The sequence below is a fragment of the Pleurodeles waltl genome, chromosome 2_1, assembly GCF_031143425.1.
Source record: "Pleurodeles waltl isolate 20211129_DDA chromosome 2_1, aPleWal1.hap1.20221129, whole genome shotgun sequence".
In the NCBI taxonomy this organism is placed as follows: Eukaryota; Metazoa; Chordata; class Amphibia; order Caudata; family Salamandridae; genus Pleurodeles; species Pleurodeles waltl.
This window is the reverse complement of record NC_090438.1, coordinates 854,245,093-854,389,271: the sequence shown is the minus strand read 5'-3', so window position 1 is coordinate 854,389,271 and position 144,179 is coordinate 854,245,093.

Below are 144,179 nucleotides of genomic sequence, written 5' to 3'. Positions count from 1 at the left end.
TAATCCATCCACCAACCGCTTAATCAGACCCTTAGCGGTATTTATAATAAAAATGATTCTCTGAACACCCAGCTTTAAAGGGGTGGTGGGCCTGCTTTTTGCATCTCTTTTTTCAGTGGAACATCATGCTTTTTACTTAGATGCAGACCAGAGTTGTTTGTGCTACCACACTCCTGCACTTTGACTATGGCAATGCCGTGTACTTCAGACAACCGGAGTCATCAGTCACAAGGCTTCAACATATTCAGAGCATAGCTTTCAAATTGGCATGCAGACTTTAAACTTGTTAATGTTTTTGAGCTTTTCAGTGAAACTCAACTTTTGTTTTAATACTTTGCATTATCTACACCATGCCAGTTATAAGGGCAGTAGTTTTTGCCAATTTATTGATTCAGTATGCTCCTATAAGCCTTTAGACATTGGTGTCTGTTGGGACAGAAATCTCACCTGCATGGTGTCCCCTGTCCTATATGCTCAACTGCAAGTATTTGGTTTCCTGGTTTCTGGTTTTCTAGCCCTATGCTAATGTAGCATTTACTTGAAGGCCTAGGCCTGCATTTGACAAGAGTGTAACCCTGGGCTTCACGAGGCACACAAATATATCCTTCATTATGTTAGAGGACTACTGCCCCTGTTACAATTTCATGTGAGTAGCGTGGTGGTGGCAGTATACTGCATTTTAAATGATCCTAGCATGATCAGGCCATTTACCTTCATCAGGAGAGGTTTAACATCACTCACATACATTTCCCATACTAATGAGACTCCTGCAAACCTATTACCAAGATCCTGAGTGCATCACTGAATGTGTGTTGTGTGTGGGAAGTATGTTACTCACTGCATGAGTGTCTGAGTGAACCAGAGTGATCTGTGGGCTCCACCTTGGAAGTACCTAGGCCCATATTTCTACTTTTTTTGCACCGCATTTGCATCACTTTTTGATGCAAAAGCAGCACAAACTCACAAAACATAATTGTATTGTGTAAGGTTATGACACTTTTGTGTCAAAAAGTGACGGAAATGTGGCGCAAAAAAAGTATAAATATGGGCCCTAGTCTTTTCATGTGCACAAGGTGATGATGAGATTGCTTTCCCAACCTGTGAAGTGTATTACTGACATTCCAGAGAGTAGAGAGAGGGAACCCATATGCTGAAGCTGGGAAACAGGACACAGACTTCCCTTAGAAATTAATTTAGGTCCTTTTTATGTAGAGGGGGCTGCTGAGAAATCATCTAGAAACTACCACTTGATGGACTGCACTTCCTGTTGTCAGAGTGTGAAGGGTTCTTTAAAAAAGAGTTAGCTCTTTGTCTCTCTTCCTGACCACTGTCCTAAGTGGTTATCGATAGATATTAACTGCTCACATCTATTTGTGCCTCTGTTGTGGATGTAAAAGCCTGGAGACAACCCTGCTTTGAAAAGCATCATTCCAGACAAAGGTTGGGACTGCAAGACAGCCAGAGGAGGAGATATGAAAAGAGGAGTGACTCAACCTGGTTCTGACAGTACAAATCTATATGCCATGTGTTAGACCTGAGAGCCTTAGGGTGGTCACCTCTAACGTTTTGCCTGCCTCCCTCCACCTTTTGGACACTGTTTTGCTGGTTTTTAGACTCTGCACACTTTACCACTGCTAACAAGTGCTAAAGTGCATATGCTCGCTCCCTTTAAACATGGTAACATTGGATCATACCCAATTGGACTATTTAATTTACTTATAAGCATGGCATTTAAAAGTACTTGCCAAGCCTAAAACTCCCCTTTTTCTACATATAAGTAACCCCTAAGGTGTGCCCTAGGTAACCCCTAGAGCAGGGTGCTGTGTAGGTAGAAGGCAGGACATGTACCTGTGTAGTTTACATGTCCTGGTAGTGTAAAACTCCTACATTCGTTTTTACACTACTGTGAGGCCTGCTCCCTTCATAGGCTAACATTGGGGCTGCACTCATACATTAGTGAAGTGGTAGCTGCTGATCTGAAAGGAGTAGGAAGGTCTTATTTAGTATGGCCAGAATGGTAATACAAAATCCTGCTGAATAGTTGTAGGAAGGTAGCCTCTTTCTAGCCTTGTTACCCCCACCTATGGCCTGTTTGTGAGTAGATGTCAGGGTGTTTTCACTGTCTCACTGGGATCCTGCTAGCCAGGGCCCAGTGCTCATAGTGAAAACCCTATGTAGTCAGTATGTTTGGTTTGTGTCACTGGGATCCTGCTAGCCAGGACCCCAGTGCTCATAAGTTTTTGGTCTATATGTGTTCCCTGTGTGGTGCCTAACTGTCTCACTGAGGCTCTGCTAACCAGAACCTCAGTGGTTATGCTCTCTCTGCTTTCCAAATTTGTCACTAACAGGCTAGTGACTAAATTTACCAATTCACATGGGCATACTGGTACACCCATATTATTCCCTAGTATATGGTACTGAGGTACCCAGGGTATTGGGGTTCCAGGAGATCCCTATGGGCTGCAGCATTTCTTTTGCCACCCATAGGGAGCTCTGACAATTTTTACACAGGCCTGCCAGTGCAGCCTGAGTGAAATAACGTCCATGTTATTTCACAGCCATTTACCACTGCACTTAAGTAACTTATGTCACCTATATGTCTAACCTTCACCTGGTGAAGGTTGGCTGCAAAGTTACTTAGTGTGTGGGCACCCTGGCACTAGCCAAGGTGCCCCCACATCATTCAGGGCCAATTCCCCGGAATTTGTGAGTGTGGGGACACCATTACACGCGTGCACTACACATAGGTCACTACCTATGTGAATCATCAAAATGGTAACTCCGAACATGGCCATGTAACATGTCTAAGATCATGAAATTGTCACCCCAATACTATCCTGGTATTGGGGGGAAAATTCCATGATCCCCCAGGTCTCTAGCACAGTACCCGGTGACTGCCAAACTGCCTTTCCGGGGTCTCCACTGCAGCTGCTGTTGCTGCCAACCCCTCAGAAAGGTTTCTGCCCTCCTGGGGTCCAGGCAGCCCTGGCCCAGGAAGGCAGAACAAAGGATTTCCTCTGAGAGAGGGTGTTACACCCTCTCCCTTTGGAAATAGGTGTGAAGGGCTGGGGAGGAGTAGCCTCCCCCATCCTCTGGAAATGCTTTGATGGGCACAGATGGTGCCCATCTCTGCATAAGCCAGTCTACACCAGTTCAGGGATCCCCCAGCCCTGCTCTGGCGCGAAACTGGACAAAGGAAAGTGGAGTGACCACTCCTCTGACCTGCACCTCCCAGGGGAGGTGCCCAAAGTTCCTCCAGTGTGTCCCAGACCTCTGCCATCATGGAAACAGAGGTGTTGGGGGCCCAATGGACTGCTCTGAGTGGTCAGTGCCAGCAGGTGACGTCAGAGGCTCCTTCTGATAGGCTCTTACCTCTCTTGGTAGCCAATCCTCCTTCCTTGGAAGCCAAACCTCCTTTTCTGGCTTTTTAGGGTCTCTGCTTTGGGGAATTCTTCAGATAATGAATGCAAGAGCTCACCAGAGTTCCTCTGCATCTCCCTCTTCACCTTCTACCAAAGGATTGACCGCTGACTGCTCAGGACGCCTGCAAAACCGCAACAAAGTAGCAAGACGACTACTAGTAACATTGTAGCACCTCATCCTGCTGGGTTTCTCGACTGTTTCCTGGTGGTGCATGCTCTGGGGGTAGCCTGCCTTCACCCTGCACCAGAAGCTCCAAAGAAATCTCCTGTGGGTCGACTGAATCTTCCCCCTGCTAACGCAGGCACCAAAAAACTGCAACACTGGTCCTCTGGGACCCCTCTCATCCTGACGGGCGTGGTCCCTGGAACTCAGCAACTCTGTCCAAGTGACTCCCACAGTCCAGTGACTCTTCAGTCCAAGTTTGGTGGAGGTAAGTCCTTGCCTCCCCACGCTAGACTGCATTGCTGGGTACCTCGTGATTTGCAGCTGCTCCGGCTCCTGTGCACTCTTCCAGGATTTCCTTCATGCACAGCCAAGCCTGGGTCACCGACACTCCTTCATGCAGTGCACAACCTTCTGAGTTGTCCTCCGGCATCGTGGGACTCCCTTTTGTGACTTCACATGGACTCCGGTTCACTGTGCTTCCAAGTGCCTGTTCAGGTACTTTTGCGGGTACTTTCTGCTTTTGTGAGGGCTCGCTGAGTTGCTGGGCGCCTCCTCTGTCTCCTCATCCAAGTGGCAACATCCTGGTCCTTCCTGGGCAACAGCAACACCCAAAAACCTCAACCGCGACCCTTGCAGCTAGCAAGGCTTGTTTGCAGTCTTTCTGCATGGGAACACCTCTGCAAGCTTCATCGCAACGTGAGACAACGATCCTCCAAAGGAGAAGTTCCTAGTCCACTTCTTTCTTGCAGAACTTTAAGCTTCTTCCATCAGGTGGCAGCTTCCTTGCACCCTCAGCTGGCATTTCCTGGGCTCCTGCCCACTCTCGACACTATTGCGACTAATGGACTTGGTCCCCTTGTCTTACAGGTACTCAGGTCTGGAACTCCACTGTTGTTGCATTGCTGGTGTTTGTTCTTCCTGCAGAATCCACCTATCACGACTTCTGTGCTCTCTGGGGGTAATAGGTGCACTTTTCACCTACCTTTCAGGGTCTTGGGGTGGGCTATTTTTCTAACCCTCACTGTATTCTTACAGTCCCAGTTACCCACTACAAGCTCACATCAGTTTGGGGTCCATTTGTGGTTCGCATTCCACTTTTGGAGTATATGATTTGTGTTGCCCCTATACCTATGTGCTCCTATTGCAATCTATTGTAATTCTAAACTGTCTGCATTACTTTTCTTGCTATTACTTACCTAATTTTGGTTTGTGTACATATATCTTGTGTATACAACTTACCCTCATACTGAGGGTACTCACTGAGATACTTTTGGCATATTGTCATAAAAATAAAGTACCTTTATTTTTAGTAACTCTGTGCATTGTGTTTTCTTATGATATTGTGCATATGACACCAGTGGTATAGTAGGAGCTTTACATGTCTCCTAGTTCAGCCTAAGATGCTTTGCCATAGCTACCTTCTATCAGTCTAAGCTGCTAGAAACACCTCTTCTACACTAATAAGGCATAACTGGACCTGGCACAAGGTGTAAGTACCTCTGGTACCCACTACAAGCCAGGCCAGCCTCCTACACTGGTGAAGTTGGATTTAACATTACTATTTTAGAAATGCCACTTTTAGAAAGTGAGCATTTCTCTGCACTTAAATCTTTCTGTGCCATACAATCCACATCTGGCTTGGTTTAATTGACAGCTCCTTGTGCATTCACTCAGACACACCCCAAACACATGGTACTCAGCCTCACTTGCATACATCTGCATTTTGAATGGGTCTTCCTGGGCTGGGAGGGTGGATGGCCTGCTCTCACACAAAGGACTGCCACACCCCCTACTGGGACCCTGGCAGACAGGATTGAACTGAAAAGGGACCTGGTGCACTTCTAAGACACTCTTTGAAGTCTCCCCCACTTCAAAGACATATTTGGGTATAAAACGGGCCTCTGCCCTACCACCTCAGACACTTCCTGTAGAAGAAACTTGTAACCAGAACCTGCATCCTGCCAAGAAGAACTGCCTGGGTGCCCAAAGGACTCACCTGACTGCTTTCTCTGAAGGACTGCTGCCTTGCTGTTGCCCTGCTGCCTTGCTGTTCCTTGGCTGTGGTGAAGAAGTGCTCTCCAAGGGCTTGGATAGAGCTTGCCTCCTGTTCCCTGAAGTCTGAGGACCAAAAATACTTCTCTCCTGCAACTGGACTCCTTGTGCGGCGAAAAATTCAATGCACAGCTTGCTCCACTGTGAAAAATTCACCACACACCGACATGGGACGACGGCGCTCGACTTCGCATGGAAACGATTGATGCGCCGCCTGCGGTGCGACCGTAACTTCGATGCAAGGCCCACCAGATCGACGCACAGCTGACTAGGGACGACGCCCCCGACTCCCAGAGGGGAAATCGACGCAGCACCTGCTGTGAGGGAGAAATTTCCCTGCATCGCCCACCGAAACGACGCAGAGCTTGCCAACCAGGCCAGGATTCCACGCACAGACTCCGGGGTGTCTGAAAACTCCACAACCCGAAGAGGAGGCCCGTCCATGCACCGGAAAACAAAGCAACGTCTTCCCCGCATGGAAAATAACGATGCAAGTCAGTGTGTGAAGGGGCAAAACTGACGCACACACCATTTTTCGGCACATCTCCTCCTCTGCGGCCCTTTTCACTCCAACCAGGTACTTTGTGCTTGAAAGAGACTTTGTTTACTTTAAAAAAGACTTCAGACACTTTATATCATTTTCTAGTGATATCTTTACATTTTCTTATTGCATCTTTGATCGTTTTGACCTGCAAATATCCAGATAAATATTATATATTTTTCTACCTACTGTGTGGTGTGTTTTTGTGGTGCTATATTGTGTTATTGTATGATTTATTGCACAAATACTTTACACATTGCCTTCTAAGTTAAGCCTGACTGCTCAGTGCCAAGCTACCAGAGGGTGGGCACAGTATAATTTGGATTGTGTGTGACTGACTAGAGTGAGGGTCCTTGCTTGGACAGGGGGTAACCTGACTGCCAACCAAAGACCCCATCTCTAACACCATGACTGCTATTCCTGTATAAATGTAGGAGCGTATGACCCACTTGTGTTCCAAGTTCCTTGTTTCTTTGACTAAGGTCCCACAGAGAGCCTAGAGGACTACTGTTCAACCAGAGGTGATATCTGCCTGCAGCAAGTTTTGCTGTGCTGAAGGGACATCACCTGGAGTCTGAGCAGGAGGCAGAACTGCCTGTTTTGTCCTGGAAATGCCTGGAAACCCCTGCCTCAGTAGGAGTGAAAGAGTCAGCTGACCCTGCAGGAGGAGCTGACTGCTGGCATGGCTAGAAGCAATTGTGGCCTGTCCACTGGTTACTCATGACATGCTATAAACTGGGATCTGTTCGTTGAACACAGCAAAGGAATAGCTATACTTCTGAAATGTGCTAGAGTGGCTCATAACATCATCCCCATTGTCACACCCATGACACTTCTGCAAGTGTGCCTTACTGGCCTGATCATCTGAAGAAGGGATTGATGTTGCTTTGCAGCACCCATAGTGTGCCTAGACATTATGGTCACTGTGAAAGTGGCGTGGATTGATCCATGCCCGAGCTGTGCCTGCTAGCAAATAAAGACGTAGCCTGTGAACCCATGGTGCCCACCCTCAGGTTCTCTACTGCCCTAAACAAGTGAGTAGCCCAGCACTGACCCAAAACATTCCAAGCAAACCTCATCACTCTGATGACCAAGCTGCTGCCTTGCTACACTTTGTGCCAATATACTGGCTTTTACCCCTGGCACTGTCCGAACACCTGATCAAACATATCCAAAAGTGTCTCAAAGCATCTCAAAGTTGTGAAACTGACACCTGAAAAGAGAACCACATCACCGCCACTTCCCAAAGTTGCCCATTGGGATTGCTGCAAAGACTCAACAGATCAGTGGACACAGGCCCGCTGCAACTAGGAGGCCCACTCACTGCCAAGAACATCAAAGTCCAAATGAAGGCCAACATCAAAAACCAGCCACCCACCACCACTGTGTTCCAAGCCCTGCCAAGTGGCCTGTCCCTGCCCATCCCTAGCAGGAGTTCAGGGTGACTACACTGTACCATAGCATTCATTTGGTGAGCACAAACTGTGAGTGTTACTATGAGGCCCATTGTGTCCTACCTTTGCCCTGAGAAGGGGTTATAGGCCAATGGGATGATTCATTCCCAGAGCCTAGATGCTACAGAGGAGAAAGCACTGCACCTGCAGTCTTTATTATGCCACTAGGCCCTAGGCTAAACTTTAAGTAAGTAGAATGGTGGCGTGAGAAGAGGGCGACCTTCCATTACACTAAAGCCCATATTTATGGGGTTTTGGGGCAGGGCAGCACAGCAAGTCATTTTACTGCACTGACTTGCATCAAAGGGCAGGAATGTGCCCTATCATACAGAGCATTCCTGTCCTTTCCCCCTGCGCTTGTGCCATTTTGACAGCCTAGCCTCAACACAGGCATACTTGCAACATGGTACAATGGTGCCTGCATTGCATGCAGGATTGTTTTTGTGCAAAAAGACTTGAGTGCCAGGCTTCAGCTCTTCCTTATAAATCACTTTTTTCCTGGGCTACTGATGTGGAACCTCCTGTCAAGCATCATGTCTAAACCCTGGTCTGAGTGAAGCTGCCACATCGGCAGGAGGATGCTCGTCCTTGCCTGTGGTGGAGCTGCCCTAGAACTGAGGAATTAGAGAGTTGATCTGCAGCACTGAAGGGCATATAAATGCACCAAAGAGCCCAAGAAGCAAATACTGAGTTGTGAGGGGAAGTGTGATAGGGAAGGGAGCCAACAGCAATAACTTCGGAGGGGGGCATGCAATTGCAATTTAAAGCCCAACAACAGGGTGGTCAGAAGGTTTGCCACAAGCTGTGGAGTCTCTGGGGGATTGTGTTAGTCTCCCCAAAGGCACAGTAAGGGCTGAGACAACTGTGGAAGCATGCTGCCCAGGTACTGGTGCGGCTGCTCAGTGTTCATGCAACCGGAAAATGCTGCGTGGCTTGAGTGATATGAGAAACACGAGGAACAAACACCATGGTGGTGCAAAAGTTAATGTGCAAAGGAAGCAAGACGTTTGAAGTGGCGGGCACATGATTCAAGCTTTAAGCCCCAAAAGGCTGTGTGGACTGAAGGCTGCTTAGTGCTCCTGTAATCTTACATTCATGCCATACTATACCTCAACGAGAATTGGTTGGGGCTGTAGGTGCAGCCTGGAGTGAGTGCATGCACCGCCCTGAGGAAGAAGTAACTAGACCTCATTCCCCATCTCCTGGGTTTCTTCAGGCCAATGAAGTGGCTGATGCCGTGAGACATAGGGGTAAGAGGCCTTACCCCTCGTAAAGTAAAGTAGACAAAACTTGCTAAAGCTCATCACAACTTTCAAATGGGTGAACTTTTAATATCAGGAACCAGACAATTGCCAGAACAACGCAGAACATCTACGAAGCAGGAAGAAAGCTGGGAGCCCCAACACAAGCACTAGTAGCTCAGTGGAAAAGTCTTCAGATTTAGAGTGCCTCCAATCTACCTGAAAGAGGTTGCCATTATCCAACCTACACTCTGGAACTTGCAGTGAATACAGTGTCAGCAGTGTCAGTACAAAAACAGATCTCTCTGGCTACATCCGGGTAACATGATGACATATGAAGCTCCCATAGCTCAACTTCAGCTCAAGAAACGGCGAGGAATACGGGGGAAACCACTGGCTCCTTTATTTGGTCCTAAAACATTGGCTACTGCTGGCACAAAAGAAATGGAAAATAAGGCTCAAAATGGGGTGTATAAGGAGATGGTGGGCACCCAATCACTGGTGTTTCCTGAGGAACCACTGGTTTATGCAATGGTGGAAAGCCAGACAATATCTTTAATCCAGACTATGAAAGCAGATTCTGTGATGCCAGTATCAAATGATGGCAACAACTGCGTCAGGAATGGATATTCAGTTGCGGGGTCTGCTTCAGCAGATCCTAGATGAGTTGCGCAAAATACAGTCTGTACATGCCAAAACACACTCTGAAATATAGGCTCAGCTAAGTGATATGAATACTAATTTACTGCAGATTAATTCTAGGTTGACCTTTACAGAACTGTGAATCTCTGATTTGGAAGACTCTCACAGAGGTGCTGAGTCTTTTTTAGTGATGAACAAACAAGAACTTTTGGAGATTCAGAATAAAGTGGATGAGATGGAGAATAGATCCAGACACACAAATCTGTGTTTTGTAGGAATTTCAGAAGGACATGAGACAGGGAAGGAACTTATTAAATGTATTGCAGATTTGGTCCATAAGCATGTGCTTCCTGGTTACTAAGTCAAAACTCAGGATTTTTCAATCATGCGTGCTTCTTGTGTCCCCTCTGCTCAGCCAGTAAACACTGCTGCATTTACAAGAAATGACGCACAAATGTGCTAGCGCAGTTGTGCATCAAATTGTTTTGCGCCGGCTAATGTAAGATCCTACCGCTAGTGTGTGCTGTATTTCCAGAATGCGGCACCATGGCATTAGAATTTGTTTAGCGCTAAAAAAAGTGACGCTAACCTTTACACTGCATCGTAAACTAAAAGTAAAGTGCTGCAAAATCGATGTTAGCCTGATTAGTGGCATGTATTTTGACACTAATAAGCCTAACGTCACTTTAGCACCAAAAGCATCAAAAGACTGCCTGAGACTGTTCCATAAAAAAATAACACAGGCGACACAAAAATGGAGAACCCAGGACCAAATCATCCCCAGGACAACCCCAATAACCCAGGTACCAGCCAGGATGTCCAGGCAGACACCCAGGAGGAGGGGAAGAGGAAGTGCAGGTTCAGTGAGGAGGAGAACAGCATTTTGATCTGGGTGGTGAAACAGCATCAGCAACAGCTATTTGTCATCTCCAAATTGCCATTAGGGAAGAAGGAGCCAATATGGCAGTCCATAGTTGACAAAGTCAATAGTTTGTCAGAGGTCAAGAGGACAGCCGTCGACTATGAGAGGTACTGGCACAATTGCAAGCTCAGAACAAAGGAGAAACTGGTCCACAGCCACATGCAAGCACTGCAGACCTGAGGTGGAAGCCCAAAGCCCCAGGAGGATGATGACCTGGAGGAGATGGTGGCAGCTGTTACCCTGAGGATACACAACAGTGCAACATATAACAAACCTCAAGAACCACAGGGTAAGTCACACTATGGGGCAATGTGGGAAATATGTTAGGACAAAATGGGGAGGCAGCCATGTCCTTACACCAAAATGTGCTGTCTGCGGGCTAGAGTGTGTGACACTAGCATGCTTATGGTTAAATAGCAAACAGATGTAGGGACCCATCTGAAAGTCCCTTGCGCTGCTGGTGTTTCACTTCTTCACATTTAAAAAGGGAAGCAACCATAGTGCAAGGGACATGGAAAGAAGCCCTATAATGTCAAAAAAGGTGGGGCAGCAATGTCCCTGTGCCACAATGTACTGTCTGCATGCTAGAGTGTAGGGTACTGTCATACTTGCAGTTAAATAGCAAACAGATGTAGGGGCTCAACTAAAAGTCCCTTGCATTGCTTGTGCCTCACTTCACATTCAACAAGGGAGGCACCGGCAACAGAAAGGACTTGGTAAGAAACCGTCTAATGTGCACTGACCTATCACAAGTAGCACCTCCCAAGTCAGAACCACCACCTCACTTACCACATTGTGTGAAGCACAGCATCATTGCAGGTGTACCTCATGCATAGGGCACTACTGGCATGCTGTGCCACAGGAGCGTTATTCACATTGACACTTTCATGATGCTGTGTGCCAGTCCGCTCTTACATGGCCACACAAAGCCACCTTGCATGGTTTGTCATGACCTTGGAAATATGGGCAGCTTTCATGCATTATACTGTGTGAAAGGAGTATTCCATGGGAGTTGCTTAGGAGTTGCTCAGGGTGCACCCATGCAATACCCATGGAACCCAGAGAAACCTGACACATAGATTTACAAGGCAAAGAATGTGTCACATTCCTACACCACCCCAGGGTGGCATACGAATGACACTACAGGGAAAAATATCTACAATACTCCTCTTCTAGTACCATTCATGTGTTAGCTGCAGAATGCGCATAGAAAGACAATAACAGCCCTTGGGTTAGTTCCTGTGCATCCCCACACCATGGTCCAAGGGTTTCTGTGTTGCCATTAGCCAACATTTTGTGTACCACTGTAGGTGGAGAGGACAGAAATGCATCCTATCTTGTACAAATGGTGCATCCCTGCCCTTTCCAGTTGGCACAGGGCAGTGCAGCAAGATATATACTGCTCTGCCCTGCACCATTGGCCACAGAATTCAAGTTCTTAGAGCCTCATGTATGCGGAAATGATTCATTGCTGCCCACACAGTCAGCTTGTTGTGCTGTGTCATGTAGAAAGTGCGTGGGATGTGTTGAACGTACCAAAATTCAGCACATACCTGTACTTTCCTCCACGATGGTGTACTCACTGCTTCCTAGCGCCAACAAAGGCAATCTTGCATCATGCTGAGGGATGCCTGTGTTGCGGGGATGATCGCCCATGTACTGTAAAGGACACTTTCCTGAACAATCATGTTTATCCTCTTCCACTTTCCATGCCACACACATTGAAACAGGAAAAATTAGGGCTACAATTACATATCTCACTGTTGTACCACTTCAATGCCACCCCTTATGTGGTTTAGGGATCTGATGCATGACCAGATATATAAATTTGTGGATGTGCAAAATTCCTTAGGGAATCCATGGGTGTTATGGGGGAACACCCACACCAACACCGATGGGACTCAACTGTTATGTAGTGCAAAGTGTAAAAGGGGTACATATTTACAGGGCCATCACAAATAACACAAGATGGCATGGTGTGGCCTGATAAAGTAATCAAAGTCACTGAGACTCCAGGTGTGCAGTGTGGCAATAGGGCCTTGGAAATAAGGCACTTATAACGCTCATTTGGAATCCTTGATTGTAAAGATGACCGCTCATGTCAGTCCCTAGAAGACCTCAACATTGTCTTACCGCCATTTCATTGCAGAGGATGACACATGCCTCCTGGCCACCTGCCTATCCTGGACTTCTCTGATGATATGGATGATCAGCTGCAAACCATCAATGACAGGACCCTTCAGGAAATCCTGGGTGCCATTCAGACAGCATATCTGGTTGCAGGGAGGCCAAGCAGCATTGAGGGGTTTCAAAATGATCCACCCAACAGACAACAAACACCACCTGCCAGCTCAACCACAGTCCTGGGCTCCCAGGACCCAACCATCAAATTCCAACAAAATTCAGTAAGAGTCCAGCATGAGCTGGCAGATACGGTGTGGGTGGGGATGAAGACTATGGTGGAAACCCTAGAGGTAGTCCAGAGGTGCCTCAGTCAGAATAAGAACAACTTGGAATCTATACAAGGCACCTACTTTAAACTTCATGGGCTCTCGCAGCCCCTGGCTGACATTGCTGGTGGCACGAGGCAAATGGACAAGCAAATGCCCAGCCAAAGTGGCACCAGCAAGATTTCCAACAGGCTGGGGGCAATGCAACAGGGCTGGGAGCCCATGGAGCAGAAGCTGGACTCCCTCCTTGCCAACTTGGGTGCCTACCACTGTGACATTGTTGCATTGTTGCAGACCCTGCAGGCCATCCTTGCTGCTGTGCTGCCTCATGGGTTCCCACAGATGACAGCTGCTGGGGAGTCAGCATCCACATCTTCAGCCCATGATGTGTTTGCCTCCCTCTACTGTAGCCCCTAGAACACGGCTGTCACTGGAGGCACCCCATACATCAGAGGATGACGTTGTGGAAGGAATATCTTTCACAAGGAGACCTGCCTGGTAGCTTTTCTCTGTGGCACATGGCCCCTTTCTCCTTTGATCTGTCCTTAAGATCATCCAGATCATAACATCTGGCACTGTCCTCAATTTGACTCTCCCACTGTTGACCGCTAACATACGTGAACTGCCATTCTGCCTAGTCTTCCCTAATGGCAATGTACTCCTCCTCCTCACTGGAGCATTTTTCTCCAACACAAGTCCCGGGAGATGTTCACCCGCATTGTCTCTGTTACGACATCCAATGGCTAAGTGTATCTGTTGGGGTTGTCATCAAATGTGATGTACAGAATCACTACACACAAATTCACAGCTGTAAATCAATTCACTTAGCACAAGCTTGGTGTCATATGTGTGTCACAAGCATGAACAACATGAACATGTTTCAATGTGTTAAGCTAGCGCACCTAATGCTTACCAAAGGGATACATGTGGATTTGTGACAGACACAAAGTCAAACACGCAGACTGAAACATAAGTGACGTGGCAGATATCGATGATGACTAGTAAGCAGTTCTCAAGGCTCCTATGCATGTCATGCTACAGGTAGCATGCATGAATTGTGACAGCTGTTAAAATCACAACACAAGTGGCTGGGCTAATCAAGGATGGTAGCAACAGCCCAACATTTATGTGACAAACAAATGATCCATGTTTAATACTGTGAGGGGCAGCCATACGTTTGTCAGGAACAAATCCTCGATTTATAATGAATGCACTCACAACAACATTTCAACACTGCATGTCTCATGACTTACCAACACAGAGCAACTATGTGTGAATATATGTTTTGGAATGTGCATCCATGCACATCAAGATTGTCACTTACATTGCTGATCGATGTCTGGAGATAGCTGATGTGACACCATTGCTAATCTGACAGGTAAATGTCCATGGGGGAAAACATAGTCACACATGTCTCAAAGTACTGATTGCAGAGCCAAATGCTCTGCAAAAATCAGGACCTGTGCATACATGCTACCACCTAGACAGTGAATCATGATGGAGACCATACAGTATGTAACAACAAGATTTATTGAGACTATTATCTGGCTACAATTACCTAAACTAACTACCCTTCCTAGACTAGCCTAAGTTACACTAACGTATCCTAACTTATACCTACAACTATCTTAGCTCATCTTAACTTATCTCATACATTTCACACCATAGGACAAGCATCACCCTTCCCCCTTACAAACACATCTGTAGACCAGGACAACAGGAACTACAGCTAAACATAAACTAACAAAACATATAGCTTAAACAAATAAATATATTTTTAATTATTGTTTCTTGTTTTTAACACACATACCCAAAACAACACCCAATACCCTAGACACACCAAAGAAAAAGAAAAACCCAAATAGCCCCCACAGGAAGACCTACTATGTACTAAGACTAATCTATACTACACTAACTATTCAACTACTAACTATCTAAATACCCCAACTATGTTGACAGCTATGTTCACGGGGAAGGAAAGTTGTGTCCATCCAGACCAATACCCTCTTCAGTGTCTCCTCACTGCAGCCTTGATCACCCTCAACATCTGCATCATTTGCTCATTTTTATGTTCCAGTCTGGCAATCGGGTATTTTTGGTCTTCCAGGTAAGTATGAAATTCCTGCACTTAGGGTGGCTCCACAAAGGGAGAAACAGCCTTGGAAGTAGTTGGGGCACTTGTAGTTGCAACTGAAGGTGATAGTCCAGCCCCTGTAGACCCTGCCCTGTTTGCTGCCTGAGACTTGCCTGCTGTGTGGGTGGTTGAGGGGGATGGTACCTTGGGTAGTCCCAATTGAGGAAATGCCTTCCAGGAGCCTGATGCTCGCTCCCTCTCTTAGAGCTCCCCCATCCTCTGGAAGCCCTTGGGCAGTAGAGTGATGAGGCTGTAGCGTTCCGCCTGCTTGTCAAACTCTCACTTCTGGGATGGGGTCATCTTGGCAGCTGAAACATGAATGGGACATGGCAGCCACATGTATATTAGGCAAATGAACAACAGGCATTGAATGGAAACACCATCTGCAGTCATCACATGTTGACCAGCACCAATCACAGTGACATCTTGAAGGGCAAGGTTAATACACATCTGCACACCAACCATCATCTACTTATTGGTCATGTCCAATCTATTAAGGCTAGCTAATGTCACACAATACCATTGAACCATCTTCGAACATCTTCAAAGGATTATGTCACCACTGACTATGCTCATCATACACATCAGTTATGTGACCATGGTATGTCACACTCATCATGTTGGATTGCTCATCAGTGTCCCTCCTGCATGCACCATTGCCCTTAGATCCATTGGCAGGCACCAAACTCATATGAGCAAGGACTGCAAGGTGCCTGTAGTATCCCAACTTTTTGTGCCTGATATGGCAAGGACAGATGTCTGGACACACCACTACATGGGAAATTGATGTGACAGGTATCATGTGAAAATGGAGGGTGGAGCCCTCACCCATGTCACACAGAGCAGCATGGCACTACTCCCATAATGAATCAGGTCACCACCTGGTGAGCTGTGCCACGACTTCATGCATAGTCCCAGAGTTACTTGATGTGTCCTACTATGCTGCCCCTTTCCTGTATATGTGTCCAAAAATCTGTTCAGCGTGTTGCACAGCAGCACTCAGCACCACCATCTCATATGTTGGTGCATGCATGCCCTACACCTTATCTGCACAGGAATGTTGGACCACCACTGGCTAATGACATACCAGTGTCAAGCTGTTTGCATTACATCATTGATAGTATGGTACCACCACTAGCTGTTGATGTTTTGAGTGATGGCACGTCATATGAAAATGATGTATGAACATCCCTCAGGTCAAACACACATGTCAATATCTGTGAGGATGTAATGGGTTGGCTATGTTGCAGCATACGATACAGAGTATAGGACATTACATCACATGGTTGGCGAAATCTATGGCATTTTCAAGTGTGGTATGTTGACCACTGTCTTGCTAATCTGAGGGACCTATTCACATGGTCATTAATCCCACTATGACCTGAGTTACTGTGTGCTATGTGTGGCACACAGAGCAGTAACATGTTTAGTGAACAACATCTTGCCACTCTGCATACATGTATAGGACCCTGTATGTCTGGCACATATCCTTGCTGTCGTCCTTGTGTTTGGACTGAGACACCATGTCCAACATTTACAAGGCCCATGCAGTACATGTTGCCACCAGTGAATTGTTTTCTTGGTTTGCACATCCTACACACAACATCAACCATACAGTCTACATCCATTTATAGTATACAATGTCTGTAGTAGCATACATGCACTTGGTACATGGCTTTGCACACAACATACAAAATCACAAACAATACTTGCACTATACATTATACATGCAGATTGACACTCACTGGTAGCAGCAAGGCCTGCAAAGTCCCCCCCCCCCTCCAATGGTGTAAAGCTGGGATCCACCTGCAAGGAATAACATGAGACATAGCACTATGAATGTTGAACTATGAACACTATGTAATACTTTTGCACATTACACAGGATTTGCTAAAGGACATAGAAGACTTAGGTCAGTGAATACCCAATTAGGCCATTAGATATGTCTCAGTGACATACATTGGTAGGCCAGGCTGACATTTACGCAAATGTGCTGGAACCATTCATACATGTCTCAGCTACATTGTTCACAATTTGAAGATGACTTCCTACTGCAACATTTTTCGAGCATAGATAATTGTAATGGAACTCTGCACATACATGACTCACAGGACACACTCAGCCATGACTCCCTTTACTTGGGCGTCAATTTTATCATCACATCTACATACCAACGCAACATAGAATATGCGTAAGCCCTGAAACTGCCTTCCTCTCAGGCTCTGGGACAAATTTAGATATCAGCAGAGAAGTTACTCCATGACAAACATGACTGATATCCCATCTGCTGTATTGCAATTCCTATAGGATATAATAAGATCGTAATATGGTGGACAGGATATCCTTCACGTTTGGGACAGAGTATTCCCTTCTGCCAAGATCTAAATTAAGCCCTCTGTCCTACAGAAGCCTATTTTCATTGGCCTAAGTGACAGAAGACTCCTTATTTTTGTTGCTTGATACGTTTTGTTCCTAATTTGTTTTCATTTTGTATCAATGATAAGGTACCTATACAATTCTATTTGTATGCCACATTTGTATTTATATTCTAAATAATGACTATTTTTTAAAGCACCCAGAAAAAGCCACAGCACAGCAAATTATGAATTATTTATACAACATCTCAAACGGGGGACAAACACCACTTGACATCATTTTGAACAAAAAATAAAGTTACCACCACTATCAAGTGTTTATATGATTTAGCTTTAATAATTTTCTATATTGCTATCTGGCCAGTACTGCAGAAGAATGTTCTACATAAAACATGTGGTTATTACCATCACCTCCATATTATTATTATTATTATTGCTACTACTACTACTATTACTACTACTACTATTATTACTATTATTTAGTTGAACCAGAGATAGACATAGCAGAACTAATATCAGCAGCAGGGGTAGTAGTAAAGTCAGGGATAACAGTAATAATTTTTATAATAACTATTTATAGCATTATTCCATTCTTCTTCTTCTTCTTCTTCTTATTATTATTATTATTATTATTATTAATAATAATAATATTAATGTTATTATTATTATTTAATAGAACTAGTGAAAGAAATAGCAGAACTAATAGCATCAGCAGGGGTAGTAGTAGAGCCAGGGTTAATAATAATAACATTAATAATTATAATAATAACTTATTGTACTAGTAGTGTTAATAGTAATAGCATTATTGCATTCTTCTTCTTCTTCTTCTTCTTCTTATTATTATTATTATTATAATTTTTTATTATTATTATTACTATTATTATTTAATAGAACTAGTGATAGAAATAGCAGAACTAATAGCAGCAGCAGGGGTAGTAGTAGAGTCTGGGTTAATAATAATATTAATAATTATAATAATAACTTATTGTACTAGTAGTGTTAATAGTAATAGCATTATTGCATACTTCTTCTTCTTATAATTATTATTACTATTATTATTTAATAGAACTAGTGATAGAAATAGCAGAACTAATAGCACCAGCAGGGGTAGTAGTAGTCAGGGTTAGCAATAATAATATTAATAATAATACATTATTATTATTTTTATTATTGTTGTTGGTATTATTGTTATTATCAGTAGTAGTAATAGTAGTAGTAATAGTAGTCGTACTAGTAGTAGTTGCAATATTATTATTAGTGGTACGTGCAGTAGAAGTAGTACCAGTAATATTTGTACCTGTGGTAGTAGTAAGATGCTTAGGAATAGGAGTAGCAGCATCATTATTATATGAAAACATCTGTAATTCTGTAATGTGAAACATCATAGGTTTGCTGCATTTGTAATACATCAAACCATGTGTTTCATTCTACTGTAGTGTTAGTAAATACATCTTCGCGTTGGCCGTGGCACCCATACCAAACCGTAGGGAGCAGTGCACACTCGAGCCTTTCGCTTTGATTGAGGAGTACAGAATGCACCAACCACAAGAGAAATACCCTGGGGGGAATACTGAACTTATCACAACTTTTTTATGTGACAGAAAAGACAATCTTGCTACTTAGAAAGAATATAAATAACTTCCAATTCGCTCAAGTAGTTCACACATTGGCTCTAACTAACCCTTGAATTTTGAGTAGGAAAGTCCAACTTCTGCACTTTCAATCCCCAGACTGGAGAACACGTGAAAAACAACATGGTTCTCTCTGACTGTGAGAACCAGTCAAAATTGAACAATAACAGTCACAGTGTGTAACTCGCGAACATATCCCTCTCAGCATCTAAATTAATGAGCCTATCAACAGATCTTGTCATTAGCGAGACACAAAGTCACCTGGCAGCTGGCAACTTGCTCGCACATATTTAAGGAATGGAAGTACGAGACGTGCATTCAACACCATCACACACGTTACACATCGTGCTACCCTGTAATTCTTACATTTGTTAAATATTCAGGGAACATTACGTGAACAGAGATGGTTACACACTCCTCTAGCGATTCTACATGCACTCCACAGTTTACATCGAGGTCAAATCATTATCTCAAAGCTATATTCTTATGCCTTTAAAAACAGCATGCAGAAGGAGAAATTTACAAGAAGGTAGTCCCAAAGTTCCATATGCATAAACCTTGAAGATAACAGCCACCTAAAGAGACAGCTTTGTTTATAGGGGGGTAAAAATCCTCTTGAACAGTCATCTGCCAATTACACTCCTAAAAACAATTACAGAAAAATGAAATATATTTACTCATAGGCATTCGTCGTCCTCCGCTCGATCCATGTGGTTGACTAGGCTACTTGACCGTAATATGTACGATTAAAACAAATTGAGGACACTTGAAATAGTGTGTACAGTTATTGGCCAGGTCAATTTGTCAATTCTGGTTAGAAGTGAGTGGTCTTTCTTGCAAAGGTTGTATGTTGTGTGATATGCTTGGATGCGCAGACAAAAAACCCTCATGCAGGGACCCGTATGCACACAGACACTATCCAGATGCAAATATACAGAAGCAGACAGCATACATACAGATAAACATGCAGTCAGATGACAAGCATATCAGCACATGCAGATACATGTGGATGTCAACCGGATGCACGGATTCACCATACTGTACACCTCTGCACACCACACCAAAGAGAAGACCCGGCAGAGATGCCATCAAATAATTTTACTGTATTGGATTTGCCTCCTTCTGCAAGGTCATGCCCAAACATTTTGCTTTCACCCTCTTGTTTTCTGAACCCTACTGCTAACCAGTGCTAAGGTATTTGCACTCTTTCTGTTAAACATGATAAAATTGGCTTACACCCATTCTATTTAATTATTGTTTAAGTCCCTCGTAAATTGGTGCTGCATGTACCAAGGGCCTGTAAATTACATGCTACTAGTGGGCCTGAAGCACTAATTGTGCCACCAACCTAATTAGCATTTTAAACCTGTCTCAAGCCTTCCACTGCAGCCCGCGTGTACAGTTTTAGACTACCACTTTGACCTGGCAAAATAAAAATTTTAGGCCCAAACCTTCTATTTTCATAGATGGAACTCACCCCTAGGGTAGATAGTCCACTGGGCAGGCTGCCGTGTATTTAAAAGTAGGACATGTACTTTTAACTTTTACATGGTCCTGGTAGTGAAAGCTCTTAAATTCATTTTTCACTACTGCACGGCTAGTGTCTCCCATAGGATACCATTAGAGTTACCTTATTACACTTACTGAGCTATAACTTCCAACTGGGAGCAGGTAGACAGGTCAAGTTTCATGTCATAGAATTGTATTTAAAAACCCTCTTTAATGGTAAAGTAAAATGTTGTCACAATTCTGAAAATGCCACTTTTAGAAAGTTGGCATTTTCTTGTCCTAACCATTTGGTGCCTGCAGCCTGTTTCTGGGCCACATGACTAGGGATAGCTGGCAGCTGGTCCTTTTGTATTGGTCTCATATGATGAGACAAAGGGAAGCTAGATGTTGGCAAGATGGGTCGCTCTGAGTTAACAAGGAGGAAAAGCTGTCACCTACCATACTCTGTCTAAACACTCTCACAAAGTGTTTGTCACTGGTCTTTTCTGACCCCATACAAGCCGGGGGCAAGACAGGAAGGAAGGGGATGCCTGCAAAGGCAGGGGTGTGAAAACCTCTAGAAGCTTCCCTACCACATCCCTACCAGGAAGAACTACAGGCATAAATATAGACCCTTACACCCAACTCTGCAGTATACCTATGGACTTCAACACAGGACTCCACATTTCTTCCTAAGCAGTATTAAGGTACTATGTTCAACTGACCTAAGTGAGCACCTGTAGGCAGCCCACACTCCATCGCAGACAGCTTGAACTTGTACCTTCAAACATGTCTGGCGTGACTAGATAACTACAGTTGTCTCTCGTGCTTTTAGGTGCTATGTTCACTGGATTCTTTAAACTCACATATCTATGATTCTGCTGATTGAAATTGTATCATTTTGGTCTTGTTGCAGATGTATTTTTTAAATGTACTCTATTTTTTTTAATTCAGTGTGGGATTTTTCTTGTGTTGTATTTTCACTTTATTACTGCTTGAAGTGCTGCACAAATACTTTACACATTGTCTCTAAGTTAAGCCTAACTGCTCTGTGCCAAACTACCAGAGGGTTGAGCACAGTTTAATTTGTGGATTGGTTGTGACTTCACTCAGACATGGATTGTGGTTGCTACTTAAGTAAGGTTCCACCCTTCCACCTGCCAATAATCTTTTTTTTTTTTAGGATTTTACCTTGTTTTTGTGCAGTGCCATTTAGTGATTTGTGTTACACTAAAAACGCTAGATAAATAATGCAAGACCAATTTGAGTTGACAATTTCTCCTTGATTGGCCTTTTTGCTTTTTCCCAATTCACTCTCATCCTACCTGACTATCTGTGATCTTACATGCAATAATGTAATTTGAGCTCACTAAACTGGAGAGCTACACTCTGGCTGAGCTCAAGGAGTTCTGTACTGAATGGGGACTTCAAGTCAAAAGGGCATTAACAAGTTGAAGATTTAGAAAGCTCTGAGGCGTTTGCGGGAAGTTCACCAGTTGCTGGCAGTGACAGAGGACCAGCATAAGGAAGATAATGTGAAGAAGCAAGGAGGGGACCTGGAAGCAGGTCTTGAGATGCAGCATACAGAGGAGGGAGGGGTGGCTTGTTTCAAAACTGGAAACCCCTCCCAAGGTAGTGTGCTCTCCCAAGGTCTTTTCAGGAGGAGCTGGCAAACAGGAAGGCTGATAGGGAGTTTAGGCTGCAGATGGCCAAACTTGAGATGGAGGCAAAGAAACTGCCATTAAAGGCTCCGGGAGACAGTCTTGGAGGACAGAAAGGGTTGCTGGCTGATAAACCAAATCTAAACCAGCTGGACTTGGAGGTCAAACAGGTGTCAGAATTCAGCCAAAATGGTCGAGTGGCAGTGAAAACACACTGTCCGGTGGAGCAGGAAGGGCCCACATATCCAGGAACATAGTGCAATATTTATGACCGAGTTTGCGTCGCTCTTGCACCACGCAACTTGGAAGATTAACCCAAACCTTAAGTGAGATTTTTCTAAGCCAGGCAAAGACACCTTGCATGGCCTTGCCTGGCTTCATAGATCTTGATTATTGTAATGCAGTGCAAATTGCTGTGTTACATTACTCTGCAGGGAGGCATTTCCAAGGGTGTTGTGTGGATGTCCCAACGCAACATACAAGGATTTTAGTACTTTCCCATATTTACAAGAAATTGTAAACCTGGTGTTAGAAATGGGGTCTCTGGTTGGCAGTCAGTTTGCACTCAGTACAAGCAGGGACACTCACTCTAGTCAGGGCAATGGGGCTATACACTTAGATAACCCCTGGTCACACCCTTGGTAGCTTGGCACAAGCAGTCAGGCTTATCTCAAAGGCATTGTGTAAAATGTATGTATCAAAACACTGTAATACAGTAAAAACACTACGAAATGGCACACACCAGTTTAGACAAAAAGCCAATAATTATCTAAATCAAAAAAGACCAAAATGACAAAAATCCAACTTATACAAGTAAAGTTATGAATTTTTCAAAATGATAGATTTGTACTCCATAAAAACCAATGAAAATGTTGATGTTACATAAAGTACGTGGTTTGCGTCAAAAATAAAGTTGCAGGGGTGAGCGTGCGTCGGAAAAGTCAGTGATGCATTTCACTGTAAGGACATGTAAAACACATCAATACATATTCTACCTTTAACATATTCTGCACCCTGCCCATGGGGCTACTTAGGGCCTACCTTAGGGGTGCCTTACATGTATAAAAAGGGAAGGTTTGGGCCTGACAAGTGGGTACACTTGCCAGGTCAAATTGATTGGTTAAATTTGCCCACACAGACATTGCAGTGGCAGATCTGAGTCATGTTTACAGGTCTACACATGCTGCAGGCCTACTAGCAGCATTTGATTTAGAGACCCTGGGCACCTCTAGTGCACTTTACTAGGGGATTACTAGTAAATCAAATATGCCAATCATGGAAAAGCCAATTACACATACAGTTTACACAGGGAATACTTGAACTTTAGCACTGGTCAGCGGTCCAATCTATGTATACAGCCAGGCCCTCAAATGGCAGACATATGTCATTCCAGTTGTGTGCGCAAGGTTTATAGTTGTCGCTGAGTAATGCATAGATGTGCTGCCCCAGCGTACAACATGGGTTAGAGTTGAATTTAAAATGTACACAAAAGCATTTTAGAGCATTAAAATGGCAACTTTCTAGAAGTAGCATTTCTAGGTTATTATTTACATATCCACATTTACCATAGAAAGGGGTTTGTCAGGAAGAATCCATTGATAATCACCATTATGAGGCTGCTCTGCTGCAATCCACTATGGCAGCTAGTAGTAATTGTAAACTTTCTCCATGTTAACCTGTGGACAGAGCATTTCTCATAGGTAGTGAAAACACATATGAGTATTCAATCAATCAATCAATCAATCTATACTTGTAGAGTGTGGCTTATCACCTGTGGGGTCTCAGGGAGCTGTTGTGGGCATGCTGATCACTCAAATAGCCAGGTCTAGAGCTTCTTCCTGAATTTCCTCAGTGATACAGCCTGTCTGAGGCTGAGTGGGAGTTTATTCTATCTCTGGACTACGAGGTTGGAGAAGGATCTGCCTCGGCTGTGTTTTTCATGATTTTGTGGATGATTTTGTGGATGTCTGTGAGAGCGAGATTGGAGGATCAGTGTTGCCTGGTGGGGGTGTAGAAAGTCAGGTGGTGGTTGAGGTAGCCTGGTCTGATGTTGGAAGTGCATTGTGGTGGATTGAAGGAGATGCCTTTGTCGATCGGTAACTAGTGGAGGTCTATGAGGTGGGCAGAGGTGTGACTACGGTGGGGGATGAACAGGTTGAGTCTGGCTGTTGCGTTTTAAGCTACAATTCTCAAAGTGCCACTTATTGAAAATTGGCATTTTCCTACCCTAAATTTGGTGCCTGCAGGCCATCATAGGCCACATGACTGGGTACATTTGTCAGTTAGACTTTGTTTATTCCTCAAAGACAGCCACACAAAAAAGGGATTAGGTGTGCCAGGATGGGCCATCAACTGGCAGGTTGGGGGAAGAGTTAGGCAAAGCCCTTCTCGCAAAGGAATAGACTGTGCTCTGCCTTCACACACAGGACTTGTCACCTCTGCATTGTTCATGCAGCCAGTTTGAAGCCATGGCAGGGGAGACATGAAACTTCAAGCACTCCAAAGGGAATTCTATAAAAACATCTGTTAGTTAAAAGAAAGCATCATGTTTGAAATAAGATCTTAACACCAACTCTTCAGTTTATTTTCTGGGCATTCACAAGGACTCTCAGAGGAGCGCCTGCTGCTGTGCCCTACTGCATACTCCACAAAGACTGCTTTGCTGTACCTGGAAGGACTGCTTTGCTGCCTGGAGCCTGCTTTGAACCATCAGAGGTCTGCCCTGCTACTTGTGCCATGCCTGTCGAGTCAGAATCGTGAGCAAGTATACCTTTAGTCTGGCTGCAGGTAACATTGACACCCATTTCAAGGAAAATGTGGAGTGCAGTGCACACATAAAAAGAACTTGGCAATGCAGGGGAAAACTCTAACGCTTTGCTAATGGGGGAATTAAGTCCTCTCTAGGCTCGTGAGATAGAGGCCATCTTAACTGTGGATAGTATTTAGCCATGTTGAAGACAGGGAAGAGTGTTTGTCATTCTAGTCTGTCTCTAGACCTCAGCCTTTCTGAACTGATTCACCTCTTTCAAGTAACTCCTCGGAATTCCTGGTCAGGGTTTTCCAGTGTCTCCGTCCACCTCTTTCTGCTATAACATGCACGGATCCTGAATCTTGCGGAAAACAGAAAGAGACAACAAAGTTGACATTGGTGGACACAATTCTAACACGACTGAAAGTTACTTATCTGGTTTGAGCATGCTGTTTCCAAATTCCACTATTCCTACAGGTTCCTACATTTCCTTGCTGGAGCAACCTCTGATACTTGCATCCTGCAACAAAAGAGACACATTGAAATTTAAGCAATAGAATTGCAACCAAAAAGATATTTAGTGTCATCTAACTAATGACTATGGCATGCATAAAGCTCAAGTGTACAAACAGGTTATACCATGTATAAGAATGATATGTATATACCAATGTGAATAATGTGGGACACTATGGGGGCCATTATGACCCTGGCGGAAGGCGGAGAAGCGGCGGTAAGACCGCCAACAGGCTGACGGTCTTTCTTTGTAGTATTATGACCATGGCGGTTACCGCCATGGTCATCCGCCGGTTCTCCGTTCCGCCCGCCAGGGTGGAGACGACTGCTGGGCTGGATACCTGGGTCTCCAGCCTGGCGGCCGTCACTATACCGCCGGCGGTATTTTGACCCGGCTTACCGTCGTTGATTTCCTGCGGTTTGAACTGCCATGAAATCCATGGCAGTAAGCACTATTCCTTCCCTGGCACTGATAGGGGTCTCCCTCACCCCCCACCCCCACCCCGACTCCCTCCCTTACACCCCCCAGCACCCCTGCCACCCCCCAAAGGTGGTAGGGCCCCCTCCCCACCCCGACCCCCAACATCGCATCACCCATACACACACGACACGCACGCAGGCACCACCTGCACTCTTACACGCACACACACTTACATACATGCCTACATCCACACACACAGTCAGACACGCACACCCACATAGAAACATACACGCACACATCCATACAGACATACCCACAGACATACACACACTCATTCCCAAAACAAGCGACACCCCCGCAAGCATACACGCACTCACACACCCCCTCTACATACACAGACGCACACCCCCATGCACGCACACACAACACCCCCTACCCCCTCCCCTAACGGACAATCGACTTACCTGTTCCGTCGATCCTCCGGGAGGGAATGGGAGCCATGGGGGCAGCTCCGCCGACACCACATCGCCAACAGAACACCACCACGGCGAATGACTGGACGTGGCCGGTGTTCTGTTGGCGTGGCGGTGGAGGTGGAGCAACCTCCATTCCCCCGCCTCCCACCAGTATGGCTGTTGGCGGCTATCCGTCCGAAAGCTGCCAACGGTCATAATAGGCCTAGCGGCAAACCACCACCACTGGTGGTCTTCCGCACGGCGGTCCCTCAGCGGTCTTGGTAAAAGACCGCCGAGGTCAAAATGACCCCCTATATCTGGTGAGTGAAGGTAACTCCCCAAATTACTTTTTGCCATGTTCTAGGAGATTGATTGAAATCAGAACGCATATACACAGACTGATTATGTATGTATGGTTTGCATGCTTGAAATTTAAACCTTTATTTCTACAAGACATTGGTTATTAGGTGCAAGGCTTTTTTCTGATAGATTTTGTTGTATGTACGTAGTTCTATATTAATTAATTAATGTAAATTGCTTATATCCAGTAAATAGTAGAACGTCCTAATATTGTGCACATACATACATGTTGATCAGCTCCAGAGATTCCTGTCCTCCCACTCCTTTCCATAATTCTCCTATTGAGGACAACTCCTGAGGGTCGATAAAGGGGATAAAACAGGTTTAACATGCAATCAATGAGTGAGATAAAATGTTAGCACATTTCCCATCACTAATACAGATCTCATCTTACACGTAGTAGTGTACAAGTGCATCTGCAGGTAGCAGTAATCTCAGGAGGGTCCAGGATCTGGATCTGTGTCTTTTCTCTTCCATTCCCCTTACCCCCATTGAGTTTGAATTGCCTTGTTGCCTATGATTGGAATAGGGAGGCTTGAGCCTGGTGGTGGAGTTGGGCACCAGAAACACATGTCCAGATCACTGCTGTGGGGACATTCAATGAGTGCCTAATAGAATAACAAGTCCACAGCTTTTTTCCTACCCAAGAGGGATGGAGCCACGAGAGGTTACCTTGGGAGATTTAGCCAATATGTTAGGTAATCTACAGAAAGGAACACAATCTCTAACTCAACTTTATAGGAACAGAGTGGGGCAAATCCTTTTCACAGAGGTCATACACAAGGTTTCAGACCAGCTATCTTTGTATTCCTACAACATTCCTCTTTAGTGGAAACTACTGTGGCAGAGAACCCAGTATTCCAAGTTTCTACACCTCCAGGTACACATGAAAGATATGCAGGAGAACCAACACTATTTGCAACATTCATACAACAACGTCACTTACACTTCATGTGTAAGTCGACATATTTCCCTAATGAATAGTCCAAAGTAGCTTTTGTTTTGTCCTAATGGGTTGGAACTGCTGAATCTTGGTCAATACCCTTGATTGAAAGGGATGATCCTATGTTATACGATTATAATGAGTTCAAATCAGAGATGAAGAAGCTATTTGATAGCCATGTATTTATGCAATCTGTGGATGCAGAACTACAGATTTTAAAACAGGGCAATAAGGACTTATTAACTTATGTTAGGGCGTTTAACAGATTGATTGCAGAATCTGAAGGGCCGGAAAGTCAAAGAAGTTTTTTTTATTTACAGGTGTTTAAAAGAAGGATTAAATGACGTGTTAGCACCAGTAGTGAACCTTACAGAGTCTTGTGCTGAATTAATAGATGTGGGAGAAAAGAAGAAAACGATTACCCTTAAGACTGTTGCATTGACTTAAAACCTTGTGCGCAAATAGATGTGCAGCAGGATTTATGCTTTGACAGAAAAGAGTATCAACGCTTAAAACAATAGTTGGAGGAATTGTTGACCATTGGGTTTCTTAGACCTTCTTAGCCCCAGCCTCTTCCAAATTGTTTGTTGTCCCTGAAAAAGAGGGTGCTCTCAGGACATGTATAGGTTACAGAGCCCCCAATGCTGTAACTATAAAGAACCTGTATCCCCTACCATTGATACCTGCCCTGCAAGATCAGATCAAGACAGCTGCAATATTAACCAACGTCAAGTTGAGGGGAGCCTATCATTTGGTGCGCGTGTAGGAAGGGAATGAATGAAAAACTGCTTTTCACGTAAAATGTAGTCTATGTGAGTACCTAGTTATATCATTGAGCTATGTAACACCTCCTCAGCAGTTCAATATTTCATTAATGAAGCCGTAAGAGATTATTTTGATGCATGTGCAGTATCATTTATATATATGATATTCTGTTCTACTCTACCTCCCTGGTCACACATGAACAGTATGTTAGAAATATTTTTCTGAAATGAAGAGACAACAACTTGTATATTAAATCAGAAATATGCTCATTCCATGTGCCAGAGGTAAGTCTTTTGGGTGATGTCATATGAGTACAAGGAATTGAAATGGATCGCCTGAAGGTGAAAGCCTTGGTGCAATGGACCTCGTCCAAGAGTATAAAAGAGGTCCAAAGTTTTTTAGGTTTGCCAACTTTACTGAAGGTTCTTTGATCATTTTTCATCTTACTAAACTATTACAAAAGAGAGTTAAGTTCCAGTGGACTAAGGAAACAGAAAAGGCATTTCAAAGTTTCAGGACATGTTTTATGCAGTCCCCTGTGTTACACCCTCCAGATACCACACAGTTCTACATTACATAAGAAGATCCATCACAAGTAGCAGCAGTAGGGGTGTTTCTACAAAGAGATGAGGTTACAGGTGAAATATACACAGTTGCTTATTTTTCCCACAAACTGAATCCAGCAGAAATTAATTACTCACTGGGTGATAGTGACTAGCAATCAAGAATGCCTTTGAAGAATGGAGGCACTATGTGTTAGAACATTTGCACATAGTTACTATGTTGACTGATCACAGAAACTCGAAATTTGTTATATCTGCTAGAGCCTTGTTGATGAGACAATTGTGTTGGATTCAATGTTTAGTGATTACGCTTAAGAAATTAGGTATCAACTTTTTGGTGATATGGTAAAGCCAATGTCCTTTCATGCTTAGGTCATTAACACATAGGACAAACTAATGATCCTCCTCACATAATTCCTTTGGAACATATTCAAGAATCCCTTTTTACAGGCCAGGTTTTTTTTTTACCCCAAGTGTTAATGGAGTAGAAAAAAGTGGGTGTTGCACCATGTAGCCACTCAAGTATCATTAATGATATGGTATATATTCAGGGAGCCTCGTACCTTCCTACCACTACCCTTCCACTACCCTTCCGCAGCAGGCTTTAGAATGATATTACACAGATTCCTTAGTGGGAATTTCAGGGGAAAATAATTCTCTGAGGCTGGTCAAGCAATATTTTTGGTGCTCAACCATCTCCACTGACAGAAAGAAATATGTCCAGAATTTTGTTATCTGTGCTCAGAGTAAAAGTTCAACTCAAGTCCAGCTGGTTTACTGACTCCTCTACCCTCTCCTCTGGCACCATGGTACACAATCATTTTTGATTTTGTAGTTGACCTACCCAGGACAGAAGGAGGTTATACCACTGTATCAGTCACTGTAGATTACTTGACTAAAATGGCACACTTCACCCCTGTGAAAGCTCTTCTAACTTCTAGAGAAGGTGCTTTAGTACTTCCACAGGCCATTGTTCAATTACATTGACTTCCATCAGAACTCATTTTGGACAGAGGGCCAAAGGTATCACAATTCTGGAAAGCTCTCTGTAGTCTGTTGGGGATGGATGCCAGTTTAGCCTCTAGTCATCATCCTCAAAACAGATGGAGAGACTGAGCAGGTTCAATCAATCAGATTTTGTAAAGCACGGCTATGGTCTCAAGGCACTGAGGGGGGTATAAGAGGGGGGGGCTCATCTGAAGAGCCACGTCTTGAGGTTCTTCCTGAAGATGATGACCAATCTGTGTAAAAATGTTTAGGATATCAGTTATTACAAAGTGATTTGGATTTAGCAGATTGTCTCTGGGTAGCAGAATTCACATTCAACAATGCCATTAGCAGTCCCACTAGTTATACTCCATGTTATTGTAACTATGGTTATCATACCAGAATGTTAGCAATTGAAAAAACTTCAATGTCCACTGTCCTAGCAGTACAAGAACAAGCAAAGCAACTAAAGAACATCCATTGTAAGGCTCAAGAGAATGTAAATATAGCAAAAGTTCAGTACAAGACTTATGCAGATAAACATCATCAACCAGGTCCTGTTCTTCAAGAAAGCCAAAAAGTGTATGTTTTCCTTTAACAATGTATGTTTAGGAAGCCCAAGAAAATTTAAATAGCGCTACATTGGACCACTCAAAGTCTTCAAAAACTGTAAATGAGGTAGCTATGAAACTTGAATTACCTGGGTCATTATGGATACACCCAATTTTGATGTGTACTTACTAAAGCTATTTACCCCAGGAACTGTCATTCCCAAGAAACTACCCACTGTCCTAACAGATAATGAATCAGAATTTGAAATCAAGGCAATGTTGAACTCAAAAAGAGTAAAGAATAAGTTATACTATATCATCGGTTGCAAAGGAAATGGCTCCTAAGATCGCACTTAGGAACCTGACGGTCATGTACATGCACCCAGACTGTTACGGAGATTTCATTAAAAATATCCAATGAAACCAAAACCTGCAGAAAGGACTCTGGGGAAGATGTACTGTCATGTCTGGCAATGCAAACCTATTAGCGAACATACTTTCCGTTCGGATGCAGGTAACATTGGCACCTACTTCAAATGTGCAGTAGGCACATAAGCATGACCTCAGCGATGAAGGGGAAACACTAACAATTGTGAATAGTATTTCCCCAGGTTGAAGACAGGAAATGGTGCTTGTTATTTTAGTCTTTCTACAGACCTCAGCCTTTCTGAGTGGATTCACCTGTTTGAACAAACTTCTTGGTGTTCCTGGTTACGGTTCATCAGTGGCCCTGTCTGCAGTGTCTTGCTGCAGCATTCACAAATCCTGAAACCTGGGGGGGAAAAAAAAGAGGCAACAGAATTGACATTTAAGGTGAAAACAGCGATTGCTCTACTGCACGTTACTTATCTATCGTGGGCGTGCTGTTTCCAGTTTCTGATGTTCTGACAAGTTCCTAAGTTTCATTACTGGAGCAAACTCTGATACTTGCATCCTGCAACAAAAGAGACACATTGAAAGTTAAGCAGTAGAATTGCGATCAAAAAGATATTTAGTCTTCTCTACCTAATGACTATGGGATGCATAAACTCAAGTGTATATTTTGGCAAAGCAGGTTATGTTATGTATAAGAATCATATAAATATATATTGCGAGTGACGTTAACTTGCCAAATTACTTGTTGCTGTGTTCTAGAAGGTTGATTGAAGTCAGTATGCATAAACTCAGTGTAGTGTGATCATATATTTATAATTTGCATGCTTGAAACTTAGGGCCATATTTATACTTTTTGACGCACAACAGCATCAACGCAGTTGTGCGTCAAAATCTTACAGCCGGCTAACGCCATTCCAACCCACCATGCGGGTGCCTTATTTAAGGAATTACGTTAGCCGGCGCTGCGGACTGGTCTGAGTAAAAAAAAATGACGCACACCAGGCAGCGCCAGCGTAGGGGAAAATGGGGGTTGTGCGTCAAAAAATGGTGCAAGTCAGGTCTGAGGCAAAAATCAGGCCTCAAACCAGACTTGCACCATTTTTTGATGCACAATCCCGTTTGATATGAATCCTGTCTTAGCAAAGACAGGAGTCATGCCCCCTTGCCCAATGGCCATGCCCAGGGGACCTCTGTCCCCCGGGCATGGTCATTGAGCATAGTGGCATGTAGGGGGGCCCAAATTAGGCCCCCCTATGCCACTTAAAAAAAATATTAAAACATACTTACCTGAACCGACCTTTACTTACCTGGGATGGGTCCCCCCATCCATGGGTGTCCTCGAGGGGTGGACAAGGGTGGCAGAGGGTGTCCCTGGGGGCAGGGGAGGGCACCTCTGGACTCCTTCCCAGCCCACAGATCCCTTAATGCCTGCCCTGACCCAGGTGTTAAAAAACAGCGCACAATAGGCTGTGCACCGTTTTTTAAGGTCCACCTCCTCCTGTGCATCAAAATGATGCTGTGGTATAAATTAGGCGCACAGGCCTTAAAGTCATTTTTTGGAAGGGAACACCTACCTTGCATATGATTAACGCAAGGTAGTTTCCTGCTTCCAAAAAATGATGCACACAGCGGAATTTTGACGTCCGCGGCTCGGGTGTCAAAGTTTAAATATGATGCAAGGTTTGCACCGAATGTGCGTCGACGTTTTTGACGCACATTTGGCGCAGACAGAGTATAAATATGCCCCTTAACCCTTAATATCTACAAGACACTGGCTATCAGGTATGAGGAGTTTCCTGATGGACCTTGTGGTATGTACGTAGTTCTATAATTACTTAATAAATGTGAATTTCCTATGTCCAGTATATTGTAGAACCATCCTAATATTGAGCATGTATATACAGGTTGATCATTTATAGAGATTCCTGCCTTTCCACACCTTTCCATAAATCTCCTATTGAGCACTACATGTGTAGATGGGGGAAATAGGATAACATTAAATCTAGGGGTGAGATACCTTTTTTGCCCATTTCCCATCACTAATTTAGATCTCATCTTACAGGGGGTGAGGCCCAAGTGCATCTCCATGTAGCAGTCTTCTCTGGAGGGTCCATAATCTTGAGCTGTGTCTTTTTTTCTCCCATTCCCCTTCCCCTATTGGGTTTGAATTGTCTTGTTACCTATGATTGGAATTGGATGGCTCAATTCTGGTGGTGGAGTTGGAAACCAGCCACATGTGTCCAGCTTACTACTGTGGGGAACACCAGATGAGTGCTTGGAAGCTTGAGCCCGGTTCCATCTTTTGAACCTAGAACTACCAGAGCATCAAAGACTGAAAAGGCTCCCTCCATCTTGAACCCACACCTGGTCACAACCTGAGTCAGTCCTAAACTCTCAAGTTGTTCCCCTACATTCCTGGACTCTTGGTCATGGTGCCAATTGTGCCCAGATAACACAAAATCCAAAACGTTTATCTAAAAACTGCTCTTAGAACCAAGCGATGACCAGGACCACCCTGCTCGTCTATCCTCCCAAGGTGCATTCCCAGTTGGCATGACATTGTGGCAGCTCCCGCTAAATTCTTACCCCCAGCAGAAAATCCTGTTCAGCAGTCCTTTGCCAAACGGGTATCCGACCTTAAGGAAATCTCATTGGCTAGAGCCTCCTACCTTGTCCTGCTGGAGATTTTGACTTCCAAATAAATATCTAAGTCCAAGCATAGAAATCTTCACCACAACTTTGTCCAGCGGCTTCTCCTTGAACACAACCTAAATCCTTGCCTCATTGAACTTTACCTTCTCAGAACATTTTTAACAACATTTCTTCTAAGTACAAAGGTATGCTATGACTGGGCTGCATCTACTTGTTGTATCCGATCCGTGCTCCATAGCGCCCAGCCATGTTTTTCTGCTTTGACCCAGTCTTGTGGGAATAGATGTTTGCAGTTAGTGCTTTGATCTTTTAGGTGCTACATTTTACCTAAAAACTTAAAATTCATAACTCCAGTTGCCATCACAGAGATGGTGGACTGCTGAGGTCAGCAGAAGACCATCTCTGTGATTGATTTTTGATAAAGAAATCTTTTTGTTTTGGAATGCAGCCCATTTTCCACAAAAGAAAATAGGGTGTATTTCAAAAAATGAAATGAAATGTTTGACTTTAATTTTTTTAAGTGTAGGCGGTGATCCCCTCTCAAAACATATTTGTTTCTACATTCACAAACCGGAAAGGGTCCCGTGGTGATCCCTTCTCATTTGCGAATGGTAACCACCACCCTTGAGGTGTTGGTAAAAAAACTAATGTTTTGCAACTGTAATTTGGTTGCAAAACATGCATACGGAGACTGTAATTCACTATTTGGAAGAGACATCATAAACATGCCCCTTCCAAATACCGAACTGCTAAACACAAATTGTGAATCACAATTTGTGTTCTGTACTAATCAAAAATAATTTTTGCGTTCAGAAACGGCCCAATTCTGTGAATTAGCCCATTTCTGATTGCAAAAATGCCTCTGTAGATAGGACCTCAGGTTCGGTTCTCTGTGTTTACTCAACAGCCTGTGATTCCAGGAAAGTAACTCAATCTCTCTGTACCTACATTTTTTTTCAAAATAAAGAAAATCTGAGCATGTGTATTTAATTCAGAGTTCACATAAAGCGGTCTTATGTCATAGGGGCAAGTATGTGCTACAAAAAAAACACCAAAAATTAAATAAGTGTTCCACAGTTAAACTTGCAATAACGAAATGCTAGATGACAAAGGAGAACATCGTAAGCAAAGGTTGTGATAACTTATAAACACCTGCTTTACAACAGAGATAATTAAGTATGCATTGTGTGGAAAAGGCTCTCAGCCGCTGCTATCAAAGAGGACTCACTGACAGGGCCCACATTTTGGCAGTTTGACTGGTTGGTGGCAGTGGGCTCTCGCCTGGAGCGGGGTCACTAACTTCACCGGGGACTATGTGATTAGCAATAACACGATTTAAAAGCACCTGCTGCAGAGTTCCTTGAGGTCCAGCTTTCAGGCAGCAATAAACATGTCAAGATAAATCTTGAGATTAATGTTCCTGTAAAAGAGAGAGAACGTACTTTTATTTAGAGGCAGTTTTGACTCACCATGAAGTAGTGAAGAGGGTTAGTATGCCCGCTGTAAAGAACAAATCTGTATTTTATGTGGATAGCTGAATGGGTTAGTAACGCCAGCTTTTATCTGCACTTTAAAACAAATAAAATGTTTGGGAGATGGAAAGATATGGGTCACGGCTGGTGGTGAGGGAATCCAATGAGAAGGTCATGGGTGGGGGGCACAAAAAAGACTGTCTCACCAGGCGCCACCAGCACCAAAGCCGGCCCTGCTCACCCATATGAGAATAATATTATTTTATTGCACTAGGTTTTCATTTTTTCTTAGTTTCAAATGTGTTTCTTTATTTTTTCATTGGCGTTAGATCCACTGCTTTAGATAAGCAGGAAGAGTGGGCATTTTTACGGTTGGGTAAGGCGTCTAGCTAGATTCGATTTAAGAGAGGGAGAAAACAGTGAGAAGGGCCCTATGATGAGATGTATTTCACACATGGGAAATGGACTAAAGGCCAAAATGTTTTTCTTACAATAGTTGTTTGATCTAAAGAAGAGACCTTTGTAGTCCTGAGATGCAAGATACTATTCATTCGTTGTGCGTTTTTTACCGTCCATAAAAGGTAGCTGTAACAACAATGTACAGATTTTCCTGAGATTGAAAGCCCTCTGGGTAGCACTTGTCAAACTTTATCCCTGTACACAGTGTCTGACTGTCATATTGTGAACACTCCTCTTCCCCTTGTATATCTGTTCCAAGCTTCCTCGCCGGAGTTAGACGTGCATTGTAGTAATACAATTCATTTTGAAATGTTGACACACCAGTCTCTCTTTATGTAACAAATGGCCCTGTACCTCAGGAGGGAACAGGAGAGTTCCATTGCCGGTGAAGTACTGCATAATTCTCAAGTTAAGATGAGAGAGGGAGCGTGCACTAGCTACATTCGTTTTCAGATGTTCTCTACCCCTGGGCACATCTCAGATAGTTAGAGCAATGCCACATGCTAATGATGATAACCCCTTACCTCTTCCGACAATTGGACCAACCAACAATTTAATGCATGGTTGGCACAGAACAGAGTAGATTTTCTTGTACCTAATTTTAGCAGTGTTACCACGAGACTCCAAGGGATCTCCATAAATCATTGGTTTGTTGGCAAGTTCAGAAAGACGGAAGTCGTGCTTTTTGTGTCAAGGCCCATGTTTGAAAGAGAATAACTAATAAAGCATATAGTCAATGCATAAACTCCGCAATAACCAACAGGGACTGCAAGAGACTGAGAACGCACAGGTGTAGTTGAGGGAAAGGAAAAAGATCATTGTAAAATATATTTGAGATAAGAGCCCGAATTCAGAGTTAAGGCTAAAGGACCTTGCAAAACAAGATAATAATCCAAATTCATATTGTGTGATGAACGAATCCACATTGTACTTCCTACAGTAATTGGTCAAACTGGAATCTCTGATAATGGAATTGTGGGCAAGTGAATTTGATAGTCTTGTTCTGCAGAAGCACAGTGCTTGGTTTAATTAAGAACCTATCTTGCACTAAGGCCCAGATTTACTATGATTTTTGTATGGGACTGCAACACTTTTGTGGTGCAGCTCCAATGCAAAATCATTCTCTCATTTACTAAGCCACAAAAGCAGCACATGGCGATGCCTTGTGTTACTTTGCGTCGGGTAGGCACCAGATAGGTGAAGCATGTTCCCATGCCTCCACTTATGTATTTTGACACAAACCTAGATTTGCACAGATGTGTAAACCCCGATTTAAGTCAAAATGGTATGCCTACATTATTAAAGTGTATCAAGAAACAGTGGGTCTCATTTACAACAAACTGGTGCATTGATCACGATTTGCCAGTTTGCTAGTGCTTCCTGGTCCCAACTAACGACACCATGTTAGCATTATATTTACAAACAGCACTAGCAACACAAAAGGATGATGGATGGAGTGCTGAAACTTTTGAACCACTCACCCCCAGTCACAGATCTGGGTTTAATCCATCATTCTTTAGCTCACAATGCCACCCCAGTTTGGACCTAGCCATATGCAAATCAGTATTGAACCTGTTCCCCAGGGGAACAGTCCAGCCCGAACTGCCATGCCAGGTCCTCCCTGGACTGGAAACAAGCATCCTGGGACCGGTTTCAGGGTATCACCCTTCATCAGCCAGGCTAGCTTGAATCAAGTGGCACAGTGAGCAAGTGACCCACGTCTGGGCATACCCTTTTCACTTAGGGCAACTTTAGCAACACAAAAAATACAAACAGCGCACCATGGTGCTCATTAACACAGCTACGTCAGGATTTCTGAAGCAGTTGTGGCACTTTGCTGAACTAGCATCAAAAATTTAAAACAATCTAGTGGCAGTTTAACACCTGTCCTTGAGCAAGCACTAAAAATGACACTAGAATGACACAATGAAATCTTGTAGATTTCACTGTGCCATTCCTGTGGGTCTCCTAGTGTGGGAATGCCTCCCTTGCACGTGGCCCAGTATAATGTGGCACAAGGGTTAATAAACTGGAGCAATGGTCCTATTGTGCCAGTTTGTAAATATGTTGTGGGTGGGGGACTGTTCTTCACCGCCGTAGCAGAAAACAAATGATGCTACAGCAGCACAAGGGGCTTGTAAATGAGCCCCAGTATCTTTACTTATACTTGTTACTTCCTATTTCTTCCCCTAATAATGGCACCCTTGCACTAAGGCGAAAGGGTGCCTGCATTGGCGCTAAGAATCACCCAGTGTGACGGAGCAAGGAGCGAGTATAAATACTCCATATCTTTTGTAAATGTAGAGCATTTCTGCCCTCTCCCTACCATGCACCATACCACGTTTCCTTGCTATGCCGTTGTTAGAATTTGGGTTGTTGGATGACTAGGGTCTGAACCCTGGTCAAACAACAGTGACAACCATGGTAGGTGATTCACAAAGAAGTCACTGAATGTATCTGTGCTTAACCCTGGGCGACTTGCAGAAAGAAAAGCAGTCAGAGTTAACTTAGAAGTAATATGTAAACTATTATGCAGCACACAAACAGAAATAAAGTGAAAATGCAACACAAGCAAAATCAAAATCCCACTCCAAATTAGAAAAATAGAATACATTTTTAAAAAGTATTTGACACCGGAAGAACAAAAATAAAATGAATAGGACTGGAGTTATGAAGTTTTAACATTTTTAGTAAACACTAGTGTAGGAGGCTGGCCTGGCTTGTAGTGGGTACCTTATGGTACTTACATCTTGTGCTGTTGTAATTTAGCAGTGATTAGATTAAGCATTAGCAGAAGACATCTTGTATTTAGTAACTATTGTGAACATTTTGCGGAATCCATTTTGAATTCATGGCAGCCATTTTCTCTGCTACATGCTGCCATGTGCTCACCATGTGCTCTGTCCTACCTTTCTGTTAACTGCTCTTGAAATCTGCCTAGTGACAAGTTATATTTAGCATCTCTTACTTTCGCACATGCTCAGTAAGGTCTGCAGCTGTTAGTCCTTGGAAACTGTTAGCTCCTCCTACCTGTCGACTGTGCATTTTCCACATGACCTTACATGTATACAAGTCTTGTTTCCATAATTGTACCATCTCCTTTTAGCCCCTGTGTGGGTATAAAAGGACCATGCTCTCTCAGTTCAGTGTGCTACTTCAGACATTACCCTAGGGTGCTGTTTGAACTGTAGTCCCACCTCATGAGGTTAATAAACTTTTGTCTTTTATTCCAGTTTCTGTGCCAACTTCTTCCTACATGGTCTGAGGACTTTGTGCAGAGAAAGGTGAACCCCTTGCACTAGTAGGCCTTGCTGAGGCTTACTTCAACAGTGCCAGGTCCAGTTATCCCTTATTAGTAGATTAGAGGTGTTCTAGCAGCTTAGGCTGATAGAGGTAGCTATAGTAGAGCAGCTTAGGCTGAACTAGGAGACATGCAAAACTCCTACCATACCACTTATATCATATAGCACTATATCATAAGAAAACACAATACTCAGAGTTATTAAAAATAAAGGTACTTTATTTTAGTGACACTATGCCAAAAGTATCTCAGATGATATACTCCCTTAGGAGGTAAGTAATATACACAAATTATATGCACACAAACCAAAATCAGGTAACTAACAGTTAGAAAAGTAGTGCAAACAATGTAGAATCACAAAAGAATGCAATAGGGAGAAATAGGCTCAGGGGCAACACAAACCATATACTCCAAAAGTGGAATGCGAACCACGAATGGACCCCAGACCTAGTGTAGTGTGTAGAGGGTCGCTGGGTGTGTAAGAAAACACTAAGGGTGTCCAAGATACCCCACCCCAAGACCCTGAAAAGTAGGAGTAAAGTTACCCTACTACCCCAGAAAGACAGTAAAGTTGAGATAGGGGATTCTGCAAGGACAACAACTGACTGCAAAACACTGAAGACGGATTCCTGGACCTGAGGACCTGTAAAGGAAGGGGACCAAGTCCAAGAGTCACGCAAGTGTCCAGGGGGGCAGGAGCCCACTAAACCCCAGATGAAGGTGCAAAAGGGCTGCCTCCAGGTAGAAGAAGCCAAAGATTCTGCAACAACGGAAGGTGACAGAAACTTCTCCTTTGGTCAGAAGATGTCCCACGGCGTGCTGGAGGATGCAGAGTTGTTTTTGCAGAAAGACTGCAAACAAGCCTTGCTAGCTGCAAGAGTTGCAGTTGAGGATTTTGGGTGCTGCTAGGGCCCAGGAAGGATCAGGAGGTCGCCCCTTGGAGGAGGAGACAGAGGGGGCGCTCAGCAACACAGAGAGCCCTTGCAGAAGCACGCAGCACCTGGAGAAGCACCTGAATAGACACTTAGAAGATCTGAGGACAACGATCGACTCAGAGTCACAAAGTAGGGTCCCACGACTTCGGAGTCCAACTCAGCGAGTTGGGCAATGCTGGACGGAGTGCTGGGGACCTGGGCTAGGCTGTGCATGAAGGAAGTCTTGCAAAACTGCACAGAAGCCCGAGCAGCTGCAGTTCACGCAGTACATAAGATTACTGTCTGACGTGGGGAGGTAAAGACTTACCTCCACCAAATTTGGACAGAAGGGCCACTGGACTGTCGAAGACACTTGGACCCAGCTCCTGTGTCCCAGGGACCACGCTCGTCAGGATGAGAAGGGACCCAGAGGACCGGTGATGCAGAAGTTTGTTGCCTGCGTTAGCAGGGGGAAGATTCCGTTGACCCACTGGAGATTTCTTCTTGGCTTCCAGTGCAGGGTGAAGGCAGATAGCCCTCCAAGCACCACCAGGGAACAGTTGAGAAAGCCGGCAGGATGAGGTGCTACAATGTTGCTGGTAGTCTTCTTGCTACTTTGTTGTGGTTATGCAGGTGTCCTGAAGCAGTCAGCAGTTGATCCTTGGCAGAAGTCGAAGAGGGAAGTGCAGAGGAACTCTGGTGAGCTCTTGCATTAGTTTTCTGGTGAGATACCCACAGGAGAGACCCTAATTAGCCCACAGAGGAGGATTGGCTACAGAGAAAGGTAAGCACATATCATGAGGGGTCCCTGACGTCACCTGCTGGCACTGGCCACTCAGAGCTGTCCATTGTGCCCTCACACCTCTGCATCCAAGATGGCAGAGGTCTGGGACACACTGGAGGAGCTCTGGGCTCCTCCCCTGGGAGGTGCTGGTCAGGGGAGTGGTCACTCCCCTTTCCTTTGTCTAGTTTCGCGCTAGAGCAGGGCTGGGCGGATCCCTGAACCGGTGTAGACTGGCTTATGCAGAGAGGGCACCATCTGTGCCCCTCAAAGCATTTCCAGAGGCCAGGAGAGGCTACTCCTCCCAGGCCCTTCACACCTATTTCCAATGAGAGAGGGTGTAACACCTTCTCTCAGACGAAATCCTTTGTTCTGCCTTCGTGGGACCAGGCTGCCCAGCCCCCAGGGGGGCACAAACGCGTCCGAGGGGTTGGCAACAGCAGTAGCTATAGTGGAGACCCTGGAAAGTTAGTTTGGCAGTACCAAGGCTCTATGCTGGAGACCCGGGGATGCTTGGAATTGTCCCCCCATTGGGGTGACAGTTCCATGATCCTAGACATGTTACATGGCCATGTTCGGAGTTACCATTGTGATGCTACATATAGGTATTGACCTATATGTAGTGCACGTGTGTAATGGTGTCCCCGCACTCACAGAGTCCGGGGAATTTGCCCTGAACAATGTGGGGGCACCTTGGCTAGTGCCAGGGTGCCCACACACTAAGTAACTTTGCACCTAACCTTCACCAAGTGAGGGTTAGACATATAGCTGACTTATAAGTTACTTAAGTGCAGTGTAAAATGGCTGTGAAATAACGTGGACGTTATTTCACTCAGGCTGCAGTGGCAGTCCTGTGTAAGAATTGTCTGAGCTCCCTATGGGTGGCAAAAGAAATGCTGTAGCCCATAGGGATCTTCTGGAACCCCAATACCCTGGGTACCTAGGTACCATATACTAGGGATTATAAGGGTGTTCCAGTGTGCCAATGAGAATTGTTAAAATTAGACACTAGCCTGTAGTGTCAATTTTAAAAGCAGAGAGAGCATAAACACTGAGGTTCTGGTTAGCAGAGCCTCAGTGATACAGTTAGGCACCAAACAGGGAACACATACAGGCCACAAACTTATGAGCACTGGGGTCCTGGCTAGCAGGATCCCAGTGACACATATCAAACATACTGACAACATAGGGTTTTCACTATGAGCACTGGGCCCCGGCTAGCAGGATCCCAGTGAGACAGTAAAAACACCTTGACATATACTCACAAACAGGTCAAAAGTGGGGGTAACAAGGCTAGAAAGAGGCTACCTTCATACAACTAGTGCTTAAATGATCAAAGCATCTTCCATAGACATCTAGCCACTCAAGACTGGGTCAAAGTTGAAAAATATGGCCAACCGCAATGGAGTACGGTTGGGATACAAGAAGTGGATTGGGCCTGGTCAGAACTTACATTCCTAGAGCAATGTTCTGAGAAGGCAAAGTTCAGTGGGGCAAGGCTGCAGGAGGGGTCCAAAGAAGCAACATCATTGTCAGGGAGCCTTACGTTGAAGCCACATTGAAGATTTCTGTATTCAGACTTAGACTCTTTTTTAGAAGTCAAAAAATCTCCAGTGGGACAAAAAGACAGTTCCAGGGGCTTTGGCAAAGGATCACTGAATATGATTGGATGCTGTGGTGAAGAAAGTAGTGGAAGCAACTGCAAAGTCAGACGCCCAGCGATGCACTCAGGGCACATAGATGAGTAGGTTGGTCCCAAGCTTCCCTCAGGTGTCAGAGAAGGTCTTAGTCAAAAATTGCTTAAAGCCTCAGATTGGGCACCTTTAGCACCACAACCAGGGCTGGTAGGATATAATTTAGGAGTGTAGGACTCACTCAGGCTGGGCACAAGTCTTGCTTAGAGAAGATGGGAGCCTTTTGTGTCACTGTGGCTCAAACAGGAGGCCAGCAAAATAGCCATTGGAGTCACTCTGGTGGTCCAGCATTCAGGTGAAGATGCAGGGCCTAAACAGCAGAGATGGCCTCTGATGGTTCAAGGCAGGGTCCAGGAAGCAAAGCAGTTTTTTCAGGTACATCAAAAGCAATCTTGCAAAGGCTTTGCAGTCCACAAGAGCAGGAAGTCCTCTGAGAATCATTCTGCAGGTCCAAAAAGTGAACAAGACTTTGGGCCTAAGGATCCTATTTTTATATCCACTGTTTCCTTTGAAGTTGGGAGACGTTTCAAGAGGTTTCTACTTTGAAGTGCATGAAATGTCCTGACTTCCCTGCTCTGGTCCAAGCTAGCTGCAATGACAATGTGAAGGCAAAGCACAGCCTATTCAGTTTTAAGGGAGGCTGTGCTCAGCTCCGCCCCATCCTTCCAGCAGATGGCCCATTAAGGCACAGCTAATCTGTCTATTGTGTGATTGTCTGGAAGGAATTCACAAAGTCTTTTTGTCAGTTACCCCCAGTCATATGGCCTCAAACAGGCTGCAAGCACCAACAAATATAAGGGCAGGAAAATGCCCAATTTCCAAAAGAGGTATTTTCAGAATTGTAATGTCAAACCCTGCATTACTATTAAAGTGGATTTTTCATTACACTTTCATAGATGTCAAACATGAACTGATTATCTATCTGTGATTAAAAGGTAGCACTTATTAAATGTATTAAGGCAACCCAATGTTATGCTATGGGACAGACAGGCCTCACAGTAGTGAAAATCACATTTAAGTGCTTTTAGCTCCCAGTACATGTGAAACTTAAAAGTATATGTCCAACCTTTTAATTGCAATGCACCCTGTCCTATGAGCTACCTACAGCGTATCACTGGGTTGACCTAAATGCAATAAATGCAAGAGGATTATATTGCCAAGCCAAATTGATATTTTACACCTGCATTCAGGCCGCAATGTCAGACGTGGGACATGTTTTAAGTTGTACTTAAGTTCGTTGCACAATAGGTGCTGCAGGCCCACCCACAGCATTTAATTTACAGGCCCTCGACATGTAGATTACCACACTACAAATGACTTATAAGTAAACGAAATATGACAATCAGATGTGAGCCAATTAAGCCATTTTGAGGGGAGTGAGCACAAGCACTTTGGCACTGGTAATGTTGAATAGCTGCACTTTAGGAAATAAAAGTAGATGTGCTCCTTAGTCCCCAATTCTGATTAAGTATGATCCCTGCAAAAATTTGGATTTGAACTATAAAATATGTGACACTGGTCCACATCTAACCCCCCCAATTTTCCTTGGTTCCTTGAAGGTGGTAATTTTGGGTAAGTACAATATGCAATATAGACTCATTTAGTACAAGCATTAGTCCGTTCAGGTGGTCAATAACTGCCATTAAACTCCATGTAAAAAATAATAGGTGAGGGCCACCATTTGCAGTGGCTAGTATGAAATACTGCAATTAGTTTTACTATTTACTTTTTGCAGTAATTACTATGATGTGATGCACTGAAGTGTGCTTGTATACTGAAAAAAGCAAAAAACAAGTTAACTGTGTATGTGCAAGGATATGAGGTTATTCACATACTACATTTTGTAGTTTGTTTTGCAGTACTACAATAGTACTGCAACCCTTCTAAAATGCTGCTCACAAACTTAAGGGCAGAGTTTATGCCTCTTCCCCTTCACTCTTGTTCTGTGCAGAGATCACCGCCACAACGGCAAAATCTCCTCACATATAACAGCGTTTGGACAAATTGGAAATGCAAATATCGTGGGACAGAATATTGTGTCCAAAATATCGAGGACAAGAATATCATGAAGTCCATTTTCTATGGGTAAGTAAAGTTTTACCATACACAACTCCACATATAGGTACATTGATGAGATAGTTATCTTCAAGGTATGTAGATCTAGAATTAAGTACATTTATACTTACCAGTTTGCCCTCACCTTCTTGAGTTCTTATTCTCGATGTTTCCAACATGATATTCTGTCCACACTGTAGTTGTGCTTCGGATATTCTGTCACTGATCTCACATAACTATTCAAATCAAATCAATCTTTATTCGGTATCCAGACCATCAAAGATTAAAAAATGTCGCTATATATAGTATCATCATTCCATTGTGCCTAACTGAAAATACAATAAAATAAAAACAATAAGCATGACAATTTACATCTAAAAAACTTTCGCAAAATGTATCATTTAAAACATAAAAACACCGGATGCATAAAAAACAGAACATCAGGTGGCCCATCATCTGAACATCATCTGGGTCTACTTGAATATCGTTATGCAATGACTAGCAGTAAAACATAACAAAAAACTGCAATTGTACACATCAATAGACAAATTACACAATAGTACATTGTTCAAAACATTCTGGTCTTCAGATTCCTTCAAACTACCAACATACTTACATTATTATCAATAAGCCTAGAATCAAAGTCCATTGTGCAGAGTGATAAAAGTTTGAGAATAAAATACATTATACATAATGATAACTGCAAATGCCAGTTTGTGTAGCTCACAATCTGTGGCTACACAAGTTGAATTATTAGAGATTACTTTGTTGGTTTCCCCTGCTTTATCCACACACTGAACAAAAAACGGCTTATAGAAAATACTACCGGGTCTGATCTGTCGGTCCTTAAAATTTGTCACACATCAGTATAACGAGTAACCCCCATATTTAGGCAGATTGGGCGAAGCCATTTCCTACACGCATCACAATATCCTGGACAGATATACATAATGTGATCTATTGTTTCGGGAGAAAAAAAGCACACCAGGAAAGCTAGAGAGCCATGATCTCTCCGCCACTTGGCAGTGAAGGATCTTGTTGGAAAACAGCCAAATCTGAATATCACAAACAGGCTCTCAGCTAGTGGTGGAATAATAGTGTCTAAATAAGGTACAAATGCTAAAGTAGAGTTGACCAACAAGAGCTGTTCAGTCAAATGCCCAGAATCCTCGCTTATATTTATTTTGTCATGTATATAAGACCAGAATGTTGCTTTTAGGATCTTTGCATCCTCTTTGGAAGCAGGCTCATGTGCTGCCCATAATCTTATAAGACCTAGCTTTTTGCACCAATCTTGTATAAAACGTAGCCAAGGAACATTTGCAACTTCCTAATGGAATAGCACGTCTCTCAGGGAGTTCTTATAATCCACTGGTTCAGGTGTCGACCATATCCGGATCCAAAATAACAAAGATTTCAATTGGACTAGGTCAGCTATCTGTCTCAATCCCAGATCAAAATAAAGCAGAGAGACCGGGGTGCTGACAGGTACAGAAACTAATGCTCATATGAAATTATTTTCAGCCGCCTGTAGGCTATGTACAGCAGCATGGCCCCAGATTTCAGCCCCACATAAGACTGCGTTCTGGGCTTTGGCCCTATGGACCTCTAGAGCGGGAGAAATAGAGCGAGTGTATGGAGTCTTTTGGAAGCAAAGTATAGCTTTAGATTTGTGCGAAATTACCAGGGAGCTTTTGTTGACCTGTGACCCCCACTTATATTTATCAGTCAGAGCCACCCCAAGGTAATCAAAGCCATAGACTGTCTCCAATCACTCAATCCCAACCTAAATGGTTTGGCTTTTAGAAACATTCGTACCAAAGACCATAACATTAGTTTTGGCTGAATTCAACTCTAATCCACTATCTGCACAAAATTCCATAAATGTATCAAACAAATTTTGCAGGCCCATTGTAGATTTAGAAATGAATAAAGAATCATCTGCAAACAGCAGAATGAGCATTTTTCTACAATTTAAAATAGCGCAATCATTGACACATTCTAATAGCACCTTGCCCATGTCATTTATGTTTTTGGTAAACAAGGTGGGTTAAAGTACACAACCCTGTGAACCCCATACAAGATGGCAATACACTTAGGCCCATATTTATACTTTTTGACGCACAACTGCGACCAAACGCAGTTGTGCGTCAAAAATTTTACCGCCGGCTAACGCCATTCCAACGTGCCATGCGGGTGCCTTATTTATGGAATGACGTTAGCCGGCGCTGCGGACTGGTGTGCGTAAAAAAAAAGACTCACACCAGGCAGCGCCGGCGTATGGGAAAATGGGGGTTGCGCGTCAAAAAATGGGGCAAGTCAGGTCTGAGGCAAAATTCAGGCCTCAAACCGGATTTGAGCCATTTATTTTGACGCCCAACCTCCATTGACATGACTCCTGTCTTAGGAAAGACAGGAGTCATGCCCCCTTGCCCAATGGCCATGCCCAGGGGACTTTTGTCCCCTGGGCATGGTCATTGGGCATAGTGGCATGTAGGGGGGCCCAAATCAGGCCCCCCTATGCCACAAAAAGAAATCGGAAAAAAATACTTACCCGAACTTACCTTTACTTCCCTGGGATGGGTCCCTCCATCCTTGGGTGTCCTCCTGGGGTGGGCAAGGGTGGCAGGGGGTGTCCCTGGGGGCAGGGGAGGGCACCTCTGGGCTCCTTCCGAGCCCACAGGTCCCTTAACGCCTGCCCTGACCCAGGCGTTAAAAAACGGCCCCATCAGACTGTGCGCTGTTTTTTAAGGCCCACCCCCTCCTGTGCGTCAAAATGACGCCAGAGGATAAATAAGGGGCACAGGCCTTAAAGTCATTTTTTGGAAGGGAACGCCTACCTTGCATATAATTAACGCAAGGCTGGTTCCCCCTTCCCAAAAATGACGCACATGGTGGAATTTTGACGCCCGCGGGGTCGGACGTCAAAGTATAAATATGGGGCAGGGTTTGCGCTGATTGTGCGTCAAAATATTTGACGCACATTTGGCGCAAACAGAGTATAAATATGCCCCTTAGTCAATTGCCCATTTTTCCCCACCTAATCTGAGCATAGTTTTGTTCATGCAGTTTAATTATTAATTCAATTAAGCACTTTGGAGTCCCCATGCCCTTCAAAGCTTTTTGTGTGGGATCAGGTCAAATGCTCCATGCAAGTCAACGAATGTCACATATAACTTTTGGTTGCTGAGAAGGGTGTACTTTCAATATAAAAGAGAACATCTCAACACTTGATATAAGGTGCTTGTCTTAATATGAAACCCTGCCTGGAAAGGGGGCAATATCCACACCCTGTCCATCCAAAGTTGTACTTTATTTAACACTTGCCTGGCGAAAATCTTTTGGAGTTTGTTCTTAGACTATGGGTCAATCATAACCAGGAAAATCAGGGTCAATCTTATTATTATAGATTGGTATTATCACTTCCCCTATCCAGGTATCAAGTATCTCCATCCCTGCACAATAGCATTAGATAGAATATTCACATAACGGGCCCATAAACTAGGTTCAGATTTATAAAGATAGCCTGGAACACAGTCCTGGCCAGGTGCCTTTGAGGACATCAAACTATTGTATTGATGGGAAATAATGTCTCCACCAAACTGAAAAACCAATATGTTTTTTAGCAATATCCCCTGCATACTCTACACTTTTAGCACAATGTAGGAAAATACCCTCTTTCTTGGCATTGTTACCCCCTTATCTGCCTGATGTCAGTGTGTTTGACTGTGTTCACTGGGACCCTGCTAACCAGGACCCCAGTGATTATGCTCTCTCTCCCAAAACTCTGTATTTCACCCCACAATTGGCATACTGGTGCTCCCATGTAAACCCCTAGTATATGGTACCCAGGTACATAGGGCATTGGAGTTCCAGGGGATCCTTATGGGCTGCAGCAGTTATTCTGCCACCCATAAGGAGCCCATGCAAAGGGTTCTGCAGGACTGCCATTGCAGACTGCGTGAACTGTCCGCATGCACCTGTTTTCACTATAGGTCATTGCTCCAGGTCAATAATTCACCCCTATGGTAGGCCCTCTCAGTCAAGAGCTCAGGGTGCAGGTACCTGTGTGTGAGGGCACCCATGCACTAGCAGAGGGGCCACCCCAAACTCCAGATCCTCTTTCCTGGACTTTGTGAGTGCAGGGACAGCATTTTACGTGTGTACTGGATATAGGTCACTACACTACCTATGTCCAGCTCTATAATGGTATCTCCGTACCTAGGCATGTTTGGTATCAAACATGTTGGAATCATACCCCAATACTTTTGGAAGTATTGGTTGTATGATTCAATCCACTCTAGGGGCTCCTTAGAGGACCCCCAGAATTGCTCCTACAGCCCTATGAGATTTTCCAGGCAGCCAAAGCTGCTGCCACCTCACAGACAGGTTTCCTCCCTCCTGTTGCTTAAGCAGCTCAAGCCCAGGAAGGCAAAACAAAGGATTTCCTTAGGATAGGGTTTTTACACTGTCTCCCTTTGGAAATAGGTGTTACATGGCTTGGGAGGGGTAGCCTCCCCAAGCCACTGGTATGCTTTGAAGGGCACATTTGGTGCCCTCCATTAATAAACCAGTCTACACCAGTTCAGTGATACCAAGTCCCTGCTCTGGTGTGAAACTGGACAATGGAAAGGGGAGTGACCACTCCACTGTCCATCACCACCCCAGGGGTGGTGCCCAGAGCTCCTCCAGAGGGATCCTGTGTTCTGCCATCTTGAATGCAAGGTTAGCAGGGAACTCTGGGAGCATCTGACTTGCCAGGCCAGGCAAGTGATGTCAAAGCCCCCTTCTGATAGGTGGTCACCCAGCTAGGTTACTGTAGACGGATCTCCTTGACCGAGTCTTTTGATTCCCTGAGCTGGCGCCGTTCCCGCGCCTCTCTGGACACACTTCCGCGTTCCCATGTTACCATGGGAATGCCACCAGACGCTTCAGGCTCCGATTTCCGGGTTTGGCCAAGAAAAGCAACAATGGACTTCAAAGAGGAGAGGGAGGAGTTTCGTGCGGAGCCGAGGAAGACGAAGGAGGAAAAGACGCCGGACACCGAGAAGGAGGTTTCCCATCCTGAAAAGACTCAGGAGACCCGTGAGGCAGATTCTACTCAAAACCGAGATGCAACGGCCTACAAATCCCGCCACGACCCTAAAGGGTCGTGGCTAAACAAGGTACGGTCCTTCTTAGGACAACGACCCCCTAGAAGAGATATCAGTGCACAGGGAAAGGGAACCGGGGAAACGAGGGGAGGGTCGGAGGTGGACCAGGGGAAAGGGAACACCAGTGCAACACTTGAGAGCACTATGGGACATAGATCTGAGTGATAAAAGAGAGAGAGCGTGCCGAAAGTACCTGAGACCTACACCCTCACGGCTGGGCACTCCCTTCCTATCCCTCCACCACCAAACCCTGAGAACCCTCCCTCCTTGCATGCCAACCCTTAAAAAAAAAACACACAAAGAACCCCACAACCGACTTACCTTTGGTATCCCCTGTGTTTTTTTTCTTCGGTATCCACGGGAGACGAGAGGAGCTGACATCCACCAAACCTAGAGGAAGAGAAAAGATGAGACGGTTAAAAGATAAAGGAAGAATCAACAAGGCTTACGGACATCACAATACATTTAGATCACTTGAACTGCACCATCTTAGAATATAATAAAATACACTCACCATACCTAAGGCTCAGATTCCTCTGTAACGCCAGTAGCCTACCACAGTGGTGTCAGAACTGGGATTTATAACCCGAGAGGCTACTGTGAGGTACACAAAATGGGGGAAAAGCCTACATTAGAAGACATGATTAAACAACTGGCGGAGGGCCAACGACACCTCCAACTGGTCTGGGAGGCACATCAACGAGAGGCAAAAGAAGACAGAGAAGCCCTACAAACAGCCTTAAAAAGCCAAGCTACGATCCTGGCTAACAACCAGCTGGTACATGAGACTGCGCTGCAGAAACTAACTGACACCATAGCAGCCAGCAAGGTACACCCTAATGTCCCAAGCTCTGTCTTACAAAAGTTCCAAGAAGGAGAAGATCCAGACTCCTTCTTCACAAACTTCGAATGTGTAGCCTCTTCAGCCCAATGGCCTGAAGAACGGTGGGGACAGTATATCGCACCCCTCCTCACGGGAATCCTACAGACAGCCTACCAGGCTGCTAATCCAGGAGGCACCACACCATACAAGGATATTAAGAGTAGTATCCTAGAAAGAGTCTGTCACGACGCAGAATACTACAGAATGAAGTTTAGAAAAGTGAAATGGGGACAGAGTGAAGATCCTCGCACTTTTTACTTCAGGGTTAAAGACGTGGGATTAAAGTGGTTGGGACCACTAGGGACAACCAGGGAAGATGTAATCAAAACGATTATTCTGGAACAGTGCCTAGACTCTCTCCCAAACAGCACCAGGAATTGGATAAGACAACATCCCAAGGTCGATACAGAGCTAGCCATAGACCTGGCCTGTGCCTATCACTGATCAGCGGATGTTAAACCCATAACCCCCAGAACCACTGTAAGACCAACCCTGCCCCCCCTTAAATATTCACCGCGACATCCGTTGGAAGAAGCCGGACCGCACAAACATGGAGAGGGTAGTCCTATGCAACAACCCCAGTGTTTTAGTTGTGGAGAGTAGGGACACATTGCGAGGGCATGTCCCACGAAAAATGACGGGGTCGAACCTATGGAAATCGGGGTCACGCGGCGTAGAGTATTATGTACAGGCAAGGGAAATTATAAGTTCAAACAGGTCATCAAAATAAATGGAAATCCCATAGACGCCTTAATTGACTCGGGTTGTAGCCAATCAGTAATAAGCAGGGACTTATTGAACCCAACAGATCCAACACCAAGCCAGTGGGTCACTATCTGTTGTATTCATGGGGACAAGGAACAGTATCCACTAGGGTTGGTCAGGATAGAATGGGGCAAGTATCACGATTTTCTCCCAGTAGGGATTATGGACAGACTGATAGAAGACTGTATCATCGGGACAGACTATATCCGGTTCTACGATCTCCTAGATAAAACCAGAGTACCCCAACAATCCCCGGACTGGTGGACAGAAGCACCCTTTTCCAACAGTTACATTGGGAGTCCTCCTGATCGCATAAAACTAACCAGGAGGGAGAAAAGACAAGAAAAACTAAAATATCAGGAGTCCAGGGATAAGCCAAACCCCGCAAAACTGGTAGCAGGAACCGGTGACTCAACCGTCTCCTTTAGAGCTAGTCAGCGGCAAGACCCTACTCTCTGTCACGCCTGGAAAATAGCTAAGACGGAGTCCACAAACGAGGTGGGTCCTTATTTTTTAATACAGAAGAATCTTCTGTATAGAGTTACCACATCAACAGATGGAGAGAAAAAGCAATTGGTGGTACCTGAACCCTATCGAAATCAGGTCCTGTTCTTAGCTCATAACCAGCCAGAGGGTGGCCATTACGGTCGAGAAAAGACTGAGGAGTATCTCTTACGGAGATTCTATTGGCCAGGGGTCTATGCTCATATCAGAAGGTACTGTTTACAGTGTCCTAGGTGTCAATTAACGGAACCAGGAACCCCCAAGAAAGCTCAGTCACAAACCCTACCCATTATTGAGATTCCTTTTAGTTGTGTAGGTATGGATCTGGTCGGACCCCTCCTTCCCTCATCCAGAGGTCATACCTATATTCTGGTACTGGTCGACTACGCTACGAGATATCCAGAAGCAATTCCCCTATCCAGCATGACTACGAAAACGGTGGCTCAAGCCATGATAACCTTTTTCTCTAGAATAGGATTTCCCCAAGAGAGCTTCACCGATCAAGGCACTCCTTTTATGTCGGGCCTTATGAAACAGATTTGTAAACTATTAGGGATCATTCAGATAAAAACCTCTGTATACCACCCCCAAACGGACGGGTTTAGTGGAACGCTACAATCGTACCATAAAAACCCTATTGAGGAAAATAGTAGATGACTCCGGAAAAGACTGGGACCAGAAGCTACCTCTGGTCCTTTATGCCATCCGGACTCATCTCATGAACAATCCTCCACGGGACACAGTCCTTTTGAATTAGTCTTTGGAAGACAACCACGTAGTCTCCTTGATATGGCCGCAGAAACATGGGAAGAAGAAGGAGATAAAGGGAAACCCTTACTGGAATATGTCCATAAACTGAAATCGCATTTACAGACCATATGGGAAGATGTACGAAGACATCTAGAGAAAGCACAGACAAATCAAAAGACCTATTACGACCAAGGGACTAAATTACGATCTTTCCATCCTAATGACCAAGTTCTGATAATGCGACCAACCTCTGAACATAAACTCTCCCCCGTCACCTACCTCATCGAACTAAATCCACACTCCAAAAGAACCCAAATATACCACGTAAATTTACAAAAAAAATGGGAACAACCGGAAGATGCCACTAGCAACTCTGCTGACGGGTTTTTTATCACACCATCCACGGGTCTAGGGTTAGAGCTCTATCCCACTAGGAGCAAGGAACTGGGAGAAGCTCTGTGTATAAATATTTCTCTTACCGAAACCAAAAAGTCACAACTATCCTCCCTCTTACAACATCACTCACATTTCTTTTCTGAGACGCCAGGGAGAATCATGTTAATCCACCACAAAATCAAAACACCCGAGGGCCAGACTATTCGTCTCCGCCCCTACCACATTCCCGAAGCCCGGAAACATATCATTGAAGAAGAAATAAAAAAATTGCTAGCCCTGAAGGTGATCCAACCCTCTGTGAGCCCATGGTGCTCCCCGGTGGTTCTCGTTCCGAAACCCGACGGATCTGTTCGATTTTGCATCGACTTACGTAGGTTAAATGACATATCACTCTTTGACACATATCCTATTCCCCATGTAGAGGATGTGTTAGAGAAATTAGGAAGAGCCAAATACCTGTCCACCCTCAATCTAACAAAGGGGTACTGGCAAATCCCCCTCGCACCGGGGGACAAAGAGAAATGTGACCCCATCAGGCCTTTATCACTTTACTGTCCTGCCCTTTGGTCTCCACGGGGCCCCAGCTACCTTTCAACGGTTAATGGACTGGCTATTAAAACCGTTCCATGACTTTGCAGCAGCTTACTTGGATGACATTGTAATTCTTAGCCACGCTTGGTCCGATCATGTACACCATCTCAATGAAGTGTTCAATGCCTTGGCGGAAGCCGGGCTGACGGCTAATCCAAAAAAATGCACCCTGGGAAACACACAAATATCCTATATCGGTTATCTAATAGGTAACGGGACTCTACAACCACAGAAAAGTAAAATTGAGGCCATATCCCAAGTGCCAATGCCAAAGACCAAGAAAGACATACGATCCTTTTTAGGCTTAGTGGGGTATTACCGCAGGTTTATACCCCAGTACTCCACGATTGCCGCCCCTCTCACTGATCTCCTAAAAAAACAGCACCCCTCCACTTTAACCCCGTTATCCGATTCTCAGCTCGCCAGTTTTGAGCAATTAAAACGATCCCTTACAACCGAACCAGTCCTTACGTGTCCCGATTTTTCCGTACCATTTCACTTGTATACCGACGCTTCTAACGTCGGTCTAGGTGCGGTCCTCACCCAACCTGACAGGGAGGGTCATGATCATCCCATTGTCTTCATCAGCAGGAAACTTCTTCCCGGGGAGTGTCATTACCCCGCTATTGAAAAGGAGTGTCTGGCCATTAAATGGGCTGTGGAAACCTTACAGTATTACCTCTTGGGCAGACTTTTCATTCTTTATACTGACCATGCCCCTCTCACTTGGTTGGCCTCCCATAAGGACTCAAATTCTAGAGTGCTGCGATGGTTTCTTGAGCTCCAACCTTTTACTTTTCAGGTCCGCCACATACCGGGGACTCAGCAGGGCTCTGCCGATTATCTGTCCCGGTTCCCCACCTCTTCGGTCCTCAACCAGTCCTGATCATGGGATGGGGAGTGTAGAAGGGTCTCCTCGACCGCGTCTTGTGATTCCCTGAGCTGGCGCCATTCGCGCGCCTCTCTCGACACACTTCCGTGTTCCCATGTTACCATGGGAACGCCACCAGACGCTTCAGGCTCGGATTTCCGGGTTTGGCCAAGAAAAGCAACGACGGACTTCAAAGAGGAGAGGGAGGAGTTTTGTGCGGTGCCGAGGAAGACGAAGGAGGAAAAGACGCCGGATGCCGAGAAGGAGGTTTCCCATCCGGAAAAGACTCCAGAGACCCGTGAGGCAGATTCTACTCAAAGCCGAGACGCAACGGCCCACAAATCCCACCACGACCCTGGAGGGTCGTGGCTAAACAAGGTACGGTCCTTCTTAGGACAGCGACCCCCTAGAAGAGCTATCAGTGCACAGGGAAAGGGAACCGGGGAAACGAGGGGAGGGTCGGAGGTGGACCAGGGGAAAGGGAACACCGGTGCAACACTTGAGAGCACTATGGGACATAGCTCTGAGTGATAAAAGAGAGAGAGCGTGCCGAAAGTACCTGAGACCCACACCCTCACGGCTGGGCACTCCCTTCCTATCCCTCCACCACCAAACCCTGAGAACCCTCACTCCTTGCATGCCAACCCTTAAAAAAAAAACACACAAAAAAAACCCCCATCGACTTACCTTTGGTATCCCCTGTGTTTTTTTTTCCGGTATCCACTGACATCCACCAAACCTAGAGGAAGTGAAAAGACGAGACGGTTAAAAGATAAAGGAAGAATCAACAAGGCTTACGGACATCACAATACCTTTAGATCACTTGAACTGCACCATCTTAAAATATAATAAAATCACTCGCCATACCTAAGGCTCAGACTCCTCTGTACCGCCAGTAGCCTACCACAGTTACCAACCCCTCTTTCATTGCTATTTAGGGTCTCTCTTTTGGGTGGTTACTCAGATTTGGCTTGCAAGATTCCAGCAGGATTCCTCTGCATCCCTTACTTCGATGTATGACCAAAGTAACTGCATCTGGACTCTCCAGGACCCAACAATCTGCAACAAAGACGAAGACTTGGCCTGCAACATTGTTTCTTCACTCCTTCCAGCTTCTGCAACATTTCCCTAGTCGTGCATCCTCTGAGGAGAGCCCATCTTCAGTCTGCACTGGAAAGAAGAAGGAATCTCCCTTGGAGTAAAGGAATCACTCCCCTGCATCTGCAGGCACCAACAGCAATGGCGACCAGCTGCGTGGGTCCCCTTTCCTGCTGAAATGCGTGGATCCTGCAACATGGGTGGTGATCAGAAGTGGTCCAGATGGTCTTTTCTACAAGCTGTCCAAATTGGGTGGAGGTAAGCCCTTGCCCTCCCACATAGTACAGTACCGCCATGCAATGGGTTGTTTACAGCTGCCAGGGCTTTTTGGGCTTTCTTCCAAGGGGTCTTCGTGCCCCCAGCACTCCTTACTGTGATGCACAGCTCCCTGAGTGACTCTCCTGCAGGATGGGACTCCTTTTCGGAACGCTGCATGGGCTCCATTTGCACCTTTCGTGTCCCGGTCCTGTGCGTGCTGCCTGTGCTTCTGTGGGCTCTCTGCAATGTTGAGGGCACCCTCTGACTTTCTGTTGGAAAATGGGTAATTGGTAAGGGCAGGTAGGTACCTACACCTAGCAACAAGCCACTAACCTCCACTTAGGTCCAGTTAGGGCTCAGTAAATTAACCCCAGCTCAACCCTTGGTAGCTTGGCAACGAGCGTCAAGGCTTAACTTAGGAGACAGTGTGTAAAGCATTCAAATATCACAAAACAGTAATCAAATAAAACACAGGAAACAGTTTAAAAATCCAAAACCAATTTATAAAAATAGTTTAGATGTTTATCTTTAAAATGACACCAAAACGAATACAATCGGATAAAGGGAACCGGAGATATGAATTTCTAAATAATTATTATTTTTCTAGCGCTTAGAAACAAAAAGCGCCAATCGGGTCATCTGGTTGCACCTCGACCGGGGCAAAGTCAAAGTTTCAGGCCGACCGCGATGGAGCCCTGCTCGGCTACAGGTCGCGGGAGGCCTCGGTTAAAAAGTTACCTTCTAACTTAGTCTTTATTTTGAAGAATTTCTTCAGCGGGATGAACCTGCCAGTCCTATCCGACCTCCTGGAGCCCTTCTCCGGATACGCGATGCTGGATTCCTCGGTGGAGATTTTTACCTTCGGACTTAGTCATTTTTTTGAGGTGAAAATCCTTCGACCGGGGTAAACCTGGATCTTGATCCGACGTCCATGGAGCCCTTCTCGGATACGATGGCTGGGAGGTCCCGGTCAACTTTTTACCTTCGGACTTAGTCTCTTTTTCGGAGATTTTTCTTTACTGGGACGAACCACCAAATCAGGCCGGGTCGCGGTTGAGGCAAGCCGGCTAGAATTTCCGCGGCGGGTCGGTCCCTCTATGGAGCTTTTTTACAAAAATTCTCAAATCTTCTCCAAACTTCTGGGGCTTCACCCAGATGTTGTTTTAAGGTTCTTTTGGGGACCACAGCTCACCCCAAGGGTCCAGAAGTTCTGAGATGGTCCTTGGGGGGTGTGGACTACCACTCCCAGAATGCACCTGGTGCAAACTCCTTTTTGGCCACTGGACAGTGGTCAGCTGGTCACTTTCTTCAGGAGTTGGTGCAGGGGGCTCTGGATAGCAATTTTTCATCTGTAGCAAACAGGGAGTCCCTCCTTGAACCAGTTGAAGCCAGGCAAAGTCCTTCTTGTGGTGAAGCCCAAGTGTGCGGCTGGTGCAGTCCTTCTGAGTGCAGGTTCCAGGTGCAGGCCAGGGGTCCAGCAGGGCAGTCCTACTTCTCCTTTAGTTCTTTTCTTGTGGAAATCTGGTGGGGATCTGAGGTGTGGGTGCAGGTCTGCCAGTTTTATCCTTGCTCCTGGGTGAAAAGCAGGGGGGTCCTGGTTCTCCAATCAGGTACAGGGCCGTCCCCCTGTGATGACCACTTCCTGGGAAGTGTGGCAAAAATCCATCCCAGAAGGCAACATTCTCTAAAAATCCAACATGGCTGAATCTGATTTTTGGAGGTTACATCTGGCTGAGCCCACCCACTGGTGTGGCTAAAAATTATAAACACACCCCTCTCCTGCCCTCTCCTAATCTAATCAAGGGGGCACCTAGTTGTCTGGGGTTGCAGGATGTGGGGGTGTTGCTGGTTGCTCCAAATGTCTTTCTCTGCCTTTGAAGACCAGTTTGGCAGCCCTCCCCCTTCCTGCCTCACCATCTGCTAAGGGGAGATTCTCTCCCACAGGCACATTCCTTTGTGTGAAGCCATGCCACTTCACACCTCATCAATGCAGCTTGGCTAAGCTGCTACAAGCTGGCCAATCAGAGCACAGCAGCAAAAACAATGCAGGGCTGAAATTGGCAACTTTTTAGGTAAAGTCTAAAACTGTTTACCTGAACAAGTTATATTAAATCCAACAACTGGAAGTTGTGGGATTTATTACAACAATTAATTTGATACCAAATTCTTGGTATGCATCTTTTAAGGAGACTTTAAAATTTAAAACAAAGTCTCCCCATTCTAGCCTATGAAGGCCATTTACTACAATGAGGGAAACACGAATTTGCCTGTTTTTACCTCACCAGGGCTTATAAAACTATTTTTATAAAGTCCCTGCGTATAGTTACATGGCACCCAGCCCTAGGGGCACATAGGGCACACCTTAGGGGTGACTTATATGTAAAAATAAGGTAGTTTAAGACTTTGGAACTACTTTTAATTCCAAAGTCGAATTTGCATATAACTTTAATTTAAAAGCAGCCAGCAAGGCAGGCCTGCCTTTAAAATGACACTGGGCACCTCAGCAGTGCACCTAGGTGTGCACCACCTATGCTGTGGTCCCTAAACCTACATGCCCTACCATATACGAGGGACTTATAGGTAGGTTAACTTAGCCAATTATAATTAGCCTAATTTGCATATTGATTTTACACAGAGCACAGGCCATGGGACTGGTTAGCAGTACCCAGGGAACCATCAGAGTCAGGAAAACACCAGCATAAAGTGGAAAATGGGGGCAAAAAGTTAGGGGGCCTCTGCAATCAGCCCTGTTTTCTCACACTTTCCCTCCTGGGTTGAGTCCTCCTGGGCCTTGCTGGTCCCCGGCAGCACAACTTTTCACCAACTACAATTTTTGCCTGTACCAAGGCTTGTTGGTGGAACCTGGACACGCAAACCTGACTGCAGTCTTCCTTCCGGCGTGGGACCTCACCTGCATCCTTCAGGAACTCAACTCCAACACCAGGGCTGCAGTGCTGACGTTCCTTCCTCACCTTCGACCAACTCCTGCTATCAGCCTAGTGGGTAGGGGCTCATGCCCTCAATGGATCATCTTCTGGACTTGGTCCCCTCTTCCACAGGTCATCCTCCATTGCTATCTTGTAGTCTTCCCTGGGTTTTGAAATTCTCTTATTTTCTTCTAAGTGAGTGTTCTATGGAAATTCTAGTAATTTACTCCTGCTTTCCTGGTTTCTGGGAGTGTTGTGGTACTTATCTTTGTGCTTTCCTGATACCCCCAGCGATCCTCTACACACTCCATGGTTTGCGCTCCCCCTAGGTCCACTATTCTCTATTGTGTTTTAAACTATTTGCACTGTTTTCCAACTATTCTTCTGCCTATTTCTGACAACTAGTATATATATCTTGTGTATTACTTACCTCCTAAGGTAGTATTGCCTTTATAGTAATTTGGTGTTGTGTCACCATAATGAAGTACCTTTATTTTTGTAACACCGAGGCCTATATTTATACACTGAGGCCTATATTTGTGACACAAAAGCGTCGCACACTTACAAAATACAATTGTATTTTGTGAGTTTGCGCCGCTTTTGCGTAAAAAAATGACGCAAATGTGGCACTAAAAAAGTATAAATATGGGCCTGAGTGTATTCTTTCATGTGTGTAAGGGCTGTGTGACTAGAGAGGCATTGCATGAACTTTGCATGTCTCCTAGATAAACCTTGACTGCTCGTCCACAGCTCCCTCTAGAGAGCCTGGCTTTTAGACACTGCCTACACTACACTAATAGGGGATACCTGGACCTGGTATAATGTGTAAGTACCTTAGGTACCCACCGCACACCAGGCCAGCTTCCTACACGCAGTTGCCTCACTTGCAAAGTTCTTGACCTCAAAGTACAAGTTTGAAAAATGCTCTTCCCATTTCCCTGGTTGAATGTTACACCACCTAGAATTTATATGGCAGGTAGAACCATAGGATATCATATTAAAAAAAGTTCTATTATCAGCAACATTTAAGACCTGGTGGAGATGTTGCTAGGTACTATCATCCCACTTGTGTTTTGCCTGGATAGTGGCCAATTTATATCTTGAACAGGCTACATGAATGTCCTGGCCATTACAACTTCTAACAGCAGTTTTAAGTTCATGCTTAGCCTTCTTACAATCAACAGTGAACCAACTGGGATTTTAAGTTACACTTATTGGTTTCTCATGGTATTCCTTGCAGAAAATACCATTGAGGGCCTTTAAATAAGTCATCGTGAATGTTGAATATTGGTACATCCCATACTGGTACATCTTCATATTTAGACAAAAAATACCAACCAATAATAAATCTCTGCATCAAACGCCTTCTTTAGTTGAAACTCTAGGCCAGGACTCCCTCATGTGGTTATTAGCTACAATTGTTTAAGGTACCATTGTGCAGTGCGTATACATGGGTCTCTTAAAATCATCCCCAGTCAAAGTAACATTGAGGGCGTTATGATCACTGTCATCACAATTAATTACCAACATATCATGAATCTGAGACCACAGTCTAACATCTAATAATATATAGTCTATAACACTGAGTGTGAACCCTCTCGAAAGTGGGAGCTCTCTTAGGGTCAGAGTGAGTCATCCCATTGCAAGCTCTCAATCCCCTTCCCACAATTGAAGAAGCAATTTGGAATGCCATGTTGGAAGAGAGGCAAATCTGTTTGCCAATGATACTAGTAATACTCCAGTACTCGTCTTCCCTCTCCGTTACTGAGTCAACAAAAGGTAAGGGTTTGAAAGAGCAGTTAAAATCACCAGCTGTCAGTAATTTGGTACATAACTATTCATTTTAGTGGTAAATGTGGGAGGGACGGCGGAGTGCCTGTAAAAGAGGGAATACTTACTACTTGAGAGGGCATCTACGGAGGAAAAGGAGGGTTTAAGAGAGGAGTTTAGGGAGGGACATGTACTCACTGACAACAAGCATGGCCAATGAAATTCACAAACTACCTTTATAAATTTGCTACAGCCAAACACAGACCCAGAGAAATAATAAATTACTCAGAAGCAACGGCAGTGCCATTTGTTGCCAACCACTGGTACTGTTGCAGTGTCCCATAGGCAATACTGACTGTAGGGACTTAAAATTGAACCCCATAGAAAATAATGTTAAATGAAACTAAATTATTTAAAATAGATAAAAATATAAATAAATATATTTTAACCCTACAAATTGTATACATTTAAAAACAATACATCATTTTAATTCAATTATAAAATATGTTATCGAACTATTGTGCTTTTAAAAATTAGCATAACATTAAATTGTATTAAATAAGATTACATTACTTTTGATTAATTGTATATGTAATGTTTATTAAATATTAATGCATAATAAAATGATTTTATTTCTTTTTTACTTAATTGGGAATTTGTCTGTGGAGAAAATGTAATTTAGATCCATCTTAATATTCTAAGTATATTAGTAGCACATTACTTTGCAGCATCTATGTGAGGCACCAAAGTAAGGCCTCCATTTAATTGTTTATTTATTTATGCATTCTTATAGAGCAAGCTCAACCCAAAGGGAATCAGTGTTCTGCACAGTAGAACAACACAATACATATAATTGTTGCATTTAACCTAGGTAAGCGACCATGTAACTGGAAAGATTATGGAAATCTAGGCATTAAAACCACAACAATAGACACTGTAAGGGAGATGATACGTCGCACTAGAGATCATGAGTTGAGAAAGAAACTGTAGATTGAGCAGTGGAGAAAAGGACAAGAGAGGAGGATTAGCCCAAACGTTAGTGCAGAGGAGGGCACAAAAGAGAACACCAACAGTTAGAGAGAACAAACACTACTCCAGATATAGTTTAAATAAGATCATTTAGGCCCTCATTACGACCATGGCGGGTGGCTGAAGCTGCCTGCCAAAATCATACCGCTGGGCGGCCTCCAATACAGCCGCACTCCTGCCGCGGCCATTAGGAGATCGCCGATGGGCCGCAACACAGGAGCCGGCTCCGAATGATGGAGCCGGCGGTGTTGCGGCCGTGCGACGGGTTGCACCCATCGCGCTTTTTACTGTCTGCATAGCAGACAGTGAAAAGCTGCACGGGCCCCGACTCCCCGTACCGCCAGCCTTTTCCTGGCGGTTCAAACCACCAGGAAAAGGCAGGCAGTAGGGGGACTCGTAATCCCCTGGGAGCGCTGCTAGCAGCAATGCCCTGGCAGATTAAATCTGCCGGGACCAACGTGGTGGTAAACTGCCGGTCCCGGCTGTGCGATCACAGCGCTTCCGCTGCGGTCATGAGACCATGGGAAGCACCGCCAGCCTGTTGGCGGTGCTTCCGTTAGAACAGCCCTGGCGGTCTTGGACCGCCAGAGTTGTAATGACGCCCTTAATCTTTATTTAGGAATTGAACAGCTGCAAGGAAAGAGTTGCAGAGGTATGGTGCTGTATCTCAAACTGATTACTTTGCTGTTTTATGAGTTCTGTTGTTCTTAGTTACTAAATATAGGTTGAGGAGACTTTAGGATAAGTCTAAGCTTTTAAATCTGCAAATTGAGGAGATGTCGCTTCTGTTTTTGCAGGCCAGGCCGTGACCTCAGTTGGATTCATGTTTTAGATCTGAGAATTTCACATTTACCTGGTTTATGTTTAAAGGGGTTGGAGTAATCCAATATTTGGCTGCCATTTGGCAAGTTGATAGTCTTGAATGGAAGGTGTCATTAAGTTGCTAGAACCTGATTATGACCAATGTGTCATTTTCATATTTTTAGACTGTAAAAATAAATGTTTGAATCAATAAAGACAAAGAGCAGAGGGAGATGTACAGGTTGAGGAAAGGATGAGCAATGAGTAACAGGAGTATCCTGAATGTAAGTTTCAGAGATGCATGGTCATAAAGAGTTGATATGGTTCTGGACTGCCAGTCAGGAGTCTATCCAAATCATGGTTTTGTCATGGACAACTACATTCTGGTTTTTGGCTAGTGGATTTGAGTCAAGCACAATTTTATGTGCTTCAGTGTTGATGTGGTGTTAGAATCAACCTGTATTTTTAGCTCAAACATAGTAGAGACTAAGATAGACTCAGTCTCTCTTCAAGACCAACTGTCAGCCTGTGCATCAGAGACAATGTAATTTGTTAAATAAATTCTAAAATCAGAATTTAGGGAGTATTTCCATTAGTCTGGCCAAGAATCATCTGTTTGTTACTGATCTATAATTGGAAGTGTAATGTGCATTCTGTTTTAGCTTTGAAAGGAAGGTTAATGAATGAAAATGTAAGTACAGGGGGTGGGACTTGGGATTGAGGCATATGACCACAATCTGTTAGAGCTCCTTGGTTTTGGTGCCCAGTAATGCATACTGAATTGCCTTGTGTGGATGCTGAAGCAGAGATGGAGCAGTGCCCAGACATCAGCAGTATCTGAGTGGGGTGCTGGATTGCCAAACTGTGCTTGGAACACCTGTGCTATTGCAGTGAGCAGCTCAGTGAACTAGTGACATGAGATCGACTAATGTGGAGCAGCTGCAGCGGAGCTCACCTGTGCATTGTGGAACACTTTGGAGAATAGCGAGAGGTCTCAAAACATAAAGTTGGGGGAAGAACAGAGCACTGAGCATATTTCAGAAAACAACTCATCTCCTCCAAACAAAGGCAGTTGTGGTCTGTATAGGACATCAAGAAGGCAGGTGGAGAATGCAGTGAGACACACAGTTGGAAGGATGACAGTGTGGTGGGGAGTGGTGCACCTTTCCACCAAACACTGACAGATATAGCAATAGCAAAAGGACTGGCATGTAACACAGTGGCCATCTTTGATTGGGCCCATCCAGGAATGATTTAAGAATGATGTAGGGGATCCCCTCATAGATGCTTCAGAAGCCTGAGCAACTTTCTCCAGGACAGAATTAAACAATAAATTTGGAGAGAGGTGTTTCTTGACCAACTATGACTGGTTAAGACTGTATGGACATAAATAAAATTGACTGTAAGCATCCCTTCCTTATGTCCGGATAAAAGCCCTCAAGATCTTGGTCTTGTAGCACGCACTCCGGGGATGGAACACACAGTAGGCAACCTTCACCAGCCAAGGGACATGCCAGCTCTTTGTAAATGTTAACCAGGAGGCTTATCAAGGTTCTCCATTGGTCGTTACACAGAAATTCAGGCTTTTGACTTGACTAACAAGTACTCACTTGATACGCGCATAAGCGTGCCCTTCGATAGTCTCACTTTTTCCTATGAAGGCTTTTTGACTCACATATGTTGGAATTTGGAGGTTATCAGGATTTATATTTACATTTTACACCTTTGAGTTACACATTTGTGTACAGGTCATTGCCCTAAAGAAGTTTCTTATTTGGGATGAAACACATGTCGGCTGATTCTCCAACTTAACTAAGAACACCTATAAGGATCACAACCTTCACTCATATTATGATGAAATCATCATTTATCTCATCATACTATGTGTAAAATTGATGTAGAAAAAATTGGGCTCTATGTAAATTGATGCTACTTTCACTGAATTCTATGAGTTTGTTCTTCTTATTTAATTAACATGTCGAATTAAAGCACAGCAAAATATTTTTCCAGACTTTTGATTTGTTTTTGGAGTGCTTTTTTACCTTATCTGACTTTAACGAGGACAAGTGTGAGGCCCTTCCCTTCTCTAGATACACCACTCAAGCCAGTGTTTGTGGTTACAGAATCAAATGGTTCAAATGAATGCCTAATGGCATGTGTTCTCTACAAGTAATCCTAATAGGGGTCCAAGAGAATATTGTCCATTATAACCGGGAGCCACTAATAGGTTGCAAACAAAATGACTTTGCTAGATGTTCGCACTTAAACATCTCAATTTGAAACGAAACCCAGATTATCAAAATGAATGTAACCCTATGCTATAATTTTATAATTGGTAGACTCCCCCTCCTTATTCCCAACGTGCCACTGAACTGAATGAATGGTGGCATTAAGGCCTACATATGGGTGGGAGGGACATAAGCCGAGGTTGAAAGCTGCCAAATTGCATACAAATACGGAGAATGATGGACTTAGACTACCACATATGAGGAATTACTTACTTACTTATCAGGTATCCCAGTTAGTATATGGATTGTTAAGACCAAAGAAACCTCCATCATGGGTACAATGCTAAGTGAAGTGTTGGGAAGTAAAGCTGACTTAGATCTGCCACAGCAACATCTTTCCAACCTGATCTTTCAGCCATATACACTAATTACAACTGTGCCTATGAATCCCTTAAAAGTGGCCCTCAGTTACACCTTGAGCAAAACCCGTGGGAGGATGAAGACAGAAAATGGGGGTAAAATAGGCAATCCACTGGACGTCATGGGAAAGCAAAGGGTTCACTCAATTGAACAAGTTATATGGTAGACATGGCTTTAAACCATTCCAACTTGACTGGAATGTAGGTTAAAATCCTCTAACATATGGTGTTACCTGCAAGTAAATCATTGCCATAACTCTACACTGGGAATAGCCACTAATTAATTACAAAAATGATATATTCAAGAATATTTTAGAGACTGGGGTTATTCCAGGTGAGTAATTTATTCTCCCCCATGTGATGCAACAGGCCAGAACTTGATGGCAGGAGCCGATGGAGAGAGACTATCCCACAAAAGATTAGACTGTTTTTCTGGTCACTCCTGAAAAATATGTTACCAAGACTAGATTGCTGTCTCTATGTTTTAAAGTCCTCCATAGCATGCACTGATCCCAGTGAAACTACATAAGGCAGGCCTATTTCCACATGGGAATTTTTGATGGTGCAAGCAAATGAGTCGCAATAATTGGCATCTTCTCTGGGGCTGGTTAATTATTCATTCTTTTTGTGAACATGTATGGAATTAACTAAAAATCACATTAAACCTGCATTTAATTCCCTCAGTGCATTTAACCATTCTGCATGGCATGTCTGATATGGAAAGCTCAAACAAGCACAGGAATCTTTGCTTGCTGCAGCATTTGCAATTGTAAAATTATGCATTCTTCATCATTGGAGGGTTCTATCAGGTTCAACTTCAAATCAGTGTAATCGAGAACTGAAGTGATTATTGGACTCCAGTGTGGGTGATAAAATCAGGTGCAGAAGGTTCACACTTCTTTGTGCATCGGTTATGGGTGCTTCAGGCTGCAAACAAGCTTTCTGTGAGGAGCATCACCCTTGCTGTGAGGAGCATCATCCTACGCAAAGGCTGCCTGGAGATCAGCCTTGAGAGGATATTTGAAGGGAGAATCACAGCAGCCCTTTTGTGAAAGTGTTGCCACTGATCATTCTTGTTACTAAATCAGTATTGATAAAGCACAACTGTGATATTACGATGTTAAGATAAGAAATTTCAAGTGTTTGGAGGATCATAGGTGAGGTAAGAGGCTATCTAAATTCATGTTATTCAGACACTTTTGATTTGGGATTCTGTGATCTCTCCATTCATTTGTACCAATTAAAAGTTATAAATTTAAAGATGTCTTTAGCCAGTTGTAAATTAATGTGTTATTGGGTGGCATCAGTGTATTGGTGGATCATGATTTCTTATTGATTAACTCTTCAAATATACAGAAACAAAGTATAAAACCCTATAGAGATGCACATAACACAAGGAGATTTGGGGAAAAAAAGTTGTATGCCAGAGTGGTATCAAGAGAGCCTATTTATAGCAATGTTAGCAATATTCATGTATAATTGGAGAGTCTCAAATATAGCCTGTTGGCTGATGGTCTCAATGGTCACCGACAGGCCAAAGCTACAAGGAGACATATCTGACAACAATCAGATACTAGCAGTCTTATATTCAGTCTTGGCGGTGCCAGACTTTGTAGTGCTAAATGGGTGAATGCCAAAATGAAAGGGCTTATGAAAATTGTAGGGATCATTGTACTTTGAGCAGGTTATCTGATGTTCTTTTAAGGCTTTTCTTGAAGGAATGTAATGTATATGATAGGGAAGGAAATGAAAAACTTATCAGGCAACTTTGAGTTCAGCCATTAACAATTATGGGAAGATTGCTGCAAGAAGAAAGATATTAATGAAGTTCAGAAATGTGTAAGGTCCTCATGACACAGATTTATTCAAGGATAAGGTACAGAGGTCACCAATGTACCAGAAAGTTGGTTGTACGATGACTGTCATGGATTGTTCTGTTAATAGTTAAAAGGGAGGGTCAGTGAGAGGTATAATGCCAATGTATGTTTGGTTTTACAAGATGTGTTTTCAGTGTTTTGATTGATTTGGTTGATTTTCCTACTCAGATATTGGTCAATATCAGTTAATATTCAGTGATGGAAGTAAATAGAAATAAGTGATAACAGTGATACATCACCATGTACTCTGAAGTTTTTCTTTACTTTGTTTACCCACAATCACATAGTTATATGTATTGTACCACTATGTTTATAATTATTTTTCTTGAAGAATTTAACACCCTCAAACAGTGTATTTTTTCACAATTAAATTATAACCTGAGAGCTTTGAATAATTACTTCTGTTCTGTTTTTGCATATCATATGCTGTTTTCAAGACGATGAGGTTAGCTGTTGATTTTAATTAATGGAAAGGCATTTATGGGTTTGTTGATATTGTTTAATTTAACATTCAGTTCTTGAATGTACTGTGGTGCACTGGGGTTAGGTCTGATCTTTTTGTGAGTGTAAAAGAGCATAGGAGTCTTTTAAAGTCTGAAGGTGGACTCATCCTTTTGGAGATGAGTTTATTAAAGTCAGAAGATTTTCTGAATGGTAAAAGACACTGATAGCTCTGTTTTTGCAAGAGATGCTACAAGGACATTATTAAATGATTATGCATTTATTATAGATGAATCTGCTTTACAATCATGTATGCTCTGGAGATAGAAGTATTCATGGGAATTAATGGATTGTTCATCTAGTCCAAGGGAAATGGTGTTTAGCATAATAGGCGGGGCATCACCTAAATAAAAGGTAAAAGGTATTTTCTTTGGAATGTGTTGGTGCTGTTAGACGTGATGTCACTTAAACTGAGGCAATAATGTCCACAATGTGATCTTTTATGCCTTTGATGTTATGGTCCTAGGAGAGGTAAAAGTTGGCAAGATACTTGTTGTTGGACTGAGACATTGATACTAAGGAGATGAGATCTGAGAAATCAGTAATGAAACAATTGGTATTGCTGGAAGGTTGGTCATTGATATGAAATATGGTGGAAATGGTTGGTGTGAAAGAATGTTTACTGCTAGTAAAGTTAGACTTTTGGTCTAACTTTAAACTTTTAGTCTAAACTTATACCAAAAGTCTAACCTTACACCAAACATCTAACTTTACTATGAGTAAAGTTAGACTTTAGGTCTAAATTTAGAACTTTGGTTTTAGTTTACCTTTGTGAATTGGGCCTGTTTTGATTTCACTAATGACTGAGCTGACAAAAATCTCTGGAATGCACTACTTCGTTTAAAGAAGACATTTATTATTATTCCACCATGAGGTTCCTAAAAAAAATGAAGGAGATTAGTAGGTTGAAGGCACACGTTTACAAATAGTAACAGCGATGAAAGGAAAATGCATCAAAGTGATTCCCAACTACAATGTACACAGCAAATAGATGTAATTATATTATAGCATAATTGGAAAACAAAGGATAAAGTCAAAATTCATCAACGTAGGGCCTGCCAAGCTCTTTATCTTTCTCATGCCAGCAAGTTGATGACCCCTGTTTAACTGCGAGAAAGAGAAATCCACCTTCACGGGACAAGTCTCTGTGTCAGGCATTTGACGTCCAATCCTGACCGTGGTCTCAGAAATTCCCTTCACTACTGACCAGGGCCACCTTTTTATAGCTTAAAAAATCATGGAAAAAGCCTCTGAAAGGCCCTCCCCTCTCAGATGGAAATATTCAACCATGCTGGCTACTGTAGGTCAGATTTGGAAGAAAAACTTTGAAAATTGGCCAGCCTTTCAAGGCTCCCCTTCCAAGGCCAACCTGCTCCCTGCACTGAAAAAAACCACAAAAATATGTGCTTCCTTATCATGCTATTGTGTTCGGTAAGAGAAAATACGAAGAACACAAGCTTAGTTTACCATGTGGAAAAACACAGCTCATCTGCAATGTCTCAACTGCAATGTTTAACCCCATGATAAAGACAATAGGCAGCTAAACTGAATACGAAATGTAATCTGCAACTAGTGAACATTGAACAACTAACATGCACAGTGGTGAAATACAAAGTCAGTGGTCAAACCTACCTATTTTCACTACAGGGCCCTAGAAGTTTATTGAAAAAAAAAACCTGGAAGGAGATCCTCTGAATTGTAGCAAGGCCATTTCAATGTTTATATGGGTTTGTTTGGTGGATGAAAGTGTAGTTGTCAAGCATGAGCACATTAAAATGGGTTTATGTGGAACTAGGTTTATGTGGGACTTAGCGAAGTAACTTGTAAAAGATTTTAAAGGTTGTTTGGAGTAATGATATCAGCAACATCATTCCTAACCATTTGTGCTGAGCAAACGTTAATGAGGATGAGTGAAAAAAGAATGGAGGATAGTTAGAGGGCTGGGTTTGCGAGTTGCATGCTAGCTTATGAATGATATTCATATGAGATGCTTAGTGGGAATGGTTTGATAGAGTGAGGTTTGGTTGATGAGTGGTAGATGGGGAAATAAAATACAGGTATGGAATAAAAAAGACACAAGACTGCTTTCTGATGCAATACAGTTAGGCCTGTGTAAAAGGCATGAGTAATATGTCAAATGTCAGTTGAGAGGTTTGTAAAGGCAAGTATGAGTAAAAAAGGGGGGTTTGAGAAAAGGCCTCTTTTTGACATGGTTAGCCCCCCACATTTTGCCTGATGAATGATGTGGCCTAGAAATGTTAGTGCCCCGGGCCCCTACTAACCAGGTTCCCTGGGCCAGAGCACTTTCCCTAAAACTGATTGACAGAATTGGATACACCTTTAGCTACCACAAAAGGTCCCTACTAAAAGGTACTTAGGTACCCAGGGCACGGGATACTAAGGGTAGACCCCTGAAGACAGCAACAATGAGTGTGCCACCCTCTATGGCCATGCATCCCGATGTCCCAGCACTACCATTGCAGGCCATTGCAGACTGGTTTTCCTGGTCCAAGCCTAAAACACATACTCAACATTGCACACTGCCCTGACCACCATACACTGCATACACTATGGAGTAGTAGGAAATTCTTTATTCGTCCATAAAAGACCATCAAACTGCAAATAATTTACATTACATTTAAGACAATTTCACTGATAAAACCTTGAAAACCATATTTAAAAAATGAGGGTCCCTCTGGTAGAATCTTTTTAATTGTCTCAGTCCTAATAGTGTGCCGAGCCCTCGGTACCCCAAATGGGGCGTCGATGCCTCGGTTACAAAGGGTCCCACAATATAATATCATCAGTTGTGCTATAATATCATCTGGTATCAAATGTGATATTACACAGGCAGATATTCACCTTTTAGGGATAAAAACGTTTGGTGCCTGCACCAAAATGACAGCAAAAATCTGCTTACCGGGAATACAATTGCATCTGGTGTGTCATATTTTAATATTCTCAAAGCATGCAGGTAATATATTGTCCCAAGATTCAGGCCAATTGGGCGGATCCATCTTCTTCAAGCAAATTGGGCGGATCCATCTTCTACGAGGTTAGCTGCACTCAGGGCATGCAAATAAAACATGGGCTTCGGTCTCGTTTGCTTGATTACATGCAGGGCATGAACTCGAGGTGGTATCCCTGTTCCACCTGCTAGTGAGGGGACGTAGAGGAAGTGAGTCAGGCTTATCCCAGAATCTGTCCAGGCTCAGTCTACTAAACCAATCACACACTGACTTTATCCAGGATATAGGGCTGATATTGTCGGGAGTAATAAAATCCCTTAGTTCCTGTAATGGCTCAGTTCGTGGTGGACCACAGCTGGACCCAGTAGATGAGAGGACTCAAAGCTGCCAGGTATACTATTCCGCCTTAATTTAGGCCCAGGTAGACTGAGTCAATGGTGTGCTTGATGGTAATTTTAAAAATTTGTTTTCAGCTGTAGCTGAGCCATCCACATTTCTATGACCTCACAGTTTTGCACTGAATAAGAAACCTCCTTATGCCTTGGCTTGGTAAACTTCTAAAGCTGGGGAGACAGATTGTGAGCTGGTGGCATTGTAGACTCTAATGATGGCATTGGAACTGTGCTCAATTACTAGAGAGGACTTAGATAACTGAAGCAGCCACTTTAGGATGCTCCCAAGTATTCAAAAGATGTAATTCTCTCCAGTATTTCACCACCCGCTCTGATTTTCCTCATCCTGGTCCCCCTTTGTCCAAAGATCATGTATTTTGTCTTGCCTACATTTCGCTCTAGTCCTCTTCAGTTACAAAGGATCATAAATGTATCAATTAGGACCTGGAGCCCCACTGGAGATTTAGAGATTCAGTAGGGAGTTGTAAGCAAGGATTAAAATGGGAATTTTTTCATGATTCATTGTGGGGTCATAATTTTTGCAATTGTTGAGTTCCTTCGCCAATTCTTTCATATAAAGAGTGAATAAGATGGCCGCAAGTATGTACCCTTGGCACACACAGTGTCTGATGGTGATCCTATTGGTTAGTTCTCCCTTTTTATCCTATCGCACCTGAGCATAGTTTTTCGTATGATCAGTACAAGCAGATTGGTGGAGTTCCAATACTCAATAATACTTGCCATAGCATATTGTGGGGGATAGAGCCAAAGGCAGCCTTTAAGTCAATAAAGGCGTCATAAAGTTTCTGTCTTGCTAGTAGCAGATATTTTCAGTACAAACCGACCAACATGAAAACTTGGTCCGTGGTACTGGACTTGGGGCGAAATCCTGCCTGTAATGGGGTCAAGATTTTCTCATCTTCAACCCTAAATTTATTTAACAGCCCCAGACTAGTATCTCAGATTTATATAGGTCTCCTGGGATTTTATATGGGCCAGGTGCTTTGGCACACTTCAGGGCCTTTGTTGCTTTGTCTTTGTCAGCTAAACTAAACTCTACTGGGCCCATCTCTCCCTTAGCAGCTTGGCCACAGGCAGTCCCCCCGCTGGGTAATTCATCCTCGTTGCACTCGCATTCCAAGGCATCCTCACATGCATAGAGATTGGAAAAATGTGAGACCCAGCTGTCAGGATTTACATGATATTGGAGAAGGTTTGTGCTGTCTGACCCTACTGATGCTGACAACTCCCAAAAAGTCAGTGTATCTCTGTTTTCCGCTGCTTCCAACCTATCATGCCAAATTCAGTCATCCCCCTCTTATTTTCAGTTTTAAGAGCTCTGCCATTTTCCCATCTGGCTTCTATAATACGCTCTCTGTCACCCTCCCTTAGGGCCTTTTTCAAGTGGGATTTTAGCGATTTTACAGTCTGTGTTAAAACAAGTGATCATTTTCCCTCTTGCCGCCTTCCTGTGATTATCCATAAGAAACAGTTCTTTGACTTTAGTGAACAGCTGGTTATGCACATCTATAATTGCCTCAGGTGTGTGCCTGCTCATAATCGCATCTCCTGACGCTCTAGTTGGCAGCACGGCCCCCCTGCTACTCAGGCTGATGGGAAATGTAGGTAAAGTCAGGCTACCCCCTGGGGACTAGTTACAAGCACGCCCCCCAACTGGGGGTATGTGCCTGCTCCTTATCACGTCTTCCGACACTTTTGGCGGCAGCACTGGCCTCCTGCCGCTCAGGCTTTTGTAAATGTAGGCAAGTTCAGGCTCCCCCCTGGGAGTTCGTTACCAGCGCATCCCCATACACTATGGATTTGACACCCCTCTGGCAGGCCTTTCAGCCTTAATGCAGGGTGCACCATATTATATGTGAGGGCATAGCTGCATGAACAATATGCCCCCATTGAGTCCTTGCCAAATGTGGGAGATAGTGAGTAAACATAGCAGCCATTTTAATACATGTGCTGGATGCTGGTCAATACTAGTTTCCCAGCTACATGATGGCCACCCTGAACCATAGGTTGTTTGGTATCAAACAACACAGAATGATAAATCCAAACTGGTACCAGGGTTGACCCAGGGTTCACCTTAGATAAGCCCCCTGATAAAGCATGATTGCTGGCTGGTTCATTCGAGCCTGCCACCTCCAGACACCAAATCTGCAAAAATTGAGGGAGGGATCCATCTCTCTGGTTTGTGGAACATAGGCAATACCTCTGCCCTCAGAAATGTGCACTGCTCTGGCAACAAACTTCAAAGGGCTAACTGCCTTTGAGACTTGATTCCTAGGCCTGCCAATAGCAGCAGATGGTAATCCCCATGGAAGCCCCACACTTTTGGTGGGTGCAACGATGGGAAACTAAAAAAAAGGATATGAGGAGTGGTCCCAACTGGCAGGTACCACCACTAAGGTGTTGCCTGCGAGTGGGTACTCCATTTTATTTTTCTCCATCTTGGATGGAAGGAAAATAGCCAATCAGGAATAGGGAAGGGACCCTTCCCCCTGGAAGTGGTCACTTTAGCGGGTGTAGCCACCCAAAGGTAGGTGATCCATTGGTCATTACCAGGTTCCCATAAAAATGTTAATTAAGTACAATATGTAGTGGGCATCCCTAGACCAGGAAATCAGGTGTGACAGACAAAAGAAGACCAGCACCAAGAAGATCCAAGATAAGAAAACTGTGGACCTGCTGCAAAAAAGAAAAGGTGCCAACCACTGCCTGCTGCAGCTAGGATCCGACAATCACTGCTTAGGAGCTGCTGAACCCAAGAAGACCTCCAGGCTTTAAAAATTGCAAAAGACCTCCCTCCAGAGTGGAGGTACCACTTTACAAATTCAAGATAGCAGCAAGCCCATGAGGGTCACTTTTCTGACCAGCTGCTAACTCCCAAACCAGAAGTTGCAGTTGGACCAAACAACATGTCAACAACCATGAGAAGAAACCCTGCAAATGTCCCAAGTTTGGTAGCACTTTGCCCTCCAGTGGTCAAATCATAACAATACCCTTGGCACTGGCCAGTTAATGTTGGACACCAAGAAAACCAACCCGCCTGGGGCTGAAAAAGGACCAGGATGAAGCTCCAGTTGGTGCACTTCAGGAACACCCTGGACCTCCCACTAGAGTGCCCCCGTTGTCTTGCAAACAACCCTTAAACCAACTTTACTAATGCTCCAGAGGGCATCGTTGCGCACAGCTCTTGGCTCACAGGTTCACTCTACACCCGGCTGCCCTGTGTCCTGCAACGTAGAACGTGCTGTGCCCTAGGGTCCCCCACCACTTGTGATCTCGACACTCCAAGGGGACTCCAAGGAAACATCTTTAAACTTACCAGTGCAGTGCTTTGCCAAGTGCTCCCCTGCACTGGCCCTGCACCAGCTCCAGAGACGTTTCACAGCTGCTCCCGCCAGAACTGGGGAACTGCCCAAACTTCTCCAGCTGGCAGAGTATGCCCACCGGCGACCTCAACCAACCTGCAAGCAGAACTTGGTAAACCAACTGTTCTATGTATTTTTAAAGGTGTTCTTCCATTGATTCCTATGGTGCGTAATTATGCACAAAAAGACTATGGCCCTCATTTTAACACTCGCGGTAAATCCCGCTTACCGCCATGGTGACAGCAGCCAACAAACCGCTGCGGTGGTAAATATCCATTCCTCATATTATGACACAGAGACACCAATCTGACAGAATACTGCTACATACACAAATCCGCCAGCCAAAAGTTCGGTGTTAAACTGTCGGTACCAACACCCATACCGTTACGCCAACAAAACAACACCCACCACATCATGACTTAGGAATCACAAGGGCGGACTTTCAGAGGCAGTAAACCATTGGCGGTACATACCGCTGCGCTTAGAATGGACTCTCAAATACAAAACAACACTACATTGGCAAATACCAAAAACACACACCTGATACTCATACCCCCACCACTCCCATCCAACCACAGCACCATAAAACACACAACCACATTACCCACAACCCTTTATAAACAACAATTACTGCCAGGAGACTGACACGAACAGCACAGAGAGAACTAGACACACACACCACATACACTTCATACATCCCTCACGCACCCCACATCACACACCCCACCACATTACTCAACACACTCTCACCAACACACAACACCCATGTCCCCACTAAGGCACCCCCGTTTCACTGATGAGGAGTTAAGGGTCATGGTGGAGGAAATAGTCAGGGTAGAGCCACAGATGTTTGGAGCACAGGTACAGCAGATATCCATTGCCAGGAAGATGGAGCTTTGGCAGGGAATCGTGGACAAGGTGAACGCTGTGGGACCGTACCCAAGAACAAGGGATAACATCAGGAAGAGTTAGAATGACCTATGGGGGAAGGTGCGTTCCATGGCAGCAAGGCACCAGCTCGCCATACAGAGGACTGGCTATGGACCCCTACCTCCTCCCCCACAGCTCACAGCATGGGAGGAACACGCCTTGGCATCACTGCATCATGAGGGACTCGCTGGAGTAGCTGGAGGACTGTACACTAGTGAGTCAATATTTACTACTTATCACCCCCATGTCTGCATGCCATCACACCCCCTCACCCTCACTGGAATCACTCCACTCCATCCCACACACTGCACCTACACATATGACTAACCCCAATGCCAAACCCTGCATGCCATACCAATGCATGGACAGCCCTCCAGCCCTGCATGGACACCCATCACTAAAGCACGCACAGCATATGGAAACTACCAATCCCACAATACATCATCATACACGAACAAAGGTGGCAGGGCAACAGCAACGGTAGAGGGGAAGCCAGGGATGTGCAATATGTCACAGACATGAAGAATAATACATCACTTACATCCCCATAGGTGCCCCAGCCGGAGAGGAGGTGCCACGACTATCCAGTCCCCCAACAGAAGATGCCCCCAGTGATGACAGTAACTCTGGACTTCAGGATCTGGATCAACAATCTGGTCCATCAGGGAACACTGGACAGTCGGTTACCCCAGTCCGCTCACAGTCCATCACAGAGCCTCCCCCATTAGTACCCAACACCACTGCTCCCACCCAGCGTGCCCACACCTCTGTCCTCAGGACAAGTCAATCAGCAGTGTGCCCACCTGTACAGGGACCCCAGTCCACACCTTACCCCCAAGACAATCAGGGAGCTGGGGTCAGTGGCAGTGGGCACACCGTTCAGGGGACACAGCCACAGGGCAACAGGGACACTGGGAGGACTGCTGTGCGCCAGGGGGAAGACAGGCCCCAGGGAACCAACTCCCCAGGAGGCACGCACCGAGATCCTGGGAGCCTATCAACATTCCCAGGACACGATGGGCCAGATCCTTGACAACATGCAGGAGAACAGGCAGCAACAGGAGGAACAGCATCAGGGGATCAGGGAGGACTTGCAGGCCATCAACACCACCTTAAACTCCAAAGCACGGGAGCTGGCAGACATGGCCAACATCATGATGGAAGCAACAGCACAGTAGCAGACCCCTACCACTACCCAGTCCATTGACCAGCCCTCCACGTCAGCTGCAACCAGTAGGCAGGAGACCCCGACACAGAACCCACAGGCCACCAGCACCCCTCCCCCTGCAGAAGGTGAACCACCCCACAAATGTTCCCTGCAACCCAGACAAAAGTCAGAGACACTTGCCAAGACCACCATCAGGAAATGGGGCTCTCCTGATTGTCCCCCTTTTGGCCGACACTGTCACCTTGCCCACTTTGAGCTGCCTTTGCTCCCCTTCCTATGGCCCCTTGGACACTGTGCTACAAACAGAATTAAACAATACTCTGGACCTTCCTCTGCCATCATCCCATTCCATTGCACTTTTCCCCCAGTTTCATAGCGCTACAATATAAATCCTTGAAGACAACCTGACTACTAGTGTTTTATGTGTTGAAAATGTGCATTTATGGAAACATTCACTTTTAGTGCAAATGATGTGAACACTGTGAGAGCATAGAAATAATGACATGTAGCTGTCTGTTGTCAGCACATCAGTACACAGTTGTTATATCACCAACATCTGTAAAAAGACAAGCCATAGGTGACAGTAAGTCGAGATGCAAAGGAAGTTAAAGTCATCATGCTACAGCCACACAGAAAACATCAATAGTCAGAGGAATGGTCAGTTGCATTGTCTCACTTATGTGTCATTGGAAGTATTGACGTATAACTGATGTTCTGTTGTCCTCATCCTCATCCTCTGCCTCTTCATCCTCACTGTCCTCAGGGTCCACTGCTGCCACAGGGGCATGTCCAGTCTACTCCTCCTGCAGAAAAGGTACATGCCATCTGAGGGCCAGGTTGTGCAACATGCAGAACGCCACTACTACTTCCCGGGTGAGTAACACAGGGATCCACCTGTCAGATGGAAGCACCCGAATCTGGCCTTCAGGAGCCCGAAGGTCCTATCTATGATCCTTCTGGTTCACCCATGTGCCTCATTGTAACAATTCTCAGCCCCTGTTCTGGCATTCCTAACAGGAGCCAAAATAGGTTTGGGTAGCCAGAGTCACCTGCAATTATTGAGGGACAACATTTAGCCTCACACAATGCTATGGGGATGACACCTGAAGATACACACTTACATACAGTGGGTGGGGACCCTGTCTCACCTATTAGCCACTGTAGTTGGGCCATCAGATTTGGGATGCTGCTATTCTTCAACACAAAGGCGTCATGCACTGACCCAGGATACTTGGCACTGATGTGAGTGATGTACTGTTTCCCCCAGGCACACCATTTGCACATTCATTGAGTGGAAACTCTTACGATATCTGAACATCTGTTCATTCTGGCAGGAGGGACAAACACTATGGGGGTCATTCCGACCCCGGCGGGTGGCGGGCGCTGCCCGCCGGGCAGAAACCGCCCAAACACCGCCCTGCGGTCAGATGACCGTGGGGGGCATTCCGACTTTCCCGCTGGGCCGGCGGGCGATCTGCAAAAGATCGCCCGCCGGCCCAGCGGGAAAGCCCCAGCAAAGATGAAGCCGGCTCCGAATGGAGCCGGCGGATTTGCTGAGGTGCGACGGGTGCAGTGGCACCCGTCGCGATTTTCAGTGTCTGCCAAGCAGACACTGAAAATCTTGCTGGGGCCCTGTTAGGGGGCCCCTGCAGTGCAGGGGCCCCCAGGGGCTCCACGACACCCGTTCCCGCCAGCCTCTTCCTGGCGGTGTAAACCGCCAGGAACAGGCTGGCGGGAAGGGGGTCGGAATCCCCATAGCGGCGCTGCTTGCAGCGCCGCCATGGAGGATTCCTTTGGCCAGGGAAAAACCGGTGGGAAACCGCCAGTTTCCCTTTTCTGACCGCGGCTTTACCGCCACAGTCAGAATTGGCCAGGAAGCACCGCCAGCCTGTTGGCGGTGCTTCCGTGGTCGTTGGCCCTGGCGGTCAATGACCGCCAGGGTCAGAATGACCCCCTATATGTGTCCCGTCAACCGCCCCAACAATGTTGGGGATATGTCCCATTGCATAGAATCCGGCTTTCACAGTGGCCAAATCTTCCACCTGGGGGAAAGCTATGTAGCTTCACATGTGTTTCACCAGAGCAGACAAAACTCTTGCCAGCACAATTGAAAACATTTGCTGTGACATTCCTGCTGTCAAGCCCACTGTCACTTGGAAATAACCAGTTGCCAGGAAATGGAGCACTGACAGCACTTGCACAAGAGGGGGTATCCCAGTCAGACAACGGATAGCTGAGATCAGGTCAGGCTCCAATTGGGCACACAACTCTGTGATTGTGGCCCTGTCCAGTCTATAAGTGAGTATAATGTGCCTGTCCTCCAGTGTAGCCACAATCCACAAGGGGTCTGTACACGAGGGGTTGTCTCCTTCTCCTATTCATCCACAGCGGTATGTATCTAAGGGACACAAGAGTGAGTAGGCTGTCACAATTTGAACAATGGAACTACCACCTCAGTGTACATAGTGCATTTATGTAATTGGAAAGTGGGAATGGTGAGGTATGTGCTAATCTAGGCTGTGAACCAGTTAAGGTTGATATGATTATTGTCCACCACCATGAAATGGCGACCGCCTGTCCTGTATGTAGGGACAGCTGGAAGTGAGATAACTCCGCTGATGCTGGGCATCGTGGCAGAAGGCAGTCTTGCACCACTGTGCAATTCCTCATTGGATAATAAGCGGCCCTATGGAGTACAATGGCCAATGGGGATCAGCGCCGGTGGTGACGGTGTACACCGCCGCGAACGTGACTGCCATTTTCCATCAGATTTCTCACTTGTTTCCTGACCTTTAACAGGAGAACACCTACACTGTGTGTGCTGCTGACCGGGGAAAGGGCCCCTGCCTTCACTGCGTAGGAGTTGGAGCGATTGGTGGATGGGGTCCTACCACAGTACACACTGCTGTATGCGCCTCCATACCAACAGGTGAGTACACCATGGACACAATGCATGTGTGAAGGATACATGGAGATTTGTGTACAAGCATTGTGTCATTGGGGGGGATCTTTTGTGGTGGTATACATGGTGTGCATCGGGCGATGTGTGTGCCAATGGTGATGGAAATGGGATAAGTGTGCTGGGCAAGGAAGACCGCGGAGGCCCAGCTGGGGATAGCCTCCCAACGAGGAAGGGGTGCCCATCGGAACCTAACCCCCGATGGTTCACATACTGGTGGTGGCCTACCCCGAGTTGAATGGGTGCTTGAGGGCATCACAGCAGCCACAAGGTTGTGAGTACAGTGGGCGTTACAACTATAATTGGTAGATGGCATGGAATCCGGGTGGTGGGTGTGAGTTAGTGGGTGCCCCTCAATGCCAGGTCAGACATTGCAGCATGATCCAGGTCAAGGGAAATGGGTGTATGGCAAATGCAGGTAACTTAGCTTGTTAACATTCCATGTCAGTCAGGGCTTTGTGGGTCCTAGGAGGGGTGCAATTGGCAGTGTATGGCCCTCATCTTGCCATGGCATCTAGCCAAATCACTGGCAGTGCAATGCATAGTTCTCAATCCTGATCCCTGTGTGTGACAGTGCTGTGTATACCAAATGTGTTGTTGACGCAGTAATTGACCCAGTGTTTCCTTTTTCTCTCCCCCCCTTTTTCTTCTGTCATCGTGGCCATGTGTGCATTAGCATCATCTGGCAGAGGAGCAGGGGCACCAGCGACTGAGGGAGCTGCAACCCACAGGACCCTGGAGGCAGAGTCCACTGACGCCGCGGAAACCAGTGGGACGGAGGGCAAGGGGAGCACCATTGCAGAGACAGGAGGAGACACCTCCTCTGGTTGAAGCTCCCTGGTGGTGGTGGACACCTCTGTGACCACCCTAGCTTCAGGTACAGCCGCCACCCTCGTACCAGCACCACCCTCCCAGTAGCCCCTCAGCAAATTGCCAGTGCACGCTCTCCCAGGAGGGTGGGCATCTCCTTTGCCCCAGGCACCTCAGGCCCTGCCCAGTGAGCCCTGCTGCCCTGAGTCAGGAGGCTATTGATCTCCTTAGATTCATCTATGTAGGGCAGTCAACCATTGTGAATGCCATCCAGGGGCTGGCATCCCAGATGCAACAATGCAGGGCACTCCTGGAGGGCATCCACGGTGGATTGGCGGCCCAACAGAGATCGTTTCAAGCTCTGGCCTACTCTCTGATGGCATCCATTGTCCCTGTTCCTACCGTCCCTCCTCCAGCTACCACTTCCCAGTCCCAGTCTCGTCAACCTCAACCCCTACCATGCACACATACAGACGAGCATGCACACAAGACAACACCCAAGAGTGGCACATCAAACACAGGCACCGCACTTCATCCCACAAGCACTCACACAAACCCCAGAGAGTTGAAGACACAACCACATCCATTGCCTCCACTGTCTCCCCCTCCTTCTCCTCCCACCTTCCTCACAGTCACGTCCATAGTCACATCTGCATACACTGCATCAACATCCACCACCAGCATCACCATACCAAGCAGCACTTACACCTCACTAGCAGACACCTCAACTACATCCTTCCACGCATCCCCTGTGTCCTCTCCCACCCTGTCTGTCCCCCAAAGGACACAAATGCAAACACTCAGATACCCAACAGCCATCCACCTCACATCAGCACACTGCCCATGCATCTCTACCCAAGTCCAGCAGACATACACCTCCAACAACCACTCCCTCAATTCCCATCCCTCCGCCCTCATCCCACCCCACTGTCCCTAAGAAGCTTTTCCTTGCCCAACTTGACCTCTTCCCTCCCCCTCCCCCTGTCCTGCCCATGAGAGCAGGGTCCCAACAAACTAGCCCAGCACCTCAGCCAAACAGCCCACGTGGCTAGTGGAAACACCCCCTAGTCGTGGTGGCTGGACAGTGAAGGATCCCACTCCACCAGCCAGGAAGGTTAAGGATCACCTGCTGAGACAGTGCAGCCCTCACCTCCAGATGAAACAGTGCAGCCTTTACCACCATCTTAGGGCATGTAGGCCACCCTCCAGGGACTGCTGTACAAGGGCGCCCCTCCAGAAGCACTGGCATGTTTCCCAGCTGAGAGACTGTGACCTTGTACTCCCCAGCAGAGGGAAATGGACATGGTGTCCCCTCCAAATCCAGTGGGCATGTTCCCATATTCGGCTGAGGTGCCCCCAACCCCCATCCCCCTGAGGTGCCTGCCCACTTGAAAACTGATGCCCCTGCACAGTTCTATGCAGATGATATCAGGATTTGAGTTGGGTCTTGGACTGTGCCCTGTGGCCATGTGGGCCCTTAGTACTTTGGACTGGGCATTGGCCCTTTGTGTACATCTGTACATATCTGTTTTCATACAATTGGTTCATTTGGTAGCTGTTCACATTCAATACATTCTCATTACTGCATACTTGTTGTCCTTGTATTATTATGACGTGTGTCCTGTGCCATTGTTTTTCGTCTGCAGCTGGTTGTGTGTATGGTGTGTGTGTGTCTGGTGTGTGTTGTGCGTGTGTGCCACTCTCCTTTTCCTCCCTCCCTCCCTTGTGTGCTACGCGGCTGTACTCACCGTTCTCGTCTTCGTCGGCGTTGGTGTACCGGGTGGAGTATGACATAGATGAGCATGGGGAAGACTTGCTGTTTTGGTTCCATGGTGGCTTTGTCCTTCTCTGTGTCCCCAATGGTGAGTCTTTCATCTTCTGCAATGTGTTTCCGCCAGGCTTTTGATGGCATTGGTACCACCCCGGAAATCATGGCGGTTTCCTGTGTCATGATATGGTGGGCAGTACTTTGTCTTCTGCCTGGCTGTTGATGGCTACCGCTGTGGTGAGTGTTGTTAACTCCCTGGCAGTTGGTGTGGTACATTGGCTGTCTATGAGAGTTATCTCCACCATGGTCATAATTTGGTGGTAATTACCACCAGACTGTTAGCGGTATTACCGCCACTTTAACAGTCACTGCCAATATCATAATGAGGGCCTATGCTTATTAAACTTCAAAAATTAATATCTCAATAGTACTTAACCAATTTTGGTAATCTTGGTCTTAAACATTACATAAATCTGAAGTAGTTTTCCAAATTGGTCTTGAGTTATTCCTTTGAGTGTGTTTGCAAGGTTGATGTTGAGATTACAACAAATGCTTTGCACTTCTCTGAGATTGGCCTAACTGCTCGACCAAGCTACCTTAAAAATTAGAGCATTAGGTGATCGAGATTTTTACGAATGTAAACCTATGTGTCGTTTCCTGGCCACCCGCACAGTGTGCTTAGCTTTGCACACTACATAGAGGGCCAGCCTCCTGCAGGGGGCAGCGTTGAATTTACAGGGAGGCAGGATGCTGCTACCTGTAACACTTCTTCTTTGTTGGGAGAGCTGTGTCATACTATTTATACTGCAGATGCGTTTCACAGTAATTAAAGTTAGTAAACAACTTTTTGCTATAAGATTGCCAAATTTTATGCCACTAAGAATGGTGGAAGCACAGGGATCAAAGGTGTGATGACAAGTGGAGGGCGCAATGTGGAGGACATGGGAGCTCAGAATTATTGTGCACATACAGCTACTCTCGTTCCTGTACGAGGTGATGGAACTCATTATTTAATTGAAATATCCTTATAATGTACGGCAGAGGGTACGTTAAACTTTCTACCTTATCAAGATACCACTGTCTGTATAGATGGCACTATAAATACCTGTCTTTCTCAGTCATAAAACTATGCTATCAGGACTGACAGCTGCAAATGTCATTTGAAAGGAAAGTTCATATTTGCACCGCCATATGTGCAATCGATGTAATCCGGAGTGTGTTTTAAGCCACATAACTGAAATGAACCGAGACAAACTTCAAAGTCTATTACTTGAAATAAGCCAAGCATAGTGTTTTTCTCGTGTGACATGTTAGGAGAGAGGGCGAGATAGCGTTTTACTCCCCAGCTTTCAAATAATAATGTCTTCATGTTTTTTAAATGCTGAGTGTTTTAATTGCAATATAATTAGCATAAGAAGCGCTGGAGACATATTACCGGGTGCAAAGCTTCTGGTTTCATTAGTAAAGATGCCTACCAGACACAGACGACTCCGTTGCCAGCAGCCAGAGCCCTGAGAATTTGTCACGGCGTATTCCTTCCATATCAGACAAATGTGTGAATATTGCTTCCAGCTAGGTATTAAATTAAAGATACATTAAAATATAATGCAGTATCTACAGTGCTTCAGAAAGATCAAAGGGCTCTAAGGTGATTTTATGAAACTTCATGAAGAGCAAGACTACTAAACATGTTTTTAAAATGCTATTTTCTAAGTTATTGATTTAAAATGAGATATTATGGTCATGTCTTAGTCCTAAACTACGAGAAAAAGGAGGATGAGAAGCTTTAGGTTGAAACGTGTGTTTTCTTTTCTTCTAATTTTGGGATCAGAAGCTAGTTTTAAGTCGTGAACCACAGGGTGCATGTCCTTTATAACCCAACATTTCCAGGAAGGATGGGGCTACAAAAAAAACTGATTTCATGTGTCTGCCTATATCTCACTGTAGATGGGAAGAAGAGAAGTACATCCTTTCTGAGTTGGATTCAAGGGTTTACTCTCCTAATTTATTTTTCAATACAGTTAGAATCATTCATTTTTTTTAAACTTACGATTTAACTTCAACATTTCTCTTCAGGATTCGGGAATCCCCTGTGTTTTTTTTACTTCCAGGTGGCAGACTGCTTTGTGTTCCAGGAGTGCTGATACTCTAGACAGAAGCAAATAGGTAACAGTTATGAGAGAAATCATATGCGTTTATACTTAATATTTGCAATTTAAAACTTCCTCTTTCGGTGTTTTTATGTGCTCTGGCTTCCTCTTTTTGCAGGCTGCCTATCTTATGGTAGTCTATCTATCTATCTATCTATCTATCTATCTATCTATCTATCTATCTATCTATCTATCTATCTATCTATCTATCTATATTACCTACTGGCCGTCACCAGTAGGTCGCTATAGTTAGCACCAAGGCCCTGATTTATACTTTTTGGTGAAAAACTGCACTAATGCAGTTTTGCACCAAAACGTTTAGCACCGGCTTGCACCATTTCTGTGCACCTGCCAGGCACCATGTTTATGGAATGGTGCAGGCTGGTGCAAAGGGTAGGCTAGTGTAAAAAAAAAAAATGACGTTAGCCGGGTGGGGCTGTCGGTATGGAAGAAGGGGGTTTAGCTCCAAAAAATGACATTAGGCAGGGTAGAGTAAACAAAAAATACTCTAACCTGCCTAGAGTCATTTTCTGACGTGAAACCATCCACACCTTATGACTCCTGTCTTAGAAAATACAGGAGTCATTCCCACCACCCCAATGGCCAGCACAGGGGACCAGGGTCCCCTGGGCATTGCAATTGCACCCAGTGTCATGTAGGAGGGCCCTTTTCAGGGACCCCAATGGCACTTTAAAAAAAAAATACTTACCTGTACTTACCTATACTTACCTGGGATGGGCTCCCCCATCCTCAGCTGTCCTTCTGGTGTGGGTGTCCCTGGGGTCCAGGGAGGGCACCTGTGGGCTTATTTGATGGTGTTCCACCATGGAAATAGGCCCACTGGTCCCCTAACACCTGCCCTGACCCAGGCGTTAAAAAATGGTGCAAAGCAAGCTTTGCACCATTTCTTGACCCCTCCCACCCATGCATGATTTTTGCACATGAGGATAATTAAGGCGCTAGGGCCTTAGAGTCATTTTTTTGCCTGGGAATGCCTGCCTTGCATCTCATTGATGCAAGGTAGTTTCCCGCATGCAAAAAATGACTTTAACTCCATAATTTTGGCGCTAGACATGTCTAGCACCAAGATATAAAAATTGAGTTAAGTTTGCGCCAGATTTGCGTAAAATAAAATGACGCAAATCCAGTGCAAACAGAGTATAAATACACACCCTAGTTTCTACAGAAAAAGCAGGTTTTTGTTTTCCTACATTTTTGGCACCACTTGATGAATCTTCACGGTATTTTCCGAAAAAAATCGACAGTTACATGAGCTGCTGTTTGGTAAATTTCAGGGTGATCTGTCAAGCAGGGGCCCAGATAAAGGGGAGGTGAAATTTAGAGCATTTCCATTGTTATATGCCGGAGAAATTGAGCAGCGCAAAAGCCACTATACGGAATTACACCAAATTTGGCAGAAAGGTAGTTCTTTGTCCAGAAAGAGCCCTTTTTTAATTTGGTGTAAATCTGTTCAGTGGTTTTTGAGAAATGTAAGTTAATCCAAATTCGTATATACTGGGATGTGAAGTATTCGCGACCCCTTCTAATCTTGTGCTGAGATCTGATTGGCTGATAGAAAAAACTAATAAAAAATACAGAAGGGGCCATGGTGCAAACAATATGAGCCTTTAGCTCCCCCAAAGGACCCCCCCGGGCTAAAAAGCATTTTTGTTTTATTTTACGCTCAGATCTGTGTTGATCTGCAGATCTGCTGTAACATAAAAAAATAAAGAAAGTGCACTTTGTTATCCTAAAGCCCCTTGGTAGACCAAGTACCAGGGGCATTTATTTTGAAATGCGAGGGGGCATCCTGGCTCCCTCCTGCTGCCTCATGGATTGCCACTCCCCCTGCGCTTATAATGTATATGGGGTGGCGCATGCCTCCCCACTGCCCTGGGCACCACCAACCCCCTCAGGGCTGTGTTAGAAAGTACAGGGCGACCCCTCCCTCTCCCACTGCCCCAGGCACCACCACCTCCCTGGGGCACATCAGAAATATTATGGGGCAAAGCCTAAAATAAGTGAAGTCGGTCCCTTTGAGAACCCCGTGCCCTGGGGACCACCAACTCCCAAGGCCGGCTCCTGCTATGTCCTGGGCTACCCACCCCCAGGACATGGCCCGTAAAGGGCAAAAAAACAGGCCTGACAAATGAAAAAAAAGATAGCTCAGTGTGAAAGTTAAACACTTTCATACTAAGAGCTGAGGGTTTGAGTTCAGCTGGATTTAATTCCATCTTTTTTCTTTAAATTACAAATGTTTAAATAAAAAATTAAAGGTGATTTTATTTTTTAAATAAAAAAGTACATTTTCAATTTTAAATAAACTGCGCGACCATGCGCGGTGATTGTTGGATTAATGTATAGTAATGAAAATGACTAAACGTAAAAAAAACATAGAAATTCACTTAAAAAAAGCAGAGGTGACAGGGACATTATAGTTAGGAAAAAGAATTTAAAAACATAGAAATTTACTGAAAGAAACAAACGTTAGGGGGATGTTATAGTTAGGCTCACATCTCAAAGATACAAAACCATAGAAATTTACCAGCATAGTTGGAGTTACCTCAAGTAACTATAACACGTTCCCAAAGGTAACTATAATTCACGCCCTCACCATGGACTACTAATTACCTCACAAATTTGATGAAAAAACTGTGCATGGTGAGGGGGCGAGTTATAGTTACATTAGGGCACGAGTTATAGTTACTTGAAGTAATGCTAACTATAACTGATGCATTTCTATGGTTTGTGAGCCTTATTATATCGTCCTTCTAACCTTTTTTTTTTCAGCAAATTTCTATGTTTAAAAAAAAATAAAAATCCTAACCATAGCGTCCCTATAGCCTTTGTTTTTTTCACATATATATATATATATATTTATATATATATATATATATATAAAACATATGTTCATTGTATGCCACTCTTAAACCGGGAGAAAGGCCCTGAGGCCAAAACACATTGGGTAGAAGTCCTTCATTAAAATCACCCTGCTTTGGCGGTTTCGGTCTGTTGCTGTTTTTTTATTAATAAGGAATTGTTAATGAGGATTGATTTGGGTTATCTGACCCTGCTGCAAGAATGCAGTAACAAGTCTATATATATATAAATCTCTCCCAAAAATCCATATCGCTATATCCTCTGCTGCCATGGGAGAGGCCAAGCGGGGTTGCGATCCCCTATACTCCAAACAGCCATCTCTCCCACGGTTCGCGGGTTCACCAGTAAACAAGCAATCTTAGGCCCTCATTATGACCCTGGCGGTAAATCACTCTTACCGTCGCAGTGACGGCCGCCAACATAACACAGTGGTGGCGAATATCTGTTTGTCATATTATGACACTCAATCAATCAGGGATTTGTAAAAACGCACTACTCATCCATTTGGGTCTCAAGGTGCTGGGGAGGGGAGGGGGGAGAAGGTGGTGGGGGGAGGTGCTGCTACTGTAGTGTAGCCATTTTAAATATAGTTTCATGCACGTTAATTTAACATACTAGGCCACTGTGCACTTTGCCCTAGATATATTTTATTCAGCTTCGCACTGTTATTTTACAATGACCAGTTTTTATGGTCTTGTTTTAATTTCTTCTATCACACTGTTTAGCTTAGTTCAGCACTGTGTTCTCAAATAATGCATTCTTGATCGCGCTGTGCTTCAGTCAAGGCTACAGTCTGGTACATTGCCGGTAAACGTGGTAGAAGTTTAGTCTCCAGCATTCATAGAAAATACACATCCTTACGTAGGGCCATTTTCTTAGAACATCTGCATGTTAGTTATAAAAGCACTTTCTAGTCTTAGTACACGTCAAGAGGGAGATTCCAGCCAGGGACCCACAACTGTATGCTGAATGCCCAGTTGATGCAGAGTACAGGCCTTTGCTCAGGTATGAGGGTCGATGTCCTCCTGGGAGAACCTGAAAGGCAGGCTTAGAGCTTAAGATGCTGTGCTCGAAAATATAACTTAGAGAGAGAATAACCTAGCGGCACTATGATAGCTTTATTCTTGTGCTTCACTCTCATCGTCACTATTTTAATATTACTGTGTTGTGTAGTTCTGGTTATTGCAGCTCACGCTTTTCTATCTAAAATGCAGTTGTTTTATTAAACCAATCTTTAAAATTTATACTGCTTCTATTGTCATTTATATATGAGACCGAACTGTGTATGAGAGAACCGGTTGTGACCTGAGTGACCACGACTTCCCTGAGAAGTATTAAGATGTCATGCGCTCGGCTGCTCAATTGTCTCTACCATTTGGGAGAGATGAGGCACTGCTAGTTAGCCGGAGTAAAACCCGGATTTGGAGTGACAAGCGTCATCTACGGTGGGCTAGACTCAGTCCCCCACATCGTGGACGATCTTGTTGCTCAAAATCCAGTAGCCTCATTAGGATAATGAGAGCCTACGCGACACTACTGCTCGAACAGCCAGGTCTTGAGAAGGTTCCTGTAGGTAAGGAGGTCTTTGGTCTTGTGCAGGTGGGGTGGAAGAGTGTTCCACGTTTTGGTGGCAAGGTGCGAGAATAATCTACCACCGGTTGTAGTCCTGTGGACGCGTGGGATGGTTGCGAGGGCGAGGTCGGTGGAGCGGAGATGCCGGGTCAGGGTGTAGAATGAGAGTCATCTGTTGAGGTATTCTGGTCCGGTGTGTTGCAGTGCTTTGTGAGCATGGGTGAGGAGTTTTTAAGGTGATTCTCCTGTTGACTGGGAGCCAGTACAGGTTTTCCAGGTGGTCAGTGATGTGGCAGTGGCGGGGATGTCCAGGATGAGGTGTGCGGAGGCGTTCTGGATGGGTTGCGGCCTCTTCTGGAGTTTGGCGATGGTTCCTGCGTAGAGGGCATTGCCGCAGTCCAGCTTGCTGCTTACGAGGACTTGGGTGACACACAAACACCAATCCAACAGAATACAGCCACATGCACAAATCTGCCAGCCCAAAGGTGATGAAGTGACGGTACCAACACCTATAGCATTACGCCAAGAGAGCAACACTCATACAAATTATGACCCACGAAAAACCACGGTGGAGATTCAACGAAGGTAAACCATTGGCGGTACACACCGCCACGCTCAGAATAGACACCCACATACAAACGAAATCACATTGGCGAATATTAAAGACACACACCTAACACTCATACATATACCACACCCAAACACCCACAGCACTATAAAACACACACATTACCCACAACCCTTTACGAATACAAATCATTGCCACAAGACCACTGCAACAACTAGACCCACATACCACTTACACCCATACATCCCTCACGCACCCCACATCACACACCCCATCACATTACTCAACACACTCTCACCAACACACACCACACAACCTAGTCCCCTCAAAGGCATCCCAGTGGCAGTGGACCCCCACCTCCTCCCCCATAGCTCACAGCATGGGAGGAGCAAGTCTTGGCATTACTGCATCCTGAGGGACTCACTGGAGTTGCCGGAGGACTGGACACTAGTAAATCAACATTTACTACTTATCACCTCCCGTACCTGCATGCCATCTCACACCCTCACTCCCATCACTCCACTCCATCCCACATACTGCACCTACAAATCTGACTGACCCCAATGGCAAGCCCTGCATGCTATACCAATGCATGGACAGCCCTCCCAGCCCTGCATGGACACTCATCACAAAAGCATGCACAGCATAGGGAAACTAACAATCATACAATACATCACCATACACAAGTAAAAGGTGGCAGGCTAATAGCAACGATGGAGGGGAAGCCAGAGATGTACAATATGTCACACACATGAAGCATAATACATCACTTACATCCCCACAGGTACCCTGGCCAATGTCAGTGTGGAAGAGGTGCCATGACTATCCAGTCCCCTAACAGAAAATGCCCCCAGTGATGACAGTAACTCAGGACTACAGGATCTGGATGACCTACCTGGCCCATCAAGGACCAGTGGACAGCAGGTCACCCAAGCCCACTCACAGTCCACCACAAAGCCTCCCCCATCAGGGTCCAACACCACAGCACCCACCCAGCATACCCGCACCTCTGTCCCCAGGAAACGTCAATCAGCAGTGTGCCCACCTGTACAGGGACCCCAGTCCACACTTTATATCCAAGACAATCATGGACCTGGGGTCAGTGGCAGTGGGCACACCGTTCAGGGGACAGATGTACAGGCCAAGAGGTACACTGGGAGGACTGCTATGCACCAGGGAGAGGACAAGACCAGGGAACCGACTCTCCAGGAGGGACTCTCCGAGATCCTAAGAGCCTACCAACATTCCCAGGACACGATTGGCCAGATCCTTGACATCGTGCAGGAGAACAGGCGGCAGCAGGAGGGACAGTATCAGGGGATCAGGGAGGACTTGCAGGCCATTAACACCACCCTGATCTCCATACCAGGGATGCTGGCAGACATGGCCAACATCATGAGGGAGGCAACAGAACACCAGCAGGCCCCTACCACTAGCCAGTCCATAGACCAGCCCTCCACTTCCACTGCAGCCAGTGGGCAGGAGGGCCCACCACAGGACCTACAGTCAACCAGTACCCCTCCCCCTGCTACAGGTGAATCACTTGGAAAGAACCATTTGCCAAGAAATGGAGCACTGATATCACTTGCACAAGAGGGGGGATGACAGCTCCAATTGGGCCCACAGCTCTGTGATTGTGGCCCTTTCCCTCTATAGGTGAGAATAATGTGCCTATCCTCCAGTGTAGCTAAGTCCACAAGGGGTCTGTACATGGGGGTATGTCTCCACCTCCAATTCATCCTCAGCGGTAGATATCTAAGGGACACAAGAGTGAGTAGACTGTCACAATTGGAACAATTGAACCACAACGTCAGTATACTTGGTGCACTCATGTAATGGGACAATGTTAATGGTGAGGTATGTGCCAATCTAATGAGACATAGTTAATGTCGATATGACTGTTTCCCCCCCTGAAATGGTGACTGCCTGACCTGTATGTAGGGACAGGCGGACGTGAGTTAATTCCACTGATGTTGAGCGTCGTGGTGGAGGGCGGTCTTGCACCGCTATGCAATTCCTCATTGGATAATATGGGGCTCAATGGAGTACAGTGGCCAATGGGGATATGCACCAGTGGTGACGGTGTACACTGTTGCGGACATGACCGCCATTTTCTATCTGATTCCTCACTTGTTTCTTGACCTTCAACAGGAGGACACCCACACCGCAGAGACAGGAGGTTACAACACAGACTCAGATACCTCTTCCGATGGAAGCTCCCTGGTGGTGGCGGACACCTCTGTCAGGATACTTCAATTCGATTTCCTCAGAAGATAACTCCTCAGTCCCGATCCAAGCTACTCACATCAAATTTTAATCCTTCGTGCTGAGTACCCCAGAGGGGGAAAGGGGAATGGGATTGTAGAGAGACTGCGACAGAGATGATGAACGTCAGTACTCAGTCTGCCTCTTCACGTCTAAGATTGGATGCAGCACCTGCAAGAGTCACAGTCACAATTACTAGGGACATACAACATCAGTTTGACACTTTCTACTCTTAACACTTAATTCTCTTTAATTCTATTATTTCTTCACTCACCCTGAGTTCTCTGTAGCCTTGCTTCTCTCTATGAATGATAAGCTCTTCTTAAAAATGCTTATTACTGATTCTGGAAGAACTTCTCAACCTTTGTAAGAGATTGGTTTTATGTTGCTATATATATATATATAGTTGGTGATAATGCGTTTTCCAAGTCAGCTGATGTTGGTTGGTTTCTACTTTACATTAGAGAGTTCAATTACGTTTATTGCATTGGTAATTATTGCTTGTGAAAGTTTGTTTCTCCTATCTTATTTTGACTTCTGTCAATAGTTGTATTTGTAAACACTTGTTTATTAAAGTTCGCTTCTTCTTTCTTACCTCGACATCTGTTGATAACTTGTATTTGTAAATGCTTGTTTATTAAAGTTAGTTTCTCCTTTCTTACTTCGACATCTGTCGATAACTTGTATTTGTAAATGCTTGTTTATTAAAGTTAGTTTCTTTTTTAAACTCTACTTTGGTTTATTACCGTTGCATTTGTAAATGCTTACTTGTTAACATTAATTTCTCCGTTAAACTCGGCCTTCGTTTATAAACTTGGTATTTGTAAATACTTGCTTTTTTAAAGTTTGTTTTTCTTTTGACTTTGGTATCTTTAACAGGAACCTTGTAAACATAAGGTTTATTCATACATTAAACTCTGTAGTCTTGCCAAACCTCCACTGGAACGGTCTACTATCAAACTCCTCGAATAAACCTTGACAATATTTATCATGTTTTCTGTAAAATAGTCTTCAAGTGTAATTTTACCTCACAGGAGTTTCTGCTCTGAAGCGTGCTCTCTCTCCACACAGCTGATTCCTGTCAGACCTCAGTTGAAGTGCCAAGCTTCCAGCTGGTGAGCTCGTAACCTAGCAACCAACCGATTGCAAGACTAGAACTGTAACTAACCTTCAGGTCTCATGACGGCCATCTTGAATCTTCTCTTCTTGATTCTTCCTTTGAAATGAGCGCAAGATTACTCAGCAAACCTTCTTCCAGTTTGGGCTTTGCTGTCTCCACTGAGGATATCTCTTTGCTTTTCTCAAGCATTTCTTTGATTTGATTTGGCAAGTTTGTGTGGTCATGACAACAACACACAGGGAGCAGCCCTATGCACTAGGCCATGCACTAACAGTTCAGGGGAAAATCACATACCCATGGGGGAATGTGCCTAGACCCATTTGATGCACACCTGGAACCCACAGGAGCCTGACTAGGTGTGGAGGGCCACTACCACTTTTGGGGTTGGAGTGCAACTGAGCCTGCCGAACAATGGATCTACGCCGGCACGTCTACCCTGGCCTAGGGGAACCCACAGCCCACTTCCCCCACCCAGAAACCTCATAATGCGTGCAGAGTCAGCTGAATGAGACTGTACTCACCCCCTTGTGGCTGCTGTGGTGCCCTCAAGCACCCATCCAACTCCGGATATGCCACCGGCAGGATCCAGTACATCAGGGGGGTCATGGTGCGACGGGCACACCTTCCACATTGGGAGGCCATCCCCAGCTGGGCCTCCGCCGTCTTCTTGCTCCAGCGGCGCAGGTCCTCCCATCTTTTGCAGCAGTGGGTGCTCCGTCTATAAAAGACCCCCAGGGTCCGCACTTCCTTGGCGATGACACGCTAAATACCCTTCTTCTGGTGGGCGCTGACCTAGAGGAAAAGTGAAGTAAGAATGGATTTTACTCCCCCGTCCGGTTCTTACTCATTGGCCGCAACCTCCCACCCTGGCCCAGAAACACATACACTGACCATCCTCACATGCTGGCCTCTGTCCCCCCCCTGTATCTTCCATCCACGCCACTCCATACATTTATGTCCCATCCATCATGCTCACAGTGTACTCACCTGTTTGTCTGGAGGACCGGAGAGTAGCGTGTACTGGGGGAGGACCCCAGGCACCAGTTTGTCCAACATCTCCGCGGTGAAGGTCGGGGCCCTTTCCCCAGACACTGTAGCCATTGTCGCTTCCAAACTCAGGTCACAGCAGCACTTGCAGTGTGAGTCCTCTCCTGTTGAAGGTCAGGTATCAAGTGAGTGAACAGATAGAAAATGGCGGTCATGTCCGCGGCGGTGTTTACCGTCACCGCCGGCGTACATCGTCATTGGCTCCTGGAACCCATATGGCCCAATGATAACCAATGCTGATTTGCGCTGCAGTCTTCCTCAGCCTACCGTGTTGCTGCACAACGCCAGCACAGTTACCTCATTTCCCCTTGTCTCTCCTTACAGGTCAGGCAGCCGCCATTTCATGGGGGGCCAAGGCAGGGCAACTAACTGTGTCACAGCCCTTTTGTGCAGGAATACGGGCAGACAGCTCAACACAACGATTACATCACGATTGTTCTAAACACCCTTGTGCAAGCTGTGTGGTGTATGACCCTCTGCTCACCTTTCTCCTCCATAGGGAACGTCCGCTGGTGCAGATGATGAGATGGCGTCATCCTCCGGTATACAGACCCCTGGTGGACCTGTCGACAATGGAAGACAGTCACCTACAGACTTGATCGTGCCACAATCCAAGTATGTGCCCGGTTGGAGCCAGAACTGATGTCAGCTATCCGTTATCCCACAGGAATCCCCCCTCTAGTGCAGGTCCTGCCAGTACTCCATTTCCTGGCCAGTGGGTCCTTTCAGACAACAGTGGCCTTGGCATCAGGGATTTCACAGCCAATGTTCTCTAACGTGTTGTCCAGAGTGTTGTCTGCCCTGCTGAAACACATGCAGAGCTACCTCGTTTTTCCTCAGGAGGATTAGCCCACAGTGAAAGGTGACTTCTCTGCCCTGGGACATATCCCCAACATCATTGGTGCCATTGATGGTACACATGTGGCATTTGCCCCCCCGCAGGAATGAACAGGTGTACAGAAACTGCAAAAGCTACCATTCCATGAATGTGCAGATGGTGTGTTTGGCAGACCAGTACATCTCCCATGTGAATGCCAAGTATCCTGGCTCAGTGCATGACGCTTACATTTTGAGGAATAGCAGCATCCCTTATGTGATGGGGCAACTCCAGAGGCACCGTGTGTGGCTGATAGGTGCTCGCAAGGTCCCAACACAGTTGACATAGGTGTCTGGGTATGGGGTTGTCCCTAAGGGGTGGTGTGTGTCTAACAGTTGTCCCTCGATATTTGCAGGTGACGCTGGTTACCCCTTCTTGGCTACTGACCCCAGTGAGGAATCCCAGGACAAGGTCAGAGGAATGCTACAATGAGGCACATGGGTGAACTAGGAGGATAATTGAGTGGACTTTTGGCCTCCTGAAGGCCTGTTTCCGGTGCCTCCATATGACAGGTGGCTCCATATACTACTCACCGAAGAAGGTGTGCCAGATCATCGTGGCATGCTGTATGTTGCACAACCTGGCTTTGCGACGCCAGGTGCCTTTTCTGCTGGAGGAGGGGCCTGATGTTGGTCTTGTGGCAGATGTGGAGCCTGTGGACAGTGAAGAAGAGGAGGCAGAAGAAGAAGATATAGACAACCGAAACAACATCATCATGCAATACTTCCAGTGAGACACAGGTAAGACACTGGCACTGCTTCTCTCATATCATACTACTGTAGGACATTGCATGTTTCTGCCTTTTTAACCTCTGTGTATGGACCCTGACATTCACTTTGGCTTTCCATTTCACAGATCTGGGTACCACTTTCTGCCTTCTGCTATGTTTACTGATGCCCAACAACTGTTGAACATTGGTATGTGAAAATGAACACTGACATTCTATTTTTCTGAGAGGTTGCAATTACAAATTTGTGAAAGTACAGACTGACTCCAGATTGATTTGTGATTCATGGGTGTTTATTTTTGTGCTAATAAGTGGAGGGGGCTGTGCAATGGGCTGGGGTGATGGTGGAGGAATGTCCATGGTAGAGTCCAGTCTATTGGTATCACAGGTGGATTGTCCAATGCACATAGGAAGTGGAGTAATGGCAGTTCATGGTTGTCAGGGTGACAGAGTGGGACAGAAGGGTGACAATCAGGAGAGTCTCATTTTCTGGCGGGAGTCTTGGCAATGTTCTCTGTCTTGTTCCTGGATCTCAGGGACTGTTTGTGGGCTGGTTCTCCTTCTGCAGGGGGTGGGGTGATGGTGGCCTGTTGGTCCTGTGGCGGGACGTCTTGTCCACTAGCGCCGGCAGAGGTGGAGGGCTGTTCATCATTCAGGCTAGTGTCAGGGGCCCATTAGTGTGCCACTGTGTCCCTCATGGTGTTGGCCATGTCTGCCAGCACCCCTGCAATGGTGACCAGGGTGATGTTAATGGACTTCAAGTCCTCCCTGATCCCCAGGTACTGTTCTTCTTGCAGCCGCTGGGTCTCCTGAAACTTGGCCAGTACCGTGCCCATGGTCTCCTGGGAATGTTGGTAAGCTCCCATGATGTTGGAGAGTGCCTTGTGGAGAGTGGGTTCCCTGGACCTGTCCTCCCCCTGTCGCACATCAATCCTCCCAGTTTCCCTGTTATCCTGTGCCTCTGTCCCCTGAACCGTGTGCCCACTGCCACTGACCCCAGGTCCCTGATTGTCTTGGGTTGGTGGGTTTGCCTGGGGTCCCTGTAGTGGTGAACACACTGCTGATTGACGTGTCTTTGGGACAGAGTGATTGGCCCGCTGGGTGGGTGCTGTGCTGGTGTTTCCTGAAGGGGGAGGTTCAGTGGTGGTTTGTGACAGTGGCAGAGGAACCAACTGTCCAGAGGTCCCTGATGGGCCGGGCTGGTCCTTTCGATCCAGGCGTGCAGAGCTGCTGTTGTCACTGTGGGCCTCTTCTGTGGGGGGACTGGATATGTCTGGCACCTCCTGTCTGGTGACGTTGGATATGGGTCCTGTTGGGGTGTAAATGCATTGTTATTGTATCTGTGTGTGCCATCTTGTGCAATGGGTGAGTTACCCTCTACTCCTGTGCTTGGCTTATTGTCTTTGCCCTTGTGTGATTAGTGATTTTGGGGCCTGGGTGAGTATCTGTAATGGACATGCTTTGGTGATGGGTGTCCATGCATTGGTGTGACATGCAGGCCTTGGTTTTGGGATGTGTGGATTATGACAGTGGGGTATCTGTGGGGTGTTGGGGTGATGGGTGTGAGGGTTGGGTTAGGAGTTTGTGATAGCATGCAGGTAGGGTGGGGGATATAATAGTAATAGAGATTTGACTTACCAGAGTCCAATCCTCTGCTACTTCTGAGAGGCCCTCAGGATGTATTATTGCCAAGACTTGCTCCTCCCATGTTGTTAGTTGTAGGGGAGGAGGTGGGGGTCTACCGCCAGGCCTCTGTACTGCTACCTGGGGTCTGGATACCATGGAACACACCGTCCCCCGTAGGTCGTTTCACCTCTTCCTGATATCATACCATGTTCTGGGGTGCTGTCCCACTGCACTGACCCTGTAGACAATTCCCTGCCATAGCTCAATCTTCCTTGCAATGGAGGTCTGCTGCACCTGTGATCCGAAAAGCTGTGGCTCTACCCGGATGATTTCCTCCACCATGATCCTGAGCTCCTCCTCAGAAAACCTGGGGTGTCTTTGAGGTGCCATAATGTGGTGTGGGTGATATGTGAGGTGCTGTTGTGTTGTGTTGTGTGATGTGTTTTGTTGGTGTGTGTTTTTTGAGGTGCGTGGATATTGTATCAGTGATGGTGTTGTGTGCCTGAGGAGATGCTGGTGTTGTGTTTGCTATTCTCTCTCTCTGTGCTTCTTAAAAAATATCGTTTCAAGGGGTTGTGGGTAATGAATGTGGGTGTGGGTTTTAAATTGTTGTGAGTGTTTGGGTGTGTGTGCGTATGAGTATCAGGTGTGTGTATTTTGAATTGTCCAATGTAGTTGTGTTTTGTAAATGTGTGTGTATTTTGAGCGCAGCAGTGTGTACCGCCAATGGATTACCGCAGTTGAATGACCGCCGCGTTGATTCGTGGGTCGTGATAGTGTGGGTGTAGTTCTGTTGGCGTGACGGTGTAGGTTTATCACTGACCTTTAGTGTGGCGGACTTGTGTGGGTGTCTGTATTGTGGCGTATTACGAGATGTGGGTCGTAATACCTGTAGCGGATTTCTGCCGCAGTCACGGTATCTTGACGGCCGTCAGCACGGCAGTAAGAGGAATTTACTGCCAGGGTTGTACTGGGGGCCTTAGTGTTTTCTTACACTCCCAGCGACCCTCTACACACTGCACTAGGCCTGGGGTCCAATCGTGGTTCACATTCCACTTTTGGAGTATATGGTTTGTGTTGCCCCTAGGCCTATTGCATCCTATTGTATTCTACAGTGTTTGCACTACCTTTCGAGCTGTATACTTACCTGATTTTAGTTTGTGTATATATTTTGTGTATTTTACTTACCTCCTAATGGAGTATATCCTCTGAGATATTTTTGGCACATTGTCACTAAAATAAAGTACCTTTAGTTTTAGTAACTCTGAGTATTCTGATTCTTATGATATAGTGCTATATGATATAAGTGGTTTAGTAGGAGCTTTGCATGTCTCCTAGTTCAGCCTAAGCTGCTCTGCTATAGCTACGTCTATCAGCCTAAGCTGCTAGAACACTACTTATCTACTAATAAGGGATAACTGGACATGGCACAAGGTGTAAGTACCATCAGGTACCAACTATATGCCAGGCCAGCCTCCTACACCCCCTGGCTGTTATTAATGGCAACCGCTGGCGCGCGTGGTGTTTCCGCCCCGGTGGATGGTGTGGTACACTGGCTGTCTATGGGAGTTATCACCACTGTAGGAAAGTAGCCTCTTTCTAGCCTTGTTACCCCCACTTTTGGCCATTTTGTAAGTATATGTCAGGGTGTTTTTACTGTCTCACTGGGATCCTGCTAGCCAGGACCCCAGTGCCCATAGTGGAAACCCTATTTGTCAGAGTGTTTGATATGTGTCACTGGGATCCTGCTAGCCAGGACCTCAGTGCTCATAGTTTGAGTCCTATATGTGTTCCCTGTGTGGTGCCTAACTGTATCACTGAGGCTCTGCTAACCAGAAACTCAGTGTTTATGCTCTCTCGGCTTTTAAAATTGTCACTGCAGGCTGGTGACTAATTTTACCAATTCTGATTGGCACACTGAAACACCCTTATAATTCCCTAGTACATGGTACCAAGGTACCCAGGGTATTGGGGTTCCAGGAGATCCCTATGGGCTACAGCATTTCTTTTGCCACCCATATGGAGCTCAGACAATTCTTACACAGGACTGCCACTGCAGCCTGAGTGGAATAACGTCCACGTTATTTCACAGCCATTTTACGCTGCACTTAAGTAACTTATAAGTCACCTATATGTCTAACCCTCACTTGGTGAAGGTTAGGTGCAAAGTTACTTAGTGTGTGGGCACCCTGGCACTAGCCAAGGTGCCCCCACATTGTTCAGGGCAAATTCCCCGGACTTTGTGAGTGTGAGGACACCATTACACACGTGCACTACATATAGGTCAATACCTATATGTAGCGTCACAATGGTAACTCCGAACATGGCCATGTAACACTAGGATCATGGAATTGTCACCCCAATACCATTCTGGTATTAGGGGGACAATTCCATACATCCCCGTGTCTCCAGCATAGAGCTCGGGTACTGCCAAACTAACTTTCTACTACTGCTGCTGCCAACCCCTCAGAAAGGTTTCTGCCCCCCTGGGACCTGTGTAGCCTGGTCACAGGAAGGCAGAGCAAAGGATTTCCTCTGAGAGAGGGTGTTACACCCTCTCCCTTTGGAAATAGGTGTGAAGGGCCTGGGAGGACTAGCCTCTGGAAATGCTTTGAAGGGCACAGATGGTGCCCTCCTTGCATAAGCCAGTCTACAGCGGTTCAGGGATCCCTCCAGCCCTGCTCTGGCACGAAACTGGACAAAGGAAAGGGGAGTGACCACTCCCTTGACCAGCACCTCCCAGGGGAAGTGCCCAGACCTTCTCCACTTTGTCCCAGACCTCTGCCATCTTTGATACAGAGGTGTGAGGGCACAATGGACAGCTCTGAGTGGCCAGTGCCAGCAGGTGACGTCCAAAACCCCTCCTGATAGGTGCTTACCTTTCTCTGTAGCCAATCCTCCTCTGTGGGCTATTTAGGGTCTCTCCTGTGGGCATCTCACCAGATAACGAATGCAAGAGCTCACCAGAGTTCCTCTGCACTTCCTTCTTCGACTTCTGCCAAGGATCGACAGCTGACTGCTCCAGGACGCCTGCATAACCACAACAAAGTAGCAAGAAGACTACCAGCAACTTTGTAGCGCCTCATCCTGCCGGCTTTCTCGACTGTTTCCTGGTGGTGCATGCTCTGAGGGCTGTCTGCCTTCATCCTGCACTGGAAGGCAAGAAGAAATCTCCTGTGGGTCCACGGAATCTTCCCCTTGCCAATGCAGGCACCAAACTTATGCATCACCGGTCCTCTGGGTTCCCTCTCATCCTGACGAGCGTCGTCCCTGGAACACAGGAGCTGGATCTAAGTGTCTTCAACAGCCCAGTGGCCCTTCTGTCCAAATTTGGTGGAGGTAAGTCCTTGCCTCCCCACGCCAGACAGTAATCCTGTGTAATGCGTGAACTGCAGCTGCTCAGGCTTCTGTGCACTTTTGAAAGACTTCCTTCGTGCACAGCCTAGCCCAGGTCAACAGCACTCTGTTATGCATTGCCCAACTTGCTGAGTTGGACTCCTTTGTGACTCTGAGTCGACCGCTGTCCCCAGATCTCCAAAGTGCCTGTTCAGTTGCTTCTGCGGGTGCTGCCTGCTTCTGCATGGGCTTTCCGTGTTGCTGAGCACCCCCTCTGTCTCCTCCTCCAAGGGGCGACCTCCTGGTCCTTCCTGGGCCCTAGCAGCACCCAAAATCCTCAACCGCGACTCTTGCAGCTAGCAAGGCTTGTTTGCTGTCAATCTGCGTGGAAACAACTCTGCATCCTCCAGTACGCCGTGTGACATCTTCTGACCAAAGGAGAAGTTCCTGGCACCTTCCGTTGTTGCAGAATCTTCGGCTTCTTCAACCCGGAGGCAGCTCTTTTGCACCTTCATCTGGGGTTTAGTGGGCTCCTGCCCTCCCGGACACTTGTGTGACTCTTGGACTTGGTCCCCTTCCTTTACAGGTCCTCAGGTCCAGGAAACCGTCTTCAGTGTTTTGCAGTCAGTTGTTGTCCTTACAGAATCCCGTATCTCGACTTTACTGTCTTTCTGGGGTAGTAGGGTAACTTTACTCTTACTTTTCAGGGTCTTGGTATGGGGTATCTTGGACACCCTTAGTGTTTTCTTACACTCCCAGCGACCCTCTACACACTACACTAGGCCTGGGGTCCATTTGTGGTTCGCATTCCACTTTTGGAGTATATGGTTTGTGTTGCCCCTAGGCCTATTTCTCCCTATTGCATTCTATTGTGATTCTACATTGTTTGCACTACTTTTCTAACTGTTACTTACCTGATTTTGGTTTGTATCTATATATTTTGTGTATATTACTTACCTCCTAAGGGAGTATATCATCTGAGATACTTTTGGCATATTGTCACTAAACTAAAGTACCTTTATTTTTGGTAACTTTGAGTATTGTGTTTTCTAATGATATAGTACTATATGATATAAGTGGTAAAGTAGGAGCTTTGCATGTCTCCAAGTTCAGCCTAAGCTACTCTGCCATAGCTACCTCTATCAGCCTAAGCTGCTAGAACACCTCTAATCTACTAATAAGGGATAACTGGACCTGGCACAAGGTGTAAGTACCACAAGGTACCCACTATAAGCCAGGCCAGCCTCCTACAACCACCCTGGTAATAATTTGGCGGTAATTACCACCAGCCTGTCGGCGGTATTACCAGCACTTTATCACTCACCACCAGGGTCATAATGAGGGCCTTAGTTTCTAAAACACGTTAAGTTTGTCATTGGTGGATTGAATAAACTTCACTTTTGCAAGACATAAGTGGCTGGGTCTGCTTTCTATGGTCTGGAGTGCATTGGAGAAAGAATGCTGAGGTGTGAGAGATGGCTATTTGTGTGTATCTGTATGTATATATATATATATATATATATATATATGTAGACATATATATATATATATATATATATATATATATATATATATTCCAACAAATGAGTTTTGGTCACACGCGGCACACACAGGATCTTCAGAAGTCCACCTTTATTGTATATTCATAGCAGTACAACCCACACCAACGCGTTTCAACCGTCCTGGGTCTTGATCGCGGTACAGAGTCCTTCTTTTTTCACAATTTATACTACTTTTCCCTGTTAGCCATTATGTTGCATTCTGGGACATGTAGTAAATATTCAACACCAAACATAAATATACCTTCTCAAACCCATTAAAATAACTAAACATATACCTTGTTCACCAAAATCCCTTGTGTCCTACAAAACCAAATTTACAGTCCTACTGACAATTACTCAAAATTATCTACACATTATCATCTTTTATACTATTCGCACTGCTGTTATTTTCTTTATACATATCCCAGGTATTGGTACAATTTGTATCGTTTTGTTTTCCCAGATTAAACTTATTTCTGCAGTCGGTTTCATGTCACATATAATATATTTAGCCACATTTTCATTTTCACCTCTGGTACTTTGCCTCTTCCTCCCTAGCAGCGATACCTATCTTCCCCCTATATCTACAGATGACAATATAACTTGTCATCCATGTTGATCAGAAACTGGTTCTTTGTTTTTAATCTTATAATGTACTTTGATCCCAGACGTCTCAGTTGCTGGACTCTGTCTCCCCCCGCTCTCATGTTTTACAATAGTTGCAATTCCATTGTATTTCATGTGTTGCCAATTAGCCCCATTGTGTTTTTTTTTTTTTAAATGCTTGGTCATTGCATAGTTCATATCATCGTTTTGTACTGCCCTGATATGTTCTAATATTCTTTTCTTTAGGGGACAGATAGTACTTCCCACATATTTCAAACCACATAAGTATTCAATAATATACACTACAAAGCTAGTCTTGCATGTTATTTTATCCACAATTGGAATCTCTCTTCCTTGGAAATCTATAATTTTGCTCCTCTTACAGCCAATTTGACATGCTTTACACTTATTACAACACTTGAAACCCTTATTGGAAACCGTCAACCAATTAGATTTTTTCAGGTATTCAAAATAGCTGTTCACCACTAGGGGCCAGATGTAGGAAGAGAGCAATTTGCGACTTGCAAATTGCGAGTCCCTGCGACTCGCAATTTGCAAGTCGCAAATTGCTATGCAGTACGGTGTCTCAGACACCGTCTGCAACTCGCAATGGGGTCGCAATGACCCACCTCATGAATATTCATGAGGTGGGTCGCAAATTGTGGCCCCATTGCGAGTATAGGCACTCGCTAACATGGAGGCCTGCTGACGTCAGAAGGCCTCCATGTTAGCGACCTGCCTTTTCAATAAAGCATTTTTTTTTTTTTTAAATGTAGCCCGTTTTCCCTAAGGGAAAACGAGCTGCATTTCAAAAAAATCCGAAACCTTTTGTTTCGGTTTTTTCAGGGCAGGGAGTGGTCCCTTGGACCACTCCCTGCCCTGAAAAAATGTTTTGGGGTCCAGTCTCAAACTGGAAGGGGTCCCATGGGGACCCCTTCCAATTTGCGAGTGGGTTACCATCCACTTGAAGTGGATGGTAACTGCGACTCCATTTGCGACCGCGTACGCGGTCGCAAATGGAGTTGCATACCACTGCGACTAGCAAATAGGAAGGGAACACCCCTTCCTATTTGCGATTCGGAAATGCATTTTGCGAGTCGGTAACGACTCGCAAAATGCATTTCTGCATAGGAAACACGCATTTGCGAGTCGCAAATGGCAGATTTTGCTGTTTGCGACTCGCAAAGTGTTTCCTACATCTGGCCCTAGATCTCTTACAGATGGCACTTTCCTATAGGTTACATTTGGTCTCATTCCTAGACATGGTCCTATACCTTTGTCTTTTTTAACTAGGTACCAATGCTTGTTTAGAATGTTTAGAATGTGTTTATTCTCCTTGTTGTAAGTTAAGATCAGTCTTGTTTGATCTTGTTTATTTTCATTCCTTTCTTTCCCTCTATTTACAAGAGTTTGAGCATGTGCTATTGCTTTTGCTTTCATTTTACCTTGTTTTACATCTCGATTTTTATATCCTCTGTTGGAAAATGGGTTATTGGTAAGAGCAGGTAGGTACCTACACTTAGCAATAGGCCACTTACCTCCAATTAGGTCCAATTAGGTCTCAGTAAATTAACCCCAGCTCAACCCTTGGTAGCTTGGCAACGAGCGACAAGGCTTAACTAAGGAGACAGAGTGTAAAGCATTCAAATATCACAAAACAGTAATTAAATAAAACACAGGAAACAGTTTAAAAATCCAAAACCAATTTATAAAAATAGATTATATTTTTATCTTTAAAATGACACAAAAACGAATAAAATCGGATAAGGGAAACCGGAGATATTAATTTTTAAAGAATTATTGTTTTCTAGCTCCTAGAAACAAAAAGTGCCAATCTGGTCATCTGGTCGCACCTCGACCGGGGCAAAGTCAAAGTTTAAGGCAGATGTCGATGGAGCCTGGCTCGGCTACAGGCCGATGGAGGGCTCGGTCAAAAGTTTACCTTCGCACTTAGTCGTTTTTCTGAAGATTTTCTTCAGCGGGACGAACCTGCCAGTCCAATCCGACCTCCTGGAACCCTTCTCCGGATACCCGTTATGGGAATCCTTGATGGAGATTTTTACCTTCAGACTTAGTTGTTTTTTTTAGGTGAAAATCCTTCAACCGGGGTAAACCTGGATCTTGATCCGACGTCCTTGGAGCCCTCCTCGGATACGCTGGCTGGGAGGTCCCGGTCAACTTTGTACGTTCGGACTTAGTCTCTTTTTTGGTGATTTTCTTCACTGGGACGAACCCGCAAATCAGGCCGGGTCGCGGTTGAGAAAAGCCAGCTAGAGTTGCTGTGGCGGGCCGGTCCCTCTATGGAGCTTTTTTTCAAAAGTTCTCCAAACTACTCCAAACTTCTGGGTCTTCTCTCAGATGTTTTTTTAAGGTTCTTTTGGGGTCCACAGCTCACCCCAAGGGTCCAGAAGCTCTGAGATGATGTGTGGACTACAACTCCCAGAATGCCCCCTGCGTAAACTCCTTTTTGGCCACTGGGCAGTGGTCAGCTGGTTGATTTCTTCAGGAGTTGGTGCAGGGGACTCTGGTTATCAATTTTTCACCTGTAGCAAACAGGGAGTCCCTTCTTCAACCAGTTGAAGCCAGGCAAAGTCCTTCTTGTGGTGAAGCCCAAGTGTAAACTGGTGCAGTCCTTCTGAGTGCAGGTTCCAGATGCAGGCCAGGGGTCCAGCAGGGCAGTCCTTCTTCTTCTGTAGTTCTTCCTGGTAGGGATGTGGTAGGGAACTGAGGTGTGGGTGCAGGTCTGCCAGTTTTATCCTCGCTCCTGTGTGAAAAACAGGGGAGTCCTGATTCTCCAATCAGGTGCAGGGTCCTTCCCCCTGTGATGACCACTTCCTGGGAAGTGTGGCAAAAATCAATCCCAGGAGGCAACATTCTTCAAAAATCCATCATGGCTGAAAATTATGTTTGGGGGTTACATCTGGCTGAGCCCACCCACTGGTGTGGCTAAAAATAATAAACACACCCCTCTCCTAATCTAATCAAGGGGGCACCTAGTTGTCTGGGGTTGCAGGATGTGGGGGTGTTGCTGGGTTGCTCCAAATGTCCTTCTCTGCCTTTGAAGACCAGTTTGGCAGCCCTCCCCCTTCCTGCCTCACCATCTGCTGAGGGGAGATTCCCTCCCACAGGCACATCTCTTTGTGTGAAGCCAGACCACTTCACACCTCATCAATGCAGCCTGGCCAGGCTGCCAGAGGCTGGCCAATCAGAGCACAGCAGCAAAAACAATGCAGGGCTGATATTGGCAACTTTTCAGGTAAAGTTTAAAACATTTTACCTGAACAAGTTATATTAAATCCCACAACTGGAAGTTGTGGGATTTATTCTAACAATTATTTTGATACCAAACCCTTCGTATCTGTCATTTAAGGGGACTTTTAAAATTAAAATAAAGTCTCCCCATTCTAGCCTATGAAGACCATTCACTACAATGAGGGAAAAAATGTTTTGGCTGTTTTTACCTCACCAGGGCTGATAAAACTATTTTTATAAGGTCCCTGCTTATAGTTACATGGCACCCAGCCCTAGGGGCACATAGGGCACACCTTAGGGGTGACTTATATGTCAAAATAAGGTAGTTTAAGACTTTGGAAATACTTTTAATTCCAAAGTCAAATTTGCAAATAACTTTAATTTAAAAGCAGCCAGCAAGGCAGGCCTGCCTTTAAAATGACACTGGGCACCTCAGCAGTGCTATGGGTGCACTACCTAGCTGTGGTCCCTAAACCTACATGCCCTACCATATACTAGGGACTTATAGGTAGGTTGACTTAGCCAATTATAATTAGCCTAATTTGCATATTGATTTTACACAGAGCACAGGCCCTGGGACTGGTTAGCAGTACCCACGGCACCATCAGAGTCAGGAAAACACCAGCTAAAAGAGGAAAATGGGGGCAGAAAGTTAGGGGGCCTCTGCAATCAGCCCTGTTTTCTCACATCCTCGTGCTAGAAATCTCTGTTCTGTTTCTGCAAATTTCATTTCTCTATCTTCTACTTTTGAGCAATTTCTCTTAACTCTTATAAATTTTCCATAGGGAATACTTTTGATTAATGAAGATGGATGAAAGCTTGACCCATGTAGCACACTGTTTGTTGCTGTTTGTTTTCTATGCAAAGTAGTTTGTAATCTACCATTTTCTACATAGACCATCACATTTAAATATTCAATTGATTTCTTGCTTATTTTGTAGGTAAATGGGAGACCCATATAATTTGCATTCAATTTATCAAAAAAGATCTTGAAAGATGCCTCTGTGCCATTCCAGATGACAATGAGATCATCTATATATTGTAACCATACCACTATTTTTCTGTATATTGATCATTCTGCTGCTCCCACACCTTGTGTCTTTCCCACCATCCCATTGTTAAATTTACATAGATTGAGCTGTTTATCTACTTTACCCTGACTAGAGTGAGGGTCCCTACTTGGACTGGATGTAAACTGTCTGTCAACTAGACACCCCATTTCTAACATTGGTGATCATTGGTTAGGATAGGACGTTTTTGTACATGACATACAGTGATTGGTGTACACTACTGTTTTACTGTAGACCATTACACAGCCACATACATTTTTTCTCTTGGATTTTTCCTTTTCTTTGTTCTCCTTTTTCGGATCTCTCTACCTTTTGAAACTTTTCACCTTTGTTGAGCCTTAACCATGAAAACATGTCTCAGTCTTGGGAGCCATCAGCAGTTGCTACAAATGTGATGTTTGAGCTGGAGAAGCTGATGTTCTGATTGGCAGCAAAAGAGGCTGAGGAGTACACAACTGAGGAGAATGTTGCTGTGGATGAGGAGGTGCAGAACATACATGCCGATTTGATGGATAACGAGGACCTACATAGAGGGAGGGCCTCCAGAGCGGGCAGGAGTGTTTCTGTTAAAGGTCTGACCCCAGAGGTACTGCAAAACAGACAAGCAGAGAGAATGCACCATTTGGAGCCTGAGAAGCTCAAGCTTGAATTGAACAAAATGGAGAAAGAAAGGCAGCAGCAAAGAAAATAGCAATGGTCACGGAGGAGAGAAAAATGTTTAGGTTCATGAGCTGAGCTTGATGTAGCTGGATCTGAAGGACAGGTCCAACACAGATTGTGGCAGCAATACCACAGTGCAATCTGAGAGGAGAGTGAACATTCCTAAAGATCTGGTGAAGGATTTTAAGAGGGAAGATGACATCTACTTATGGTTCAAGGGGAATGAGTCAGCTTTCCATAGAAACATGGTCCCTGAGGTACACCCAGGTCTTTGGAAGCACTTTGAGCTAGAGGGTAGGGACACCTAGACAGCCCTAGAGGATCGCCAGGGAACACGTACCATATCATTACTATTTCCCAACTCAATTGGTATGGTCTAACTCCAGAGCAGTACAAGGAAAAGTTCAGGTCCTACAAGAATGGGGATTCTCAAACCTGGGTAGAATGTGCTGTTTCTTTTTTGCAGAGCACTAGATGGATGAGTGATGTGCAGCAAGTTAACAACTTATGAGGAGTTGTACAATTCATTTACATGGGAGCACTTTTATAGTCTTTGTTTTTCAGAGCTGCTTCAGCATCTAATTGAAAGCAAGCTGACTGACTCCAGGAAGCTTGACCAGGAAGCTGACTGTTGGGAGAGTGCCAAGGTCCAAAAGGGGATTGAGGGACACTCCGCCAAGGGCAGGCTTGTTCACATCAGAAGTGGGGGGGCAAGGGCAATCAGGGGGAGTTCTCTAACTGGGTTAGGATTCCTATCCCTCAGGTAAGAAGAAGCCGTGGATCTATACAGGGAAACCTACGGAGAAGGATCCCTGCAAGTGTTGTGCATGTGATCAGGAGGTTCACATGAGGGAGGATTTTACATGCCCTGGTAGTCGAATACTGCCATATTCAGTTTTCACTATTGCAAGGCCTATCTCGCCTACAGGATAGCATAGGGATTGCCTTTAAATACCTTTTAAGTGTAATTTGCCATTGGGATCAGATAGAGACATGAAGTTTAGGATCTCTGAACTCACAATTTAAAAATACATTTATTGGCAAAGTTGGTGGTAAATTGTCTGTTTGAAAATGGCACTTTTAGAAAGTTGCATTTTCTTGTTTAACAATTCTGTGCCTCTGCTTGGCTGCTGAATCCACATCTGGGTCAGACTGACAGTTAGGCTGTGTTGGACCTGGCTTTTTGGACAGGGACATCCCCAAACTTTTTGCCTCCTTCCTCCTATTTTTTCTGACCTGTTGTTGTTGGCTTTTGACCTCTGAGCACTTTACCACTGCTAACCAGTGCTAAAGTGCATATGCTCTCTGTGTAAATTGTACTATTGATTGGTTTATCCATGATTGACTATTTAATTTACCTGTAAGTCCCTATTAGAGTGCACTACATGTGCCTAGGGCATGTAGATTAAATGCTACTAGTGGGCCTGCAGCACTGGTTGTGCCACCCACCTCAGTAGCCCCTTAACCTTGTCTCAGGCCTGCCATTGCAAGGCCTGTGTGTGCAGTTTCACTGCCACTTCGACTTGGCATTTAAAAGTACTTGCCAAGCCTAGAACTCCCCTTTTTCTACATATAAGTCATCCCTAATGTGTGCCCTAGGTAACCCCTAGAGCAGGGTGCTGTGTAGGTAAAAGGCAGGACATGTACCTGTGTAGTTATATGTCCTGGTAGTGTAAAACTCCTAAAATCGTTTTTACACTACTGTGAGGCCTGCTCCCTTCATAGGCTAACATTGGGGCTGCCCTCATACACTGTTGAAGTGGCAGCTGCTGATCTGAAAGGAGCAGGAAGGTCATATTTGGTATGGCCAGAATGGTAATACAAAATCCTGCTGACTGGTGAAGGCGGATTTAATATTACTATTCTAGAAATGCCACTTTTAGAAAGTGAGCATTTCTTTGCACTAAAATCTTGTTGTGCCCTTCAATCCACGTCTGGCTAGGTTTAGTTGACAGCTCCTTGTGCATTCACTCAGACACACCCCAAACACAGGGTACTCAGCCTCACTTGCATACATCTGCATTTTGAATGGGTCTTCCTGGGCTGGGAGGGTGGAGGGCCTGCCCTCACACAAAGGACTGCCACACCCCCTACTGGGACTCTGGCAGACAGGATTGAGCTGAAAGGGAACTTGGCGCATTTCTTAGAGACTCTTTGAAATCACCCCCACTTCAAAGGCACAACTTAGTATAAAACAGGGCCTCTGCCCTACCTCATCAGACACTTGCTGGAGAAGAAACCGGAACCAGAAACTACATCCTGCCAAGAAGAACTGCCTGGCTGCTCAAAGGACTCACCTGTCTGCTTTCTCCAAAGGACTGCTGTCTTGCTGTTGCCCTGCTGCCTTGCTGAACTCTTGTCTGGCTGTGAAAGTGCTCTCCAAGGGCTTGGATAGAGCTTGCCTCCTGTTCCTTGAAGTCTCAGGACCAAAAAGACTTCTGCCTTTCACGTGGACGCTCCGTGCGCCGAAAATTTCGACGCACAGCTTGTTTCGCGGCGAGAAAAACGCCGCACACCGACGCTGATCAACGCGACGCCCTCGGGACGATCGAGACTTCGACGCACAACCTCGCAAGGACAAAGCCGCCCGACTTCCAAGGAGAAATCGACGCGACGCCTACCGTGAGTGCGAAACTTTGACGCACGGCCTCGCAAGGACAACGCCGCCCGACTTCCAAGGAGAAATCAACGCGACGCCTGCCGTGAGACCAAAATTTCGACGCACGGCCTCGCAAGGACAACGCCGCCCGACTTCCAAGGAGAAATCGACGCGACGCCTACCGTGAGATCGAAACTTCGACGCGCAGCCCCGCAGAACGACGCGCAGCCGAAAAATAAGCAGGAGAATCCACGCACAGACCCGGGACATCTGGTAATCCCCGCGATCCACAAAAAGAGACTGTCTGCGCGCCGGAAAACGACGCCCGACTTCCCCGCGTGGAAAAGAACGACGCAAGTCTGTGTGTGCTGAGCGGAAAACGACGCACACACCCCTTTTTCCACGCATCTCTTCTCCTGTGGCCCTCTGAGGAGATTTCCCACCAGAAACCAGGTACTCTGTGCTTGAAAGACACTTTATTGCTTTTTAAAGACCTAAAGACTCTTAATATCACTTTTCAGTGATATCTTTACAAATTCGTATTGCAACTTTGATCGTTTTGACCTACAATTATCCAGATAAATATTCTATATTTTTCTAAACACTGTGTGGTGTATTTTTGTGGTGTTATACTATGGTGTTGTATGATTTATTGCACAAATGCTTTACACATTGCCTTCTAAGTTAAGCCTGACTGCTCGTGCCAAGCTACCGGAGGGTGAGCACAGGCTGATTTTGGATTGTGTGTGACTTACCCTGACTAGAGTGAGGGTTCTTGCTTGGACAGAGGGCAACCTATCTGCCAACCAAAAACCCCATTTCTAACAGGCTGTTTGTGCATTCACTCTAGACAGTGACACAAAGGGATCTGAGGAGTATTCTGCCTATGGTGATGAGTTTTCAAGGCTAGTGTGGAAGGGAGGAGCTGGCAACGGAACTTGAAAGGGCTGTGCCTGACCCCTCAAAATAGTCTCCAACCCCCTTGAGTGTGGCTGGGGCAGAGCAGAGAAGAGGCAGGGTCTTGTGCACTTGAAAGACTTTCCTATGAAGTTTGCCTGCTTCAAAGGCAGAAATAAATATAGGTATTGGACAGCTGAGCCCACAATCTCAAAACACTTCTGGATCGGAAGGAACCTCTGGTAAAGAGAAGAGCTGTGAGGAGGAGTACTGCCCCTTTGTTGTGTGTGCTTTGCTGGGTTGGCCTTCAGTTTCTGCTTCTGCCTTTGAGAGGACAAAGACTGGCCTTTGCTGTGTATCCTGCTTGTGACGTTTCTCCAAGGGTTTGGACTGAGCTTGCCTCCTGTTAAGCAGTCGCAGGAATATTAAAAAATTAATTTGCTAGCACCTGGGTTCTCTTGATGAGATCACTGACTTGCCAAGTGGTGGAACATCTAGTCCCTGGGCCTTTGGAAGGAGAAGGTGGCAAAACCTGAGTGGAAATCCACACACTGGAGCCAATAGGCACAAAAATGGATGCAGCACCTGCACCACAGCTGAAAAATTAATGCAGTGTTGGTGAAATCGATACATTGCCAGCTCTGCGGATTAATCGTTGCCCTGTGTCCGGATTTTCCATGCATCGTTCCTGGGTGTCAAATCTTCAACATCATCGCACAGATCCAAGGCTGCTCATCAGGGAGTCGACACATCACCTCCCCTGTGCAGAAAGGATCGACAGATCGCCTACCTGGTGGAGAAAGAATCGACGCACTGCCTTACTTGTGAGTAAGGAATTAACACATTGCTTGCTTTTCTAATACACCCTCACTCCTGCGGCTTAACTTTTGTACTTTGTGCTAGAACAACTCATCCATTGATACCTATGGATCAAGACTCTTTTTTTTAAGTTTAAAAAGAGAGATCTCTTTTTGTGTATGTTGGATTTTTGTGGCTTTGGTCTTGCTTGATTTAGATAAATATTTTCTATTTTTCTAAACTGGTATAGAGTCCATTTGTGGTATTGTTACTGTGTTATGTATGGGTGTGTGCAAATACTTTACACATTGCCTCTGAGATAAGCCTGACTACTTATGCCGAGCTACCGAGGGGGTGAGCAGGAGTTATCTGAGCTATAGATCTCCTGCACCCTGACTAGAGTAAGGGTTCCTACTTGGACAGGGTTTAAACTGACTGCCAACTAGATACCACATTTCTAACAGTACTTGAGGTTACTGTATTTGTGTACTTTTATCTTTTCTCAACATTTTAATAGTAAACTGCTTGCAGATAAATAGTTAAGATTTTATTTACCTATTACGATAGATAAAATAATAACAGAGATTCTTAAGCATCCAATCAAACAACTTATGTGGAAATTATGCAATAACCTATGAACATCTTAATCATAGAATAATATATACATATACATACATACACATATACATAATATATGTACTAATACATGCATCTACACATACATACATATTTGCATTTAACTGTAAGTAAAATATACATTTGTTAACACAGGCATGAAGACTATGTATATATTTTAAGATAAAATAGTTATTATACCTATCTGTACAAAGAATTACACATAACTAGATATATACATATAATGAAATTATAAATGTTTACATATACAGAGATCTGGAGTCCATTGCTGTTTGAATATGGTGGTTATGTAGGAAAGAGCCAACCCTTGAGTAGTCTTCTGAAGATGGAACAGTTATCAGTGGATCTCATATTTGGGGGTAATTAATTCTATAGCTTGGCCACTGGAACAGAGAAAGGTCTTTCTTTTTTTGCATATCGGTGTTTTTTGAGCCTGGGTGCCCATCTTGAGCAGAGGTTTCTTTTTCTAATGTATTTTGTGATTTTATTCCTATTGAAAGCCATCCTGTTCTATGCATTGCTTTGTGGGTGATACAAAGCAGCTTGAAGATGGACCTTCTGACAAACGTTAGTCAATGTAGGGCCCTCAAGGCAGGGTAAATGTGGGTATTTTGTTGAGACTGTGTGTGTCAGTGGTGGAGATGGTGGTTGACAATGACATGGAAAGCTGTGGGTTTTTTTTTAGACTAGCCTTGCTGTGTAATAGACATGGGGATGAGAAATTGTGAAGAACGGTATATTGTTTATTTTGTTTGCATCTGTTTAGGGTAGAAGGAGTATGGATTAAGTGTTGTGGTGGATCATGTGGGTCGTATTCCAAGGCTCTAACTTGTGCAATGAGTGAGAGGCTGGTGAATGAATGTTGCAGTGTTTGTGGTGAATGTTGATGAAGATTGAGAACTTAGGAGTAAAGTTAGTTCAGGATTTGTATTATTTGTGTAGTCATGAGGGTGGGAGTAGGTATGCAGGAAGCAGTATGAAAGTGTGTGTTGTTTTGATGTGCTGGTTGAGTAGTGTGAGGAGATATTGATGTAGTTGTTTTTTGTGAAGAATTTGTATGTGAGGAAATGCTGGTGAATGCCATTTGAATAGTACAGGGAGTGGTGATGTGTTTTGGAGAAGAGTATATGTGGTGTGTAAGGGGGAGGGACAAGAGTTATAAGTGTGTTAGATTTGATCACTGAAGAGGTAATATTTGTGGAAGAGTGGAATGTAAGGATTGTGTGTAATTGTTAAAAAAAAGAGGAGGGTGTTGGTGGATGGTGTGATGGAAGGCTAAGGATAGGTTTTCTCCTGAGAAAAAGGGGTCTGTTAGTAGGAAGTAAAGGACAGAACTGGTGTTTTATGTGAATAGGGAATGTGTCTCTGGATGCATTAAAGTTATGTGTAATGTGACTATGGGGGTCATTCTGACCTTGGCGGTCCATGACCGCCATGGCGGAGTGCGGCTGAAGCACCGCCAACAGGCTGGCGGTGCTTCCTGGGCGATTCTGACCGCGGCGGTAAAGCCGCGGTCGGAAAAGGGGAGCCGGCGGTTTCCCGCTGGTTTCCCGCTGGCCCAGGGAACCCGCCATGGCGGCGCTGCTTGCAGCACCGCCATGGGGATTCCGACCGCCTTCCCGCCAGCCTGACACCGCCAGAACCAGGATGGCGGGAACGGGTGCCGTGGGGCCCCTGGGGGCCCCTGCACTGCACTGGCATGGGCAGTGCAGGGGCCCCCTAACAGGGCCCCACAAAGATTTTCACTGTCTGCCTAGCAGACAGTGAAAATCGCGACGGGTGCCACTGCACCCGTCGCACCCCTTCAACTCCGCCGGCTCCATTCCGAGCCGGCTTCATTGTTCAAGGGGCTGTCCCGCTGGGCCTGCCGGCGGTCTTCTGGCGGTCGCCCACCGGCCCAGCGGGAAAGCCAGAATGGCCGCCGCGGTCATTTGACCGCGGAGCGGTCTTTCGGCGGGAACCGCTTGGCGAGCGTCGACCGCCGACCGCCGCGGTCAGAATGACCGCCATAGTGTCATGTTAATGAGTATGATGAGATGGTGTCTTCAACATAATAACTTTTTCTTCAACATTGACATTTTTGAACAGCAGTGTGGGACAGCGATGGGTACTTGGTTTGCACCTAACTATGCCAATTTGCATATGGGTTGTCAGGAGGAGCAAGTTCTTAACAGCCTACCTCTAGATGTATGGAATGACCACATTGTTATGTGGCTGCATTACATAGATGATGTATTTGTGATCTGGAAAGGAAATGTAGAGAGTGCTGAAAAGTGTATAAATCATATCAATGTGAATGATTTGAATTTAAAATTCATTGGTAATATTAATACTCAAGAAAGTGAATTTTTGGATGTCAAAGTTACAATAGAAAAGGAGAAGTTACAGACTACACTATATAGGAAACCCACAGCTGGTAATAGTTTATTACACATTGCTAGCTTTCATCCCAAACCCTTAAAAGAAAGTATCCCTCATGGGGAGTTACTGCGAGCCAAAAGAATCTGTAGCACAGACAATAATTTTGCAGAGGTTGAAAAGGATATGTTGATAAGATTGAGAGAGAGAGAGGATATCCTAGTACTACACTTAAAGATGCAAGTAAGAAAGTGAGTCAACATTAGAGAGATAGCATCCTATTTGACATACCAAAAAGTAAGGTGAGAGAATCAGATAAACAACAGACTGTTCGGTTTATAACTACATATAATATGGCACATACACAAGTATGAATGATCTTACAAAAGCACTGGCATATGTTGAGAAGTGATCCAATTATAGGAAAATATTAAAAAAAAAAAAAAATTACTGACTGCAGAGGAAAATCAATGCGTGATACGTTAAATAAGAAGTGACAACAGGCAGAATGATAATAGAAATACCTGGTAAGTCCAGAAAAATGGATTCTTTAAATGCTCTAAATGTAACGCATTCAGGAAAAATGAAAGCATCAAAACAGTTGATATGAAAGGTAAAACCATACATAAGATCAAGGGAGTGAACACCTGTGAAAGTGATTTTGTTATATATACTCTAAATTGCAGCTGTCCCAAATTGTATATAGGGAGTACAAAATTGCAAGTGCATAAACGTATTTTGCAGCACTTAAGAGCAGTTCAAATTAAAGATGACACTTATCCAGTGGCTAGACACATTCAGGAAATGCATGGAGGGGATACAAAGAACCTCAAATACAGTGTAATAGATGGAATTCTGAAGGGCCCTAGAGGAGGAGGCAGAGAGAAAAAGCTGAGGATTCTTGAATCTCGATATATAATAGCATTTGATACAAAGGAACCCAATGAATGGAATAAGAGTTCGGAGTTATACATTCATCTAAAGAGTTGAACAATAATATTGGTGTCTTGTGATTAGGAATATATTTAATATAGTGTTTACATTTATATTGATTGAACCATTGTTTCATATTAGTTTAGCGGAAACGTATTTTTAGGTAAATATTTGATCATTAGTGGAGATTATGGAAATACCTCTGATGTTCAGTCATTTTTTCTGTAGGAATGGATTGGTACACATTTCACATTGGTAAATGTATATATTATTGCCCTGATAGGTTAGGAGTGTAATGAGGTGAAGCTATTGGTGCATTATGATTAATAATATCTTCAAATGTTTGTGTAATTTTGATCAGTGGAAACGCACCAAAAGGCAATGGCAATTATATGTGATGTTTAAATATTTCAATGAATGTATATCACATAATAGCATTTTTGCGATCGCAAGTAATTATCTGCTAGTGATAAGAACCAACGTATATTCGTACATTCATATATTCGATTGGCTCCCCTCAGATATTGTGGAGTTATCATGCACATTTTGACCTTTTTGGGCGGATTCATGAACGAGAAGTTTGAAATTAGATACATTTCGAATTGCTATACAATATAATGAATACAAAGTGAAATGTATTTTAATTTCAGTAAAATGACTTGAAAATATAGGCATTTCAGTTGGTAGGATTCCGAATGTTATGATCATATGATGAGATTTAAAGTGTAAACAAAGATGGTGACCAACAGGCCGACGAAGGCAGAAATGCTGAAACGCGTTCCTGTTGTTTTTTCTTAATAATTTAAAGCGAACACAGGCCTTGGAGTGCTGATGCTCTATTTCATTGCAAGAGGAAAGTTTAAATTTCAGAACTCGGTGGTGCGCGTTATATATCTAGCACTACCAGCGCTTTGGTGTGGAGCGACCACACCAAATTCATGTTTATATATACACATATATGTATTTATATTCACTAAAAAAACAAGGTTACAGGGACTTTACAGTTAGGTTCAGATTTTACATGACCAAGACCATGGAGATTCAGTTGTTATAGTGAAGGTTATTTCAAGTCGCTATAACTCACACCCTGAGATAACTATAACTTGCACCCTCACAATGCACTTTTTTTAATCAATATTTTTACTGCAAATATTACGTTGATATTATCAACGATGTCACAGAAGATGTCGTGGGTGATGTAATATCTGGGATTATTAACACTGCATGGCTAGGACTCAAGTTATAGTTACCTTAGGGCATGAGTTTTAGTTACTTTGAAATAACTCTAATTATAGCAGGTAAATGTATATGGTTTTGTGCATGTAAAATCAGAACCTAGCTATAATGTCCATGTTAACTTTGTGTTTTTTTGTGAATTTCTAAGGTTTTTCATGATCTCTTTAATGAATAACATTCTTTTAACCTTTGTTTTTTTAAGTGAATGTCTAGGACTTTTTTTAATGTTAAGTAAAATGCCCAGAATATGTTAGACACAGGGCCTGGCACTGTGCTGCCTCCACTCAAGTTTGCTGCTCCTGCACCCCTTCTTCCTTGCCATTGATTGTCCACGTCCATGCCCCTGCTCCCTCATTACAGTCCTGTGTGGCTGATGTTTTGCCACTGCCCTTACTGCCTGCCCTGAACAGTTAGCTTGCTGTCCCATCTACCTCTTCCCTACCCTCCCTACCCACAGTTGTCTAAGTACATGAACCAGCCCCCTCCGGCCTGCCCTGCATTGTCCGATGTGCTGGGATTTCCATCCATTTAGCTTGATATCCATGCCCACTCCTCCTGCTGCAACCCCTGATGCTACCCTGTAAGGTCACTTTGGTGCCTCTGCCCATCTACCTCCTGCCCTCTGTTGTTTGGGTCCATGTCCATACCCCATTCCTCCTGCCCTCAGTAATCCAATGTATCCTACTTGCCAACACTTTGAACTTGGTAAAAGAGATATTTTAAATAAAACCTAGGGAATTAATTGTCCCCATTGAATTACATTGAAAATATGAGATTTTAGACAGATGAAATAAAGCCCTTTTGGGCTTAAAAACATTCTGAGTCTCTTTCTTGAATCGGGTCTCTTGGCATGTGTGGTTGTACTACCACTGCAACTTCTTTCTGCCCTCAATGGTCTATTATATTGCCACTGCCTCTTTTGCCTGGCCTGAATAGTTGGTTTGTTGCCTCTTCCATCTTTCTCCCACCCTATATGGCCCGTTGTGCTGTCACTTCCCATCCCACCTGCCCAACTTGTTGTCTGTGCACCCTCCTGCCTGTCTTCAATTATTCTAATGACCAACTAGATTGCCAACATTCTATATTTATTACAAAAGTGTGGCACGCGTGACATCATCTTGATGTAATCAAAACAGTAATACTTAATGCTTTTCCTTTAGAAATGTTAAAAGTGAGAGGGTTGTATTCCCATAGAAGTTATGGTTAGTTTTCTAAAAAATTAAAATGAGGGAATTTTTTTATTTATTTATACATACATATTTTCTGAGCTCTCAAACAGCAACAAAGCACTTTTAAATTATTTGCTATCTTGATGATTTTTTTATCCAGTGGATCACTTGATTATATGTTGCCCTTAGGGGAAAGAATGTGGCATTACATGTGGTGCTATGGCCAGAGCATCAGACTTTGCAACTGGGGAACCAGGTTCGAGTTTCAGACTCAGCTCAATATCCCGTGGTTCTAGGCAGATCACTTAATCTCCCCATGCCTAAAGCCCAAAATGAGTGTGTAATGTAACTGATGCTCATGTTAATCACACCAATACCTTAGGGTCAAGTCCATACTATATAAAACTGTTAAAAAAATAAAATAAATAAGGGCCATATTTAAGAAAAGTGGTGCTGCACACAGCGTAGCACCACTTGTCTTGTGCCCCTTAGCACCCCCCTTAATGCCACCATGTGTGTGCCATATTTAATATACGGCACACCATGGCGGTAGTTAGGGAACTAGCATCAGAATTGTTGATGCTAGTTCGGCGCTTTGCAGGATTAGTGTAAATAATTCTGACACTTATCCTGCAAAGCACCTAGAAGTCCATTGTAACAAATAGGAGCCTTCTTTTAATGCCTGCTCAGAGAAGGGGTTAAAAGCGCCAAAAAAATGAGAGATTTCTGAAGATTTCTTTGCACCATTTATTCGGCCCCCCTAATGTAGGAATACTCCCTTTGCATATATTATGTCTGGTGCAGTCATAATGTAGCACGACGTGTTACAAAGTGGTGCTATGCATGCATTTCTGCACATTGTAAATATGGAGTGGTGTTTTTGGCCATCTATCACCACATTAGCGTAAAAACAATGACGCTAATGTGGCGTTAGAATGGCCCTAGGCACTCTTAAATCTGGGATTAAGTGTTTTGCACACTTCGGTCATTGAGCTAATCTTGGCTTACATTTTGGTGATATTTGTGCTATATTTGTGCTCTGTTTTCTCTGTTGGTCCTCTTGAGAGACTTATTTGTTATGAAGAACCCTAATGTTCTCATTTATTGCAATATCCTCAGCAGAAAATTATTTCAGTTTTCCACTTCGATTTCATCAAGATCGTTGTCTGATGTGACACATTTTTGGCATGAATTCAGAATTATAGCACTCTAGTTGCTGATTAGAGCACTGTAGTAAACTGCTGGTCACCAAGGAGTTAGTTGGCAGTCTGCTGCTGGTGTTGAAAGTTTGTGTTTCAGTCTAGATGTTGAAATTTGTTAATGAAATGGAAGAGAAAGATATGTGAGAACTCAATACGTGTTCTAATCTTTCTTTCTACAGAACTAACTCTAATTTCTATGACAAAATGAACTCCACGTTGTATTCCTTTCTCAATTAAATGTTTTAAGTTTTTCCAGTTTGATTCAAACAAGATGGCTTCAGGTGTGCCACACCTTTGTCATACTTAAGACTGTTAGCACTCTAATTGTTCTTTAGAAAACCCTGGAAGGGTGCAGTAGAACACATGGAAATAAATTGACAAGCTACTCCTGTTGGAAATACGTTTTACTGAGAATGTCAGACTTCATTCTCATATGACTTTGAAAAATAGTGTGAATTTAGAGAAAGCGTACTCTCATTTTAGCTTCTGGAGCACCTTCCATAAACTCCTTGGGAAAATAATGAGAAAACTGTTTTCTCTCAAACATTATTCATGAAATCCCAGCAGAAGCCTTTTCACATGGTAAAATCACCTAAGCAACAAATGATTGATATTGTAACTAAAATCTGTTATCACCCTTGATACATTCTGCTTTTTGTGGGACTCAAAACCTGCTATTCACTGCAATGCATTTCATTGATGTGCTATCGTGTATATTGGTCCCAAGATGGCTGCCATCTCTTTCTGGTTGAAGCACTGACAGCAAATCTAATCTCACCATGAGATCTGTGCTTAGGTTCCTGCCAGATATACAAATGTGGATTTCCTTTAATATCCTGAAAACCCCTGGATGGATTGACACCAAATAACTAAAAGAGTGACCTCCAGACGAAATGCTACCTTTCTACCAAACTTGGTGTAATTCCATCCAGTGGTTCAGGCTGCCGGCATGTCTAACGACTCAATTGGAATTAAAATGAGGAACACACTTATTTTGACCTCCCCTTTTGTCTTGGGCCAGCTTAACGAATCATCCTGAATCTTTCTATGCACAAGAAGACTATAGAGGGCACATTTTTGGGTATATTTTTTAAAGATTCATCAAACGGTGCCAAAGATATAGCCAAGTCAAAAAACACTTTTTCTATAGACATTAGGGCCCTGGCAGTTGGTGTTAAAGCGGCGGTAATACCGCCAACAGGCCGGCGGAAAAGAAAATGGGATCATGACCATGGCGGAAACCGCCAACATAGACAGCCACTTTAACACTCCGACCGCCACGGCGGTAGAAACAAACACTTTGGCGGTAACCGCCAACAGACAGGCGGAGGACAAAGTACCGCCCACTGTATTTCAAGACGCCTATCGTCCACCTTTTCCAGGGCAGAATCAACGTGATCAAAAGCAAGGCGGAAACAGTACACAGAAGGGAAAACACTCACCTCTCGACACCCAACGAGGAACCAGGACGCCATGGAGCCCGAGTTACAGGTCCTGCCCATGTTGGTGTATCTTCTCATCTACCAGGAGTACGAACGGCGGCGGCGGCAATGACCACGGGGAGTACTGCACCTACAACACAGGGGAGGGGGGAAGAGAGTGACACACACACAGGCAACACACAATACCCCCACCCCCACCCTCACCCACAACAACATACACACAAATATATGCAGCAACATTACATATACACCCCCCCACCCCCTGGAAGAACGCAAGGACAAAAGGAAATGATTGTAACCAGTGTAATCATGACAAATCAGATAGTCAAAATTCAAAATTCAGTATATACAAATATGTACACCAACTACACAAGTCCGGATAGTGTACCAATCATTGTCCGTGGACCACTGGGCCCAAAATGCATGGGCGAAGCCCACACTAGATACCTGACTGGAAACGGAGAGAACACTGCTGGGGCATCAGATCGAAAATATACAGGCACCTCAGGGGGAGTGGGGGGGGGGCACCTCAGCCAGATGAACGCACAACGCCACTGCTGCATGAGGGGGCTCCATGCCAATTGCTGTATCCTGGGGAGTGGAGAGCCACCGTCTCTCAAGTCTCTCCAGGGGTGGTTTGCACACTGAATTATCCTGGGGGGTGCAAAGCCACAGTCTCTCAAGTCTCTCCAGTGGGTGGTTTGCCCACTGCTTTATCCTGGGGAGTGCAAAGCCACAGTCTCTCAAGTGGATGTCATTCTCCACTGGTTCTGGAGGGGGCCTTGTGCCCAGAGTGCTTCATCCTGCCAAGGACTGAGGTAGTGGATGTATTTCTCCACTGGTTCTGGAGGGGGCATGGTGTCCAGAGTGTTTCATCCTGCCAAGGACTAAGGTAGTGGATGTCATTTTCCACTGGTTCTGGAGGGGGCCCTGTGCCCAGAGTGCTTCATCCTGCCAAGGACTGAGGTAGTGGATGTATTTCTCCACTGGTTCTGGAGAGGGCATGGTGCCCAGAGTGCTTCATCCTGCCAGGGACTGAGGTAGTGGTAGTTTTGGCTTCTCCCTCCGGGATGTGGGCACCTTTTTCGCCTTGGCAGGAGGGGGAATGTCCTTGCCCTCGCTACGAGGCACACTGGCAGCCCTGATGGGTGGTGCACTCGATGACCCCGCAGTTGCTGGCACCACTGTGCCTGGGAATTTGGTGGCTGAGGTGCTGGGCTGGGACCTGGAAAGCCTGGCCGTAGGGGAAGGATGGGGGGGAGGTGAAGGGAAGAGGTCAATGGTTGCCAGGAAAAGTTTTTTAGACACACTGGGACGGGAGACTGGAGGGGGTTTGGGAGTGGAGGAAGAGGTAGTGGTTGTAGGAGGTGTTCGTCTGCAGAATTTGGGTGAAGGTGCATGGGCCGGAGGATGTTGTGAGGTGGATGGCTGTTGGGTGGGTGTGTGCCTGCATTTGTGTACTTTGGTTGGAGGGCTCACAGACACACTGGGAGAGGATGCAGGGGATGTGTGAATGGTAGTGGGGTGGTGATTGCACGTGAACGGTGTGTGGTGATGGGCGTGCTGGTGATGGAGGTAGTGGCTGAGGATGTTGTGCATGCAGGTGTGAGTGGAGACGAGACAGGGAGGGAGGAGGAGGACGTGGAAGAGAGGGACACAGTGGAGGCAGTGGATGTTGGTGTGTCTGCATGGGGATGGTACTTGTGTGAGTGCCTGTGGGATGTGTGGTGCTTATGTTTGCCTGAGCATCCCTTGTGTGGGGAGGTGTGCATGCAGGTCTGATGGTGTGCTTGGGATAGGCTGAGGTACAGGGGATTGGGTCTGGGTGGAGGAAGTTGGAGGGGGGAAGCTGAACACAGGGACAATGGCTGCCATCAGTGCTGAGGCCAGAGCCTGAAATGCTCTCTGTTGGGCCGCCTGCCCAGAATGAGTGCCCTCCGGGTATGCATTTGTTTGTTGCAAATGACTCTCAACGCCCTGGATGGCATTCAAAATGGTAGATTTCCCAACAGTGAGGGATCTCAGGAGGTCAATAGCCTCCTCACTAAGGGCAGCAGGACTGACTGGGGCAGGGCCTGAGGTGCCTGGGGTGACGGAGATGCCCACCCTCCTGGGTGAGCGGGCACGGGACACATGTTGAGGGGCTGCTGGGAGGGCTGTGCTTGTGGGGGGGGTGGTGGCTGTACCTGTTGATGCGGTGAGCACAGAGGTGCCTGCCACCGCAAGGGAGCTCCCATCAGAGGAGGAGTCGCTGTCACTGGTGTCTGCTCCTGTCCCCGCCGTGGATCTCCCCTAGCCCTCTGTCCCACTGGTGGCTTCAGAATCTGTTGCTTCACCGTCCAGTGGGTTGCAGCTCACTCCTGTTCCGGTGCCAATGCTCCTCCGCTTGATGATGCTATTGCACAATGAACAGGGAGACCACAAAAAGGGGGGGAAGACAGAAGAAAAACATGTTCAGTGCATGCAACACCACTACCGTTGGCGGACACAAAACACATGGAGCAGCCCTCTGCACTATGCCATGCACTAACAGTTCCTAGAAATTTCACCTGACCATGGGGTACGAGGACTAAGCCCAATTGCTGCACACCTGGAAGTCACAGGAGCCTGACTCGGTGTAGATGGCTATTACCACTAGTGGGGTTGGGGTGCCACATAGCCTGCCTCACAAGGGACCTTGCCTACCAAGTTCGCCCTGTCCTAGGGGAACCCACTGCCCACCTCCCCACCCAGACACCTCGTTATACGCGCAGTCAGCTGAATGAGAGTGTACTCACCCCCTTGTTGCTGCTGTGATGCCCTCAAGCACCCATCCAACTCCAGATACGCCACCGCCAGGATCCGGTAGATCAGGGCTGTCATGTTGCGACAGGCACCCCTTTCACGTTGGGAGGCTATCCCCAGCTGGGCCTCTGCCATCTTCTTGCTCCAGCGGTGCAGGTCCTCCCATCTTTTACGCCAGTGGGTGCTCCGTCTGTGGTAGACCCCGAGGGTCCGGACGTCCTTGGCTATGGCATGCCAAATACCCTTCTTCTGGTGGGCGCTGACCTAGAGGAATGGTATGGGGGTAAGGAAATTACTCACCCGTCCGGACCGTCATACTTATTGCCCACCAGTTCCCACCCATACCCTGACGCACATACACTCACCATCCGCACATGCAGGCCTCAGCCCCCCTATGTATCTTCCATCCACACAACTCAAAGCAGGCATTGCACATGCAGCATGCTCACAGTGTACTCACCTGTTTGTCTGGAGGACTGTACAGTTGCGTGTACTGGGGGAGGACCCCATCCACTAGTTTCTCCAACTCCTCCAAAGTGAAGGCAGGGGCCCTTTCCCCAGACACTGTAGCCATTGTCGCATCCAGACACAGGTCACAGCAGCACATGCATTGTCGGTCCTTTCCTGTTGAAGGTCAGGTATCAAGTGAGTGAACAGACAGAAAATGGCAGTCAAGTCCGTGGCGGTGCATACCATCACCGCCAGCGTACATCGTCATTGGCTCCTGGGACCTATCGGGCCCAATGTTAACCAATGCTGATTTGCGCTGCGGTCTTCGACCGCCCACCGCGACGGTGTACAATGCCAGCGCAGTTACCTCATATCCCCTTGTCCCACCTTACAGGTCAGGCAGCCGCCATTTCAGGGGGCCACATGGGATGGATAATAACTGCATCACACCTCTCTAGGATGGGAATACAGACAGATACCAGCACATTGCAGATTAATATCTTTTCTGCAAATAACACATTGTGATACCTCAGTGTTGGATGACTCACTGTTCTCCTCCTTAGGGCACGTCTGCTGGGGCAGGTGAGATGGCGGCATCCTCCGGTATACACACCCCTTGTGAACCTGTCGACAATGGAAGAAAGACACTTCATAATCACATACAGACTTGATCGGGCAACGATCCTGGAACTGTGTGCCCAGTTGGAGCCAGACCTGATGTCAGCTATCCGCCATCCCACGGGGATACCCCCTCTAGTGCAGGTCCTGTCTGTAATCCATTTCCTGGTCAGTGGGTCTTTTCAAACAACAGTGGCCATGGCATGAGGGATGTCCCAGCCAATGTTCTCTAACGTGTTGTCCAGAGTGTTGTCTGCCCTGCTGAAACACATGTGCAGCTACATCATTTTCCCTCAAGTGGAGGATTTGCCCACAGTGAAAGGTGACTTCTATGCCCTGGGACATATCCCCAACATCATTGGTGCCATTGATGGGACACATGTGGCATTTGTCCCCCCCACTCCCGCAGGAATGAACAGGTGTACATAAACCGGAAGAGCTACCATTCGATGAATATGCAGATGGTGTGTTTGGCAGACCAGTATATCTCCCATGTCAATGCCAAGTAGCCTGGCTCTGTGCATGACGCTTACATTTTGAGAAATAGCAGCAACCCTTATGTGATGGGGCAACTCCTGAGGCACCGTGTGTGGCTAATAGGTAAGGCCAAGATCCCAATACAGTTGACATAGGTGTCTGGGTATGAGGTTGTCCCTAATGGTTAGTGTGTGTCTCTCGACATTTGCAGGTGACTCTGGTTACCCCAACCGGTCATGGCTACTGACCCCAGTGAGTAATCCCAGGACAAGGGCAGAGGAACGCTAAAATGAGGTACATGGGCGAACTAGGAGAATAATCGAATGCACCTTCGGCCTCCTGAAGGCCAGATTCCGGTGCCTCCATCTGACAGGTGGTCCCTATACTACTCACCGAAGAAGGTGTGCCAGATAATCGTGGCCTGCTGTATGCTGCACAACCTGGCTTTGCGACGCCAGGTGCCTTTTCTGCTGGAGGATGGGCCAGATGGTGGTCTTGTGGCAGCTGTGGATCCTGTGGACAGTGAAGAAGAGGAGGCAAAAGAAAAGGATATCGACAACCGAAACAACATCATCATGCAGTACTTCCAGTGAAGCACAGGTAAGAATATGGAACTGCTTTCCCACATCTCATACTATTGTTGGAGCTAGCATAAGTCTGTCATTTTCACACTGACTAGTCACTTTGACCTTCCATTTCACAGATCTGGGCCCCACTTTGTGCCCTCTGCTATGTTTACTCCTGGCCTACAGCTGTGTAACATTGGTATGTGCACAAGTACATTGACATTGCTATATTTCAGAGATGTTGCAATTACACATTAGTGAAAGCAAAGACTGACTCCAGATTGTTTTGTGATTGAAGTGTGTTTATTCCTGTGCAAATAAGTGGAGGGGTTGTAAAATGGACTGGGGTGATGGTGGAGGTATGTCCATGGCAGAGTCCAGTCTATTTGTTTCACAGGTGCATTGTCCAAAGGGGTATAGGAAGTGGAGCAATGGCAGTTTAAGGATGGACAGGGTGACATAGTGGGACCAAAGGGTGACATTCAGGGGGGCCTTGTTTCGTTCTTGGCAATGTTCTCTGTCTTGTTCCTGGATCTCAGGGACTGTTTGTGGGGTGGTTTTCCATATGCAGGGGGTGGGGTGCTGGTGTCCTGTTGTTCCTGTGGTGGTGCCTCCTGTCCACTAGCGCAGGCGGAGGTGGAGGGATGTTCATTGTCCAGGCTATTGTCAGGGGTCCCTTAGTGTGCTCCTGTGTCCCTCCAGGTGTTGAGAAGGTCTGCCAGCACCCCTGCAATGGTGACCAGGGTGGTGTTGATGGACTTCAAGTCCTCCCTGATCCCCAGGTATTGTTCCTCCTGCAGCAGCTGGGTCTCCTGAAACTTGGCCAGTACCATGTCCATGGTCTCCTGGGAATGGTGGCACCCATGATGTTGGAGAGTGCCTTGTGGAGAGTGGGTTCCCTGGGCCTGTCCTTCCCCTGTTGCACAGCAGTCCTCCCAGCTTCCCTGTTATCCTGTGCCTCTGTCCCCTGAACCGTGTGCCCACTGCCACTGGCCCCAGTCCCTGATTGTCCTGTGTTAGTGGGGTTCCCTGGGTTCCCTGTAGTGGTGGACACAATGGTGATTGACTTGTCCTGGGGACAGAGGGATGGGCCCGCTGGGTGGCTGCTGTGCTGGTGTTTCCTGAGGAGGGAGGCTCTATGGTGGTTTGTGACTGTGTCAGGGGAACTGACGGTCCCGAGGTCCCTGATGGGCCGGGCTGGTCATCTTGATCCAGGCGTGCAGAGCTCCTGTCATCACTGTGGGTCTCTTCTTTGGGGGACTGGATATGTCTGGCACCTCCTGTCCGGTGATGTTGGGAAGGGGTCATGTTGGGGGGTAAATACATAGTTATTGTATCAGTGTGTGCCATTTTGTGCAATGGGTTAGTGACCCTCTACTCCTGTGCTTGCATTATTGGCTTGGTCCTTGTGTGATTGGTGATTTTGGGGCATGAGTGAGTCTCTGTACTGGACATGCTTTGGTGATGGTGTCCATGTATTGGTGTTACATGCAGGCCTTGGTTTTGGGATGTGTGGGTTGTGTTAGTGGGGTATTTGTGGGTTGTTGGGGTGATGGGTGTGAGGGTAAGGGTGGGGGTATTTTATGGCATGCAGGTGGGGTGAGAGGGATAGAGTAGTAAAGATATGTCTTGCCAGAATCCAGTCCTCCTGCTAGGCCCTCAGGATGCATAATTGCCAAGATTTGCTCCTCCCATGTTGTTAGTTGTGGGGGAGGAAGTGGGGGTCCACCGCCAGTCCTCTGTACAGCAATCTGGTGTCTGGATACCACAGAACGTACCTTCCCCCGTAGGTCGTTCCACCTCTTCCTGATGTCATCCCATGTTCTTGGATGCTGTCCCACTGCGTTAACCCTGTCGACAATTCTGCGCCATGGCTCCATCTTTCTAGCAATGGATGTCTGCTGCACCTGTGATCCATATAGCTGTGGCTCTACCTGGACGATTTCCTCCACCATGACCCTGAGCTCCTCCTCAGAGAACCTCGTGTGTCTTTGAGGTGCCATGATGTGGTGTGGGTGATATGTGAGGTGGTGTCTGTTGTGATGTGTGAGGAGATGTGTTGGTGTGTGTTGTTTGAGGTGCGTGGATGTTGTGTAAGTGATGGTGTTGTGTGTTTGTAGATGGTGGTGTTGTTTTAGGTTGTCTCTCTCTCTGGCCTTCTTTCTAAATTTTGGTTGTAAGGGTTTGTGGGTGATGTGGGTGTTTGCTTTATATTGGATTGGGTGTGTGGGTGTGGTGTGTGTATGTGTATCAGGTGTGTGTATTTCTAATTGTCCAATGTGATTGTGTTTTGTAAATGTGTGTGTATTTTGAGCGCAGCGGTGTGTACTGCCAATGGAATACCACGGTTGAAAGACCTCCACGTTGATTCGTGGGTCGTGATGCTGTGGGCATATTCCTGTTGGTGTGACTGTGTCGGTTTTAGTATTGCCAGTTTATCACTGACCTTTGATGTGGCGGACTTGTGTGGGTGTATGTATAGTGGCGGATTCCGAGCTGTGGGTCGTAATACCTGTAGTAGTATGTTGGCAGTCTTCTGCACGGCGGAAAGCGGGATTTACCGCCAGGGTTGTAATGAGGGCCAAGATCCTAACTATACCTCAAACTCCTCTGCCAATTTTTGACTTGCTTCTCATTATTGTTAATCCTTGGGGCTCTGATGTCCATGCTGTCTCCTTCTTCATTAGGCCCAGAAACTTCCTTACATTTTCCTAAGAGATAATCAATCACAACAATAACATCTTGCTTCATACCTCAGTAGTTCAGTCTCATTATTTTATTTATTGTCCTTTTTATGTTTGTCCTTCTGCCTCCAAAAAATACATAAGGAATTATTTTACACTGAAAATCATCTGAAGCAGAGATCAGCTTTATTTCAACAACATCCATTTTTCAGATGATTTTGTTTGTGGTTTAGTACAGTAAGTTTGACATTTATACAGATTGCATAGGCTGTCTCGGCATGTCTTACAAAAGCCAATCCTGTATGCTTTGCCAAATCTTGTTCATTTAGTACTTCACATTACATTTTCATCTTTAAAGCTTTTTACTATTACTTGGTGTGTGGTACTCAGTATATTCACCTTGAAAAAGACAGAAGGCCGGTCCTTCTTTGTTAAGATCTACCAGCTCAGCGCTGAACATTCAACTCACTGCGCTATCCCTTGGCTAACAGAAACAAGACAACTTCAGCTACAATTTCATACTGCTGTAGAGGAAGCAACATTTTTCCTTGAAAAAAACCTTGATAATATGCTAGCAGTAACCATTGATAACCAAATAAATAAATGTAAAAATGATGGTGAACATTTTCTTCACCTCCTGAGCATACTTTTCCATTAGTTCCCTATTTGTCAGTATTCTTCTTACTACACTTGGAGAGAAATGCAGTTACACTGGTTTCCTAACATTCCTGGGAGTATGAAGCAACATGTCCACGAGGGTCATATTTCTGTTGTGCAGAGCTCTCTATAGTCCACACAAGAGGAATGTGCACCCAATGCAAAATCATATTTTGACTCTGTGGGAAAACATTTTCTCCATGGAGAAAAACCTACCACTTATACCACCACAAAAACAGGGGTTGGGCCATTACCCTTCCCATTCTGGGATGCCAAGGGAGAGGATTAAACATCTGACAATTTCTGGTGTCAAACTGAAGTAATTGAATACCAACAAATGTACTTGCGTTTGGGGATTCACAAACTTTAAAGGCAAACCCCACTGTTTAGTGCTCATTTCCCGCCCCTGTCATAGGATTTATTGGTGGCTGTGATATCCGTGTCAGTAAATCCATTTATACATTCCAGGAATCCCTTTGTAAGTTCCTAGTACCCTTAAAAAGGGTAAATCCATTGTTAAACTTTCATTTACAACTGAAATTGTTGTTAATATGGCCGTTCGTGAACTGTAAATAGGGTCATATATGTACTTTTCCATGCAAAAAGAGATGCTTTGAAAACACATGAGTAGGTTCCATGATAGGTGCTGGAGTTAACACATTATTTTGAAACCATTAGTTGTTTCAGTGTAAAGTGGTCCAATCAAGCTGTGGCATAAATAACTTCCTTCATAACAACAGAATTTCACTGATTAGCCATTTAGTCAACAAAGAGGGGGGCATATTTATCAAAGATTGGTGTTGCCCTTGTATCACACAAGGTAGCCCAAGGGTGATGTAAAACCTAGAACGATAGTTACTAAGCCATGCAATGCTACCTTGTATGGCCCTGTCTGGCTTAGTAAATCTGAAGTAACACACGGCAACGCAAGTCACTGCCTTGCAATACTCTGTTCAAGGGAAGAGTTCCATGGGTGGAGTGTGGGTGTTACCAGGCACCAACCCAGGAAATGTTGGCGCATTCCCAGATCTACCACGACATGTAAACCCTAGAATGCTCCAAAATGCTCCCCCTTCTGAGGGGAAGCATAAGAAGGAGAAACATCTTTCTTTCTCCTTGTTTATCCTCTTTCTTCATGTGCTGCAGTCCGAAGCACATGCAGAAAGAGGCTTAGAGGATTGTTTTGTGCTGGAAGGTGTTTCTGCAATGCAAGTATCCTTGCCCCAATGTACAAGGGTACCTGCGCGGGTGCTAGGCAGTAGTTCCTGCCCAAGATAAAGCAGCGATCAGGAATGCACCACATTTTGATAGCAATAGCACTTTCCTGCCCTTTCTCTTGCATGCACCTCAGCACAGCAAGTGTGAAGTAATGATAAATATGGCCCAGGATGTTTACCTTTTTTTTAGACCCCCACTAAATAATGATTGTGTGTACAGGAGTCATGTAAAGTAGAAACACTGAATAAATGCATTTTACAATTATGTGAATAATGAGTCTAGTTGCTGTGTTTGTTGCAGCATAAATACATTTTTGTGACTATCTGTACAACACAAACTAAGGTAAATCTGCCAGATCGAAGCACAGTCCAGCAAAGTCATTGGCATGTATTAATAGAATACTCCTGTCCTTGACACCTGCCTAAATGGTGTCTGGATTAATGATCACTCAAATCAATGCTATGGCCCTCATTATGACACTGGTGGTCTTCTGACCACCACGGCCACGGTGGCGGTCAGCACCCCCTTTGAAAGGGTTGGGTTTCTCATTATGGGGCCTCTGGATCCCAAAAAAGACATGGGCAATGGGTTCATCCTGGTCTTGGTGGACGATGCCACTCGGTACCCAGAAGGTATCCCTCTGAGGTCAATCAAAGCCCCTGTTGTGAGACATGCACTGATGGGGGTTTTTACCTGCATGGGGTTCCCCAAGGAGGTGTTATCTGATAGGGATCTCAACTTCATATGTATCTATATGAAGTATCTGTGGAAAGAGTGTGGGGTACCCTACAAGTTTACCACTCTTTACCATCCCATGGAAATGGTCTGGATGAGAGATTCAACAACACCTTGAACAGCATGAACATAGGCCTGCTAGAGTCCTTGAGGCTTCAGTAGGACCTCCTCTTGCCATTTCTTCTGTTTCCCTACAGGGAGGTGGCACAAAAGAGCCTAGGATTTAGCCCTTTTCATTTGTTGTATGGCCGCCCTGTGAGGGGACCTTTGAATCTGGTTAGGAAAGACTTGGAGAAGGCCTCCAGTAAGCCCCCCTAGGGTGTACTCAGTTACATACTGGCTTTTAGGAACCAGACAGCACACTTCAGGAAGTTCCCTCGAGAGAACCTAGAAGAAAGCCAGGAGGACATGAAATGCTGGTATGGCCAGAATGTCACTCTAGTTGAGTTTCAGCATAGCCAGAAAGTGAGGTTGATGGCCTCAGTGGAGCCTTGCACTCTCCAAGGCAAGTAGACTGGGCCATTTGAGGTAGTGGAGTGCAAACGTAATATCACCTACCTGAGGAACTTGTGGACTCCCAGGAACCCTTTGAAAGTCCTACATGTGAACCGCCTCAAGCATCATTTTGGGAGGACCGAAGTGACAATTCTCCGGGCAACAGGTGATGGAGTGGAGGAAGAGAGTGGGCCTCTTCCTGACCTACTGTCTGCCAGGGGGAATCATGGGTCTGTGGAGGGTGTGAACCTCTCCCCCTCACTGACCCCAGAGCAACAGAGGCACTGTTGTCAGATGTTGGGACAGTTTGCCTTATTGTTTTCTTGATCCCAGTGATCATTTGTGAAAACATGATGTGGACACTGGGGACAGTCCTCCTGCGAAACATAAAGTTTACAGAGTGACTGACAAGGTTAGGGCCAACATTAAGGATGAGGTATCCAAAATGTTAGCTCACAGTATTATTGAGTTCTCCAGTAGCCCTTGGACCAGCCTCGTAGACTAGGTCTCAAAAGTTGCTGCTCCTGGTGCTACTCCAGAACTCAGGTTCTGTGTCGATTACCGGGGACTTAATGCGGTTACTAAGACTGCCGTGCACCCCATCCCCGAGCTGATGCGCTCATTGATTAATTAGGGACTGCCAAATATCTCAGCACATTTGACTTAATATCTGGATATTGGCCCTGACTGAGGGGGCCAAGGAGAGGTCTGCATTGCCTACCCCAGATAGGCATTACTAGTTTAGGGTGATGCCCTCTGGCATGAAAAATACCCCTGCCACCTTCCAGAAGCTAGTTAATTAGGTGTTGGCTGGACTGTATGATTTCAGTTTAGCCTCCCTGGGTGACATTTCTGTGTCCAGCCCCACTTGTAAGGAACACTTGCAGCACCTCTGCAAAGTGTTAAGGCCCTGCAGAGACAGGCCTCACTATTAAGGCAAGCAAGTTCCAAATAGGGCAGGGGTCAGTGGTGTACTTGGGACATCAGGTGGGAAGTGGCCAAGTGGCACCCTTGCAACCAAACATTGACCCTATTGTGGCTTGGGTGCCTCACAAGACCCAGACTGAGGTGAGAGTGTTTTTAGGCCGCACAGGTTACTATGGGAGGTTTCTTAAGGGGAATGGCACTATTGTTGCTCAGATAACAGAGTTAACCTCCAAGAAACAACCAAAGAAGGTGATCTGGACAGAGGTTTGCCAGACAGCTTTTGATGCCCTGAAGACAGCCATGTGCACAGCACCCATGCTGATGGCACTTGACTACTCCAAAGAATTTGTTGTGCAGACTGATGCTTCAAAGCATGGTGTAGGAGCAGTGTTGTCACAGTTAAATGAAGAGGGCGTAGACCAGCCTGCAGCCTTCATTAGTAGAAGGTTACTTCCCTGTGAACGTAGATGGAGTGCAATTGAGCGTGAAGCTTTTACTGTGGTCTGGGTGCTGAAGAAGCTAAGACACTACTTGTTTGGAACTCATTTCTGGGTTCTGACCGACCACAGGCCAGTTCAGACCAACCAAAGGCCCCTCAGATGGTTAATACAGATGAGGGTTGAGAATCAAAAACTTTTGAGGCGGTCCATTTCCCTACAGGGGATGAACTTTACGGTTGAACACCACCCTGGAACAGAGCATGTCAATGCTATTGGTTTCTCCAGATTCTCCCACCTTAGTGAAGAGAACTCCCATGAGGTTGGGTAGTTCTCCCCACTTTCAGCTGGGGGGACACGTGCGAGACCTGGCATCCTTGGAGCGGTCTTCCCTAACTATTTGCATCTGCTTCCCAGGTTTTGCCATGTGCTGGACTCTGTTTTTGGTGTTTTTGTTACTCTTGGCACTTTACCACTACTAACCTGTGCTGAAGTGCAAGAGTTCTCTATGTGAAATTGTATGAGTAATTGTCTTTTCCATGATTGGCATATTTGATTTGCTAGTAAGTCCCTAGTAAAGTGCACTAGAGGTGCCCAGGGCCTGTAAATCAAATGTTACTAGTGGGTCTGCAGCACTGATTGTGCCCCCCACATGAGTAGCCCTGTGAACATGTCTCAGACCTGCCACTGTAGCTTCTGTGTGTGCAATCTTGCACTACCAATTCAATCTGGCAAGGGTACCCACTTCCCAGGACTAAGCCTTCTCTTTTTATACATGTAAGGCACCCCCTAAGGTAGGCCCTAGGTGGCCCCAAGGGCAGGATACAGTGTATGTGAAAGGTGGGAAAAGTACTGATGTGTTTTACATGCCCTAACAGTGAAATACTGCCAAATTAGTTTTCACCAGTGTAAGGCATATCACTCTCATAGGTTAACACAGGGGCTGCCTTTAAAGAGCTTTAAAGTGCAGTTTTCCTTTGAGAGCAGATAGAAATATGGAGTTCAGGGTCTCTGACCTCACAATTTAAAAATACATCTTTTCATGAAGTTGGTTTGGAGATTGTTAGTTTGAAAATTCCACTTTAAGAAAGTAGGCTTTAACAATTCTGTGACTCTGCCTGTTTATGGATTTACTGTCTGGGTCAGACTGACAGTTGAGCTGATTGTGAATCACCTCTAGACAGTGATACATAGGAAGCTGAGATGTAGCCTGCATATCCTGATGAGCCATCTAAGCTAGCGTGGAGGGAGGAGTGGTCATTTACACCTGAATGGGCCGTGTCTGCCCTCAAACAATGCAGTCTTCAGCCACCTGTTGTGTTTCTGGGGCCAGGCCAGAGCAAGGTAGTATCTTGTGAAAAGCAGAGACTTTCCTTTGAAGCTTGTCCACGTCAAGGGAGAAAGGGGTATACGTGGTGGACTCAAAACCCCAGATTTTTAGAACCAAGAAAGACCTCTGCTGAGACTCCTGCCGTGCAAGTGGTGCCCTATCCAGTCCCTGGGCCCTTATGAGGTGAAGTTGGCAGAACAAGGACTGAAATCCATGCAAAGTGCACCGTGTGGGGAAAATTTCAATGCATCATCGCAATATCCTGAATAACGATGTACCACCCGCTTCGCAGCTATAATCGATGCTCCACCTGCAGCTCAGCTGGGAGATTGAGGCATCATGGCTGGAGAAATGATGCAACACCTGCTTGCAAACCCCACGCTATGCAGTTTTCCAACACTGTGCGGCCGGATTTCTCATGCATCATCGCAGTGCGTCAAAGTCACTTTGAACCTGAGCGGATCCGAAGTGCCCTGTCCAGAAATAGATGCATCACTTTCTTGCAGGAAGAAAAATGACTCATTGCCTACCTGGCGGGAGAAGAAACGATGCATGACCTCACTTGCGAATAAGGAATCTACCCACTGCTGACATTTTCAATGCAAGTTTGCCTGTGTGGCTTTATTTTTTATGCAAAACAGGAACTTTGCGTAAAATCACCATTTCCATTGTTTTCTATAGAGTAAGACTCTTTTTACCTTGAAAATTAATAACTTGACTTTTGAATGTTAGATTTTTTTTGTTTTGGTCTTGTTTGCTTTATATAAATATTACCTATGTTTCTAAACTGGTGTGTTGTCAATTTTGTAGTATTTTCACAGTATTACTCTGTGTGTTGGTACAAATACTTTACTCATTGCCTTCAAGATAAGCCTGACTGCCTGTGCCAAGCTGACAAGGGGGTGAGCAAGGGATTGTCTTAGGAATGTAACTCCCCTACTGTGACTAGAGTGAGGGTCCCTGCTTGGAAAGAGTGTAAACTGACTGCCAACCAGAGACCACATGTCTAACAGGGATCACTGATGTGCAGTGGTTAAGTGCACAGAGACAATAAACCAATAAAACAAATCAGAAAAAATAGGAGGAAGCAGGCAAAAGGTTTGGGGATAACCCTGCAAAAATGTAAATTTCCAACATGCTGGTAATCACTTTGGTTATCCACTGTTGAAGCTCCTTGCCCTGGGTATTGTTTTCTACTGGACAAGTCTAAGGCCATGTTGAGCCCCAGTGAGCAGGTGGTGATTGGAGGATGTTGCTATCATAGAAAGGTGAGCTAATTAAATGATGGAGGTTCTGAACAATTGACTTCTATAGGACAACTTCATGCTAAATGATAGAAAAGGTGCTGCTGTTGTCACGAGTGATATTGAGAATTTGGATCTTAGAAATCAGTTCAACAAATGTGTTACTTGAGACAAGTATAAGTTCTGATTGCTTCCAGTCATCTGTTTATCCAGGGCCTGATTCCGAAAGGTTAACCTACACTTTCTTGTAAGTTTATGATTGTTTGCTATTCACATCTTTATGAGTATCGAGTTTCAACACATAAAATGATAGGGCTTTTATGGCAGAGACTCTCCCTCAGAAAGATACTACTTGTTAATCCCTTTTGTGAATAGCAAACAATTGTAAACTTGCATGAAATTTCAAGTAGCTTTGTGGATCAAGGCTTAAGCGTATGACTGAAATAATGAATCAAAAATGTTGTAGATCATAAATACCATGCAATATTGTATTACTAAGATGTTGTTAGAATTAAAATTTAATGTAAGATATGGAATTCCTAACTTTTAATATATTCTTAATATAAATGTGCATGATATCACTTTATTATAGTTGCATAAAATATATATATTTTTAATTGGTTAAGCAAACATTATTTATTTTAGGATTATAAGTTATCAGTATTATAAAAATATTTACAAGGCCCTGGCGCCACCGGAACCTCACATTTTATGAGGCTCCGGTGGCACTGTTCCGTGCGCCACATTTCAAAGCGGTGTTAACCCACTTTTGAGGCTTAACACCACTTTCCAAATATTGAACCCTCTGATGCAGTTTTGTGCATCAGTGGGGCTTGCAATGGGTGTTGCTGTGGGCTTTCCACCACAACACCGATTGCTTTTGAGGCTGCCCCCAATTTCCAAAAAAAAAAAAAAATCTGTGGCAGCATCAAAAACTAATTCCACCAGGGGTGGTGTCAGCATGGAGTAATGAGAAGGAATACTTTTCTCCTCCTCTATTTTGCTTTTTCCATGTGTGCTGCACATAAACAATCATTCAAAAATGACAATTTGGTACTTCTATGTTTATGTGCAGGAAGGGACACCTTCCTGCAAATAAATAATCAATCCCATCAATGCAGACACCCTTGCACTATGGTGCAAGGATGCCTGCATTGGAAATGATAGCTAAGTTTTGCACGAGTGCAGGAGGAAACACCGGGTTTTGCCATATTTAGTAAATACCCTGTTTCTAAAGTGATGCAGCGCGGCGGTGCCAATTTTGGTGCAGCTTTGCACTGTGCCATTCTTTAGTAAATGTGGCCCATATTGTTTTAAAGGCAATTAGAAAATGTTAATTCAGTAGAAGGTAATTAACTTTGTAGGGAATTTAAAAGAGGAGTTTAAAAAAAAAAGTAAATTATTGTTTTTTATTAATGTTTTGTAAATTAAAATTTTGATTGATAAATTATCATGAGAACGAATTAATGAATTAATAATTTGCTATGTTTAATTATTTGTTGTGTCAAATGCATTTTACTCCTGATGGACTGGAGTCTGACCTATTATGGATTCTGAACAACTGGCCAAGCACCCGTTCTGTACTTGATTCTGAGGATTCACAGGGAGCAGTACAAGTCCCCGTCAAGGGGATGTGGATACAGATTAGTGACCACGGGCTCACAACTTAACATGCGTGGAGCAGTAGCAATAAATGATTAGCCAGCCAAATAGTCAGTTTTGTTAAAAAAGAGAACTATCCACTGTTGCACCTGGCCCTCTCTGCGTGGTCATCAGCAAACCTTTTAACTTCCTCCTCCGATTTTTGTGGAATTGTTTTTTGTTGGCCTTAAGACTCTGTGCACTTTACTACTGCTAACCAGTGCTAAAGTGTTTGTGCTCTCTCCTTAAAACATGGAAGCATTAGGTCATGTCCAATTGTATATTTGATTTACTTATGAGTCTCTGATAAATTGGCATTATATGCATCCAAGACATGTACAGTAAATACCACAGGTGGCTCTGCAGTACTGATTGTGACACCCACTTAAGTAGCCCTTTAAACATGTGGCATGCCATTGCAGGCTGTGTGTGCATTTTAAACTGCCACTTCTACTAGGCAAAATAAACATTTTACCAGGTGCAAACCTTCCTTTTTATGTAATGCATATAGGTCACCCCTAGAGTAGGGCCTGTACAGCCCAGAGGCCAGGAGCAGTGTTTTAAGAAGAGGAACATGCACATTTAAGTTATACATGTCCTAGTAATGAAAACCTCTTACATTTGTTTTTACCTTATTAGATTTAATAAGTGTTATTTCCAATTGGGGATGGATGATCTGTTCATGTTTGGTATCTCTGGAATTCCAATTCGAAATCCTAACATGATGAAGCTGGATTTTAAATTGCAATTATGAAAATGTCACTTTCAGAAAGTTAGCATTTTCTTCCTTTAGCCATTTGGTGCCTGCAGCCTAACTGTGGGTCACATGACTGGGTGCAACTGACATTTAGGCTTTGTGTATTCCCCCTAGACAGTCACAAAATGGGCAGCTTAAGTGTGTCTAGATGAGCCCTCACTAACAGGATAGGAGGGAGGGGCTGGGCCTAGCCCCACTTACAATTGAATGGACTGTGTTGTACATCCGCACTAAAGGATGCATACCCCCTGTAGTTAGTCTGAAGCCAGAGTCAGGAAGGTAGGCCATCTGTGTACTCCCAAGGCATGCCTCTAGAAACTTCTCCCCACTTCAAAGGCACAACTGTTTAAAAAGAAGGACCTCAGACGCCAGTACTTCTGTACAATTCTGGACCTGTGGATACTCTGTCAGGAAGAAGGACTGCTGTGCTGCTGAAAGGACTGCCACTCTGTTGGACTGCTATTTTGAAAGAGCTACTGCTCTCCTGTGCTGACCTGCTGCCTGCTGCACTCTTGCCTTGGGATAAAGAACTAGACTTCATCTTCAACCCCGGACCCTAAGGCTAGACTGCTGGCCTCCTGATCTGTACCTCAGGGACACTGAAGGCTCCCAAAATAGTTCCTGGAACCAGCTGCAGTGAGTTCCTAACACAAAAGGTGTCCCTCAGATACTGGACCTTTGGTGTTGCTCAGTGGGCTTCAATCAAACATTTGGGCTCTTCATGACTGCAAATGTGCCCGTTTGCACAAAGACAGTGACACTCACACTGTAAATCAATGTGAAGTACCACTGGCTCATCTCTTCACACTGCAACATTAACCGCTCTTGGGGAAAACGCCAAGACAAAGCATTAGCCCGTCCATCTAGAATGCATGGCCTGCTGTTCACGCTGTACCAACAACCTACCATGATGCTATTCTTGTTCCTTGCAGCCCTTTCAAACATGAACAGGAATCTTGGCCCCAAAACTTGAGAAGGTAAACCTTCAGCTTGAATATTCTGGGATTGTATCCAACCTGCATTCAATTGTAGCCAGCCTAAACGTTTGACTTTGACCAAGCCCAACATGACCAGAGAGTGCAATAGGCACTGTTTGCTTTTTACCACTATTTTACACTTTAGTCTTTAAAAAATTCATAACTCCAATTCTACTGATTGGATTGTTGTCCTGTTGGTCTTGATTTATTTATTACATTTTGCTCTACTATTCTAACATAGTGTGGGATCCATTTTGTGCAATGTTCTCACTGTTTTACTGTTTGAAGTGTTGCACAAATATTTTACACATTGCCTCCAGGTTAAGCCTGACTGCTCAGCCCAAGGCACCTGGGGTTTGAGCACAGATTAATAGGTTAATTTGGGGATTGCTTTTGCCTTATCCTGACTAGGATTGTGGTTGCAGCTTGACCAGAGCTCACACCCCAGTGAACCAGTAACTCCATTTCTCACATCCACACAAAGGAAAATGCGTAATTCACAAACAATACTCAATCCCCTCTGAGAGAGATCAGGACTCAGAAGATTCTTTGGCAGTTCTTTATCCCACTTTCTCCTTGCTCTAGCGATTGTAGTTATTCCCCATTCACCTTTGGTAACATCCAGGGTAGGCCCGCTAATAATCCATGCCTCAAGAGTCCACTTTGACTCCAATTGAAAGTCAATAATGATTCAGTGCTCTGTCGTTAACTTAGTAACAAGTGCCCCTGGGGCTGACCGGACTGAAACCAGTCTACCTGCGCTGGTGGCCCTAAAGCAACTGGAGTCCCTGAGTGTGCCCAGCCTTGGGTGACAAAAGTCTCGTCAGCTGAGTTCAGTTGAGTTAGCCTCATGCGGCCAAGGCAGCTACACTCAGTGGGTGCAGAGTCTCTCACTCACAGTCGTACTCTTGAAGCAGCTCCTCTCTCTGTGGGGGATGGCTGCGAAGTTCCTGTCTTAGTTCCCTCATAAAGGTGATGGTGGGCATGTGCTTCCATGCCTTCTTCACTTCTATGGTCGATTAGGTCACAGTTCTTGATGGTCCCCTCCTTCATAGCAGCCCCTCTTGGCATGTCCTGTTGCTGCCTGCTACCTCATAAGCCAAAATCCCATAACACATGGTGTTCTTTTTCACAATGGCTACTATTGGCACACAGGGTCACTGACTCTGTCCTGCACATGAGCAATGGCCCAATCGGTGCATCAGCCATTTCCTCACCCCTTACAGGGAGTCCACTTAACAGATCTCCCCACTGGACCTTGCTCTCCCCCAACTATCTCCTCTTCCTTACAGAGAATACTTGTCTTGGAAAGTAGGTAGCTGTTGGTGCTCCAGGTGCCAAGACGGGTGGTCTAGTATTCACTGGGTCATGTCTTCTGACCAAGCAGAGAGACTAGCTGGCCCTGGGCACCAGTTGTTGTCAGAGACAGAAGTCTTACAGAGCCTCTCCTCCTCACCGAATCTGTCTGGCTTTTCGGGGTATCAAAGTCCCCTTCTTATTGTCCATTTTCACACACCAAAATGATTCAGGGTCTGGTTTTTGAAGATTTATATTGTGATCCTGTTTGGTTTTAAGTACCTATTCATCTGCTCTCTCTTCATCTTGAAAAACAGTCTGTCACAGCAGAAGTTGCTCCAAAGCTCGTGGCCCCTCAACACAGGCCATGGGAGTGACAAAAGTTCCCAACCCAACGTCACCCACAGTGATATGTACATCAAAAGGTTTACCCAAGGCTCCCAGCCTTACTATTCATGGTTCTCTTATCAGCCCCATTTCCTTCCTGAGATGTGCCATGGCCGTTCATTGTGACCACTCACTGAAACAAAGAGCTCCCTTGGAAATGTACTCCCAATGTGTGTCCCATGAAGCAATAAACAAGTCTGTCTGTGGGATTACTCTACCTCCTCATATTTTAAACATGGTGGCCTGGATCTCCCACAGTAGAACCCAGGGTCCTCTATGCAATGTACGATTTGCAGGCACACTTACAACTAGTTTATTTGTGCAACATACACTCACTGCACAGCATTGTATGCTTCATGTACTCTATCACTCAGAGACACACACACACACAGCATATACATTACTGCCTCCCTCACTATTTTCCTTCTTTTTTTCTTTCTTCTACCTTTCCTTCCTCATTTCGTTCCTTCTTGCGTCAATCTTTGTAGCTCCTCTTTTTTTCTCCCTTCATTTTTTCTTTTATTGACTTCCTTCTTTTTTTCACTTTGGCCCTTGAGTCCCTAATCTGCTTCTCGTTATCATTTTTGGCCAGATGTATCAAGCTCCCAGTTTGAATTTCTTAAATAGTGAACTTTAAGAAATCGCTATTCTAGAAATGCAAAATGGGATGTATCAAAATTGCGAGTCGGTATTTGCGATTTCTTAAAATTAGCAAACACAATTTGCGATTAGTAAATGCTGAATTGCAAATCATTTGCGATTCGGTATCTGAAAATCAAAAATTGTGAAAACAGAAAACCGGAACAGCCTGATGACATCACAACCAGGAAGTGAGTCAGCCCATGCTGCTCCCAGGAGCCACACCCACAGGAGCAGGCAGGGAGACACAGCCAAGCACCAGGGAGCCAGCCTTGTGATCCAGCCAGGACCAATTTGCAACATGGCCACTGATGGGAAGGTGAAGGACAAGGGAGACAGGAAGAGCAAGCTCAAATTCAGTGAGCAGGAATTGGAGGTGCTCATTGAGGGAGGAGGTTGTCAGGAACCATGACAAACTCTTTGGGAAGAACTCACTACAGGTCCCTGAAAGTGAGAAAAGGAAACTCTGGTTGGAAATCCAGACAAAAATCTGTGCAGTGGGTGTTGTGAAGTGCTTTGTGGAGGAAATTCGTAGGAGATGGTATGACCTGCGTTCCTGTGCCAAAGAAAGGGTAGCCACTAGGCTAAAGGAGGCAAGGAGCACCGTAGGAGGACCACCCATCCAGACATCGTCCACACCAATGGAAGACTTGGTGGAGTCCACACTGCTTCCAGAAGCCATCAGTGGTGTCACTGACATTGACACCTCAGGGACACTCACCACAAGCAAAGGTAAGGGCAGTAATGATGCATATGCCCATATGTGCATGTACAAATGCCCCCTAGAAATAGCTATTAGCCTTATGCAGCATGATAAGTAGTCCATGCCACATCTTACATACAACACAACAATGCCTTATGGGAGTGATATGCCACAATCCGAAGGTCAATAAACCACATTCAAAACAACTTGGTGTTAAGCCAACTAGAGAAACAACACACACACGTCACAGTGATACGATGTCAGAGTAGAAATTTGACTATTGTGCTATGTATTGTGATATATACATTAATGACATGCTGCACATTGTTGTTGCAGATGTCCCAGGCCCTGCTGCAGCAGAAAGTGGAAATGTGGGGGATGTTGAAACACAGCCACAGTCCGAGTCTAAAACAAGTAAGTCTCTCTGTATTGCACCAATTAGACGCAGGGCAAGGGTGTTACCTCTCCCAGAGTACAACCTGGACTCAGATAAGATGCCGGATAAACTCCCCACACCACCCCCAGAGGATAGATCCATAGGAACACAGTAGTCCTTGCCCCAGCGTCAGTCAACTCCCCTCAGGAGGCATCACGATGCAGGCAGACAGTGCACAGAGGAAAGAGAAGGCCCATCAATCGTTTGTGTACTTGAAGCTTCCATGCTGAAAGTGTAGCGCCTGCAATACAAACACATGAGGTCAATGCACAGGCAGTTGGTGTCATTCAATCAGAACATGGGCACAATGAACAAGCATTTGGAGTCACTGCACGAGGGACAGCAAACAGCAGCCGAAAACACAAAGGACTTGACAAATGCCATTAGGGACCTCTGCACTGAGATTCAGCAGGAGCGTGTCAGCCACCATAGACACCATCACCAATTCATGAGAAGGTTTGATGGGTTCTGCAGATCCGTCAATTGGCTTGCTAGCTCAACTGCCATGATGTCACGACGTACTGTGGGCATACAGGTGGAGATGGCACACTGCAGTCGGGACGTTGCACAGGGCTTGGTGCAAATAACCGATGTCCTGGATGCAATGCAGACAGCACTCAATGCTACAAATAGTGAACTGGGTGGTGGAGATGGTGAAGAGTTCTCTAGCCTCAGCAGTTTTACAGCCCCTGTGATGGACCCTAGGCGTCGCAGTACCAGACACGGTACTGCCAGTGAAGCTGCTACAAGAGGTGCCAGTGAGCCAACTGAGCACTCAAGTGGTGTGCGTGGACATAGGAAGTAATGTTAAGGACTACAGGGGACTACCGTCACACGTACAGTTATACTATGATGCTAATAGTGTGACACTGTTATTTGGACATGGTAGCCTATGGTTCATGGCTATGTCCTATTGACACCTACATTACCTGAAGTCAAGGTAATAAAGTTGCGAACCGCAGAAAGGCATAAAATTGCAGTAGTGTTGTCATAACATACATTAGAAATGGTTGTGCGTGATGTCAGCACGTCTTTGCCTGCCCTCTGCTGCACTGGTTCTGAATACTGGGTGATGGGGTGGAAAGGGATCACCATCTTCATCTGAGTCCGGCTCCATTGGTTCAACCGGTATACGCCTTCTTGTTGCTATGTTGTGCAAAATTGCACATGCTGCCACTATTTTACATGTCGTCTCTGGGCTGTACTGTAGTGCACCTCCAAACTTATGGTTGCACCTGAAGCGGCTCTTCAGGAGTCCAAAAGTCCGCTCCACCACACTGCAGGTTGCTATGTTTGCAGCATTGTACCTCCTCTCTGCAGGTGTTGCAGGGTTCAGGTAGGGCGTCAGTATGTAGGTGCACACTGCGTAGTCACCGTCTCCTTGAACGGACAGAGGGTAAAATGAGTACTGTTGGAATCTGATGTCACTATTACTTCAATGCAACATAGTCTTCTATTACTTTACCAAGTCGGTATCCTTCGTCAAACTCCCCAGCTAGCAGTCTTGTATGAATCCCGCTGTGGCGAAAGATGTAGGAGTCATGTGTGCTAACTGGGTATCTGGCTGCAAGATCCGTGATGATGTTAGAGGCATTGCTAATCACCTGTATGTTCATGGAATTATGGTTTTTATGGTTCCGATAAACATACTCAGTGGCCGACGGTGGATAGATTGCTACATGTGTCCTATTGATGGCACCTATGACATGAGGGAATTGTGAAATCTAATAAAAATAGATTTTTGTTTGTTGTAATTCCTGTGGGGTGTTGGAGAATCTTATGTGCTCTTGTATTTTGCTCATCAGGGCATTTAGAAATGCTAGAAAGAATCGTGAGAGAGCACTCTGTGAGACCCCTCCTGCTGCTGATATGACCCCTTGATAGCTCCCTGAGGCTAATAGATGCAGAGAGCATAATACCTGCACATGGGTGGGTATGCTATTGGTCCTGTGTGTGGTGCGCTGCAGTATGGGTTGTAGATCAGCTATCAGGTAAAGTATCATGGCTGAGCTTAGCCTGCACTTCTCATAGATTTCCTCCTCTGTCTGGTCAAAAAGGGTTATGCACACTCTGAAAATGCACTCCTGTCTCCTCTTCCCTCTCCTCAAACCTGCCAAGATCCTCATCCTCCTCGCCATCACGTAGAGTGCAGCCATTGTGGAAGAGCGGCTGAGGCATTCTGGGCCTCTATATATAGGTTGCACCTGGTTACCACCTGATTTCAATTTGTGGTAAATTGCACGTGCAAAAGGCCATTCTCTGAATTTTCGCTATTTGCGACTTTTTGATGCATCCCATTGCGACATGGTGTTGCATGTCGCAATCAGCATATCGCAAATTGTGCCATGATTTTGAGGTTCGCTATCTGCGATTCGCTAAACTGTGTCGCAGTTTGTGTCTCGCAAATAGCGATTTGGTATTTCATGTCGCTATTTGCGACATGCTGATTGTGACAACCAAAACCATATCATATTTAAAAAAAATCACAATTTTTGTCATTCCATTTTTTTACACTGCGAAAGCCTTTCATACATCGCAGGGACCATTTTTGCACTTGCAAACGACCGATTTTTGCAATTCGCACCGTTTGCAAATGCAAAAAGCTTGATACATCTGGCCCTTTATTTTTTCTTTTTGTTCTTCATCCTTTTCCCCTTTCCAGCATTTTGACGATTCTGTCTTTCACTGTGTATTATGTTTTTCATAACAATATGTGACCCATGTATTAATAATCGAGAAAGGTCATACGTTATTACAATCCTTTT